General features: G+C 49.2%; 2 protein-coding genes across 3 annotated transcripts; one reads left to right on the forward strand and one right to left on the reverse strand.

Annotated features, from left to right (window-relative positions):
• Positions 1-6,179: 6,179 nt before the first annotated feature.
• Positions 6,180-75,814, forward strand: PFKP (phosphofructokinase, platelet). The gene is made up of 22 exons (XM_068559574.1): positions 6,180-6,368; positions 20,946-21,019; positions 38,706-38,783; positions 41,569-41,758; positions 43,029-43,194; positions 44,088-44,132; positions 44,320-44,428; positions 47,818-47,913; positions 49,212-49,304; positions 49,899-50,024; positions 52,168-52,232; positions 52,732-52,801; positions 53,088-53,234; positions 55,479-55,549; positions 57,102-57,189; positions 57,801-57,953; positions 69,049-69,213; positions 70,356-70,417; positions 70,741-70,852; positions 71,853-71,952; positions 75,285-75,387; positions 75,471-75,814. The coding sequence occupies exons 1-22, from the start codon at positions 6,254-6,256 to the stop codon at positions 75,616-75,618; spliced, it is 2,376 nt and encodes a 791-aa protein (XP_068415675.1). The 5' UTR covers positions 6,180-6,253; the 3' UTR covers positions 75,619-75,814.
• Positions 75,815-76,439: 625 nt separating this feature from the next.
• On the reverse strand, positions 76,440-108,601 carry PITRM1 (pitrilysin metallopeptidase 1). Of its 2 annotated transcripts, XM_068559571.1 has the most exons (27): positions 108,523-108,601; positions 106,250-106,355; positions 104,183-104,289; positions 103,880-104,031; positions 103,218-103,332; positions 103,043-103,139; positions 102,222-102,382; positions 99,843-99,969; positions 99,506-99,594; positions 98,671-98,799; positions 97,967-98,080; positions 97,719-97,815; positions 97,067-97,201; positions 95,697-95,835; positions 85,144-85,260; positions 83,660-83,792; positions 82,795-82,915; positions 82,607-82,683; positions 82,213-82,378; positions 81,835-81,935; positions 80,368-80,488; positions 80,022-80,078; positions 79,419-79,531; positions 78,255-78,380; positions 77,301-77,446; positions 76,973-77,075; positions 76,440-76,890 (listed from the first exon to the last, which is right to left on the reverse strand). In XM_068559571.1, the coding sequence occupies exons 1-27, from the start codon at positions 108,573-108,575 to the stop codon at positions 76,797-76,799; spliced, it is 3,096 nt and encodes a 1,031-aa protein (XP_068415672.1). In that variant the 5' UTR covers positions 108,576-108,601; the 3' UTR covers positions 76,440-76,796. The 2 variants fall into 2 exon arrangements, with proteins under 2 accessions (XP_068415672.1, XP_068415674.1); XM_068559573.1 differs by lacking the exons at positions 76,440-76,890; positions 76,973-77,075; positions 77,301-77,446; positions 78,255-78,380 and having other exon boundaries at positions 80,368-80,460.
• Positions 108,602-142,986: the final 34,385 nt, after the last annotated feature.

Here is a 142,986-nt window from a genome sequence, read left to right on the forward strand (position 1 = left end):
AGCCAAAGAGGCCGAGGTCAGGTGAGGCAATGACAGAATGGGCTCATTCCTTGCCCACCTGGGGGCTGGGTGTGAGGCCCACAGGTTGGGGGAGTGAGAGCTGCGATCCATTCGATTCCCTTCGTAGGAGAATCTGAGACTCTGACCCACTGAGCAGGGCAGACCTTCATCCCCACATCCGCCCTGTGAGTGCTGGCATATTGAAGATGCTATTTTGAATATTGGTACTTAACCGAATCATCAGTAACCCCCATAGCTAGAGAACTATCTTCATGCTTCTAGTGGCCAGTTACATTGTCTCCAGAATAATTTTGTCTTCCTTGCTAATAGCAGTCCTCCTTCAGGCTGTTTCCTGCCCTACTTATTGGGTCTAAACTCCAAGCCCACAGGTATTCTGAGTGAATCAGAACATGTCAGGGCAAGGTGCATCCCAGAAGGGGCTTCAAGTCCCGTGAATTAGTAATTCTGTGTTAGAATATGTTAAACACCATGGAACAGATTGCATGGGACTAACCAGGGTTTCCCAAATGTTCTTTCTTCCAGAATCTCTGGGACACAGGACACAGGAGGCACCAACCCAGCGTAATGAAAATTAAAACAAAAAAATTTGGATGCAGGAGGAACCTTGAGATTCATGCTTATTATCTGGCATTTTATTCTCCACAGAGCAAGTCTAAATGCTAAGGTTCTCATCGTAACTGTGAGGGAAGGAGACCCAACGCTTTCTAAAGAGCATAAACCCACGGACAGAAATCATTCCTGAAATGTTTGACCTTCTCTTCATTTACATTCACCATCATTACTTGTGTTCTATTTTAATGTTAATTCATGTAAAATCACAACCAAAAAACAAACAAACAAATCCAACCTACAGAGGGTTTTAGGAGGAGGTATTAGAAAATAGCACCATAGAGTTTAGAAAAATATCAACAAGAAGCAACCGAGTAATTGGTTTCAAAAGCTGTTTTACTGGCTGGTTGTTTGGACAGACAGTTGGTGACATTCAGAAGTTTCAGAGAAGCTGTAGTAGAGGAAAGAGGACTTCAGGGAGTCTGAGGGAGTGGGAAAGATGTGGAAGGGGGGGAGTGGCAATTTTAAACATTTTTGGTGGTTATCGTAGCACAGAAGCAGTAGGGTAGCTTGAGTGAGGAGCAAACTTAAGGAATGTTGTGATTTTGCTTTCTCTCTCTGGCTCTGTCTGTCTGTCTCTGTGTCTCTGTGCGTCTGTCTGTCTCTGTCTCTCTCCCCCATCTCTCATCTCTCTGTCTTCGCTGTGCAAACTCTCTCCACCTGATGATCCAATGACCCCAGAAATGGTCCTTCCCATGGGCTCTGGCACTAAAGGCTGGGGTGGGAGTGCCTGGAGGGCCTTCATCCTATGGCCCTCGGTGACCTGGACAGAGGAAAGGAGAGAGCCCCCTAAGTGACCTGGAGAGCAGCTCCAGTGACTGGCTGCCCCCAGGGCCCTGGGGGATGAGGGAGGGGCAGGGCCATGGCAGAAGGGACTCAGATCACCTCACATGACAAAAAGATCAGCCCCGACTGCTGCAGAAATGCCTCATGATTGCGGAAATATGGCTCTAAGTGAATGGCCTATGCTGGTAAAAAGGTTTTATAGACAAAAGAATAGTCTGCTCCTAAAGAGGATCAAAGGACCACGTCATCAGTGGAGAGACAGCTGGAGCTCTTAAAGCGATGCTTTCCAAACAGCATCACAGGGCAGGGGAGGGGTGTTTCCCCCAGACTCAGGACTAAGACCCCAGTGCTTCCCCAGGAACGGTCCCCCGGTCCCCATCTGGCCTGAGCTCGGCTTGGGCTCTGAGATAAGACAAGGTCCCAATGGTGAACGGTGAGCAGCCAGAGGGAGGCCGCTTGGGAGGACTCAGCTTTCCGCCGCTTGGACCTGTGACCAGGCTCCATCCTCTGTCCTCGGCTGTGGCCTGGTCAGTCACCAGACTCATGAGTCCCCTACACTGTATGCAACACGCCGGGGGTTGTGTGTGTGTATATATGCACATTCGGGTAGAGGAAGACATCTGTGGCTTACATGGGAATCTTAGAAGTTTTACACCCAAAAACGTTCAAAACTTCTGCTACATGCTGGCATTGCCAATCACACACGCATGGTCCACGTGTGCCCGTCTGCGAACTGAAAAAGCACTATTGTTTATAGCTTTGGTTTCGGATATTTCAGCATGTTTGCCCTTGAATGCTGGCCATGAAGCGCTTCGATTCTGATACAGAAGTAAGGGAGCTTTGAGAACGTGTCACTACAAATTCAAACGTGTAAATGCCATCAGGGACACAGGACTCTGTATAGACCATATGCAAATTGGTATTCAGATTTAGCATCTCACAACTAAAACATAGAATGAACATATTTAACCAGAGTGTATGTACTAGTCAGGCTCCTCCAAAGAAGCAGAACCAGTCTGATATATATATATATATATACACATGAGGAGAGAGAAGGAGGACAAATTCACCCATCCTCAGGCCCTCAGCGGGTTGGCTGGGCCTCACACCTCCACATCAGGGAGGGCATCTGCTTCACTCAGTTCACTGATTCAAATGTTAATCTCATTGGAAACATCCTCACCATCCCATCCAGAGACAATGTTTTGCCAGCAATGTGGGCACCCGTGATCCAGCCAAGATGACACGTAAAATTAACCATCACGTGGCACACTGCTAAAATCATCATAATTTCCTTTCCTAACTGGGAAATTCCTGTATAACTCATTTTTCAACAGACAGCCATCTCTCCTATCCTCTGTTTTCTGAAATAACCGCAATTACGGAAGTTCCTCTGAAAGAACAGGTCAGTTTCTTCTGCCTTATCAAGACCTGTGCTCTCCTGTTACGAGAGAAGTGTTGGAATTTTGAGGAAGTCTCCATTAATCAACTTTCACCAACACAGGAGAAGGAAATAGTTGCGCTGTGAGAGGGTCCAGTTCACATCACCGATGACATTTCCTGGAGGGGTTAAAACTTTTAATGGCCACATACTTTGCAGAAATAATGAGACGGGCTTTCTTTCCATTTTCTTTGGAAAGTGTTTAAATATTGACTTTCATTGGTTCAGGACGACATGATTCTGCGTCAAGGTCTTGGAGGGCATCCAACTCTTTTATATATAATTTAAAGTGTAGCTGCTAGATATAAAGCAGAATTATTTCTCAGTTTGGACAAAGACACTGAAAGACAACTGGCGGACGGGGGGAGTTGAAGGCAGCGTTTCCTTGTTTAGCAAGTGGTTGCATTTGTTCTTGGGCTTTGTAAAGTCTAGGGAAGAAGGACAGGGAAGATGAGGCACCAGGAAAAGGGAAGATGGTTATGGAGCTGTGGTTGTAGATTAGCTCAAAGTCAGCTCAGGGCTTGGGATGGAAGGAAACTGCCAAGATGAGGGATCAGATGAGACTTTGGACCCCGGCTGATACCTTGTTGCAGCTTCTGAGACAAGGAGCAGAGAGTCCAGCAAAGCCCTGGGATGATATTCCTGTGATGTAAATGGGTGCTCATATAAGCCACAAAAGCTTGGGGTAATTTTTTAGGCAGCAATGGAGAACTAAGGCACGTGTAAGCTATACCCTCCACATGCCCTGCAATTCTCCCTCTTGTATCAGAGATGCTTCTTCTAAGGCCAAAGTTAAGACAAACAAACAAACAACCCCACCACCAGCTGAAGAACTACTAAAATGCATGTACTGCAAAAGAAAAAGAAGGGAGAGATGGCCATGTCTTTCCATAGTTGCTGCAGCCGTCTGTATTTAGCACCCTGATAGACTGAGCGATGGGTCAGAGCTCATGGGCCTAACTGGAAAGAATAAGGAATTACCTGTCTGAACCACAGTGCTGCCTAAAGAGACCTCAGCTTTTGCAAAACAGACATAACCTTGGCGGTCTGACAACTCTAAATTTTATTGTTTTTAATGAAGTATAATATTTTATTCCAAAAACAGTACTTGTTCATTGGAGAAAAAGACAATACCTATAATAATAAGAAGAAAGGAAATTAAAATATCTAAATTTATTTACATCTAAATTTATGCTCGTGCACGTGCGCGCGCACACACACACACAGGTTCACAGTATTTCTGACACTGCTTCTTCATTTGTTAATATATCCTGAATATACTTCCATGTAAATGGATATTTATCTTCATAACCATACCAGCAATAGAAAACTACTTATATATTTGTATCAAAATTTACTTAACCCATTGTTTGGACTCTTAGTTTGTATCTATTGTTTCCTATATGACAGACAACTCGATGACAAATGGCCAATCCTCTAAATTACAAAAATATCAATTTTATAAGAAGCTAAAGGCCTTTTGGCTAAAATAAAATTCAGTGTGTACCAACTTTGGAAAGTGTAGAATGCCCTAGAAAGGGATGGATGATTCTACAGCACAAATCCTGGGCCGGGGACACCTCTGGGCGGAGCTGCACAGCCTGGCTCCGCCCTCCTGCGCCGGGAGAGTGAAGGGCACCCCGGGGACACCTTTAAGATGCCCAGTATCTTCTCAGCATCACTCGCTCAGGCTCAACCCGTTAGAACAGGTGCTCTCGGGTTCTGCAGTCATCAGAATGCGTTGGAACTTGTTAAAAATACACCTTTTCTGGCAGCACTCCCAGAAACTGGACTTCCGTGGTTCTGGCGGAGAGGGAAAAACCAGGCCAGGCGACTCAGATGACCACGGGTGTTTAGGAGTTGCTCCATTACCTCCGGCCCGGGGCAGAGATCAGATCTCTGGCCTTGTCCACAGCAGGTATTTGTTTATTTACTGCAATAAATTTTTGATGCTCAGAGGGATGAACAGGAGGATGAGGCAAGAAAGAGCCCGGTTTAAGCGCGCACCCCCTCCCCCTCCTCCGTCCGGGGTGGCCCGGAGTAAACAGCTGTCAGCCGACCACAGGCTGCTCCGGGTGGATGGGACAGCCTTGACTTAACCTGTTTTCCCTCTGTATCCACCTGACGCACATCCGTTGCGCATGTAGTAGGGGATACTGTGCCGTCCCCACCAGGAACTGCTGATGCGGCCGCTTATGAAACTCTTTCCTGGGGATGACCCTACCCCAAGCTCAGCGCTGTGTGCGCCGCAAGACCGCGCCCGGAGAAGCATCCGTCCGCACATCCGCGGCTGGAAACCAGCCTAGATTAAGCTCCCGGAAGAGCCGGCTCCTTGTTCATCCATCACCCAACGGACTGGACGTGAGCGCCTCAGTCCCGGAGCTCCCAGCGGAGCTGCGAGCATCTGGCTGGCGACACAGGACACCGCGGTTTCCTTCGCAAGCACTCGGGTCTTATCGCCCCGCCAGGACTTTCCTGCCCTTCTCCCGCCCCTTCCTTTCTCAGCGCCCGGCCTGGCGCCAGGTGTCGCCAGGGTGCCCGCGCGTCCTCTACGGCCACGTTCCTTCTCCTCGTGCGGCCAGAGCCTCTCTGGGGACGGAACCGGCGCTTCGTCGTCGCCAGCCAGCGACGCCCACGTTCGCCCACCGACTGGAGGATACGCTGGTGTGTCCTTCCTCCCTCACCTCAGGCCTGAGGAAAAGCTGGGGTGCCCCCGGCTCCGAACGCCGCCCCCAGAAGGAATCTTGCGGGAACGGGCGTGCGCCTGCGACGGTTCGGTCCCCGCAACTGCCGCGGGCCCGGCGCTCCCACCTGCGGCGCTCCGCACCCCCGCCCCAGTTTACTGCGCTCCCCGCGCGTGATGCTGCCACGCTCCCACAACTACGGTGATCCAGCCCACCTGTAGCGCCCCGCCTTCCCCCTACTCCCCCCACCTGCTGCGCTCCCCAGAGATGCTCCCACCCAGCTGCTGTGCTTTCCCCCTACCTGTCGCGCTTCCCCCTCTCGATGCTCCTCCCACCTTCGCTGCACACCCTCCTAGGGTGCTTTCCCCTCCCCCACCAGGGATGCTCCGCCCACCTGCGGTGATTTCCCCACCCACCTGCGGTGCTTCTCCTTCCCTCTGAGGTGCTTCCGGCTCGTAACGCTCCTCCCACCTGCGATGCAACCCCCCCAAGTGGTGCTCCCTGCGGGCCAACCTCCCTCGCCCGCGCGGCCCCCTGAAAGCTGGCGCCCCCGGTCCCGCCTGCCCCGCCGCGCCCGCGCCCCTGAGCCCGCCCTTGGCCGCCCATTGGCGCGCGCCGCGCGGGCGGGGCCGGCGGTTCCAGTGGCGGCGGCGCGGGAGGGGCGCAGTGCCTGCCGAGCACCCTCCCGAGCGCGATCTCCGGCCTGCTCGCCATGGGCGACCACGACGTCTCCCCGAACCCCAAGGGCTCCTTCCGAAAGTTCCTGGAGCAACTCTCCGGGGCCGGCAAAGCCATAGGCGTGCTGACCAGCGGCGGGGATGCCCAAGGTGCGCCACCGCCTTCCCGGGTCCCGGGCCGGAGGCGAAGGGTGGGGACTAGGGAGACGGGATGTGGGGGTTACCGGGAGAAAGGATGGGGGTACCGGGGAGAAAGGATGGGGGTGCCTGGGAGAAAGGATGGGGGTACCGGGAAAAAGGGATGGGGTGCAGGGGCCAGAGAGAAAGGATGAGGCTCCAGGAAGAAGAGATGGGGGAAGCAGAGAGAAGAGAGGAGGAGAGCGGGTACCGGGGATAAGAGAAGGGTGGGGGAGAAGCCCCGCGCCCAGGAACCTCGGGGGTACCTTCCTGTGGCGGGAGCGGGTGCGGGCCGTGCAGCCTCAGAAGGAGTCACTGCGGAGTCTGGGCGGGGTGGGGTGGGAGGGAGGGATATGGCAGTAGGATCCCTTACCAGGAAGGTCAGTTTTCCGCCTCCACGTTTATTTTTTAAATTGCGACTGGCTACGGGGTCGCCTGGACCGCGCTCGGAGGTCATTTGTCTTCCGAGTCGTAGGATGAAGCCAGACGCCCCTCCAAAGCTTGGCTACAGCGCGGCCACTTCCGATGCCGCGGCTCCCTCCCCAGCTCCGTCACCCACTCCCCACCCCCAATGTCGTGGAAAAAACCGCTGGGTCCCTGCGACGCGTCTGCAGCCTCGCGACCCCCGCGCGGCGCGGGCGGCGTCCCCGCTGCTGTCCAGCGGGACGCGGCGGGGGACGCACGGGGGTCCCTGCCCGGGGTTGCCCGGCAGCCCGGCACCACCTCGCGTTTCCGCTGGGAGATTTTAAAAACGGTTCTCCTCCGCTCTAATCTCCTGTCCCCTTCCGGCTCGTCACCAAACTGAAAGCTGAAATGGGTCACTGGGCCCTCCCCGCCAGCCTCCCCTCGATGGGAAGGAACAGGAAGCGGGGACTCCGGGGCGTCACCAGCCCCGCGAGCGCGGACTCCAGCAGCCGCCCCCCACCCCCAAGCGTGGAAGCTGATTTCGGGGAGAAGGGGACCCAGGCTCGGTGCCCGCGGACGCACGAAGAGAATATTTCAATGTAAAGCGAGGGTGACACAGACTTGCCCCGGGCCCCTAGCGCTGGGCGCACATGGGGGCGCAGGGGTTCCCAGACGCTGGGGTTTCCTGATCCCGGTGAATCCCTGGGTGGGGCGAGCCAACCGCTAGAAAGTAGCAGGGCTGTGCTCAGGCGGCTGCGTCCTTGGAGCCTGAGGATCGCTGGCCGGAGACGCCTCTCGAGCTAGGTTTTGGTTTTTATTTTACCTTCTTCCTCCTGTCCCGGATGAGTTGAAAGGCCCTGATGCCTCATTTTCACCACACACGGTGCAGGGATGCTTAAGTGTTGGGCCCGGCGCCCTCGCCTGCCACCCGCCCTGCCCGTGACCTTCCCTTCGCCCTTGAGCCGGGCGGGGCCTGGGGGTGTGCGGCAGGTGGGGCGCTGAGGCTGCAGCCCCGCCCGCCGCGGGCGCGTACGTGATGCCTGGCCAGTCACCGCCCGTGCGCCCCGCGCCCTCGACCCTGGGCACCCCGCCTGCGGCGGGCTGGAGGCGTGGGGGTCCCCGGCGCGTGGGTCCCTTGGAAGCCCCTCCCTGTCCTATTGAAGGTGGCGCTCGCGACATCAGTCACTGTCGCAGCCCCACAAGCCTGCCTTTGCGTCAGCGCGAGGCAGGGCTGGTCTAATTTGGTATTCTAGTAAAGTGGCCCCTGGTATAAACACTGGAGAGAGAAAATGTTGTGATATAAACAAGGCTGGGGTTGGGGAAGTGGCAGAGTGAAATAGATGACATCGTGCAAGTTACTTAAATGATGTGCCGGATGGGGTCTGGCGGCGTCGCGGTGGGGCTGAGAGAGGCTTCCCCGTCAAAGGGCTTCAAAAGCACGTGCCTCTGGAGACGTGGGCTAGCCGAAATTAGGAAGCATCTTGAGTGACTCTTACCCCGGGCTTGGAAAGAGAATAAATTGTTGGCACAGGGAAAGGAACTGGTCTCTTTTTAACCCTCCAGGCTTCAAGGTCAGAGTTTCAAGGTCATTTTAGAATTAAGGTGCTCTGTCTGTTGAAAAAAATATAGGTCATTCTTTTGAGTTCTTGTCCAAAAGTCTGCTCAACTACCTGGTAGCTGGTGCAAAGGCAATTGAGGTAATGATGCAATAGACAGAACCAGCATTTTTTCTGCTACTGATACTTACCTGCTACTTATCTCTGCAGCTTGTGAGCAGTTATGAATAATAGAGGTCAGTAAGTCCACACCTCTTCTTGTCAGTGGAAAAGATACTTTTAGAATCAAAATTATATGAGAACGTGGCTTGGTCAGTGTATTGTCAGGTTAATGGGAGATCGCCTGATGCTCTGAACTGGCACATCTGGGCGGTCCCTGGAGAGCCCACCACGGCCAGGCGTCTGGGCATTTTCCCTCAGGCAGAGCTGAGGCTGTAGTCTCCATTTCTTCTTGGACTTCATGCCAAGAGACACCTCTTTTGACCCTACCTGAGACCTGACTGAACAGTTGAATGCATTTCTTTCCAAGAAAGTTCACCTTAAGATGTGCACCCAGGGGCTGGTCTCGGCAGGCAGCAGCAGACTTACAGCCCCTTGGAAGAGGTTATTCCTAGAGATGCTGTCTGTTATACCCCTATCCTTTTACCATCTTATCTTGACTCTAAATGGTATCAGTGCTTGATTTTCCCTGAGAGAAGAGAGTTTTGCTCACAGCTAAAGACCAAGGAGAATAATCACAAGTCTTAATTTCAGGATAGTTTTCTAATCAGATGTGAAATTATGGTAAAATTCCATGTTGAGATGACTATAGCTTCTAGTTATTGAGCTCACTTGATGTTCTAGGAGCTTTATGGTTCTTATCTCCAGGCCTGATTACCTGGCTCCAAGACACACACATCTTCATTTCAGAGGTGGGGAGAGAGGCTCAAGGGGAGAGAAGTAACCTCATTAAGGTGGCAGGCTCATAGGTGGCCCATGGTAGGATTTAAATGAAGTTCTGTGAGGTCTCAACCCCAAACACTTTTCAGTAAGCCCTGCTTTTACGGTTGCAACAACTAATTAATACTCAGAGGAGCAAAGCCTGGTTTGCTCAAAATTATGCAGATGATTTTTTTTCATAACACCAGAATTTTATTTGGTAAGGCGGGTGGCATTTTCTTTCCATTTTGCAGATTAAAAAATCAAGAAGTATTTAAATAATTTGCCCCAAATCAAATATTTTTTTCTCAAATTAGAGACAGAAAAACTTAAAATTTTTTAAAAACTCAAGTGGAATTTAAGATTGTGCTTTACAAATTACATTGGAAAACAGGACCACTGTGTGAAATTCCTCATACTAAAAATACATAAACTATTTAGTTGGTATAAAATGCCTTAATGATTTCTTCACTAAGTTAATGAAGAGGTAAATTATAATCATCTAAAACAAATAGTGAACCTAAAATTTCAGATAGATATTTAAACATGAGACAATAGCTACCCTACTTATTAGTCAAAAGAAATGGAAGGTATTACATAGATTATACAGATGATTTTTTTTTTTATACAGATGATTTTTACACAGCTTTGATAACAGAAAACGCGTTTGTACGGTAAGAGCATTGGGGTGGCTAAACTGATGTAACACCTGTTACCAAAGTGATGAAATGCTTGTTTTCCAGTGGAATTTGTATAATATGATTATTGAACAAAATGAAAATCCCCCAGCTATATTCCTGAATCCCCCAGCCCTGGCCATTAAGGAAGACTATTTCTAAGACTAATTATTGTTTTTTTTCATTCTTTGGGTTGCTTCCATTGTCACAAGGAATGTCTGCAAGTTTAAACTGATTTTCACTTTAACTAAAAATAAGTTCCAGGTCAGTGGACAGACTTACCACGACTAGGTACTCACCCCCAAGCAACATTATGTCACACGCCAAAAATGACTCATTGTCTTAGACACAAATTGAGGGCTTCTGGAGGGCCATGTGCAGCTGAGAATGCAGAGAAATGGACCCAGAGGGTAGACTGAACAGGAAAGCTGAGTCCTTTTTGGCCTGTGGCAAAGTAAGCATGAAGACATTGTTCGCAGAAAGCTCACATAGATGGAGTCTGTATAAGCCTTTCCACTAATAGGAAGAATTAGCCATAAAAAAGAATGAAATAATGCCATTTGCAGCAACATGGATGGACCTAGAGAGTATCATACTAAGTACAGTAAGTCAGACAGAGAAAGACATATCATATGATATCACTCATATGTGGAATCTAATTTTTTTTAAAAATGACATAAATGAACTTATTTGCAAAACAGAAACAGACTCAGATTTCGAAAACAAACGTATGGTGACCAAAGGGGAAACGTGGAGGCGGGGGGAGGGATAAATTAGGAGTTTGGGATTAACACACTACTATATATAAAATAGACAACCAACAGGAACCTGCTGTATAGCACAGGGAACTCTACTCAATACTCTGTAATAACCTATACGGGAAAAAGAATCTGAAAAAGAATGGATATATGTATATGTATAACTGATACACTTTTCTGTACACCTGAAACTAACACAACATTGTAAATCAACTATACTTGAATAAAATTAAAAAAAAAAAAGAGTGACTAACATCGAGTGACCATTTGCTTAGCAGTAGGCACTAATGCTTCCACTCAGTGGCTCATCTGTTTCACGCACGAGCAAGTGAGCTTTGAGATGAACTGGCCAGGCCATGTGGCTGCAGTGAGAAGGGGTGGCCCAGGACATATGTCCATTCACCAGGGTGTGCCCCAGCACAGTACGGGGCACTCGGCAGGTACCCAGATGTTTGCTGAATGTCTCCCTCCTGGGATCTCACCGAGTGTGGACCACTTCCTTCTGCAAAATGGTGGGCGACTAGATGTTCTGGCTGTCTTTTCTCATGAAGTCTTTTTTTTTAATATGCTTTTTTAAAATTAATTAATTAATTTATTATTTATTTTTGGTTGCATTGGGTCTTTGTTGCTGTGCGTGGGCTTTCTCTAGTTGCAGCAAGCAGGGGCTACTCTTCGTTACGGTGCGTGGGCTTTTCATTGTGGTGGCTTCTCTTGTTGTGGAGCACAGGCTCTGAGCGCGTGGGCTTCAATGGTTGTGGCGCTCGGGCTTTGTTGCTCTGTGGCATGTGGGATCTTCCCGGACCAGGGCTCGAACCCCTGTCCCCTGCATTGGCAGGTGGGTTTTTAACCACTGCGCCACCAGGGAAGCCCTCTCATGAAGTCATTTTGACGAATTAAACCTTCACTAATCAAAAGCACTCTTTTTCTTTTTTTGGCCCCACCAAGTGGCTTGCGGGATCTCAGTTCCCCGACCAGGGATTGAACCCGGGCCAGGGCAGTGAAAGCCTGGAATCCTAACCACTAGGCCACCAGGGAACTCCCACACAAAAGCACTCTTTTATCTGCAGAGCTGTATCTGGGAACAACTAATGTCTCAAGATTAGAACTTAAAAACCGTCCTCAGAAATGTGCAGTACTAGTCAACCAAAGCTGGGTGCTGGTTGGTTCTCCCCTGAACACGTGTTTCTTGAACACAGCATCTGGGCCCTGCTTGGGTGGGTTCCTTCCATGCCCACCCAAAACTCTGAGGACCTGAGAGCCCAGTAAGATGAGAGCAGTGGGCATCTCACCTCACACAGCTCTGGGGCCCTTCCTGCCCTGGCTCTGAGCACTTATATTCTGTAATGGGATCTTTCCCACTGACAATGTAATCATTAATTTAGCAAAACTTATCGGGTCCAGGAGGCCGTGCACTAGAATGCTAGTGTTCACCCCATGGGTACCGTGGAAAATCCATGCAATTGCACCCTTTTCTAGGAGTGCAAATACTGTTGTGTGACACACTTAGATGACCTTTAGAAACTAGACATTTTGTCATCTTTCCAAAAAAGCATGTTTTCCCCCTCGGTTCCAGAAAACTGAAAGCTTTGATACAGGACTCAAACCTTTTATCCGGGAGAATTGGGGCTGTTTGAACACGGATCTGATGGGGTGCCAGAAGCAGTTACAGTAGAAATATGGGGATAGGGTAGTGACATGTTACAGGCAGACATAAGGGCACAGATGTATACCCGCCATGATTGCAATCATGTTGGAAGGTGTCTTTGCGTAAAGAACAGATGGCTTTATGTTAAGAAAATAGCTGAGTCACCTTTTCGAGTTATTCTTTGCAGCGAGCTCTGTATGGTGGTGTATTTTATTTGTGAGAAAGCATCTTCCGGGGCCCCAGTTTCCTCCCACCCTCTCTTCCGCATGTCTTCACCACCACACGCTTAGGGTGTTGGGAATCACAGCCGTTGTGCTGTCAGGGCAAGAGACAGCATAGTGTGTGGCCGAGCGGCGTCCTGAGCATGAAGGGACTTCCTTACAGGGTCCGGCTCTGCTCTCCAGTCCTGGTGGGACAGGGCCTGTGATTGTTGGTTTGCAACACGAAGTGGAATCACGCAATCCCTGTCTTCTCCCCCCTCTTTTTTTCTCCCCTTCCCCTTCTCCCCCTTCCCCTCCCCCTAAGACAACCTTGAGTCTCAAGCAGGACCTGCTGGAGAGAAAAGGCAGCACTACTCAGGCCCAGGGAGGCCCTGCTGCCCCCGAGGGCCCTCAGCCTCCTTCTTTATCCTGGATGCACACAGCTGCCCGAGGGTCTGGCTGAGATGCAGATTCTGATTCTGTGGGTCCAGGGAAGGCCTGACAATCACACCCACAGCGACGGGTCCCTGTGGTCGGCCGAGGACCTCACTGGAGTCCTGGGTCCAGGAGGCGGTTCAGACCATCTGATGTTTCCTGTGATGGTTTTCTGGTGAGGATTCTGATGGGGAGATCAGTGAATGGAGGCCCCTTTTGTAAAGGTGTGAGCAAGTGGTCGGGCAGGGTTCTTTTGATTACAAGTGTTGAAGGGTGGCCAGGGGGACCTCGAGCTGCCATCCCTCCTTATTTTTTCAGCTCTGGTCGATATTCTCAGGTTTTGTTTTCTTTCTCGTTAAATCGTCCCCCAGATGAGTGACAGCCTCCTCGGCCAGCCTTAGGCTGATGGTGGAGCCCCTTCTCCCAGGGACGGCCCCCCCCACTCCGCCACGGGAGGGGGAAGGGGTGACCAGCAGGAAGTAGCCAGGAGCAGGCAGGGCTGGGAGAGAGCGGCTGGGCCAGTGTGGGGGGCGGGGACGAGGCCAGGAGGGGCCACGGGGAGGACTTTGGATTTACCTCGTGTGACCTGAAAGCCACCTGGGTGCCAGCTGCCTCTGATGAGGGCGGCTTTGTGAAGAGAGGAGGGGAGGGGTGGGGAGGGGCCCCAGTGTCCTGAGGAGCAGGGCTGGGCCGTGGAGGGTGGGTTGGGGGTGGGCTGTGTCAGTGGAGCCTCAGGCTGGAGCTGGTCCACGCAGCAGGAAGAAAGGCCGAGCGAGGAGCCCAGGTGGGGACAGGCAGGTTGGCAGAAGGACATTCTTGACACAACGTTCATACCAGTGAATAGTGGGAAAACCAGCGGAAAATCGTCACAGGGAATGAGCTGCATTAGGATCCCGGGTGGGATATGCATCGCTTCACGCTGGTAGGTGTGGCAAGATAGACACACGTTGTTGGGGGTTAAAAGCAGGTTCAAGATCGAGGGAAATGGCAGAGACGAGGCTTACGTGTGATTGTGTAATTTTAAACTGGTCACCACGTTTGGAAATGTAACAGAAACAGGTGAAATTAATTTAAGCCTCTGTTTTATTCAGTCCAATGTTTCAACCCATTGTCAATACAAAGGTTGTTAATAAGCTGTTTCACATTCTTTTTTCCATCTTGAGCCTTTCAAATCCAGCGTGCGTCTGACCCAGTGCGTGTTGGTGTAGTCGGTGGGGAACCCAGTGGACGGGGGTCTAGAGGGAGGGGTGTGTGAGGCGCTCAGGTTCAGACGGTCCCTCCTGCGTGTTCATGTCACAGTCAGGGGCCACGCAGGGGACCTCTGGCAGCGGTCTGGTGCCCACAGTGGCCCTGGGCCTGCCGTAGTCCTCCTTCCCAGACGTCCAGATGGCCACTTGGCCAGCCTCCGTCACCGTCTTCCATTCTCTCCCAAAGGGCGCGTCTCAAGGCGGCTGCTCCAGCTCCCCACCGATGGCTGCTGCCCCTCTGCACACCCCCATGGCAGCCCCCAGCCCTGCTCTGCTTTCCTTCTTTCTCCTCCGCCTCTGGGTGAAATGTGTGTGTTTGTTGTGTGTTGTTTACCGTCTGCAACAAGCCCCACCAGGCCCACGACCTTCCCCTCTTTTGTCACTGCATCACCCGGCAGTACCGGCAGAGAGAAGACACCCCATCCATGTGTCCTGGATGGACGGACGGATGAATAAATGAATGATTGGACCCGCTCAGAGATTTATGTCACTGACATCTAAGACAAGACTCGGTGATTTGGACCCTGCAGGATGATGAGAAACCCCCGGTTGGTAACTGATTCACAGGGGATCCAGCATCCCGACACTTTCTCCTGAGGACGTTTTTCCCCTCCCACACCTGAGTTATTAAACAAGGAAGCTTTATGGAGAACGTCAGTAGCAAGAGCAAGATAAGGTGCGCTTTAAGTTTGTTTTCTGACCTATGCTAACATCCTCGCTTTGGTACAAAGGTGAAAACTCCATATAGTCAGGGAGAAACCAGTAAGAGGATTAAGTACCAGATCTTATTTTTCAAAAGGGAATTTAAATATTGAAATTAGTCAGGGAGTGGTTATGAGCACTGAGAAATATGCAGGGGAAGCAGCTCAACACGGTCCTAAAGGGCTAAGTAAGGAGGTTTATTAGACTCTTCAGACCACATAAGAAGTAAAACAAAGCCCCAGTTATTTCATTGGAATCAACACAGTCCTTGTTTCTTACAAATTACTTGAAGTTTAAGTTTTATCGGAGGGACTTCCCTGGTGGTGCAGTGATTAAGAATCCGCCTGCGAGGACAGGAATAAAGACACAGACATAGAGAATGGACTTGAGGACACGGGGAGGGGGAAGGGTATGCTGGGATGAAGTGAGAGAGTGGCATGGACATATATACACTGCCAAATGTAAAATAGATAGCTAGTGGGAAGCAGCTGCATAGCACAGGGAGATCAGCTCAGTGCTTTGCGACCACCTGGAGGGGTGGGATAAGGAGGGTGGGAGGGAGACGCAAGAGGGAGGGGATATGGGGATATACATATGCGTATAGCTGATTCACTTTGTTATACAGCAGAAACTAACACAACACTGTAAAGCAATTATACTACAATAAAGATGTTAAAAAAAAAAAAAAAAGAATCCGCCTGCCAGTGCAGGGGACACAGGTTCGAGCCCTGGTCCGGGAAGATCCCACATGCCGCGGAGCAACTAAGCCCGTGTGCCACAACTACTAAGCCTGCACTCTAGAGCCTGTGAGCCACAACTACTGAGCCCGCCTGCCACAACTACTGAAGCCCAAGTGCCTGGAGTCCGTGCTCCACAACAAGAGAAGCCACCGCAATAAGAAGCCCGTGCACTGCAACGAAGAGTAGCCCCCACTCACCGCAACTAGGGAAAGCCCGCGTGCAGCAATGAAGACCCAACACAACCAAAAATAAATAAATAAATAAATGTTACCAGAACAGAATCTCAGGAAACCTTTGGGTCCACGGCCTCCCTGACCTCAAGGAAGAAGTTATCTTTTTTTTTTTTTTTTTAACATCTTTATTGGAGTATAATTGCTTTACAATGGTGTGTTAGTTTCTGCTTTATAACAAAGTGAATCAGTTATACATATACATATGTTCCCATATCTCTTCCCTCTTGCATCTCCCTCCCTCCCACCCTCCCTATTCCACCCCTCTAGGTGGTCACAAAGCACAGGAAGAAGTTATCTTAATGACTATCTTACATGCATGATGCTTTAGTAAGAACCTATTTGAGAATATGTCACATCAAGAAAACAATATAATTTTCTTCTTTCTAGCGCACCTAAAGTAATTTTCTCACATTTTCCACTTAGCTGCTCCCTGGTTCTTTCAAGATTTGTTTATTTTTGGTTCCCGTAGCAAGTCTGCACATTCCCTGAGGACAAGGGTTCTAATTTTTGCAAGTGATGAAGAGGTTACTTTCCAAATACTAAGATTCTCTCTTGGTGGCAGGATGATGGTTTCCCATGGAAACAATTATGGAAGTTGTTTGAACTCCCCAGCCTGGCTGCCAAAACAAAACCAAAAGCAAAAGGAAGGAACCCAACTATGTCTGAACGGTTACTGAAAACAGCAGCTGGAGTGCCCTGTGCTCTCTGTGGACAGTCCAGGACAGGACAGCAACCAACAGAACAGAAAACCGGCACTGCTCACCCAGGAGGCCCTCAGACCCCAAATCATATGTCTGAATCCCAGTCTCGTGTGTCAAAGAGGCTGTCGGTGAAAATTGGCCTTTCCTGTGTCCTTGGTTTCTGTCCTCTGGGCCCTTGAAGGCACCCACCTGTGGGCCCAGCACCAGATAGCAGCTCTGTCCTGTTCTTCCCAAATTCAAGTGGAGAGCCGGCCCCTCCCCAAACAATTACACAAGAACTGGGGCCCCATGGGCATTTTTTTCTCCAAGTTTCCTTCCTACTAGAGGGAATTATAACGGCTTTTAAGTTAAAATAAAAGGAAGAGTAGGGTTTACACTCCAGCTTTGCCTTTTACAAGTTTTTTTCCCTCGGCTGTTAATTTATCCACTTAGAGCCTGACTTCCTCATCTCCCAGGAGGACCCAGGCCCCGCAGGCTTTCTGGGAGCATCAGCTCAGGTGTTCAGAGCACTCAGCCCTGGTTACCACTGAGAATAGCTCCTCTCAGGCTCCAATCAGAAGGCGGCCAGCTCTGGGCTGCCGGGAAAGGCAGCAGGTGTAGCCAAGTTACCTTAATGACCCTTGAATAAAAGCCTTGGGGGGGGGTTGGCACTGAGGTTCAGATGCACGGAGCCCTCTCTCCTGGGAACTTGGGAGAAATACGGTGCTCAGGACCCTTCCTGACCTGGGACCCCACCCCCACCCCCCCCACCCTCCACCCCCAGGCCTGCTGCAGGCTGAGGGGGGACCAGCCCCGAGGGGACAGGCCGCTTTCCCAGGTGAGTACAGGTCAACCCCATGGGGCAGGGGAGGAGTTCAGGCCCCAGGCCTGCTGTGAAGGTGGTCAGAACTTTCAGGCAGGGGTCACCCTGGGCATGTTTTTCCTCCACACGGGGCCCCCTGGGGTCACCTCTGGATTGTGTCCCACTTGTTGTTCCTTCTGCCATTCCTTCTCCACTTGCACTTTCTAAAATCCCCCAACTCCTCTTTATTCATGCCTTTATGAAAGCCTCCCCCCACCTTGACCCGCCAGAAATGAGGTCTTCAGAAGCACATGGGGGAGGGCGGGGGCCAGGGAGTCGGCGTTAACCGTGTGCTTGCATCCTGGTGATGGAGGGGTGGTAGGGCTCCAGCGTTTGGTGGTCAGTTTCTTGATTCCAGGGCCACAGAATAAAGTCCTAGAATCGCGGGGTGTGTGGGAAGGGGCCGAGAGGAGCTCGTTTATCCCTTCGGTTAAGGCCTGAGAGTTGAGGCTGCCTGCATGAGATGCAGGTGTGTCGCCCAGGTGGGAGCAGTGAAGGCCAGTGAGGAAAGGCTGGTGGGGAAGCCTTCCTGGAGGTGCAGGAGCCCCGTCCCTCCCTCCTGGAGGTTGAGAGAGGGCGGTTCCGGGACGTGGTGGCAGTTCTGGGAGAGCTGCAGTCCTGACGTGTAGAGGGGCATCCAGGTGGGACTGAGCAGGTAGGAAGAGCCCGGGGGGGCTGGAGAGCTCACCTGAAGAGCTTGGTTTTACGAGCACAGGCCCTGGGGAATCCAGGGAGGAACCTGGGCGTTTTTGAGTTTGAGAAAGAGAATGCTGATGCTAACATAGAAAACATCTCAAAAAACTGTGTGAGATTACAGCTGGCACAAGGAGAGTGCGTCTACAGGGTGTGTGCACTGGGTTCCAAAGGGGCGGGCATGGGAAAGCAAGACACGGCCTCATCTGTGTTTGTTTTTTTAACCGTGTTTTTCAGAGTTTTAGATTTTAGAGCAAAACTGAGGGGAAGGTGCAGAGATTCCCCTCTATCTTCTGCCTCCACCCATGCAGACCCGCCCCCCCCCATCAACATCCCCACCAGGTGGTGCATTTGTTATAACTGATGACCCTACATGGACACGTCATCCTCACCCAGAGTCCACAGTTGATATTTTAGGGTTCACTCTTGGTGTTGCCCATTCTATGGGTTTGGACGAATGTATAATAACGTGTATCCATTATTATAATGTCGTACAGAGTAGTTTCACTGCACTAAAAATCTGTGCTCCACCTGTTCATCCCCCTCCCCCAACCCCCGACAACCATTGATTTTTTTTTAAAAATAATTTTAATTTATTTATTTATATATTTTTTGGCTGTGTTGGGTCTTCGTGTCTGTGCGAGGGCTTTCTCTAGTTGCGGCAAGCGGGGGCCACTCTTCATCGCGGTGCGCGGGCCTCTCACTATCGCGGCCTCTCTTGTTGCGGAGCAGAGGCTCCAGACGCGCAGGCTCGGTAGCTGTGGCTCACGGGCCCAGTTGCTCGGTGGCATGTGGGATCTTCCCAGACCAGGGCTCGAACCCGTGTCCCCTGCATTGGCAGGCAGACTCTCAACCCCTGCGCCACCAGGGAAGCCCCTGTAATTTTTTTTAATAAGAAGAATATATTTATAAATTACTTGTATAATAACAAAAGAGGAAAAGCTGCTTTACTCATTCTGGCCATAACGTGAATAATGTTAGAGGGAGATGGTGGATTCAGGGGAAATTTGGGGAGGGAAATGGCAGTTTTATGGGCAGGAGCTGTGGAGGGTATCAGGAGTATCCAGCTTGTGCGACAGTGAAAAGTTTTGCTGATCCGAGTGAGAGAATACAGGAAAAGGAGGAGAAAATGATGCAGGTGAAATGATTGATTGCATCTTGAAATGCTGAGTTTGAGGGTATGAGAGAGAGCCACCAATGAATCAGTAGGTCGTTAAAATCCTTCGTGTAATAAACTAGGTTTGAACATGAAGTGGTGAGACTACCAAATACATAATGTCTACGTGTGCGTAGATGTTAGATATACATTTAACATGGATTTATTTCCAGTTTTTCCGGCTCCGTGAACATTGTAGCCTTGTAAAATTGTCACCTTTCCGAGGCAACAATCTCATTCCAGATTTCCAGACCTGGCTCAATGTAATTTGAAAATTTGTAACCATCTTCTGAGCAGGTTTACCGTCCAAATACATACAAATTTAATCTCCTTGTCTGTGGAGTATATACCCTGGGACCCAAGGTGCCTTCATTTGTTTATTTACTTACCAGAAGTACCACTTACTGTATGGTCCACGTTCTCCAACACCTTTAGTCCTGATGTTCCCAAAATTTAAATTTACGAAGGAGGCTGATTAGAACTATTGGGGACCCAGGAGCAGTTAGGCTGGATGCCCAGGTGCAGCATATTCGGAGGCTCAGGGCTGCATCCCTAACGAGAGGAACGGCCCTCCCTTCTCACTGCTCTCCTGATGGCCTTGCTCATCAGCTGATACGATGATACAGGGTTTTACAGATGTGAAATCCTGACCTGTTCACGTAGGTCTAGACTATGGGGGCTTCCCTGGTGGCGCAGTGGTTGAGAGTCTGCCTGCTGGTGCCGGGGACACGGGTTCGAGCCCTGGTCTGGGAGGATCCCACATGCCGCCGAGCAACTGGGCCCGTGAGCCACAACTGCTGAGCCTGCGCGTCTGGAGCCTGTGCCCCGCAACAAGAGAGGCCGCGATAGTGAGAGGCCCGCGCACCGCGATGAAGAGTGGCCCCCGCTTGCCGCAACTAGAGAAAGCCCTCGCACGAAACAAAGACCCAACACAGCTAAAAATAAATAAATAAATAACGTAGCTATTAGACCATGGTCCATCGCACAGTTGGCTGCCCCAAAACGGGGCTTCAGTGGAAAGCAAAATGGGGTGTAGCAGTTTTATACGAGGATACATTGCACTTTTAATTTCCTTCAAGGCCCTCTGGGGAAGTGTGGAAAATGGCCTAGATTTATCTTGATTAGGTATTATTTATAGTATACTGGTTTAATTTGATCTTTCTTTTAATAAAATTGCATGATTTATATTTAAGGCCACTGACTAAATTATTTTCTTTTACACTAGTAGCTGGTAATAATTTTTCATCTCCTCCCCAGACCAATGGCCTTTTCAGGCCTATTTTCTTTGAATTTGGCTACCTATAAACAAACATCTCTCCTCTCTTGTTTTGCAATTGGATGGAATCAACCTACGAATTCACACCAAATTGAGGTCGCTCATATTCCGAGTGTGTTTACAGGGATGTTCTAAACAGTGCTCCAGGCTCTGTTCATCTGTGGACGAGGCCACAACATGCTGGTCCCTGCCTTGTACTTTTTTCTCTTCCTCCCTGCACTAATCCTGGAGGTTTGTGTTGTGACCCCTTTTCATAGGAGGGGCCGTCCGAGAGGTTACACGGTTTCCCCACCATCACAGCTAATTAAATGGCAGCACTAGATTCTCCCCAGCCGCCTCAATAACTGCTGTCCCTATTCCTTTGCAGGTATGAACGCTGCTGTCCGAGCTGTCGTGCGCATGGGAATATACGTGGGGGCCAAAGTGTACTTTATCTACGAGGTCAGTGTCAGGTCCCCTTCCCGCTTTCTCTCTCAGGAATCGCTGCCTCGTACTCACTGGGGGCCTCATGCCTGCCTGGGGCTGCTGACTGCAGGCGAGAGGCAGCAGGTGACGGGCACACTTGGGTACCAATAGGGGAGCCCAGGTACCAGGAGAAGTTACACCCCCGGTCTAGATGCATGTCTGTGAGATTTGTATTAGGGAGCAAGGGGAGAAAGGTGATGAAACGGGGCTCAAAATGCCATTTTGATATCCAACTAGTGTTCTTGTAGGATTAATGATATCAAACTGGTTGTATTTATTTGTAGTTCTCATTCCTTATAGAAGTGATATAGACACTAAAAATGGGGGCTGAATTTGAATAAACATTAAGCTGAATGGGGGGGAAGAGTGGCCACTTTGGGCTTTTCATCATTAATGTAAAACCCAGACCACCTCCCTAGTATCTCTTAATGCCTTAACTTCAAAATGAAGCATCTGAAAGCAAACAGATGGCCCATTATCTCCTGCTTTTGAGGTCCTGGCAGCTTAGAAGTAAGTTGTGTTTGGAGGGAAGGCACCCATACAGCTTGGACCACATGATTTATTTCAAAAACTATTAGAAAAAATAACATATTTAGTTTTTAAATTTATAAAACAGAATAAAGCTTTAAAAATGGAAATAAGAGAATGGTTTTTTTAAATTGCTTAATTCTTCCAAAATCACTGTTAGTGTTTTATTCTGATTCTTCCCAGTGTAATACGTGTGAAATACTGGAAGGAAATATATACATTATTAGCACCATGGCAAATGTATTTTGTATGCTATGTTTTTTACCTGCCAGTATGTTATGACAGTTTTGTATGTGTTAACGTACATTCCACAACTATCGCATAAATGTCTGTGTAAAATTCCATCAACCTGATGTCTCATCATTTACCTGAGCCCTCAGCAACTTGATCCTTGCATTCCTACGCCACCAGAAATATTTAGGTCACTGCCCATTTTTCAACTATCCTAACACAGCAAGCTCTAGGTTAATATTTGAAGCTGTTCTATGCTTTGTATCGTTGCTGTGATCCCAGGATACGGCGTCCGCCGAGTTGAAAGGGGTGGTCATCCTAACAGGTCTCAGTGTGTCTCGCCAAAGTGATTTCTTTGTTCCATCCCAGGCCCACGCCGGGCACACAGGTGGCACCAACCCTGCCAGTTCTGTGTGTGCGGCCCACCTTGCTGAGAGCTGGCCAGGGCTCCAGAGTCTGTTCACTGAGTCATTTTCTCTACTTGAGAAGTAGCTGCTCACAGATTTTGCTCGTTGGTCCTAATGACCATGTGTTTATTGTTTGCGGGAAAGATGGTTTTTCCTGGGCTTAGGTTTGCTTTTTATTTTTTTATTATTATTTTTTTATTATTATTTTTACTTAAACAGAAAGTCACAAAAATTATAATCATCCTCATCAGTTCACTCAGTCCCATGCAATTTTTTTTTCATCTTGATCTTTTATTAGCACTTTTATGAATTCGTCAGTTTTCCATTAGAGTTCTGAAAATGCTTATTCATTCAGTTCAGCAGTATAGTCAGTTACCAGAAACCTGTACTTGTCAGAGACTTTTCCATGAATTCCTTGAAGATGAAACCCTTCTATAGGAACATTTTTGCGAAAGCATCAGAGTACACCCAGAACTGTCTGTAAATGACAAAAGACTTAAAAATGACCACGGTTAAAGATTTGATAAAAGTTCGTAATAATGCAATTGACAAGGAAATTTAGTTATTTCTGAGATATACATTTTAAAGTAATAACTAGAATTATGACTTATAGCATTATACCAGAACGTACAAGATTTTTAGAAATTTCATGTAATGTCTGAAACATTTATATTAACATATTTCCATACAAATAACCCAAAGAAAGTTTAGTATTAGTTGTTTTTTGTTTGTTTTTTTATACTGCAGATTCCTATTAGTCATCAATTTTATACACATCAGTGTATACATGTCAATCCCAATCGCCCAATTCAGCACACCACCATCTCCACCCCACCATGGTTTTCCCCCCTTGGTGTCCATACGTTTGTTCTCTACATCTGTGTCTCAACTTCTGCCCTGCAAACCGGTTCATCTGTACCATTTTTCTAGGTTCCACATACATGCGTTAATATACGATATTTGTTTTTCTCTTTCTGACTTACTTCACTCCATATGACAGTCTCTAGATCCATCCACGTCTCAACAAATGACCCAATTTCGTTCCTTTTTATGGCTGAGTAATATTCCATTGTATATATGTACCACATCTTCTTTATCCATTCGTCTGTCGATGGGCATTTAGGTTGCTTCCATGACCTGGCTATTGTAAACAGTGCTGCAATGAACATTGGGGTGCATGTGTCTTTTTGAATTATGGTTTTCTCTGGGTATATGCCCAGTAGTGGGATTGCTGGATCATATGGTAATTCTATTTTTAGTTTTTTAAGGAACCTCCATACTGTTCTCCATAGTGGCTGTATCAATTTACATTCCCACCAACAGTGCAAGAGGGTTCCCTTTTCTCCACACCCTCTCCAGCATTTGTTGTTTGTAGATTTTCTGATGATGCCCATTCTAACTGGTGTGAGGTGATACCTCATTGTAGTTTTGATTTGCATTTCTCTAATAATTAGTGATGTTGAGCAGCTGTTCATGTGCCTCTTGGCCATCTGTATGTCTTCTTTGGAGAAATGTCTATTTAGGTCTTCTGCCCATTTTTGGATTGGGTTGTTTGTTTTTTTAATATTGAGCTGAATGAGCTGTTTATATATTTTGGAGATTAATCCTTTGTCCGTTGATTCATTTGCGAATATTTTCTCCCATTCTGAGGGTTGTCTTTTCGTCTTGTTTATGGTTTCCTTTGCTGTGCAAAAGCTTTGAAGTTTCATTAGGTCCCATTTGTTTATTTTTCTTTTTATTTCCATTACTCTAGGAGGTGGATCAAAAAAGATCTTGCTGTGATTTATGTCAAAGAGTGTTCTTCCTATGTTTTCCTCTAAGAGTTTTATAGTGTCCGGTCTTACATTTAGGTCTCGAATCCATTTTGAGTTCATTTTTGTGTATGGTGTTGGGAGTGTTCTAATTTCATTCTTTTACATGTAGCTGTCCAGTTTTCCCAGCACCACTTATTGAAGAGACTGTCTTTTCTCCATTGTATATCTTTGCCTCCTTTGTCATAGATTAGTTGACCATAGGTGCGTGGGTTTATCTCTGGGCTTTCTATCTTGTCCCATTGATCTATATTTCTGTTTTTGTGCCAGTACCATATTGTCTTGATTACTGTACCTTTGTAGTATAGTCTGAAGTCAAGGAGTCTGATTCCTCCAGCTCTGTTTTTTTCCCTCAAGACTGCTTTGGCTATTCGGGGTCTTTTGTGTTTCCATACAAATTTTAAGATGATTTGTTCTAGTTCTGTAAAAAAAAATGCCAATGGTAATTTGATAGGGATTGCATTGAATCTGTAGATTGCTTTCGGTAGTATAGTTATTTTCACAGTACTGATTCTTCCAATCCAAGAACATGGTATCTCTCTCCATCTGTTTGTATCATCTTTAATTTCTTTCATCAGTGTCTTATAGTTTTCTGCATACAGGTCTTTTGTCTCCCTAGGTAGGTTTATTCCTAGGTATTTTATTCTTTTTGTTGCAATGGTAAATGGGAGTGTTTCCATAATTTCTCTTTCAGATTTTTCATCATTAGTGTATAGGAATGCAAGAGATTTCTGTGCATTAATTTTGTATCCTGCAACTTTACCAAATTCATTGATTAGCTCTAGTATTTTTCTGGTGGCATCTTTAGGATTCTCTATGTATAGTATCATGTCATCTGCAAACAGTGACAGTTTTATTTCTTCTTTTCCAATTTGTATTCCTTTTATTTCTTCTTCTTCTCTGATTGCCGTGGCTAGGACTTCCAAAACTATGTTGAATAAGAGTGGTAAGAGTGGACATCCTTGTCTTTTTCCTGATCTTACAGGAAATGCTTTCAGTTTTTCACCATTGAGAATGATGTTTGCTGTGGGTTTGTCATATATGACCTTTATTATGTTGAAGTAGGTTCCCTCTATGCCCACTTTCTGGAGAGTTTTTATCATAAATGGGTGTTGAATTTTGTCAAAAGCTTTTTCTGCATCTGTTGAGATGCTCTTGTGGTTTTTATTCTTCAGTTTGTTAGTATGGTTTATCACATTGATAGAATTACATATATTGAAGAACCTTTGCATCCCTGGGATAAATCCCACTTGATCATGGTGTATGATCCTTTTAATGTGCTGTTGGATTCTGTTTGCTAGTGTTTTGTTGAGGATTTTTGCATCTATATTCATCAGTGATATTGGTCTGTAATTTTATTTTTTTGTAGTATCTTTGTCTGGTTTTGGTATCAGGGTGATGGTGGCCTCATAGAATGAGTTTGGGAGTTTTCCTTCCTCTGCAATTTTTTGCAAGAGTTTGAGAAGGATGGGTGTTAGCTCTTCTCTAAATGTTTGATAGAATTCACCTGTGAAGCCATCTGGTCCTGGACTTTTGTTTGTTGGAAGATTTTTAATCACAGTTTCAATTTCATTACTTGTGATTGGTCTGTTCATATTTTCTGTTTCTTCCTGGTTCAGTCTTGGAAGTTTAGACCTTTCTAAGAATTTGTCCATTTCTTCCAGGTTGTCCATTTTATTGGCATAGAGTTGCTTGTAGTAGTCTCTTAGGATGCTTTGTATTTCTTCAGTGTCTGTTGTAACTTCTCCTTTTTCATTTCTAATTTTATTGATTTGAGTCCTCTCCCTCTTTTTCTTGATGAGTCTGGCTAATGGTTTATCAATTTTGTTTATCTTCTCAAAGAACCAGCTTTTAGTTTTATTGATCTTTGCTCTTGTTTTCTTTGTTTCTATTTCATTTATTTCTGCTCTGATCTTTACGATTTCTTTCCTTCTGCTAACTTTGGGTTTTGTTTATTCTTCTTTCTCTAGTTCCTTTAGGTGTAATGTTAGATGGTTTATTTGAGATTTTTCTTGTTTCTTGAGGTAGGCTTGTATAGCTATAACCTTCCGTCTTAGAACTGCTTTTGCTGCATCCCATAGGTTTTGGATCGTCGTGTTTTCATTGTCATTTGTCTCTAGGTATTTTTTGATTTCCTCTGTGATTTCTTCAGTGATCTCTTGGTTATTTAGTAACGTATTGTTTAGCCTCCATGTGTTTGTGTTTTTTATGGTTTTTTCCCTGTAATTGATCTCTAACCTCATAGCGTGTGGTCAGAAAAGATGCTGGATATGATTTCAATTTTCTTAAATTTACTGAGGCTTGATTTGTGACCCAAGATGTGATCTATCCTGGAGAATGTTCCATGTGCACTTGAGAAGAAAGTGTAATCTGCTGTTTTTGGATGGAATGTCCTATAAATATCAAGTCTATCTGGTCTATTGTGTCATACAAAGCTTCTGTTTCCTTATTTATTTTCATTTTGGATGATCTGTCCATTGGTGTAAGTGAGGTGTTAAAGTCCCCCACTATTACTGTGTTACTGTGGATTTCCTCTTTTATAGCTGTTAGCAGTTGCCTTATGTATTGAGGTGCTCCTATGTTGGGTGCATATATATTTATAATTGTTATATCTTCCTCTTGGATTGATCCCTTGATCATTATGTAGTGTCCTTCCTTGTCTCTGGTAACATTCTTTATTTTAAAGTCTATTTTATCTGATATGAGTATTGCTCCTCCAGCTTTCTTTTGATTTCCATTTGCATGGAATATCTTTTTCCATCCCCTCACTTTCAGTCTGTAGGTGTCCCTAGGTCTGAAGTGGGTCTCTTGTAGACAGCATATATATGGGTCTTGTTTTTGTATCCATTCAGTGAGCCTGTGTCTTTTGGTTGGAGCATTTAATCCATTCACGTTTAAGGTCATTATCGATATGTATGTTCCTATGACCATTTTCTTAATTGTTTTGGGTTTGTTTTTGTAGATCCTTTTCTTCTCTTGTGTTTCCCACTTAGAGAAGTTTCTTTAGCATTTGTTGTAGAGCTGGTTTGGTGGTGCTGAATTCTCTTAGCTTTTGCTTGTCTGTAAAGCTTTTGATTTCTCTGTCGAACCTGAATGAGATCCTTGCTGGGTAGAGTAATCTTGGTTGTAGGTTCTTCCCTTTCATCACTTTAAGTATATCATGCCACTCCCTTCTGGCTTGTAGAGTTTCTGCTGAGATATCAGCTGTTAACCTTATGGGAGTTCCCTTGTATGTTATTTGTCATTTTTCCCTTGCTGCTTTCTATAATTTTTCTTTGTCTTTAATTTTTGCCAGTTTGATTACTATGTGTCTCAGCATGTTTCTCCTTGGGTATATCCTGCCTGGGAGTCTCTGCACTTCCTGGACTTGGGTGGCTATTTCCTTTCCCATGTTAGTGAAGTTTTCGACTATAATCTCTTCAGATATTTTCTCTGGTCCTTTCTCTCTCTCTTCTCCTTCTGGGACCCCTATAATGCAAACGTTGTTGCGTTTAATGTTGTCTCAGAGGTCTCTTAGGCTGTCTTCATTTCTTTTCATTCTTTTTTCTTTATTCCCTTCTGCAGCAGTGAATTCCACCATTCTGTCTTCCAGGTCACTTGTCTGTTCTTCTGCCTCAGTTTTTCTGCTGTTGATTCCTTCTAGTGTAGTTTTCATTTCAGTTATTGTATTGTTCATCTCTGTTTGTTTGATCTTTAATTCTTCTAGGTCTTTGTTAAACATTTCTTGCATCTTCTCAGTCTTTGCCTCCATTGTTTTTCCGAGGTCCTGGATCATCTTCATTATCATTATTCTGAATTCTTTTTCTGGAAGGTTGCCTCTCTCCATTTCATTTAGTTGTTTTTCTGGGGTTTTATCTTGTTCCTTCATGTGGTACATAGCCCTCTGCCTTTTCATCTTATCTGTCTCTCTGTGAATGTGGTTTTTGTTCCAAGGCTGCAGGATTGTAGTTCTTCTTGCTTCTGCTGTCTACCCTCTGGTGGATGAGGCTATCTAAGAGGCTTGGGGAGGGACTGGTGGTAGGTATAGCTGACTGTTGCTCTGGAGGGCAGAGCTCAGTAAAAGTTTAATCCACTTGACTGTTGATGGGTGGGATTGGGTTCCCTCCCTGTTGGTTGTTTGGCCTCAGGCAATCCAACACTGGAGTCTACCTGGGCTCTTTGGTGGTGCTAATGGTGGACTCTGGGAGGGCTCACACCAAGGAGTACTTCCCAGAACTTCTGCTGCCAATGTCCTTGTCCCCATGGTGAGCCACAGCCCTCCCCCCACCCCCCGCCTCTGCAGGAGACCCTCCAACACCAGCAGGTAGGTCTGGTTCAGTCTCCCCTGGGGTCACTGCTCCTGCCCCTGGGTCCCGACGTGCACACTACTTTGCGTGTGCCCTCCAAGAGTGGAGTCTCTGTTTCCCCCAGTCCTGTTGAAGTCCTGCAATCAATTCCCACTAGGCTTCAAAGTCTGATTCTCTAGGAATTCCTCCTCCTGTTGCCGGACCCCCAGGTTGGGAAGCCTGACGTGGGGCTCAGAACCTTCACTCCAGTGGGTGGACTTCTGTGGTATAAGTGTTCTCCAGTCTGTGAGTCACCCACCCAGCAGTTATGGGATTTGATTTTACTGTGATTGTGCCCCTCTTACCATCTCATTGTGGCTCCTCCTTTGTCTTTGGATGTGGGGTATCTTTTTTGGTGAGTTTCAGTGTCTTCCGGTCAATGATTTTCCAGCAGCTAGTTGTGATTCTAGTGTTCTCACAAGAGGGAGTGAGAGCACGTCCTTCTACTCCGCCATCTTGGTTCCTCCTCCCGGTTTGCTTTTTAAAACTGTGTTTCTGTGGGCTTGGGGTTTGTATTCATCTGATTTGGGCAATGTTGAAACAGTGGGTCTTATCAAAACCTTTCCAGAACTATAGTTTTGTCGTTTTCTATTCGGATGTGTTTAGGGTCAAATTGCCCTCGTACCCATCTGTCCTTGGCCTCGCCTGGCACCCATGGCCCCACCACTAACATGGAGGGAGCACGTTAGCTGCCGTGATGAGCTCGCATACCTTGCTTCTTCCCCTTCCTCTGACCTTGAAGCTGATTCTTTTCCTGCTGCTGCTGGAGAGTGTGCCTGACATACAGTTTCCTCTGCCTTTTTGTTTCATTTTACTTTGGGGAGGGGTTGCTCTGCCTTAGAAATTGAGAGAAGGCACCCCAGCCTGGCCTGATGAGTGAACGTGCTTTAAACATCTGAGGGTGGAGCACCCTTAGATTAGGCTTTCCTGTTCCGAGTAACAAAATGCTTTCAGACTCACAGTAGACCAATATCCTTAGGCTTCTGGTTTGCAGCCTGTTCCCCAGGAAACCTTTGATCACCTGGCCCACTGCCCTTCTTGTTGCCTTCCTGGCGGGGGTGCAGTTCCATCCCTACAGTGACTCACTTGATCTTCAAGACCACCTTGCAGATCCGGGAGGGAAGGGAAGGAAGTCGGTTGAGTTACTTCACTGAAGAACCGGACTGGTTGTGGGCGGTTCACTTTCTCTGCATCACTTCTCAGCACTGGCGGGGCTGAGATGGGAGCTTACACCCCCATCAAACCAGTGATGGGGGCATGTCTCACCCTCAGACATTGGTGCCTTGGAGACAGTTTTTGATCGCCCCGTTATTAGCGGGCTGGTGGTGCCACTGGCATCTCGTGGGCCAGGGATGCTGCTCGACATCCCACATCGCGCAGGATGCGTCAGGGATGCCGGGAGCCGGTGATGCCCTGCCTTAAACCAAGGGCCGCATCTGTGTTTGGCATGAAAGTTGGTGGGAGAGGTGGGGGGGGCATCTGTAGGTACTGGAACCAATGTAGTGCCTGGTCAACTTTACATCATCTTTTTCAGATCAAAGAGTTTTGTTGTTTTTGTCTTGTTTTGGTTTTAGTTTTTTATTGGCACTGTGTCCTGCGGCTGTGTCTGTATTCTGGGGACATTTTGGTGTATGTTGACTCATACCTACCAGACTTTGTACATTTCAGAATGAAGGAGTTGGTGGGGGTTGCACCAGGTGGGCCTGAGCCTACCAACACTTGGACTCTCTTTTAAGAACGTTTGGGCTCACTTTGGAGAAATCTTGACACAGAGGAGCCAGATTTATTCCCACGTTGCCAACCAGAAAGGGCTCCTGGGCCCACTTTGCTCATGGGTGACGGGGATCTTATTCCTGATGTCCTGGGGCCGCACTCTTCACGTCCTCTCAGGATGAGGGTGAGTGGGGGTGAGGGGACGGTCGGTCGGTGGAAGCCCCGCTTCCTGCCCTCCCTCAGGTGGGCCGCAAGGCGTCCTGAGTCTGAACAGATACACCCCCTTTAAGGGAGCAGGGAATTCTGTGGTTCCTCCGTCAGGAAGATGCCAGAGAGAACCCTTGTGTGCGGTAGCATCGGAGTGATTCTGATTCTCATGAAAACCGCTTTATGGGCATCTCAGGGCATCCAGCTGAGCACAGCCTTTGTGGGTCGGTCCTAGGAATGGTCAGAACTTTGAGGTTCGTATGTTCTGGAGGGAAATAGAAACAGCCTAGAGGTGGACACAGTTGAACCGAAATCACCTGTTAGGAGGTGATGCCGTGCTTCTCGTGACACCCCTCCCCCACCCCAAGAAGAGAGTGATTCTAGTGAACGGGGCCTGTTGTTTACGTCCCCATGGAAGGGGGTCCTCAGTGTCAGCCTTGCCTCAGGGCTCACTCAACCCAGGGCCTGGGCACTGACAGTATCCACATTATCTCCCTAAATCCAATCATCCCTTCACTACAGGTGTAACGACCCAGCATCTGTAATTCTGGAATCCAAAAATCTCTAAAATCTGCCAGTTTTTCCCGAACTCATTTGGGCAGCAATCCTTGGTGGAGCTGCATGTAACCCGGACTCGCCCTCTAGTGTGACTGTCCCCGGGGCGGCGGTGGGGGTGGGGGGGGGGCGGGTGCGAGGAGGGGAATGGGGAGGCTTGTTCATGCTGCTGACAGTGCCAGGTGACACGTAATGTCCGTACTGCTTCTTAAAATCCCAGCCTTCCAAATTCTGGCACACCTCCCGCCCCTAGGGTTTGGGGGAACGATTGTGGACCCACCTATGTAGCCGATGGCTGGGAATCAACACGTTAACCTTCTGGCCCTGCTTCCTCGTCTGTCTGGTGAAAATCATATTTGCCCTTCCTGCACTTGGAAAAAGTCTGTGCACAAACCGGGCAAGGGGGCCATGATGCTGCAGGTGCCTTCGACTTCTCGGGTTGTTGCCAGGCGCAGAACGGGGGACTCAGGTGTATCACTTCCCTGTGGACCGTCTCAGGACTGTGGACGTCCACATGTCTGCGGTCTGGGTCACGTCCCGTCAGGCACGGCTTCCTTCCTGGCCGCGGCAGTGTTAGCATCTGCAGCTGGAGGATCTGGGGGGTGGAGGTGCTGGGCTGTGCACCCTGGTTAGAGCCTCTGCCCACCGGAAGCCAGGACCCCCCCCCGAGCCCACAGCAGTGACAGCCAGAAATGTCTCCAGACGTCAGCAGATGTCTTCTACTTGGGGACCACCATCCTATACCCACTGGGGCTCAAATTTAGAAGACGTTTGGTTTTGTGTGTGTGTTTTTTTTAAAGCATCATTTGGTGATTTATCCAACACATTTGTCCATCCCTAGTCTAGTTTCCAAGTTCAGCTAGAGCTTTCCAGGTTACCAACATCAAAACAGTTAAACAGGTCAGCATCAATTATTTAAATGGAGGTTTTTTGGCTTTTTCTTGAGTAGAAAGCGTGTGGGAAGCATATTGATCGGAAAACACTGGTATTTCTGCTAAAGGTCTGGCACGGGATTTGTTCTGTCTGGCTGCCACCAGGCCTGCTGTAAATCTGGGACAAGTCTACGTGTGATACATGCCAGCCCTTGGGCGCCATTCTGGGGAGGGATGGGGCGGGGTGTGGATTAACCCATTCTTTCCACCTACCAAGCCAGTTGTAGATTTATTTCTGTTTTTTTCCTTTTAAGATAGGGGTTTTCCTTAGAAACTTACAGGTGCTTCCGCTTCTTGGAGACAGTGAGGGCGAGTACATTACATACCTTTTGCGAAAGACTGTGCTCAGGGGGGACTGTCCCAGGTTTAGGTGGATGAGAAGCAGGGTGGGAAGAGTCCTTAACTTACCTGCTGCTCTGATCTCGGCTACAGAAATAGTCTAGATGTGTTTCACTTAATATGCGGGTTCAACATCCTATTAAGTGCAGATTTTCCTGCAGATTAAAAGAAGTCATCATTCTTATTATAGCTCTTTAACTATGACTAACTTAAAAGTCTTTCCTCTTTAAAAGAACTCTTAATGGCTTGGCCCTCCTCAGGCCCAGCAGTTGTGAATATCAGGCCCACCCATCATCACCCATTGAAGAAAGGCTAGGAGTAAAGCATCATTTTCAGCAGCTAATCTTCTTATCACAAACAACACATTCTAAATGGGTGAGGGGAGTCAGGACTTCCTACTGTGAAAGAACAGGGACATCAGAACAAGACTGGGAGCTAACGTTCTGGTCTCCTCGGCCATCACAGGAGGTCCAGTGAGCGGCTTTCTCACGGGAGCCCTGGGTCCCTCTCGGACCAGCCTGGAATCTGAGCTGCCCTCGGTCAGGGCCCTGAGCATCCCGGCCTGGCATCCTACGATGATGAGCAAGCTTTAGTTGTCAGTTAATAGACTGGTACCCTGTCTCCCTTCCTTGCCTCTGTTCGCCACAAAGGCACGTTATTTTTCTTCTTGTATATGGTGAACTGCCCGCTTTCACAATTTTCCAAGTGAGAAATGTCACATTGTGACCAAACGACAACAAAAACCCACTTTCCCAGCGAGGGCAGCATGGGCCATCCTGCCCAGAAGCCGAGGTTCCGCTCTTCTTTTTTTTTTGAATTTTATTTTATTTATTTTTTTATCCAGCAGGTTCTTATTAGTTATCTATTTTATACATATTAGTGTATATATCTCAATCCCAATCTCCCAGTTCATCCCACCACCACCTCCGCTCTTCTGTCTGCAGCCCGGGCTCGTCCCTGCAGGGGATTCGAGCAGGAGGGAGGGAGGGAGACGCAGGTGGCTTTGCTGGGTGTCCTGTGATCCTGGGATGTGTGGGCAGGACAGATGGTAAAGTCACCCACCCGCACAGAGAGCAGGTTAGAAGGTCAACTTTGGGGACGTGTCTGGCTTTGTCACCCCTTTGCTCTCGCCTGCGGTCACCACCCTCACCTGCCCCCCCAATAGTTCCGTGAAGGCCAAGAGAGGTGACCAGAATCATGTTGTCTCATTTCCTTGAGGTTTTACACGTACCATTTCTGCATTTTAACTTCTTTAAAGACAGAACTCCTTAACCACTAACTGCCCATCTAAAAATAATAACAGTGATGCCGGAAGGTATAGGTAGAAGCTTTGCTGTGCGGCTGGGAGAGAGGCAGTGCCGCCTGGCCCTTTGGCTGACGTGCCGCCTGGCCCTTTGGCTGACGTGCCCCTTGCTGGATTGGTTCAGTTCTTTAAATTAATTCACAAAAGGTGGATGACCTGGGGAATGCAGGGCAAGACCTACTTTCTTGGCGGCAGGCTGGCTTGTGCACCCTGGAAGAGTGAACTGTTACGGCCCTGAGCACCCTTTTAACTGCATGCCTGCTCTCTGCCAGGTCCAGCTGAATCCTTCCCGTGTGATCTGCCTTGATCCTCACACCGTCAACATCTGCCTTGGGCTTAGACCATCTAGTTCTAGGTACCATTTTAGTGCCCAAGTTGCAAAAAAGATCATCTCCCTCCCTGCCTCTGCCCTTCCAGCTGATACCACTAATTAAGTACATAATTCACTGTGAGATAAGAGGGCTGGCTTCTGCGACTGGCTTTGTCCTGCTGTGACTTTCAGTTTATAACATACCAGGAACTGTGTATTGTGAGCTTTGGCTTAAAGAAATCTAATAGCACCAGAGGGCTCAATAAATCATTGGGTTTCCGAAAGCACAAAGTTCAGGGCCGTATCATGACTCGTAGTGTTGTAACCCGTTCAGAAGTTTGGAGTTGACCAAATCTCACCAGGGACAAACCCAAAGGCATTTTCCCCAAAGCTGTGAAATCAGCGAGCAGGGGTGACTTGGTTCCCTGGACCAGAGCGTCTGTGCATTTAGAACCTAGTGGGGGCCGAGCAGGCTCTGGGTGAGGGAGGAAGTATGTGATCTGAGGTTCTGCGCGTGAGTCTCCTATGCGCTGAATAAACCCATGATTCCCAAACCTTGAAAACCATCAACGTGGAGAGCCGTCACCACCTGTCTCTCCTGCACCCACACCTGGCTCTGCACAATGTACTTACTAACCCTTGAGCAGTTCAGAGCCAACCTCTCTATGTGCTGGCTCTTAAATCCTATAAGCGAAAAGTTTATTTATTAAGGAATTAACTTGGAAAAGCTTCATTCTGTAGGAAACAAACACAGATATTTACTTGGAACCCCTGGAGAAGTCTCTGAATGTCAGTGATAACACACTTCAAAAGTGTTTTCTAGATACTGTTATCTTTTTAGCGATTGTTTCCTCTGGTCCTTGGAATGCTTGACACTCAGAGTTTCTGCCTGAAGAATCCAGGATTCGGGAAAAGCATCACTAAGTTGAGAAGACATGGGGACCCATCCGACGCTTTTCTGAAACAAAAAGCCAAGACTGAACGGAGCAGAAGCATCTTACCTGGCGTCAGTGCGAGAACTGGCCTTAAAGCTTCTGTATTTAATTCAACTAATCAGTGGGCTGTAAGTAGAAAGGACTAGAGGCGGGCTATTAGACCTCGTCTCTTTGAAAGTAATCAGAAAAATGAAGGCAAAGTTGCCATCAGGCAGAGTTAAAATACCAGTAATTTTCTTTCACCTTCACCTTTGTCTTCAATTGGTATATATTCCGAATATCTTTTTTAAGTTTTATTAAGGTATAATCGATATACAAAGGACTGTACATAGTAAATATGTACGGTTTGAGTCTGGACAAATGCAAACACTAGTGATACCATAATTAGATATATACCTCCCAGAAAAAATGAAAATAAGATAAAAATTTTTTTAAAGCCAACTTTGTTATAGCATAAAACTGTAATTTCTCGCTCAGAAAAATATAAAAATGAGATAAATTAAAAATAAATTTTTTTAAAAAGCCAACTTTGCCATAGCACAAGATCGTAATTTCCCTCTGGGTCTTTAATTTTAAACAATGCACCTGAGATTTCTTATAAGAGCAAGTCACCCACAGGTGGACTAGCTCTTACCCTATTTAGAACAGATTTAACAAATGCCTATAAATACCCCTACATGTGGAACCGTCTCCTACATAATCATTTGGGAGACTGTGCCTGTTTTGCTCAAAACCATCCCAGACAAGAAGTCAAGATGTTTTCAGAGCCTCTGGCATGTTCTTAGACGGATCAGTGCTGGATTTGATACAACCAGCCGAGGGTCTCCTGGGGTAACCTTATGAACCAGGACCAACGAGACAGTGTTACTTTGGGTCCAAAACTAAGCGTGGCTTCCAAGGTTTTATGGTTTGCCTTTCTTGTGTGAATCATAGAACTGGCTCGGAAGGCAGATCCTGAAACAGAATTTGAGAAAGCATTTTGGGCTCTGGCTGCGTCAGAATGAGTGTTCAACCTTCTAAGGAGACTTGAAAAATCTCCTCTGAATTTATAAATCAAGGTACATTTGTGTAAAACTAGTCTCCCTCACTTAGTAACATCTTCTGTGTTAGCAAAAGACAACTTAAAACTGTAGTTGGTAGTTATTCTTCACATGTTCCATGGGCCTAACAACTTCACAAATTACAGAGTAAGTGAGTCATTTCCTATGACCCAGCCCATGGGCGCAATAGAGAGCTGCTTTGAGTGCAACCCTCGCAAAATCATCCACTTTCTTAGTCACCTTCTTTATTGTATGTATTTAGGCTACACAAAATAAGCAGATTGTTTCTGGAGAACATTTTACTTCTCAGGATAAGCGTTATGGTTTGTAGAACGGTTTGCCATGTTCTCACTGTAGGAGCAAAGGGATTTGCAAATGTTTTTATTAAATCCGTATTGAAATTCTCAGAAATAATCAAGGGAAAGGAAATGTTTCCATTCCCCACAGGGCAGGTATTAAGCAGCTAACCGTCCGTGGTGTTTGGCTGAGGAGCGGGTGCTGCAGGAATCATCTAGAAGTTGGTGCTGTCACCTGCATGGCTGACACAGCCCCACGGCAGTCCCTGACCCTGTAGCTATGTGGACGTCATCCTTGCAAGCATCCCTGTGAGAGACTAGGGGACTGGTTCCCTAGTCTCTTTATTTACCTAGTGGCTGAGTGTGCAGAAATCTCCCCGGTGGCTCTCAGCGTGAGGGCATGAGAAGATTTTCACTTTCTGTTTTGTCAAGGCCTTCGGGTCAGCCCAGTTCCCCATCCTGCTCTGCCAGAGTCGGTCTGGGTTCGTGGTGCCAGCTGTTCGGACTGAATTACCGTCAAGTTTCCTCTCATTCTCAGAAGCACTTGGGTTTGGATGATTAAACATCACCCCTCCCCGCAGGGTGCATGTCAGCACAGCAGTCGAGGGTCTGAAACTTGGCCCCAGGCCCCGGGGCTACTCGCCTGCTCCTTCCCTGCCTCCCAGGCATCTTAGAAACGAAAGTCCGCTGACTGGTTTGTTCAGTTGCCCTGTGCACGCAGGGTGAGCGTCATTCCCACCAGGGGCCTGGGAGTCTGGAGGAGGGAGAGGTCGCTGAAAGGGCAGCCCTAAGGCCACATTCTCCCTCTCTCTGCCGTCTATCCTCTGCCAGTATCTCTGATCCGCGTCAAGTCACCTGTCACCTACCGTCGGTTATCTGTCCGCCACTGTCTAGCTGCCTATCATCTGTCTGTCTACCTATTTTTAATATTCTTTGGAAAGAAGCTCCCTGGGGGCCACTTAGGAGAGGACCTGCTTTTGCGGCTGCTGCTGGAGCGGCAGGGTGGTCTGCGGGCCAGCCCGTCCCAGGTAGCTTACATGCCGGGATGCGACTTCAACAACACCTCTGATAAGCGCTCTCTCTCGGGGGATGGGGGTGCTGGATCACATCACACTCGCGCTTGTCACCCTTGCCCTCCACGGCAACAGCCACACCAGGCTCGGTACTTTAAATGGATCAGGCTAAAAATGTACACCGTCTACGGTTTCCAGAAAGAAGGGAGATGGGGACAGAAAGAGAAAAGTGATATTAGAGTTGGACCGAGGTGTGTCTGGAGGAAGTTCCACTGCTTCTCCGTGAAGGCCAGGCCGTGGGAGTCCCTGTCCCAGCCCGTCGTGAGGCCGAGGGAGCATCTGTCACGTGCGTAGCACTAGACTGTACACACACACATGGGTATAGATGTATTTCTATACAATATTGATATTATATGTATTATAATTATATATAATGTGTGTAATATAATTATACTGTATATAATGTATGATAGTTATTATATATAATGTATCAATATATAAATACATATGTGCATGTGTGTATAGTCTTGTGTTAATATGTGTGACAGCTAGGAAAGGGAAAGAGCATGGAATCAAATAGAAAAGGGAGAAGCTGAGAGCAGGTTCATTTATAGAATGTACAAAAGTTTATGATATATAATATGTGTATATTATATATGAACTATATAAATAATATGTCTATAATCTAGTGTTAGGTTATATAACATAGTGTTATACATAAGAATTATGATGTTATATATCATATATAATGTGTATTATATTTTGTTGGAAATTTTACACTTATAAATATGCAAATTGATCACCCATAAAAGTGGCTGCACTGTTGATTAATTTTTGCTCCATACTCCATGGGCTGTTTCATTTTTAAAAATCTATATTCCTTTTTTCCCTTCCCTCTTGACTTTCAGGAGGCGGGAGATAGGAATCCACAACAATAATCTATTATGATAAACTTTCCTAAATGGCTAATGCCTATTCCTTTTCAGGGGTAAATGCCCTGGAAGTTGAGTCACATAGATAGAGGTGCAAATGAACATTTCTGTCATTCCTTTTTTTTTAAAAAAAGTATTTATTTATTTATTTGGCCGTGCCAAGTCTTAGCTGTGGCACAGGATCATTCTTGATCTTGTACATTCTGTGGGGAGAATGAGATGCATTTAGAGTTGAAATGTAATTGTCTTTGGTCAAATGTGCATCGCCGTCCAGGTTCACTCAGGGTCTCCCCTCAGTGTAGTAAACTAGCACTAGTTGGAAGGGAAGGCAGATGAGGATGGGTGACATCCAGCTGTGCTTTTAGACCCTATTTCTTGTGTGTGGAGAGTCGCGGATTACCCGGCAGATGCTTTCCTGTACGCGGTGTGACTGACACCACTGCTCTCCGTGAGTTTGTGTTGAGTCACCAACAGTGTTAGGGTAAATACGTCCCTTTTCAATCTCTCAGGAGCCAGTAGACACCAGGCAAACTATCTGACTCCCCGTGCTACTCTGGATGAGTCTGGGTGGAAATTCCCAGTGTTGGAGTTGAAACTTAAGAGGCTTTCCCACAATGTACCACTTGGAAGGAGCCACTAGTATTACGCTGTGTCTTCTCACCATGGGGCTCTTAGGAGTTTGGATTCATTGTCATTGGAGTTTCCGTTTTACGTAACTCATGGATCAATTAATGTCTCAACACAGTTGAACCCAGTCTTAAAAAGATGTTCCTTCCCTCCCCCAGGGTTACCAGGGCATGGTGGACGGTGGCAGCAACATTGTGGAAGCCGACTGGGAAAGTGTCTCCAGCATCCTGCAAGTGGTACGTGCTGAGCTGCCATCCTGCTTCTTTCTCTGAGTAACTCTTTGGTTTGAAACCTCTTGTGCTTATGCTCCCGTAATACCTACAACAGGTTAAAGTGCTGCCTGGCATCACTCGTATCTACTCGCATGGAAAGAAAACATTCTTGATTTGCCATTTAATTAAATTTTTTAAGAAGCTCTATACCATGCACACTGAGGAATTATCCTTGCAAGAAAAAGTTATATGTGATGGCTGGTGTCACTTGAAGGGGATCTGGTATCTTTTTTTAGAGCAGATTAACGTTGAGGCAGTTTTGGTTTGTTGGTGCTGTGTGTTTAGTGGCAAATCTCCTTGCCTGTTGGGTTTTGGGAGTCATTTGGCATCAGTGTAACAAAGCATGGGAAAGATCCCGACTGGCAGCCTCCAGGGGCTGTGGATTTAGTGGGAACACAGCATCCCTTTTCTGCCCTGACCCAGAGAGGGCTGATTTCCTTGGTGTGCACAAGGATGAAGTAATCACCACTTCAGGCGAAACAGTTGCTCACGTGGAACTCAAAGGAACCTCTTGCCTGAATATTTCATGCCTAATAAATTCCTGGAACAGTGTAGCTTAGTGAAGACTCCAAGTCAGTTGAGAAATAAAGAGATTACATGGAAGGAATGGACTTCATGAAAAGCTCTTTACTTGCGATTTGATCTTTTGAAATGTATGTATTCATGTGTGACTCATGTTGAGTATTTTTTTAATTGAAAGAAAAGAGATCGGTCCCATTCCCTCTGAAGGTGCTAGTGCAACAGAAGAAGGGATGAAAAAATATGGTATATAGATATAAATGGAATATTATTTGGCCATAAAAGAGGAAGTCCGGCAATGTAGGACAACATTGAGGACATTATGTTACATGAAACAAGCCAGACACAGAAAGACAAACCCTGCATGATCTCACTGATACATGGATCTAAAAAAGGCAAACTCAAGAGAAACAGAGTAGAATGGTGGTTGCCAGGGACTGGGGGGGTTGCAGAAGTGCTGGTCAAAGGACACAAGCTTCCAGTTATAAGATGAATAAGTTCTGGATCCAATGTACAGCGTGGTGACTGTAGTTAACACTACCGTATTATATACTTGCAAGTTGCTAAGAGAGTAATGTTCTCACCACACACACACACACACACGTAACCAGGTGAGGTGATGGAGGTGTTAATTAGTTTGATCATGGTGATCATTTCACAGTGTGCACCAATATTGAGTTATCATGTTCTATACCTTTAAAAATATTAACCATTCTGTATTATATATTTGAAAGTTCTCACCACAAAAAGGTAGCTATGTGGATTGATAGATGTATTAACTAACCTTATGGTGGTCATCATTTCACAATATATACATGTATCAAATCATCACAGTGTGCACCTTAAACTTACAAATGTTGTGTGTCAATTGTATCTCAATAAAGCTGGGGGGGGCGGGGGCGGATGCTAGTGGGGTGTGAGTTGAAATGCCGGTCACAGACTCATAAGTCTGCACTTGAGGCTTTTTGCTCTACTACTCCTGGGAAGAGGCTGAAGGAAAGTTGGACAACCATGGATACTTAGGTAGAGTAATATTTGCAAAAAATCAGGACATTGTCATCTGAATTCCAGACAGGAAACCCACGTGTGAGGAGAGCATTTCCACTCTGCTATGGTGATTGTGAAGAAAGATAGGAAATACAAGTATGGTTGGGGTGTGTGTTTGTGTGTGTGTGTGTGTGTGTGTGTGTGAGAGAGAGAGAGAGAGACTGGTGTCCACTTCTTTGCAACCCACTCGGTCCTGGGTTTCATTCCTGGGGCCCTGTCCATGTTATCTCCTCAGTGTTTATGGGTTGCTGACTTCCCGTTGATAGAAATTATGTGACCCTCTAATCGCTCTTGGTCAAATCAAAGTTCAGAGGACTGGCTTATCTTTGCTCTGCACGCTGCACCTTCTACCCAGACTTCCCGGTGCTGTGCCAGGTCCTGACGTCGCCCCTGTCACACTGACCGTTATCATTAACCCAGGATCACTTCTGCTGATGGGCACCTTGCTTTATGAAGCGGGCATGCACTTGGAAGGTCATGCACAAACTGAAGTTTTATCAGTGTGTGCAGGGTTTGTGTAAAGCCATCCTGCATTTTTCTAAATACAACTAGGGATCCTTTGCTTTTGAAAAACAAAGTGTGAAAAATCATGATTTCTCTCTCCCAGAAGTTTGGATCATCCAGCTAAGATTTAACCTTGAAAAAGGGGTGTGGGCAGGGAGGGGTGGGGCAGATCTCGTGCAAAAATAGATCCCTTTGGCTCACAGATTTCTATTTTGCTGGCACTTGTGGGGAGCCCTGACTAACAGAAGGGAAGTCTTATTACCTGGGGCCGCTGGCCACGGTGCTTCTCTGGCTGTGGCTGTCGACCGGCCGTGGGCCCATCTTAGGCTCAGAGAGTGTGCGGGGCCCCGCCCTCCCTGTGCTGCACACCTTCCCCACGGGCGGCTGTTGTTACCTTGCAGACTCTTCTGCTCCGCGCATTTAGCTGATGGCTGCCGTTCATCCCTGTTTCCGTCCCCTACTCTGTTCCCCTTGGGAATGATGCAGCGTCTTTAGCCACTGAATTCTGGGATAGAGCTAAAAATGAGAAAACTCTAAACTTTCACAGTTGATTGATTCAAAAGATGAAAAGGAGGGAAACCTACGCTTTGAAAGTCCTGTGTTTTTACATCAGCACTCACATGTGCCAATCTGTCCAAATGGGAGGAAATAGATAAACACGGTTTTATTTCTTTTCCAGGGAGGGACCATTATTGGCAGCGCCCGTTGCAAGGACTTCCGTTCTCGGGAAGGCCGCTTGAAGGCTGCTCATAACTTGGTTCAGCTGGGCATCACCAACCTGTGTGTGATCGGCGGGGACGGGAGTCTCACCGGGGCCAATATCTTCCGGAAGGAGTGGAGTGGGCTGCTGGAGGAGCTGGCCCGGGAGGGTGTGTCTCTGTCTCCGCGCACATTACTCTCGTGGGGCTCTGTCTCCCCCATTCGTCTCCCCGTCCCCTCAGAGAGCTTTGAGTGCCTACATTCTGCCTGCTTAACTGTCCCAGAGGTATTTGCTGCCGGTGACGATGCAGATCTTACAGTCGCCACCTCAGCACTTACATTCGTGCCTCAAATAATAACAATAACGATAATAAGAATAACATTCATTCCGCCATCCTACGTGCCAGGCACGGCTCCACTTTTGACATAGGTGGTTTTGTGCACTGCTCGTGACAACCACCTGAGAGGGTTTGTATCGATCCCCACTTTACAGAGGAGGGTCAGGGGCTCGAGGCGAAGCCAAACAGCCGTGAGGGTAGCTCCGGCTCACACCTGTTCTCAGACGCCCGTGGCTGCCCCCCCACCAGCTCCCCTGGGGTCTTTCTATCAGTTGTTGCAAGACTTGAATTTAGATGGTAACGACCTGCTGCTGGATGGTCCTTTATCGTAGGAAAGGATTTTCGAGAAACCTATATATTCTGTGGTTTTTGTCTTTTAAACATGTTGTTACAAAATTCCACTTTAATATAGAATATGGCCAGTGGAAGCAAATTGAACTAATAGCAACCTTACGAAAAGCATAAACTTGAACTAAAGTGATGACCCCAAGTTCTGTGATGTCTGTTTGGGGAATGGAGAGGGGCTGTCAGACGCCAGCAGCAGAGGACTTAACGATGTCTCTGCAGCGTGCTTTGGTGTAAGGCAGGCGCGTGGGGTGGTAACTCAGGAGAGGGATAGCTGCCTCCCCCTTGACCTTGACCTTTCTGGTCCCATTTAAGCAGCTCTACCATCCCCGGTGGTCTTTCCTGAGAGCACTAAGTAGATCTCTACCAACTAATTAGCCCCATGGGCCTGTAAGGAGTCAGTATACCAGTTGTACAATATTCTTTGAGACTTAGATCTGGGGTGGTGACGTGTCTTATTCGGAGCCAGGCCGTTTTCCAAGGCCGTTGTCAGACAGAAGTCAGATTGTATCCACCGATTGCAGCGTGCGATCCTTCCTTCCTTTAATGTTTACACCTGGGTCGGTGTTCTTGTCTGGGTGTCAAATGACTGCTCCTATCTTGTCCCCAGCTCCACCTTTGTGTGGCTTTTCTCTCCGTCAGTATGCAGGATCAGGTCGTGTACAGATCTGATACAGTGGGTAGGAAACCCGTGTCGAAGCGTGCATTCCACCCCCCTCCCCGCGTCATCCTGGGCGTGCGGCTTGTCCCCCCACAGGCAAGATCAACACGGAGGAGGTGGAGAAGCACGGGTACCTCAACGTGGTGGGGATGGTGGGCTCCATTGACAATGACTTCTGCGGCACCGACATGACCATCGGCACGGACTCTGCCCTGCACCGCATCATCGAGGTGGTGGACGCCATCATGACGACCGCCCAGAGGTGGTGACCGTGGGGACCCGGCGGGCGGGCGGGTGGGCGGGCGGCCCTGGGCTTGAGACATGGGCTGCGGAGACCTCAGTGCCCGCTCTGGAATGTTCCACAAGCCTTGTCACTTGATGTTAGAAACAATTTTGTATTGGTTTACTTTTTATTTTCAATTTTCAAAAGTCACTGCTCCCCAGTTGTAAAAGAAAAACGTGTTCATTGGAGAGAATTTAGAAGAAAGAAAGAGACAAAGTCAGCATTACATAAAGTCCTACCCAAAGCTCTCCTGCAGGAATCGCAGGAAGTAAAGCCCCGGGTTTGCACAGCTGTCGTCAGAGCTGGGCGAGCCTCCCCCTGTTCCGCTTCTCACCTGTGGATTTCCCAGCATGCAGATGAGGCAGAGACCTTCTGTCCCCGTGCTGTAGACTCGCGGCAGAACCTTTACCGTAATGCCTTCTGTGGAGCCCTTGGGTTTCCGAAGCACTTTCACGAAAGCCACGTTGGAGAGAAAATGGAACACGTGCCGGGTGTGGACCCGACTCTGTGATTGTCGTGTCCTGCCTTGCTGCGGGCGGTCTCCAACCCACGGTTGTGGCCCGAGAAGCAGCTGACGCTGCCCAGCAGAGCCGTTGTCTTGGGAAGAGCACACACACGTGTCCTGGTAGCGTGAACGTGTCTGGCACAAGCACACCTGCTATAAAACACAACCGGGAGGTGCTGCTCGAGACCGCAGCCCCTTTGCTCGAAAGAGCTTGAAACACACTCACAATAGCATTTGCTTGTGTAGAAAGTGGGTCATTTGCGGGGCAGCTCAGGTACCTGCTGTAAATACAAAGCAGGCTTTTCTGTCTGCTTTTCCTGCTCGTCCCGGTGGTGCTAAGTGGATGTTTCCTTTATCTCTTTTCCAGCCACCAGAGGACCTTCGTCCTGGAAGTTATGGGGAGGCACTGCGGGTACGTACGTGCGGATGCGACTGGGATGGAGAGGACCCCTAGCACAGTCCCTGCAGGGCCCCGCACCCTTAGCACGAAGGTGCCAGGAAGGGTTCCCGAGGAGCCAGCGGCGTCCTGTCTGCCGGGGCCGGCCCTGAGCTCGGGGTGCCCGGCACAGCCCCACGAGGTCATTGCTGTCTCCGTGCAGGTACCTGGCCCTGGTGAGTGCGTTGGCCTGTGGGGCCGACTGGGTGTTCCTTCCGGAATCTCCACCAGAAGAAGGTTGGCAGGAAAACATGTGCATCAAACTCTCAGAGGTAAACCCACGTTTTGCCTCTTTTAACTGCCAGCGATGCTGGTTGCGCTGCCCCGGCCGTGATTTGCGGTGGCCGTTAGCATGTTCGGTTTGGACGGAGTTTTAGACAGGTGACAGCTTTCTGCTCAAAGTGGCTTCAGGCTGGTTGCTGGGGGCTTCGACCCCTCATGCGTCCATCCACCTCCCACTGTTGCAAAGAGTGATTCGAGGGAAAACAGCTGAAGCTTTTGTGTTTCTCGCGCAAAGCAGCAGCTACAGCTGTAAACAGAGGAGGTGATGTGAGAGCCCAGGGTCTGGGGAACATGGTGCCTCCCTGATCCCACGTAACAGGGACGGGAGACCTGTGTGTTGACTCCATCCGAATCCCCCATCTTGCCGTGTGGCACACGTGGTGACAGCTCCTTCCGCTGCGGGGTCCCCACCGTGCTGGCCTTGCTGTGGGTTGGGCTGCTGTCTCCTCTGAGCCAGGCTTTTCCTTCCTTCTGTCTGTGGGTTGGGCTTGTGTTTCACCCCGTGGATTATCAGTGTCGGGCAGATTTCCTCCAGCTAAGCCTTCTAACTAAGACATGCGAGGCCTCGTAGAAAACAACGGTTAGCTTTCGGGACAGAAATCCCAATGCGTATGGAATTTCCCTTCTCTTATTTTCATAACCATCTTATGGCTGTTCCATAGGCAAAAAAGTAAACATATGGCAGAGGCTAATTATCGTTGTATTCAGCAAACACGTAAGCATTGCATACGACCAGGACCCACGTTTCATAAGACATGGCCATTGCCTTCAAGGTGATGGGTTCCAAGAAAGGAATTCCAGCAACAAATCAAATAAGCTTTGCTGACCCAGAACCTCTGTAAGAAACTGTTGGTAAAGCTGTCCTTTTACTGCGGAGAATCATGCACCCTTTTGAGGCTGGAGCTCTAGGCTGCAGCAGGCCAGGGGCACGTCCCAGGGATGACTGTGACCACTGAAGTAACAAACGAGTTCATCATCTCTTGGTTCTGACCTGGGGAACTGGGCGGCAGGCTGTGCCGGCCAGCTGGTGTGGGAAGGTACGTGGCTGGTTGCAGGAGTCGAGCACTGGCCCTCCTGTTAGGCAGGTCCTTCATCGTGGCGCTGAGGACATCCACTTAATTGCCATTCCACGGGGCATTACTTGAGGGACGTGCCTGTCCCTGCATCTGTCCCTTCTCCTCCCGAGTCCCTGCCCTCGTTGACGATGACACTGCACAGGCCAAGGTCCAACGCCCTTAGAGAGCCGGAAGCACCCTGGACGTGAGGAAGCGCCTGGCTGGTCAGAAGATCAGCAGTGAGGCCGTGGGGCTGATTTTTAGGTTTCTCCATTATTTCTGTGACTGTATGGTCTTATCTGCAAACCTCCTTGAGTTTCAGACATTGTAAAGTGCCCTGTCAGCTAGGAAGTGTTTGGATCCCCCCTTAAGCGTTGGCAGAGTTAAGACTAATGGCTTAAGCTCACTTGGGTGGAAACACTCGATATTGTAGTGCCTGTCATTCATTTTCATCGATTATCAGTGTAGCACTGTGAGAGTTTCTCTAAACACCTTACCGGATAATTGGCCCAGGAAGCAAGTCCCAGAGCATCCCCCAATCATGGGCATTTCGGTATAAAGTTGGAAAGGACTCAGGGGCATCAGAAGTCCCAGGGCTGGATCCTGGCTCTGCCACCCACGGGGCAAACGATATTTGGACAGACGACCTCCCCTTCACGTCCTAAGTTCCTCAGCTGTAACTCGGGGTCATGCTGCTGCTCCTTAGAGGTTTTGTGAGGATTCAGTGAATGAGTGACTCCGTCCGGGTGGGGGACCAGGAGGCAGTCAATGAACTACACAGACAAGCTGGCTGTCTTCCCACCTGAGTGGATAGGTGACCCCATTCTTTTTTTAATTTTTTTTTTTTTATAAATTTATTTATTTATTTTTGGCTGCGTTGGGTCTTCTTTGCTGCTCATGGGCTTTCTCTAGTTGCAGCGAGAGGGGGCTACTCTTCGTTGCGGTGCACGGGCTTCTCATTGCGGTGGCTTCTCTTGTTGAGGAGCACAGGCTCTACGTGTGCGGGTTTCAGTAGTTGTGGCTCATGGGCTTCAGTAGTTGTGGCTCGCGGGCTCTAGAGCGCAGGCTCAGTAGTTGTGGTGCACGGGTTTAGTTGCTCCGCGGCATGTGGGAACTTCCTGGACCAGGGCTTGAATCCATGTCCCTTGCATTGGCAGGTGGATTCTTAACCACTGCACCACCAGGGATGACCCCGACCCCATTATTTTTTTATAGCCACTTTGGAATATTGTATTTTATGGATGAAGTATGGCTATTTGGCCAATTCCATATTTGTGGACCAGTCATTACTTCCATTTTTGCTCTTTCAAGTGATGCTAAAATAATCATTCTTGTTGTTGTATCTTTATACCTTTTAGAAAGTACTCTGATTAATAAGTTCTTCAAAGTGTAGCACATTCTGGGACTTCCCTGGTGGTCTAGTGGTTAAGACTCTGACCTTCCACTGCAGGGGGCACTGGTTCGATCCCTGGTTGGGGAACTAAGATCCCGCATGCCACGTGGTGTAACCAATAAAAAAAAAAGTGTAGCACATTTAATATCTATCAGAAACCAACAAGACAGCAGGTGTGTTTGTGATGCAGGACGGGCCGAGCCCCCTTGGCTGACATCCTCAGGTGCTGCCCACTCTGGGCTCACCGCCCCACACAGCTCACACCCCCCCCCACAGGAGGGTCCTTGATTGGGGACTTGATGGAGAACAGACTCACTGAGAGTGATTTGGGGCATCGCAGGATGCTGGCCGTGAGCCCGGGGGCACCGTGGCCCTCAGTGTTGGACGCTGCCAGCCTGGCTTTTCCTGCAGGGCGGCTCCGACCCCGCCTGGGCCCCGCATTCCCCTCTGTGCCCCTCCTGCCCAGGCCCGGGGCTGGCGCTGCCCATCACAAAGGCGAGAATCGGTTTTTAAGCACTGACTTTTATTCTCCGTTATTTCTATAACTGTATGGTCTTACGTGCAAACCTCCTTGAGGTGAGGTGGCAGGAAGCTCTGCCTTCTGGGGGAGTTGTCGGGCCTGGTTTGCAGTAGAGACCCCCCTCCCCGGAGAGCCCAGCCTCAGAGCTCATCCCCGTCCGGGGGTCCGGGTCAAAGGCGCCGGGGGCCGGCCTCCGCCTGTGGTGATGTCACAGCAGATTCTGCGTCTGTAGGCCTGTCCCACCTGCTCACCTAGGGCACCTTGACCTGCCCGTGTCCTTAGGAAACACCGCGTGTGAAATCAGGTGACCGTTTCTCCCTGGAGAGAGGCCGGTTCAGGTGGGGCAGAGGCCCTTGTTGTGTCATTAAGAATGGTTTAGGCATTTGAGGATTTCATCTTCTGTTTCCTTAGAACCGTGCCCGGAAAAAGAGACTGAACATCATCATTGTGGCGGAAGGAGCCATCGACACCCAAAACAAACCCATCACCTCTGAGCAAATCAAGGAGGTGAGTGTCTCAGGCTTCTCACCCCCTGAGCCTGTCTAGAAACGGGAGATTTAGACACCCCGGGCAGGGCGGGAGTCTGGAACCATGCGCTATTATTTAAATACTTTTTGTTCTTCTTGCTCGTTAAAAATATGTTCATAATGACTCATAACTTTATTGGCATCAGAATCATACAGCTCCTGGCTTCTGGAAAGCCCCTGCCTCTGGAATACTGTTGGGAATATTCCCAAAGGCCCCGGGCTCCCCTGACAGAGACGGAGGAAATGCGATCGGGTGGGGTTAGAAGGTTCCAGCTCTGGGTGCCGGCTGCCCAGGAGCTAGGAGGTCAGCAGAGTTCCCTCTCCCACTGGAGCATCAGCTGAGCATGGCCTTACTCACAGAGAAAGCCGCTCGGCTGGCCTTAGTCACTGCTTCTCCGCCCTGCATGGAGGCCGACCCCGCAGTCCTGTTGCCCGAGTCCTGTTGGGCTTGGTCGGCGGGTGCTGGCTTGTCTGGCCCAGGAGGGATCTGCTGTGCTCCCCGGTTGCCCAGGTAACTGGGCAGGTTCTGGACACAGTGCTGGGGAGACAGACTCAGGCTCTGGTGGAAGCCGCCCGTCAGGGCAAAGCACGTCATCACCTTGGCTTTGCAAGTTGGTTTCTCTGATGCCTTTTACGTATTCCCTGACCAGCTTTTCACCTGATTATCAAAATACCTGTGAAAGTCATCTGCCAGTATTTATAGAAGTAATCAATACCGTCAGGGCAAAGATATTCCTTCCCACTTAATTGAAGTTGAGATTGGATTGTGGAATATTAGAGCCAAAAGGGACCATGGAATTCCTATGACCCAGCCCCATCATTTTTATAAAGTAAATGAGGGCCAGTCAAGATAGGTAGCCTGTCCCGGCCACCTGGCTGGGTTCACCTGGGCCCTGGACTGAGGGGACGCTTTGATTTTACTGTATCATGCTTTTCAAATACAACCTTACAAATTCAAGGTGGTTTCAGGGAAATGTTTATATTTTTACAAAGTATATGCTTGAGATACAAGCTATAGAGACAGTGTTTTTTAAAAATCGTGTTACTTACGTTCACTTGCGAGGTAGGAGCACAAAGGTTTTATTTGATGTTAAAAGTATTCTTTAAAAAATATTAATTTCAGCAAGCCGTTAAACATTCTTTCAGGAAGTGAAATTTAGAAAGTAGAACATTCTTCAACATAGATGTGTAGAAAGGGGAGAGATACCTTCCCCTGCTCCCAGCCCCCGTCCCTAGAACAAGCTGATGTGCTCAGCCATGTCCTGTGTTTCCCCTCAGCTCGTGGTCACACAGCTGGCTTATGACACTCGGGTGACTATCCTTGGACACGTGCAGAGAGGTGGGACGCCTTCAGCCTTTGACAGGATTTTGGTAAGTGAGGCTGGAAATGGTCAGGCATCGTCACAAGGAAAGGAACACTTCTGGGATCGCAAAGGGACCAGTCTGCTACGAAGACTGGGTGATCTTGAGTAGAGCCATCGGTAAAGGGCATCTCTGCCCACAGAGCTGGGTGGCTTGTCCCTAGGGTGCTACGGCCCGTAGTCTCATAGGGAGACCTGCTAGCCGAGGGGGGTTCCTAGGCCCCTGGTGACCCAGACACTGAGGGACCCTGCCAAACGTGGGGGACAAACCCAGAAGGTGGAAAGGGGGTGTCCACAGGCAGGTTTCTAGCAATGGACCCAGGGACCACAGAGACCCAGAGTCCAGTTCTCGGTTTCCTGCTCCACACGCCTGTGACCCCCCGCCCCCCAGCGCGCCGGTTCTTAGCGGAGTTGATCTCTTTGTTGGAGGCGGGTTAGAAGTAAGCGGGAAGGGCTCTGAGTGACTAACAGGGACTCGGTGCAGGAAGAGCGAGGGGGCCTTGAGGACGGAGGAGCTGAACGAGGGGGGCCTCTGTCTGTGGGCGCCGGGCTGGTCTCCGGGCGGGCACAGGGCCAGCCCTGACCATCGTGATGTCATTACCAGGCCAGCCGCATGGGGGTGGAGGCCGTGGTCGCCCTCCTCCAGGCCACCCCCGAGACCCCGGCCTGCGTGGTGTCGCTGAGCGGGAACCAGGCGGTGCGGCTGCCGCTGATGGAATGCGTGCAGATGGTGAGCGCGGGGCCGGGCCCCACCCAGCACGGGAGGGGGACCTCCCCCAGCACGGGGGGGGGGTGACCTTCCCCAGCACGGGCGGACGACCTTCCCCAGGTCCCAGGGCCCCCTCCCCGGGCCCGTGACACCGAGCACGCGGGCCCCCTCAGCGAGTCTAGTCTTTCGGGAGGGGGTGTCCTCGGGGTGCCCGGGCGCTTCCTGTGAGCCGGTCAGAGAGGCCGGAGACGGCTCTGCAGGGACCGGGGGGATTCTCGGGGTGGGGAGGGCACCATCCAGCTTCTCCAGGCTCAGCTGCTCCTGCCCTCCCGTCCCCGAGGCCCTCACACCTGTCATGTGACACGGGGATGGCCGACTCGGGGGACCCCAGCATGTGCCGCCTCCTCCAGGTGTGGAGCGCAAGCCGGTTGCCACGGGGAAGCGGGGGATGGTTTTCCAGTTGACCGTCCAGTAGCTGCGGCGGCCGTGGAGTTGCGTTAGGAATTGTTACTATTTTTTATTTTTCAAAGTCTATTCACGACTCTCATTTTATTTGGTCTTCCCAGTGGCTCTGAGGTGTATGTATTTTATAACATGTACAGAGAGGTAATTAAGTAATTAAGTCACAGGACTTGTTGAAAGTAACCCCTTAGAAACATACTTTCCAAAAGCCGATGGCAGTAAAGGAAGTCTCTGCGTGTGTGTGCATGTGTGTCTGTATGAGGGTGCGTGCGTGTGCGCCTATATGAGTGGGTGCATGTGTGTGCATGTGTGTGCATGTGTGTCTGTATGAAGGTGTGTGTGTGCGTCTGTATGAGTGTGTGCATGCGTGTGCATGTCTGTATGAGGGTGTGTGTGTGCATGTGTGTGCATGTGTGTATGAGGGTGTGTGCGTGTGTGTGCATGTGTGTCTGTGGGTGTGTGCGTGTGTGTGCATGTGTGTCTGTATGAGTGTGTGTGCATGTGTGTGCATGTGTGTATGAGGGTGTGCGTGTGTGTGCATGTGTGTGCATGTGTGTCTGAGGGTGTGTGCGTGTGTGTGCATGCATGTGCATGTCTGTATGAGGGTGTGTGTGTGCATGTGTGTGCATGTGTGTCTGTATGAGGGTGTGTGCGTGTGTGTGCATGTGTGTCTGTGGGTGTGTGCGTGTGTGTGCATGTGTGTCTGTATGAGTGTGTGTGCATGCGTGTGCATGTGTGTATGAGGGTGTGCGTGTGCGTGCATGTGTGTGCATGTGTGTCTGAGGGTGTGTGCGTGTGTGTGCATGCATGTGCATGTCTGTATGAGGGTGTGTGCGTGTGTGTGCATGCGTGTGCATGTCTGTATGAGGGTGTGTGCGTGTGTGTGTATGTGTGTGGACTGTGAGGCTGTGGCTCAAAAGAACAGAACGTGGAATGATGAGCAGCAGTTTATTGTGAGCACATTTCTTCTGTCCAGTGTCTCTCTGTCCGTTTTGAGACAGACAGCCGGTAGGTACCACTAGCTTGTCCTTGAACGACCGTACGTCGTGGTGCCTCAGCCAGACTGTTCACAAGGCCACAGCCAGCCCCTCGCTGACCACTGCTTGCCAGGTATCTTCCTCAGGGCCTGCAGCGTTGGCCGCCACAGTGACAGTGGAAGTAGGGGCATTTTCCTCACCACACAGAGGAGGAAGCTGAAGCTCAGAGCGATGGGTGACTTGCCTGGGATTCTGAGGTTGAAGGGGAGCCGGTGCTGGTCCCGAAGCGCTCCGCCCCCCGGGACAGTCTGCTCCCCGCCCCTGCCACAGCGTCACCTGCGTCCTCCGCTCCCCAGGGACAGGGGTGGTTCTGTTTGTTCTTTCCTCACCAGCGTCAAATGGGGATTTTTCAGAGCCTGGCCCGGGAGATCCGCTTCCTTCTGGCCTCGCTCTCATGGGCCGGAATCCCTAAGATTTCAGGACCCGCTTACTCTGGCAAGGCCGGTGGTCCCACCTCGTCCTTTCCTATGAAGCAGCCTGGGTGGGCGGCCTAGGCTTCCCCCCATAGCCAGGCAGTGCAGGCTCGCTGACCCCAGGCTGCCAGCTACAAGGTTGGACGTGAAGGGACCCGGATGGAAGGACCAAGCTGGTTCCAGGTCCCTAGCCTGGATCTGAGGATGCACTGTCTTGACATGTTCTTTCTTCCTTTCGTTATTTCCTTAAAGACCCAGGAAGTACAAAAGGCGATGGATGAGAGGAGATTTAAGGACGCTGTGCGACTCCGAGGAAGGTGACTCTTCTGAAAAAAACTGTTTTACTGGGAGCCTTTGTTCGTCCGGCCTGGTGTTAGAATGTGCCTCCAGGCGGTGCTTGTTCTGTATCAACATAAGAAGTCAGAAATTAAGACAGTATGCAGTCCAGGCACTGTTCCTAAAGGTCGATGGTCTGGGTGACTAATTACAGAGAAATTTGTTTATTTTTTGGCAGGGTCAGGGTGTCGTTTAGAAGCTGATGAAATTAGGATAGAGAGTGGCATGTGGCTGCTAGCATTTGGGGAAAGAAACTTGCTGCATCCTAAACGCCCCTGCCCCTCAGCCCCTTAGAGGACATCCATTCCAGTCACTGGGAACACCCGAGGCTGCCTTTCCTGAGAGCCGGGACACAAAGCTGGCACCTGCGGGCCATCTGCGTCTGGCACAAGCATCCTCTTGGGCCCCTTCTCCCCAGATGAGCCCATACTGCTCCGTCCACATTCTAACCTTTGGTCCGGCACCGTCCTTTTCTTCCAGGAGCTTCGAGAACAACCTGAACACCTACAAGCGGCTCGCCATCAAGCTGCCAGACTCCCAGATCCCTAAGGTAGAAGACGTTGCGGTGCGCCACGTCCCCGCCTCCGGCAATGCCTGGGTCCTGCTCTGGCCTGGGTGCCCTTCTGCCCTGGCCAGTTCGGGTCTTGGCTCCCAGGAGACCACCCCGCGCCCCGCCTACCCTTTCCTCCTGCCCCCTCCCACCTGGGCGACTCGGCTTTTCAGTTCCTGAGCCTTGCCCCGCGCTCAGCCCTTACGCTCCGGCTCCAGGGTGCGGCGGGGCGAGCCGTATCCGCCGCGGCCCGCACACACCCACACAACCCCCTCCCGCCCTACAGAGCAACTGCAACGTGGGCGTCGTGAACGTGGGTGCGCCCGCCGCCGGCATGAACGCGGCCGTGCGCGCGGCCGTGCGCGTGGGCATCGCCGATGGACACAAGGTGTTCGCTGTGTACGACGGCTTTGAGGGCTTCGCCAAAGGCCAGGTGAGTCCCGGGGGCGCCTGGCGAGGGAGGTCCTTGCTGAGAAGGCAGATTCCGGATTTCTCAAAGGTGGTAGGGAGGACCTCTCTGGGGTCCGAGGACCCGGGCATTAGGTGGGAAGGGGAGCACGTGCACACGAGGCTGCAGTGAGGTGTGCACGGGATGGCGTGGGTGATGCGCAAGGCCGGCGCGCTGAGCACCCGCTCCGATAAAAACCTAGGGAAAAGATTAACTGCTTGAGTGCTTACTGAATACACTTACTGCTCCTCTGCGATTTACTTATTATGTTAACCCATTTGAATCTCTCAATAATCTAAGATACTATCCCCATTTTCCTAATGAGAAAGCTGGGGCACCGAGACTTAATTCACAAGACCAAGGTCATAGGATGCAGGGTGCTAACTACGTGGTGAGGCTGCAGACACTACGCTCTCAGCCGGGTGCTTCCCGGTCCCCTCTCAGCCGAGGTTTCAGTTCTGCGGTTTGTTACCTGTGGTCCAGGAATATTACATGGAAAATTCCAGAATAGACAACCTGTAAGTTTTAAATTACGTGTCGTCGTGAGTAGCGTGATGAAATCTCCAACTGTCAGCTCTGTCCTCCCGGGACATGAATCATCCTCTCGTCCAGGGTATCTGCCCGTTAGTCACTTGGTGATCAGATCGACCCTCATGGTATGGCAGTGCTTAAGTTCAGGTGATCCTTACTTTACTTAATAATGTCCCCAAAGTGCAAGACAGGTGATGCTGGCAATTTGGATATTCTCTTACTGCGCCTATTTATAAATTAAATTTGATCCTAGGCATGTACGTATAGGGAAAGATGGATATGTAGGGTTCCAGCATCGCTGGGGGTCTTGGAACACACTCCCTGCAGATAAGGGGGCGACTGTGTTTATTCACCCAGTGACTCAGCAGCTACTTACTGAGTTCTTAGGCTGTGGAACCAAATTAGTGAAGAACGCAGACAAGACTCCCTGCATCTCAGGGAGGGAGATGACAGAGGTAAAAATCGATGGAGTGAACTCTCCAGCATATCAGAACGTGACGGGGGCTAAAAAGACGCAGGGGAGGAGGTTGGGGTGCCATGGGTGTCTTCACTGAGGCCCCCCAGCCAGTGCTGCTGGGAGGTGACCCCTGACCAACATGTGAAGGGCTGAGCGAGTGCCCTCGGGGACACCGGACCTTGGTCCCAGGCAGGGCGGACGGTGCAAAGGCCCTGAGCTGTTGGGGGGTCGGGTGGGAGGGGCTCACGTGACTGCAGCAGAGGGGCGAGGGGAAAGGAGGGAAGCGGGTGAGGGAAAAGGAGGCAAGGGCCGGATGGTTTGTAGGTGATCCTAAGGGGTCTGGCCTTTGTTTTGAAAAGACAAGAGGGTTTGGAGCAGGGGCGTGGTGCATTCTGACAGATTTCCATAAGAGGCAGGAGTAGGGGAGCAGGAGAGTAGTTGGGGGACTTCTGCAATAGCCCAGGCAGGATGCGGGGGGCTTGGTCCAATCTGGCGACGGTGGAGTCCGTGAGAAGTCTTCCATGGTCTGGGTGCATTTTGAAGGCCTGGCCAATAGGATTTGCTGTAGTACTAAGTATGCACAGGTGTGAAGAAAGGAGGCAGGAATGAGTTGCAACTGATGGACATGGGAGATCTGAGAAGCGCTGGGACTTGGATGGAGTGGGAGGTGCCCATGAGCAGGTGACACCCCGTGCGGGGCCTTCAGGAGACCTGGGCGAAGATGCATGTCTGGAGGCTGGTGATATTCCAAACTGTGGCCGCCCCGAGTGTGTGAGTGAGGGGGAAGGGAAAGCGTTTTGCTGTTATGGCTGTGGGGTGTTGTGCAAACACCTACCTAGTGGGCATTTATCGGTGCTTGTAGATGGTTCTCAATTTTTAAGAAGTATTTTTTAATCTTAGTTTAATTAAGAAAACTGTAATATTAATTTTTCTTTTACTTCGCAATGGTGGGATTTGGCTAACTAAAGCGTGCCTCTGATAGGCATGGCGGGGAACAAGATGCAGGGTCCTTCCTACATGCGGGGGGCTTTGCCTGTCCGTGTTCCTAATTGTTGAGCCTTAGAATCCGGTTCAGGCCGCAGCTCATTCAGCCTTGAAATGAAAGCCGTTTCCTAACATTTCTCAAATCCTCACAGACACGAACGAAGCCTGTCAGAGGTGCGGACATCTGAGCTGTTTTTAAAGCTCTCTAATTCCTTTTTCTTTTTCGCTACAGCTGTTTCTTTCTGTTTGCACATTAGATAAAGGAAATTGGCTGGGCAGATGTCGGCGGCTGGACCGGCCAAGGCGGCTCCATTCTTGGGACAAAACGGTAATTCTCCTGTCTTGATTCTGACCTGAACGTTCTTGTGGAGAGCAGCTGGTGCAGATGTTGCTGCTTTAAGTTCCCGTAAAGGAGCCCAGGGGGAATTGGTTCACGTCCTGGCTCCGGTCCGGGAGGGAGCCGGGTTGTGTTTTGGGGAGTTGATGAGATGTGGCCTTAAAAAGAGACAAAGTAGGGGACCTGGGAATGGCTTCCTCTGATAATTCCTTGTTTCCATTGATTTGAAGAACCCAGTGGTGGCAGAAACCCCTCATCTCGCTTGAGGTGGTGCAGACAGGGATGTCTGAGCTGCGGTGACCTTGCTGTGTAGAGAGGATTGATGGCGGCTCAGTGTCGTGGGGACTGCAGGCCTGAGCCGCCAGGTCCCCACAGCCGGAGGGAGGACCTGGGGGGCTCCACACAAAACCACACGTTTCTGAAGTGCAGCCGCTTCTGTTCTCGGGCACAGCCGGGGATGGGGTGTGTTCCCGAGGCGCTGATTTAATACGAAGCTGTTTCTTCTCTGACCTCAGGGTGCAGCCGTCACTATGTGGCACGTTTTAACGTGGAAAGAAAGTACTTGGTACTTAAGCCTAACGAGTGTTGCGCTCCGTATGAGAGTTAGCCTGTTTGTTGTGCAGGGGAATCGTCCCAGCCTCTGTCCTGCTGTGAAGCTGGGTGCCCGCGTCGCCCAGCAATCTGTGGAGCTGGCCTAGTTCTCCACAGCTCTTTTGGTCCCGTCACCCCCCAGCGCCCTCGGGGGATGGTGTTCTGACAGCGGAGCTCCAGTTAGGAGCCAGGGCCCTATCGGCTGCCTCCTACGCCTCTTCCCACCAACTGTAATGCCTCAGCATAGTCTGCTTCACGAGCCCCACCCCGGGGCCGCTCTGGGGTGGCTGGAGGGGCCAGCTGGCAGCGTGTTCTCACGACGCTTAGACGCTGGCAGGGACCCTGTAGTCGACATCATGACCACTCATGTGCCCTGGCCACCCAGGCCCTATGACTTCTCTACGTCCACCCCAAGTATAAACCCCCTGATTCCCCAGACAGCACAAGGGAAAGATCGGGGCGGGTGCTGGTCTCCGGATGGGGCCCGGCTGACTATCGTTTGTCTCTTCCACTTGCGGCCGCGTTTGAACAGGTGGTAAAACGGGACAACATGAGCAAGTGTGCGTGGAGGTGACTTTAAATGAGCTTAGATGGGGTAAGGTACATGTACTCTGTACGTGACTCAAAAACTGGAAGTTTCCATCCAATTATCGTTGTGAACACTTGAAAGCTTTTGTGGTTCTTTTTTTTTTCCTAACCAGGCAGCAGGGTTCTTTGAGATCCAGGTGTTGGACAGCTGCAAAGTTTCTTCCCCTTTTCTTTTGAAAAGACCCTCTTTTGAGACCTGACTGCTGGCCACTCTGCCGCGTGTGGTTCCCCAGCCCCTCTGCCCGCCAGCAGCGTGGACGAGGGAGCGGACATGCCCCTGCCCCTCGGTGCCGTGCAGCTCAGCCTCGGAGGGTGGGGCACCAAGGGGTCCTGCCTGACCGCCCCTCCCTTGAACCGTCCCCAGCACCCTCCCTGGGAAGTACCTGGAGGACATCGCCGCTCAGATGAGCATCCATGGCATCAACGCGCTCTTGATGATCGGTGGATTCGAGGTGCGTTCTGCTCCCCTGCTGGCTGGCTAGCGCTGTCAGTTTGGGTGGGGACCCCGTGCCGGCTCCCGTAAGCATCGTGCCGTCTGTCCCTCGGTGTGACCGGGGCTCATGCAGCCTCGGGCCCAGCGGCCACTGAGTAATGGTGATGCAGAGAATGAGAGGTGGCAGCACTCGGGGACAGACACTGGCCCAGCTAAGTAAAGGGACTCGATCGGGAAGCGAAAGCTCGACTCCGTGTCTGGGGTCCGTCCGCTCAGGGAGTTCTCACCTCTGTCGAGTCTGTAGAGAAGACCTTCTCTCTTGAACTGGAAGCCCATTGGCTATTCGGAGAGGAGGGCAGTGATGGGGCCAGATCATTATCTTTTAACTACATGTTGGACTGTCCACCTTCATTTTTGATATTCAGCCGAGATCAGTCCCATGATGACCTTTCTGTTTCCTTTAAAGAAAATGTGAGAACCTCAAACAGACTCTAGCCCATGAGCGGCTTAGTCTCACCCTGACGGGACGATACCCGCAGCCTCACCTTGGGCGCAGCGCTGCCCGTGATGGCGATGCGTTTCCCTCCCCACCCCCGTGCCATCCCCACAACCGCACACACTCATCTGCAGGCCTACCTGGGGCTGCTGGAGCTGTCGGCCGCCCGGGAGAAGCACAAGGAGTTCTGCGTCCCCATGGTCATGGTTCCCGCCACCGTCTCCAACAACGTGCCCGGCTCCGATTTCAGCATCGGGGCAGACACCGCCCTCAACACCATCACCGACGTGAGTGTTGGCAGCAGAGCAGGTGCCGCGGACCCTAACCCAGGGCGCCTGGCCCGCTTTTATCTACCTGTGCACTCGAGACAGAACCAGGGCGCTAGGGTGGTTTGCTGAAAAGTTAAAAAAGAAAAAAAAAAAAGGTCCAGTGGTTAAGACTCCGCGCTTCCAATGCAGGGAACGCGGATTCGATCCCTGGTGGGGAACTAAGATCCCACATGCTGACGCAGCCAAAAAAAAAAAAAAAAAGTCTGACAATCACCGATTCGGCTTCCAAAAGATCTTTTGCCACTGTTTTCCTGTGCCGCGGCCAGGGTGACGTCATCTGTAGCGTGGGTAGTTTTGGGTCACAGTGACGTGGATATTCATTTAAATGCCTTTTTTTTTTTTTTTTTGGCTGAGCTAAATTTACCAAAAGCCTAAAACACATTATTGTGATAAATCCTGGGTCCACTGGCCCGTGCTTTGATATTCGAGGGTAGAAGCTGGACTAAAGATTTTATGATTTTATTCATTGACCTGAATTTTAAACCATCGTATTACTTTTGGTTTCAGCCAATAGCCTCACCCTCATCTTCCCCTTTGTGGACGGGGACGGTAAAGCACATCGAAAATAATATTGATGTTATTTGAATGTGTTTTTGGTTTTTTTTTTTTTTTAGCCAAAAGGCCATAACAAAACACAGAAATACCTCTTAATCATTGTATTTGTAAATCACGCTTGGGAAATCACACTGGAGTTTGAAGATCAGTATCTAACACAGAATGCATCACTCCCTTTTTAAAAAAATTCGGCATCTAAAATTTTTCAGTAAATTCTCACATTTTATTTTCCTTGCAAGACGTAGATCTTGTGACTGTTTTTCTAAGCTTTTTTCCTTAAACCCATGGCATCAAATCTGTCTCTATAGTGCTGGTAGACAAAAGAAAAGCTTTTAAAATAGAATTTATGTGGTAAGCAATGCTTGTTTCTTGCTTTCCTGAGCCTCTTAAACTTTCCGCAGTTTCTTTACTAAAAAGCCCTCCGGTGTCGCCTGTGTCCCCACGCTGGACCTCCTCACCCGCGTCCCTGCCCTCTTGCCTGCCGCTGCTTGTGCCTCCCCGGTGACACCGTCTGTGCTTTCGCTGCTGGGGGACTAATTCAGCTCCTGATCGATGCTCAAGCTCTGAGTTGAAAGGTCATGTCTGTCGCAAAATGAATGTCGTCACCGTCTTACTGCTCCTCCTGCATAGCTGGATCTGAATCTGCTCACTCCACGCTTGCAGTAGAAGCAGCGGAAGTTCATTTCCTAGTTGTCACCTAACTAGACCCCCTTGGGGTGGTGGGGACCTGGGGAGCGGTCGTCGGTGGGTCCTGACCAAGGTCGGTGCTCCCGCCCTGTGATGTTTCATGCGCCCTCAGGCAGGACGGGATTCTCCCACTTTATAATTCCAGGCTCCTCTGCTACAAAGCATGATTTTTCCAGGTGATAAAGATTTCTTACGTGTGTTGTTGAAAATTTGAAAACCAGAGTAAGTCCAGGGAAAATTCCAAATGATCCATCCTGCTTCCCTTCAAGGGATTTTGAGATTATTACGCGACCCTTTACATTCAGGTTTTTATTCATACAAGTTTCTCGGAGCCGGGCTCACAGTTGTAAAGTGGGCAATGCCTGTCTGTGACTGGGCCAGGGCCGTCCTTACAAGGTGGGTGGAAGTGATGCTCTGAGGGCCTAAGTAGGGTGTCTTGTTCTGGTTCATGAAGGATGGTCGGGCGGTGGTCAGGATGAGCCTCGCCAGGCCTGCTCAGTGGGATCCTGGAGCCGGGGGGACAGAAGGCCGGGCTGGCGTGTTGAAGTCTCTGGGTTTCTCCCAGGGTTGTGTGTGTTAAGCCACAGTGAGGTTGAGGCTCTTAGGAGGCCTGGGTTCGGGCTGGACCTCGGCTGGGCCGGACACTTACAAGAAGTGGGGCAGCAGGCAGGACCGTGCTGGGGGAGGGGCCTGAGGTGGCCAGAATGTCCCCAGGGCCTAGGGTGAGGACCCCGAGGTGGCCTCATGTGGTCAGCTGTCACATCCTCTGGACACTTAACCGCTGTCCTCTTGTCACCTACTCCTTGTCAGCCTGTGTGCTGAGCTTACAGACATGTCACCCGAAACAGATGCCGGGGGATCTAATGCCTCGTAAGGTCCCGGCATCTCTGGGGCAGAGTTAACGCCTCAGGGCAGGTTTTTAGGGACTCCACAGGGTGAGGCTGTGCATTGCATCTACTCCTCAGAACCAGCACGCTCGTCCCCTTCAGAACCACAGCTGAAGCGACCTCGGTGCTGCCCGGGCCCCGGGAGGTGGCCGTGGCTGCAGCTCTGCTGGTGGCCCTGAACTACGTCGGTGTGGGTGGCTCAGCGTCGCCCCCAGGACCTCGGGCTCGCGTCCTGGACAGGGTTTTCCCCGGGCCCCCAGTGTCCCTCCCGTTTTCTTGGCGATCAGAGGAAAAGCAGGGGAGTGATGGTGTCCAGAGGGTGGAGAGCACCTGCAGGTGTAGAACCGCCATCAGATTTCAAGGTACCGGCGCCCCTGTCCGCTCCCTACGCCGTGCGCCCCCTGACCCAGAGTGTCCCGGGGGCGGGGGTTCAGAAAGCCCAGGAGTCCGTCTAACTGTGGGGCTCACGTCCGGATCCGGGCGGCCCTGCAGTGGTCCTGAGCTGCGCTGGGGCGGAGGAGGGTCCGTGTGGGGACTGGGAGCCAGGCCGGGTGGAGGGAGCGAGAGGCAGGTGAGCAACCCCCTGGAGCCCCTCACCTTCCTCCCGGCCACTCCCTGGACTAACCCCCCGCGGGTCCTCCATCCACGCGTGCTTGGGCTGCAGCCCCCCGAAACCCGGCCTGTTTGGGACTCTAGGGAATGGATGGGGAGAGGAGTAGGGGGTGGGCAGGGCGCACAGCCCTCTGGGAGGCCTGGGTCCGTCCTGCCTGTGAATTTTCCTGCAGAAGGCACCCCGAGGTGGTTTTAGGCGGGAGGAATAAAGACGGACGGGGCGGAGGCCCATCGCGCACACGTTCTGCTGAGCACCTGGCTGTGTTTGGAGCTGTGGCTTCAGGGACCCGGGTCAGTAATGAGCCACTTTGACTAACACTGAGGCGGGGGATCCGGACCCAGACCTGTGCTTGAGAAGGCCCGCTCCTCTGACATCTGAGCCAACAGTTTCACTGGGATCCCAACCAACTCGGGGCTCAGGGCACCCAGCGCTGCTCTGTGTGAGATTCACAGGGCCCCGAGGGGAGGGGGCTCCCCAAGCTCTGCCTTCAGGGCTGTGGCAGCTGGCACTGCGTCTCCTATGTGGGTCCCAGCAGACTGGCCCAGCCCCTAAGCTCTCCCCCAGCGCCCACCCCCAGTGGCTGCCCTCACCTCCTCGCAGATGCCAAGAAGGGACAGGCTGTTTTCTCCAGCCCTAACCCAGCGCCGCCCCGGCCCCGCTCTGCTGCCCGCCTGCCTGGCCCTGTGGTGTGCCGGGTCCGGAACCCTCGCCTGAGCCTGCACCCCGAGGCCCCCCAATTCTGAGTCTCCCCCTGCACCCCATGTCCCCCCACTGCTGGGTCCCCTCTCCTGCAGCCCAGGCCCTCCACTTCTGAGTCTCCCCTCCTGCACTCCATGTCCCCCTACTTCTGAGTCTCCCCTCGTGCACTACATATCCCCCAACTGCTGTCCCCCTCTTACACCCCAGGCACCCCATTTCTGAGTCTCCCCTCCTGCACTCCATGTGCCCCCCTGCTGGGTCCTCCCTCTTGCACCCCATGTTCCCCCACTGCTAGGTCCCCCCTCCTGCACCCTGAGCCCCCCACTTCCAAGTCTCCCCTCTTGCATTTCATGTCCCCCCACTGCTGGGTCCCCCCTCCTGCACCCCAGGAGCCCCACTTTTGTGTCACCCCTCCTGCACCCCATGTCTCCCCCCTGCTGGGTCCCCGCTCCTGCACCCTGGGCCCCCCACTTCCGAATCTCCCCTCCTGCACTTCATGTCCCCCCACTGCTGGGCCCCCCTCCTGCACCTCAGGGCCCCCACTTCTGACTTTCCCCTCCTGCACCCCATGTCTCCCCACTGCTATGTCCCCCCTCCTGCACCCTGGTCCCCCACTTCCGCGTCTCCCCTCCTGCACTTCATGTCCCCCCACTGCTGGGTCCCCCCTTCTGCACCCCAGGCGCCCCACTTTTGTGTCTCCCCTCCTGCACTCCATGTCCCCCACTGCTGGCCCCCCTCCTGCACCCCAGGTCCTCCACTTCTGAGTCTCTCCTCCTGCACCCCATGTCTCCCCAATTCTGAGTCTCCCCTCCTGCACCCCATGTCCCCCCACTTCTGAGTCTCCGCTCCTGCACCGAATGTCTCCCCACCTCTGGGTCCCTCCTCCTGAACCCCAGGGCCCCCACTTCTGACTCTCCCCTCCTGCACTCCATGTCCTCCCACTGCTGGGTCCCCTCTCCTGCACCCTGGGCCCCCCACTTCCGAGTGTCCCCTCCTGCACTTCATGTCCCCCCACGGCTGGGTCCCCCCTCCTGCACCCCAGGCCCCCCACTTCTGAGTCTCCCCTCCTGCACTCCATGTCCCCCACTGCAGGGCCCCCCTCCTGCGCCCCGGGTCCCCCAACTGCTGGGTTCCCCCTGCTGCACCCCAGGTGCCCCACTTCTGAGTCTCTGCTCCTGCACTCCATGTCTCCCCACTGCTGGGTCCCCCCTCCTGCACCCCGGGTCCCCCACTTCCGAGTCTCCCCTCCTGCACCTCATGTCCCCCCACTGCAGGGTTCCCCCTGCTGCATGCCAGGCGCCCCAGTTTTGTGTTTCCCTCCTGCACTCCATGTCCCCCCATTTCTGAGTCTCCGCACTTGCACCGCATGTCTCCCCACTGCTCTGTCCCCCCACTGCACCTCCGGCCCTCCACTTCTGAGTCTCCCCTCCTGCAACCCATGTCCGCACACTTCTGACTCTCCCCTCCTGCACCCCATGTCCCCCCCACTGCTAGGTACCCCCTCCTGCACTCCATGTCCCCCCACTTCTGAGTCTCCCCTTCTGCACTCGAGGCCCCCCCTCTTCTCAGTCTCCCCTCCTCCACTCTATGTACCCCCACTGCTGGGTCCCTCCTCCTGCACCCCATGTCCCCCCAACTGCTCTGTACCCCCTCCCGCACCCCAGGCCCCCCACTTCTGACTCTCCCTGTCTGCACTCCATGTCCCCCAACTGCTGGGCCCCCTCTCCTGCACCCCATGTCCCCCCACCGCTGGGCCCCCCATCCTGCACTCCACGTACCCCCACTGCTGGGTCTCCCCTCCTGCACCCCAGGCCCCCACTTCTGAGTCTACCCTCCTGCACCCCATGTCCCCCCTCTGCTCTGTCCCCCCCTGCACCCCTGGGCCCCCACTTCTGAGTCTCCCATCCTGCACTCCATGTCTCCCCACGGCTAGGACCCCCTCCTGCACCCCAGGCCCCCCACTTCCGAGTCTCCCCTCCTGCACTTCATGTCCCCTCACTGCTGGGTGCCCCTCCTGCAACCCAGGCCCCCCACTTCTGTGTCTCTCCTGCACCCCATGTCCCCCCACTGCTCTGTCCCCCCTGCACCCCCGGGCCCCACTTCTGAGTCTCTCCTCCTGCACCCCATGTCTCCCTAATTCTGAGTCTCCCCTCCTGCACTCCATGTGCCCTGACTGCTGGGTCCCCTCTCCTGCACCCTATGTCCCCCCACTGCTAGGTCCCCCCTCCTTCACCCTGGGCCCCCCACTTCCACGTCTTCCCTCCTGCCCCCCAGGCCCCCCACTTCTGAGTCTCCCCTCCACCCCATGTCCCGCCACTGCTAGGTGCCGCCTCCTGCTCCCTGGGCCCCCCACTTCTGTGTCTTCCCTCCTGCACTCCATGTCCCCCACTGCTGGGCCCCCCTCCTGCACCCCAGGTTCCCCCACTGCTGGGTTCCCCCTGCTGCACCCCAGGTGCCCCACTTCTGAGTGTCCCCTCCTGCACTCCATGTGCCCCCACTGCTGGGTCCCCCCTCCTGCACCCCAGGCGCCCCACTTTTGTGTCTCCCCTCCTGCACTCCATGTCCCCCACTGCTGACCCCCCTCCTGCACCCCAGGTCCTCCACTTCTGAGTCTCTCCTCCTGCACCCCGTGTCTCCCCAATTCTGAGTCTCCCCTCCTACACCCCATGTCCCCCCACTTATGAGTCTCCGCTCCTGCACCGAATGTCTCCCCACTGCTGGGTCCCTCCTCCTGCACCCCTGGGCCCCCCATTTCTGAGTCTCCTCTCCTGCACTCCATGTCCCCCGACTTCTGCGTCCCCCCCTCCTGCACCCCAGGCACCCCACTTGAGTCTCCGGTCCTGCACCACATGTCTCCCCACGCTGGGTTCCCCCTGCTGCACCCCAGGCCCCCCACTTCTGAGTCTCCCCTCCTGCACCCCATGTACCCCCCTTCTAAGTCTCCCCTCTGGCACTCCATGTCCCCCCACTTCTGAGTCTCCCCTCCTGCACTCCATGTGCCCCCACTGCTGGGTCACCCCTCCTGCACCCCAGGCCGCCCACTTCTGAGTCTCACCTCCTGCACCCCATGTCTCCCTAATTCTGAGTCTCCCCTCCTGCACTTCATGTCCCCCCACTGCCGGGTTCCCCCTGCTGCACCTCAGGTCCCCCCACTGCTGGGTTCCCCCTTCTGCACCCCACATGCCCCACTTCTGAGTCTCCCCTCCTGTACTCCATGTCCCCCCACTGCTGGGTCCCCCCTCCTGCACCCCAGGTGCCCCACTTTTGTGTCACCTCTCCTGCACCCCATGTCTCCCCACTGCTGGCCCTCCTCCTGCACCCCAGGTCCTCCACTTCTGAGTCTCTCCTGCACCCCATGTCTCCCCAATTCTGAGTCTCCCCTCCTGTACCCCATGTCCCCCCACTTCTGAGTTTCTGCTTCTGCACCGCGTGTCTTCCCACTGCTGGGTCCCCCGTCCTGCACCCCAGGGACCCCACTTCTGACTCTCCCCTCCTGCACCCCATGTCCCCCCACTGCTATGTCCCCCCTCCTGCACCCTCGGCCCCACGCTTCCGAGTCTCCCCTCCTGCACTTCATGTCCCCCCACTGCTGGGTTCCCCCTCCTGCACCCCAGGACCCCCACTTCTGAGTCTCCCCTCCTGCACTCCATGTCCCCCCACTGCTGGGTCCCCCCTCCTGTACGTCTGGCCCGCCACTGCTGGTTCCCCCCTGCTGCACCCCATGTCACCCCACTGCTGGGTTCCCCCTGCTGCACCCCAGGTGCCCCACTTCTGAGTCTCCCCTCCTGCACTCCATGTTCCCCACTGCTGGCCCCCCTCCTGCACCCCAGACACCCCAGTTCTGAGTCTCCTCTCCTGCACTCCATGTCCCCCCCACTGCTGGATCACCCCTCCTGCACCCCATGTCCCCCCACTGCTGGGCCCCCTCTCCTGCACCCCATGTCCCCCCACTGCTGGGCCCCCCCTCGTGCACTCCACGTAACCCCACTGCTGGGTCTCCCCTCCTGCACCCCAGGCCCCCCACTTCTGAGTCTCCCCTCCTGCACTCCATGTCTCCCCACGGCTGGGACCCCCTCCTGCACCCCACATCCCCCCACTGCTGGGTCTGCCCTCCTGCACTCCATGTCCCCCCTCTGCACCCCTGGGCCCCCACTTCTGAGTCTCCCCTCCTGCACCCCAGGTCCCCCACTTCTGTGTGCCCTTTGACCGCATGGATGCACGTTCCCTCTGACTCCGTACCCATCCTGCTTCAGGCTCTCCACAGCTCGCTGGGCTGTTGAAGGAGTGCAATAGCTACCCGGAGTTTTGTGTCCTCGTTTGCGTGGTGCCCGCCACTGTTAGCAACAACGTCCCAGGCACAGACCTGAGCGTGGGCTGTGACAGCGGACTGAATGTTGTCATGGAAGTAAGAGCTTCTGTGTTTGCCGTCGTGGTTTGTTTCTTTGCCGCAAGAAGACAGCCCATCAGGTGGAACCCGTAGGGTCTGTCTTTCCCCCTCAAGGAGAAACGGAAGGGGGACCCCATCCGATCTTCCAGGACAAATGAGTCCAGTTTACCGTCAGCTCAAGTTTGCGTCACTTCCCACCCAGCTTCTCTTTCTCTGGGAGGGGGGGGTGAGCCCGGAGGGTGAGCCCACCTTTGCCGACTAAAAATAGGCTGTTCCATGGGTGCTCTGGGTGATCCCTGTTCCTGCACCCCCTAGACCAGTGGCCTGAGGTGCCTTCCAGTGTGGTGAGGCTGCTGCCAGGTCCCCAGGTGACGAGCTGGCCGCGTGGTCCGCTGGAGGAGACGGGACATGGAGCAGGTTGGGGCGGGGGAGTGTAGACGGTCCCGAGGGGCGTGAGAGTCCAGCCGCCTACGGGCCACGGGGAGGAGACGCCCTTCCTTGTAGTGTGAGGGCGCTGCCCTCGGGGGCTTCACCCGCAGCCCCTCCCCTCTGCATCCGAGTGGGGGTCCAGCAGCTCAGGTGTCACCCGCGCTCTGTCTGCGGGGCCAGCGCCTCCGAGCCCCGCCCACCCGGCTTCTGCTCTGGGGCGTGTCCTGCCCCATCAAGCCCCCCTCCCCCCCACAGAGGTTCAGAGCCCTCTGTGCTGGAGGGTTCTCGCGCTCAGCTGGGCACAGACCACTGGGAAAGAGCGGTTCAGTGCAGGCTCTGACTGCAAGGCGCGGAGGCCGTCACCAGGACCTCCGCCGTCCAGGCCGACGGGCACGTCTGGGGCATTCTGCTCCCCAAGATGGGGGCTCCGCGGGCCCAGCACTTAGCCCCCCCGCTTCCATCAGGTAGCCCCGGCCATAGATGCTGGTGGGGGCAGGCATTCCCCCCACTCCTCCGCAGGGCGTTGTCTGCACCTCCAGACGCCCGCCCTCACTGTCATCCTCCCGCCCCTACCTGGCACGTGTCACCCGCCACCCGGCCTCACCAGCCGCCTGCGCCTTGTGGATGGGAACCCCCAAGGGGGTGCGTAACTGCGCGCCGAGGTGTCTTCGTGCCCGAGCCCATGCGCTCTTTCCCATCTTAACGCCCTTCCAAGCGCCACCTCATCTTTTCACATTGGGCTTTATGTTTACAACACCCACGTGGCAAAATGTGAGCAGTTCTGGGACTTTGAATAACTTGAGGACTTTCCTCCAGTGGAGAATTCCCGGGGATTTTTCTTGGGGAATCCTCTGTCCCCGCCAGAGGGCGCCAGCGCTGGGCGAGAGGGGATCTTCCCGCAGCGGCTGTGGCGGCAGGGCTGGTCCGGGCCGGGCAGGGGCGTCGGCCCTCCTGGATGCCCTCCTCTCACCCCAGAAGTCAGAGCCAGCCCGCCCTGTACCACCCACCAGGGACTGGGGCGCGCGGTCCTGCGGCCTCTTCCGTGCCAGCCCTGCTCTCGGTAATTGGATGAGACGCTGCCGGGAGGACTTGCTATTTTTAGATCAAGTGAACTCAAGCCTCAGACACAACCTGGGTGAATGAGAGAGTTGACAGGCGTTTAAGCGCCTGGCTCCCCGGGGCTCCCAGCCGCCCAGGCCGTGTCAGCTGTCAGGTGCCCGCAGTGGCTCCCTCTTCACCGTCTGAGTCGGGCCGAGACGCAGGTACTCGCCTCGCAGGAGAGGGGCTTTGCCCTTAGGTGGTTACAGAGCTGCTCTCTGCGTTAGTGACGGTGACTCTCTGCCTTCAGTGTCAGGCTGGATCAGGAAAGGAACCCACGTGACCTGCAGCTCTGGGAGGGGCCTGTGCACCCCCCAGCCCTGAATTCCTCTGAGACAAAGACCAGGCAGGGAGGTTTAAGTGCTTGAAGGCCACGTAAAGGAGCCCGTGGAAACCCTCCCGCCCCCTGTGACCCCCACACTGCTGGGCACCCGCATCCCCGCCTAAGTACCGGGAAGACAAGATGGGTCGCCTTGATGCGATTTCTTCTTCCCATCTTGGCTCCTGGAGAACGCGGAGCTGCCCACCGGCTGAAGCACGCACTGAATTTTGATTAAATCGATCTAACTCTTTGGGGAGGGTGATGATCCGTCAAACACATTGAAAGTATAGTCAGGAATGATGGGAGGGAGCCTGTGTTTGTTCATCAAAGCGCTCCTTCACGTTTAACCCGAGGCACTGGAGTGAGGACCCCCCATTGGTGGCGGTATACTTTGGCGCACAAACCTCTTTTCCCCGAAACGTGACCCCTGGTCTCCCAAGCCCCCGCCCCCACCCCCCATTTAAGATTTCACTCCGGACGCAGAGCTGTTCAGACTGATTTAGGGAACCCTGTATGGTTACCCGTGACTGGCTGATGGACGGGGCAGGATGCTGCCTGCTTTTCTTTCTTTCGTTGTCAGACACTTACTGAGCGCTGACTGTGCGATTCCCGTCTTCATGGGATTTGCAGTCTAGCGAGGAAGGCACCCCACCCCCGAATCAGAGAATTACTCAGTCGCAGAAACCTGTACTGTGGTGACTCCTGTGGAGAGAGGCCTCGAGGTGTCACCAGAGCCCCTGGCAGAGGGGACCTGCAGTCCTGGCGACCACGCATCCTGGATTTCATTCCCACATAAGGGCTCGGTCTCAGGTTCCAGGCATGAGGCCCTGGGTGTTTTTGGGGGCCGCAGTCCAGCCCCCACGAGCAGGCCGTGAGAGGCCCCTGGGGCGGGCGGCGGGGACTGGTGTGATGCTTCTGAAGGGCTGAGTGAGGCCAGATGCGGACACGAGCGTGTGTGGTGGACAGACCAGGGCAGGGGCCTTGCAGGCTCCCCCGAGAGAGGACGGCGCCTGGATGGGTTTCTGTGTCCCCGAGGGCCCGGTGCAGGCATTTCCTGGGGGCGGGGGTGGGACGGCCATCTGTGTATTGGCGAGTCTTCCGGGGGCAGGTCTGGAACCATCGTCCAGCTCTGGGGAGAGGTGCCCCACGGGAGGTAGTCCAGGGATAGACTGAGGACAGCCAGATCCAAGCGTCCTCGGGGCTTTCCAGGAGAAAATAAAGCAAGGGATTTGCCCGCTGCCCGAGCCCGACAAGCCCGGCAGCGCAGCCCTGCGAGGCCGCGGGCAGAGGGCACGGGGGCCCCAGCGCACCGACCGAGGTCAGGGCCGGGCTGTGGGGTGGTGTCCCACGTGGCCTGACCGTGTCCTTCTGTGCAGACGTGTGACCGCATCAAGCAGTCGGCCAGCGGGACCAAGCGCCGCGTCTTCATCATCGAGACCATGGGGGGCTACTGCGGCTACCTGGCCAACATGGGGGCGCTGGCTGCTGGCGCCGATGCCGCCTACATCTTCGAGGAGCCTTTCGACATCCGGGACCTGCAGGTACGCGGACACAGGGCCGGGGGTGCTGCCGCCTGATGGGTCGACAGAGGCGCTGGTGATGCGCCAGGTTCGGGCACCCGCCCCCCACCTCCTTGTTCCCTGACTGCACTCACGCCAGTGACGCGTTAGGGCTCTGTCCGCAGTGACAGGGTAACAGCAGGAACAGACACGTTTCAGGGCACCTGCTGCTCTTTAACCCAAGCTTGAAAGTTTCTGTCTCTTACACTCTTGTCTATGAAGCAGTTATCGCCCTTCCTGGGAAGGCCCCACACCCACAGGGACGCGGACGTGTTCAGGGGGCCCGGTGCTTTGCCGGCTGATGGCTACGGATGTCCAGGCTGTGGGGTACACACAATGGCCAGAGCTCGGGTGTCCCTGTGGGGCTGAGTGGGGCGAAATGTGCAGCAGCTGGAGGACAGCACCCCTGCCCGGAGGAGCCCCTCGTCCCCTGGGACCGCAGGACGTAATGAGGGTTGCCCGGCGCCCACTGGGGAGGCTTGACCAGGCAGGGACGCAGCAAAGTAGGTGTTTTCAGCTAAAGCCAGGACAGGAAATACACTCACTTACCTGCAGCGTGCTTCTTTCTAAACATGTTTGCTTTTGTGTCACTCTCTCCCTTTCTTGCACATTTTCTTTCGCAAGACACAGTAGTTCTTCCTTAGAAAATTTGTGCACCGATTTGAGTCTCTAGGTTTCTCCTGGCCTGAAAATGCTTGGTAGGCAGTTTTGCGAGTTTCTGTATAGTCAGGTAACAGGTATTTTCCTCTGAGATAGAAAACACTGTCATGGAAATGGATAAGGAGCAGTGGAGGAAAGTATCAGCTCTAGGCGAGTACATGGAATACACACACTGATGTGTTCAAGGGAAACCGTTCATCTGGGCGTCTCCCATGGACGCCATGTGTGGCACTGACTCAGTGACACCCCCCTCCCCCTGCCGTGGCCGTGGGCTGCTGGGTTACAGGTTCCCTGGCGTTTGTCACTAGCTGATACGTCACTCGTCTGCTGTCCTCTCCGCTACGAGGTGAACTCGGAGCAGCTGCCCCGACTTCCCCGCTGCCACTGTCACAGGGCTGGACAGTACCCGGCACACAGTAGGCACTTAATAAAAGTGTCCTGTCTAAGGGAACACTCTTTCCTAGTCCAACGTGGAGCACCTGACGGAGAAGATGAAGACCACCATCCAGAGGGGACTCGTGCTCAGGTAAGGGGCCTCTGGCTGCCCCCAGCTGAGCCCCGGCTGCTCAGAAAGAACCCGCTTCGCCTAACCCCCCGCGAGCGGCCACTTCTCTGCACGATCTCGCTCTGAATCCTGCAGAAATGAGCGGAGTCACTGTGCTGCTTTGTGTTCAGACTTGCAGGCATTTAAATAATTGGACGGTAATTTTTAAAAATTCATTTTTGCTGTGTAGTCAGTTTTCTTGTTTAAGATTCTGCAAGTCATTTCTTTAACTAAGCCGCTGACCTTGATAGAGAAGGCCGTGTGCAGTGGCGGGCAGGATGGGAGCAAGCTGCCGTGTGTTTCAGGAATGAGAGCTGCAGTGAGAACTACACCACCGACTTCATCTACCAGCTCTACTCAGAGGAGGGCAAGGGGGTGTTCGACTGCAGGAAGAACGTGCTGGGTCACATGCAGCAGGTGGGCCGCGGGCTAGGGAGGCGGCCAGATGCCTGTGACTTTTCTCAGATGGGTGTCCTATTTTAGCCATTTTGGAAAAAAATGTGTATTCATGGGTAAATTCCAAGATGATTAAAATCAACATCTGAACTGTGTTATTGTTACACCAGATATCACCAGCCTCAGGAATCCTTTCCACTGTTTGTGATATTTGGGCAGATGGGCTTTTTAAGGAAAGCCATCCACTTTCATATAAATAGTGACACCAGTTGAGTGGATAGACATTCAAATTAAGTATTTGATTCAGTATCAGGCCTTATTACCCATTTCAATTGGAATCTCAGACAGATGATACTTCTTTGAGATTTGCATCAAATTGGAGCGATTTGGGAAGAATCTTGGGGTACACATGTAAATGCACCCAGATGACAAGGCAGGCGGCGGGCGTGGAGGGACCCGGTCCCCTGACGGCAGGCCTGTCCATCACCACCGCTCAGTCCTGTGTCTTAGGAACTTGTAGCCCAGGGCCCATTAATGCACTGAATCCCCTGAAACTACATGATGGACTGACTGGTGGGCGTGTGTGTGCCTTTGTGAAAGCGAGCCCACAGAGTTGATCAGATTCTTAAAGGACCTGTGACCACCCCTCCCCACCCCTGTAACCTACCCCAAAACAAGGTTAAGGAATCCTGCTAAAGATTCTAAACTAACAAAGATGCTTGTTGACCAGTTGGTTGATTAAAAGCCTCCTCCTTCGGGGAAGCACTGAGATGCCTGATGGGCTGGGCTTTGGCTGCAGGAGTTATGGGGTTTGTTTTGGTTTGTTTGGTCCCAGCCATATACAAGGAGATAGAACTATGCAACAAAAACTCCCCAAAACCCATTACAAATTTGAGTCTCTCAGAAATGTGATGTGAATTTTGTTAAATAGTCATTTTAATTTCTATTCCATTTAAAAAAACTAACAGTCAGAAAGGTGTCGCTGTGTAACTAACATTCAGGTACTTCTAACCACCAACAGGGTGGGGCGCCTTCTCCATTTGATAGAAACTTTGGAACCAAAATTTCCGCCCGAGCCATGCAGTGGATCAGCACGAAGCTGAAGGAGTCTGCGGGGAGAGGTACCAAGTGGGCAGCGGGGCGGCCGCAGCGCTGGGTGGTGGGGGGGCCGTGCTCCGGGCCCCGGTTTCTCCCTGGCTTCCACCCGGCCTGGGACTGCACGGGACAGAACCAGCTCTCACTCAACTCTGCGGCTGCTGCTTAAGGCTCAGGTTATAATTAGGAATAAAAGTAATTAATGAAACAAAATGCTCATTACTGAGGGAGGCATTCCAGCCACGTGGCAACATCTGTCTTCCTTTAATGGAAGACTGCCAGCTCGAGAGGGCTCCGCTAGCAAGGCCCCAGATGGGAGCTTTCCTGGCTGTGTTTCTTTGCCTCGTGGACGCTCTGAACTGGCTTTCACTTAAGATACTTGGCTTCTTCATTGACTCCTTACGGCCTCTTTTTGGAGAAAATGACGGAGGATGGGGAGGTGCCTGGACTATGTCCTCCTGGGCGGGTCCTCCCTCCACGTTTGACTCCGTCCCACTGGCAGCAACGTTGGGATTTGGTGATGTCATTCCCCGGCTCTCCTTCAGGGTTTCTCTTTGTAGGATTAAACCTTCAAAGGCTCTGGTTTTGTGGTTTAGGTGAGAGAAGCAGAGTGCGTTTCCCTGACCTGCCTCTGATGCAGCTGTAGGGCCAGCTTCTGACACCATCGCTGTGGCCCACCTTTGCCCTCCTGCCACCCGGCTGGACCAGGGCCTCTGGGTCCTGCCCTGACCCTGGAGTGGGCCGGTTCTCCAGACCAGTCTCACCCACCACAGGCTCGCCTGTGGGGCGCGATCCCCTCCCTCCCTGGGCCACACCCGATGGACCCGTCACCTTTGAAGTATTGCTGTGACGCTGGGTGGGACTGAGACAGCCCCCCCCCCCCACCCCCGTGGCTGTAAGTGGCTAAACCTCTAGGTTATGAGGGAAGCGCCAGGCCCTTCCTGCCTATGGATCATTCTTGTTTATTCTGTTACTGCTTCATGTTATCTGATGATTTCTTGTTTTGTCTATATCATTTCTTAGGATTTAAAAATATTTTGATTATTTTAGAGGAATTTTTAATATTTTATAAGGAAGTTCATATTTTATATTCTGTCGAAGTCACATGTTGCAGACGTGTCTCTCCCATTTGTGGCAAACCCTGTCATTTTCTGCAAGGTTATCTTTTAATGAGGTGCTCTTTTTTTAACATTTTACTTTTTACATCTTTTTTTGGCTGCACTGGGTCTCAGCTGCGGCACGTGGGATCTTTCGTTGTGACGCGTGGGTTCCAGGGTGCGTGGGCTCTGTAGTTTGCAGCGCGCGGCACAAGCTCGGAAGTTGTGGTGCCCGGGCTTAGCTGCCACGTGGCGTGTGGGAACCTAGTTCCCCAACCAGGGATCAAACCCGTGTCCCCTGCATTGGAAGGCGGATTCTCTACCACTGGACCACCAGGGAAATCCCAAGTGCTCTTAATTTTAATGTACCCAATTTTTTTAACTTTGTCCTTGAAAATTTGAGCTTTTTGTGTTACTAAAATATTCACCTCTTACATTTAGTTCTTTAATCCACTTGAACTGATGTGCAGTTTAAGGTGTAATATTTTCCATGTGTTCAGTTGAGTGCCAGTCATTGAAAAATCCATTTTTTTTCCCCCACCCTGCAGTATAAACTCCATCATAGATCAGGTATCCAAAAACATAAGGGACTATTTCTGGATTGTTAAGTTGATGTTTTGGCATTCAGTTACCGATCCGTGCCAGTGTTCCAGTTTTGTGAACAATTACTAATACCTAGTAGGGCAAGTCCTACCTGGGCCTTCTTCCAGTTTTGGCTATTCCTGGCCCTTTGTGTCAAGGTCCATCAATTATGTTGGATTTTTTTTTTGGGGGGGGGGGGAGATGGTTACATTTAAATATAAATCATTTGGAGGAAGAATTGACATTTTTAAAGAACTGAACTTCTAGCTCATGAACGTTTAATCTCCATATATTTAGGCCTTTTGTTATCTTATTAAAGCACTGTTTTACATAAAGATCTTGCATATCTTTTGATAAGTTTATTCCTTAGTGATTTTAAAAATAAATTGTATGGGACTTCCCTGGTGGTGCAGTGGTTAAGAATCCCCCTACCAATGCAGGGGACACAGGTTCAATCCCTGGTCTGGGAAGTTCCCACATGCCGCGGAGCAACTAAGCCCGTGCGCCACGAGCCTGCACTCTAGAGCCCGTGAGCCACAACTACTGAGCCCGTGCTTTGCAACGAGAGAAGCCACCACAATGAGAAGCCCACGTGCCACAACAAAGAGTAGCCCCTGCTCACTGCAACTAGGGAAAGCCTGCGAGCAGCAATGAAGACCCAATGTAACCAAAAATAAATTTATTAAAAATATATATTATTGCAAATGGTATTAGTAGTTTCTTATAGCTGGTGTACAGAAATACAACTCATTTTTGTACTGATTTTTGCAATCAGTAACTTTCTACACACTCTCTTAATTCTAGTAATTTGTAGATTATTTTTCTTTTGGTTTTTATTATCCACACATATGGCATCTGTATACGACCTTTTTGGTTTTTTCTTTGATACTTTTTGTGGGTGTTTGTGTTCCCTCCAGAGAAATCCTGACATAGTGACAGCAGAACTCCTGTCTTGTTCTCGACCCTAATGGCACAAGGAATGCCTTCAATGTTTCATGACCGAGAATTCTCACTAATATTTAACTGAAGTCTTTCTTTCTGCAACTTATTATTTGCTGATGGTCTTTGATAGTTACTGGATACCTCTGATGTTCATTAAGTAGTTTTCCAGTCGTGAAGGCTATAACACTTTTGAGTCGAATGAGACAGTCACTTGAATTTCCTTCAGCCGACTTGCTAGTGCTGAGCCCACCTTGCTTTCCTGGGGTGCGTCCCCGACACCCCCAGCTGTGCATGCTCTTCTCACTGCAGGCTGGCCCCATCCGCTCTGTCCCTGTCCATTGCGGGGGGTGGGCAGCCTTGTTCTAGCTTTTAAGAGGCCGGGGGGTTCCCCGGGGAGAGCATTTCTAAGGCAAGTTTTGTTTTGATTTTTGGATGTTTGCTAAACCTCTACCTGCATCCCAGCTCTGCTTTCTGTGCAGGGAAAGCTGACGGCTGAATTTCTTCAGTGTTTATAGACCTGCTGGTGTTTGTTCCTTGAATCTGTCTTTTATTTTCCACGAAATTCTCAATTCATCTAAATTTTCAGAAAACTTACCGTGAAAATCTTCGTAATACCCTCTTTTCTTTTCAGTGCCTGCAGCACTTCGCCCTCCCTTCACTCCAGACCTTGGTTATTTGTGCCGTTACCTTGACTTCACCCCCTCATTTTCTTACATCATCATTTTTCTGTCTTATAGGAAAAAGATTTGTAAGTGACGATTCCGTCTGTGTGCTGGGAATAAGCAAAAGAAACCTGCTCTTCCAGCCTGTGGCCGAGCTGAAGAAGGAGACAGACTTCGAGTAAGTGCTCGGGGCCCTGGGGGAGGGAGGCCCGCTGGGTGGGGGGCCCAGGCCCTGCTCAGCCACCCCTCCCCCTCCCGCAGGCACAGGATCCCCAAGGAGCAGTGGTGGCTGAAGCTGCGGCCCCTCATGAAGATCCTGGCCAAGTACAAGGCCAGCTTCGAGGTGTCGGACGCGGGCCAGCTGGAGCCCGTGCAGCCCCGTGGCCCCGAGGAGCCTGCCACCATCTAGATGCCCCACCTGCCCGTTTTGTAACGTTTAAGTTATTTATGAGCACTTTACGCGAGCATCGTCCAAGTGAACCCTGAGCGCGGCCCGCCTTCCCCGTCCCCTGGCCCCCGGCACGGGGTGTCAGCAGTGCTGTCTTGTGTGTCCTGCTTCACAAACTGCGGATCCTGCAGAATTAAAAACGTTTGCTAAAAGCCAACCACAGTGCCTGGTTTCTTTGTTTTCTAAGTGGGAGTTGAAAACCTCGGGGTGTGTGAGTGGCTCTCAGGGTTTTGTCGGCAGATACAGGCACATGTTTTCTGGGGAGCCGGGAGACAGGCAAGGACAGAGGCACCCGGAGGAAAGAGGTGGCGCTCTGACAGAGGCACCCAGAGGAAAGAGGTGGCGCTCTGACTGGCTGGCAGGCGCGTGGGTGACTCGCCAAGTGCACCAGGTAAGGTGATACCCCCCGGGGGGGCGGGGGTGGATGCGCACCTGAGTCTTTAGACATGAGCTCCTCTGCCCCTGCTGTGCGCCTGGAGGAGGCGGAGGAGGGGATTCAGTTCCTTTCAAGGCAGGGCGGGCAGTTTCCTTTCTGTCTGACAGCGTTGACGGGGTGGAGGAGTCAGATCCCGGAGTCAAAGTTGATGCCGTTCCCCAGCCCCGCGTCCTCCAGGCCGGACCACCGCACCCGCTGCTCCGCTGCCTTGGTACGGCCCCGCCGCTGGGGTGAGTGGAGAGCAGACGTCGGGACACCTCTGTCCCTTTGCTCGTGCGTTTCTCCATAAAGGCCCTAAAAACTGCTTTAACAAAAAGTGATTTAAAATAATGATGACTATAAAGCATAGGTAGGTCAGAGTCACCTTTTATTTTTAAAGTATGTGTTCTAGGTTTAATAGGTAAAATAAGCATTCATAGCATTAGACAGTCTTAAAAACTATAATCTGTGCATCTCTGGCACTTAGTGATTTCTTCGTGATCACTCTATTTCCTTCTTCAAGACAGAAACGTTTTCGTCTGACTTGACTTGCCAGGCAATACCTTAGGCAAAATCATAAGAATGCTGTATACATATATATGATCACATATACATATGATCAAGAGTTTTGCAAAAAAATAATAACTTAAAGGTCAGAAAAGCACAGAGCTCAGTGTCAGGAGGCCTAAGGCTGGGCCAAGTCCCAGGGAGTCAGGGTCATCTGCTACCTAGTCACCCACGACGGGTCCTTGGCGATGCTCGCATTGTCTGGTCCGAGCAGAGCCACGCCGTGTGTGCTCCTCCCGGCGCCCAGGTACCTGCAGGTGGAGGGGTGGGGGTCACTCAGGCACCAGCGAGGGGCGCAGGGTCTGGGCACTAAACCACCTGGCTCCTACTCACCTGTTGCTCACATCGACCAGATCTTCGTGGCGGACGGCGAAGAGCTGCTCGCGGTGCGCCTGCTTCACCTCATCCGAGAGGCCATACAGGAAGCAGTCCAGGCCTGAGTGAGCGCAAGTGACAGGAGGGAGGGGCATGTGGCCACCTTGGCCCTTTACAGCCTGTTTCCACCAAAGGTCACACTGCTGCCCGTCACGCGCCCACAGCGCGCTCTCCTCCCGACTCAGCTGAGACGCATGGAGGCCGGGAGGGCGCGAGCCCGGGGAGCCGCGTGGGGGGTCCTGGCTGTTGACACCGCGGCTCGAGGCGCGTCACCTACGCCAGATACCTTTGTCTGAAGGAGCCACCGGAGCGTCCACGGCGGCGAAGACAGAGAGCTTTGCCTCGTTGATGTCCTGCTGCGTGAACCTCCCAGACTTGGCCCAGTCGATGGCCTTCAGGAAGGACTGCAGCGTCTCCGTGGAATGCGGGTCCCTGGAGACCCAAGGAGTCAGACTCACATGTTTGGCAGAAAAAGTATAGGGGACACCCAGGCACGACTTCAGTTCTTCCACGCTTCGGGGTTGTTAATGGCTGTTTTAACAGTCCAGACAACCCAGTACTCTGGAAATTGACGTGTGGCCACACAAGCCACCGACACACTCTCTGCAGACCTCGCTTGTCACCCCCACTTCGCCACCTGATCCCTGACTACACCGCTGTGACCCCGGAGAGCCGGGGGGACCAGCCGGAAGGAACAGAAGATGCTCGTAAGATGCACCCAGAGGGCACAATGATCACCCCTCAGAGGCCAATTTCCAGGGTCCTCCCCTGAACAGAAAGCTCCAAGGCCCCTCATTCACACGTGCATGTGGTCCTGAGGGTGTCTTGTGGGAAACGCCTCGTCTTTCATGTCCCTCGAGACCCGTGGCCCCCGCATGACCACATCAGCCCATGTCACGGGACGTGAAGCGGTCGGGGGCAGAGAGAAACCCTCCGTCCCTGAGGTGCCAGAGAGGCAGCAGGGCCACAGAACAGAGACGTAAAAGGGCAGAACAGTTTGGCCCTGAAGACCCAGCCCGGCCCCGGAGAGCTTCCAGGTCATCTCCTTACACACCCTGGTTACCAAACCCCAGAGCTATTTAAGGCCAGGGTTTTCTGTCCCCTCCCGCTGCCCCTAAGGCCTGCAGCCAAAAGGACCTTGCTGGGTGGGGCTACACGCCGGCCCAGGGACAACAGGGGAAGCGTTTTTCTGAAGTTCGCTCCACGTGTGAGGACACTGGGGCCAGACGGCCCGACTCACCTGTACGAGTAGAGCGTGAAGATCCCGCCATAGCTGAGTCTGGCGCCTCCACCATAAGCACCGCCTTTTTCTCGAATTTCCGTGTGCAAGAATTTAGCTGTCATCAAGCGTGCCAGGATCTTGAGACTGAAAAGATGAAAAAAACGTGAGTTAAAAACAACGCGGCTAGCAGGGCAGTACTGAATATATAAACGCAGAGTAACCCAAGATGATGGCAAGTGTGTCTGAGTAAGAACAAAATTAGAACCAAGTAAAGCGATACATACATCATGACCTTTTTTAAATTTTAAAATAGAAGCTAGGAGAAAAATGTGAGGAAGATGAACTTTCAGAGGCTTGGGTGAGGGGGTGGGACAGGAACGTCCCTCCTGCTTGACCTGCTGCGGCACACGGAACGTTTAGCAGTGAGTGGTCTCCGCGGTGCAGGCGAACGTGTGGCCCGTCACTTACTTAAACCCCTGCGTCGCCTGTGCGCTCACGTGTGTACACACGAGGCGTCCTCCCTCAGAAAACACTCCAACAGCGTGAGCTTCTAGCAGGGGTCCCACGTCCCCATGGCTTCCATCGTGAGCAGTGACAGCTGCTGCCCCAGCGCAGCCGAGGTGGTTCCGCAAGGACGGCAGCCAGGCCGACCCAACGGGGGCCTCGCCTGCTCACACCCCGCCCCGCCCCCTGACTGGTCTTTCTACAACAGAGCAGGCGACACAGGCAGAGGGGACGCGAGTGGAGGAGCGAACCTGAGGCTCTGGGAGAGGGTGGGGACCCCGTGCAGATAGGCCCTGATCCCCCACAGGGATGGGGCTCCACCCCCCACGCATCTTTTTTCAGAAACTTCTGTTATTTCTGTTACGTAAAGGAAATTATAAAATACAGAAGAATGGAAAAAACACCTATGATCCCAGCACCCAGGAGTAGGTACTTCTTGTTTTTGTTTCTGAACCTACATCTTTCTATTCAATATAGAAACACACGTTCCTACTCCTGATGGCCTGGCAGAGCATGTTTGATTCCTGTAAACACGGAAACAAGCTGACGGAGAAGCTGAGGTGTGCTGACACTTCCCACACAGACACCCTGTCCCTTGAGCCCAGCAGCAGCGCCGTGCTCCAGAGCTGCTCCGCACCCACCATCAAGCGTCCCCAGCGGCGCCCCTCCCCCTCGCACCTGGCGTGGGCCGGGGCCGCGTACGGGGCAGTCCTGATGCACTCGGCTACGTAGTTCACCGGGAACGGGAACAGGAAGTGCGTCTTCATCGGGCAGGGCTTGAAGGTGGGGTCCTGGGGGCAGAGGCCGTCACCACCGTGTGGCCCAGGGGCCAGCTGGGCAGGTGCCCCCGAGTACCCAGACCCCCGCACTGCGACGCCCTGGGCAGCCCCGGCCACGTCGCCACACATAACAGCCAGGCGCTGATGACCGCGTCCCGCACAACCTCACCTCAGAGCTGAGATGAAGTATCCTACCCCCAACCCAAACTCCCCTGGGACCATATCATGGCACGCCATTCCCAGGGCAGTGTGTGTGACCTTGCTTGGTCACTCTCCCAGGACAAGCCAGGCCAGCTGCCAGAGCCACCAGAGCGCTCAGGGGCAGCGGGGCGCACAGGAGGGGAGGTGACCCCCACGTGGCAGTGACGTTTAACCAGAGGTGGACTGAACACGAGGCGTCCACACAGACAGCACCTGGCGGTCCTACCCGACAGACACCCAGCTGGTGACGGAAGGGCCCACGGATGCACAGCGGGCAGGGCATTAAGCGGAAGGGACTCACCGTCACCAGCTTCCTCGTGACCAGGGAGTGCCTGCCAGGTCCCTCAGGTACAGGTTTCTGAAAGTAAAATGTTTCCCAGAGAAATGAGAAAACGCCCAAGCTCAGGTGAGCAGGTTAAGATACGTTCCAGGAAGTGCACAGAGCTCACGACAAGCGTCAGGGTACATCTTCTCGAGGCTTCAAGCTCTGAGGCTGCTGCATCCCCAGCCCAAGTGGCCCTCCAATCAGGAGACTTCACTGCAAGGCTCAAGTGGCTACAGGGAAGCACAGGATCGAAGGCCAAACTACAGGGTTTAGATTCACTGGGTTTCCTGGCCCTACGGGCAGGCAGGGGGCACAACCTCACCTCCACCACGTGCGGGGGCGCAGGCTTCCGCTCCTTCTTACTCCGGCTGAGGGTCCTGAGGAAGCTGTCCACCGAATTCTCCACCTGAGACATCTGCTGGGGAGTAGCATTCACGGAACATCTGTTTAAAAAAGTCTATGTGCAGAAAACCATTACTATGAAAAATAAAATGTTACATTTTGCATAATTAAAACAAAGATAAATCACATACAAAATAATGCTCAAAAGTGTAAAAACGTTTACATGTAAACGTAAAAAGAAAAACCGAATAAAACAGCAGCCAAACAAGGCAACACTACAGCCGTCTTCCTTCACCACATGTTTTCCAGGTACAAAAAAGCCTGTCCCTTATCTCAGTGTCTTACAGACAATAAACAGCCAGTTCTGCTAAACTCTGCGCTCTCCTGAGAACAAGGAGGATGCAGAGACTAGATCTCCAACAGTGCCTTCAGGGCTACAGTATCAGAGGACTGAAAACGTAATTATTGTCTGGAAGAGAATGAATCGGTCATTAAAGTAGAAAAGTGTAAGTAGGCAAAGAACTGCCACGCTCCCAAAAAACATTTCTCTGTGGCTCTTCTGAACTCTACAGAATCACAGATACCATCATACGTACAGCACACTGACAAATTGTATCCTTTCTGGTTTTGGCCATAAATCCTAAGTCTTATTTTGGTTGAAATAACAGGTACCATGACAACAACACTGTGTTCTAGGCTCTAGACCAACTGCTTTGCAAACATGCTCTCCCTCCTTGCCCTAAATCTGCAAAGGACTATTTCATGGAGGAAACAGAAGGTCCCCGTGGTTAAGTTCCCCGAGACGCCAGCCATGAGTGCACGGGCAGCCCAGGAACTAACTGGGCGCCGGCTCTGCTGGCCAGAGGCCCCCAACCTCCTGCTGCCCAGATGGTCCGGGACAGCCTGCTAGTGACTCCCAAGAACTGCTGGGCAAAGGTCCTGGGGCGTGTTCCACGGAGGGAACTGCAAGCTCATCTAAGGCGGCGGCGCTGGCGGTGAGGCGGGTGCTGCCAGCTCAACAGCCGTCGTCCTCTTTAAGTCTCTTTCGTGTCACAACCTGAGCTGAAGGCCAACCACGTGCAGAGGCTGGTGTTCACCCCAAACTGGTGCACAATTATTCTTACGAGAACCTCTGAGCTTTCACTGTGGCCTCGGGCAAGAGGACCTCGGCGGGGTCTCACTGAGGCTCATTTACGGAACATCCGCTGTTGACTCGTGCAGCAGGGAGTCCACCTGTGGCTCCAGGTTAAAGCAGCCTGCCCTCCTCCCCACCTCCCAGGACACTTGTTCAACTTCTGTATAAAACAGCTCTTTCACTGTTAGAACATCTCGAGTCTAAAACGATTCTGTAGCCTCCACCAAGCGTTTTCTAAAAAGCATCTAAAACTACACTTGGTGACACAGGATGAGGATGGAGTCTTTGCTTAGAAACAAAGTGCAGCCCCACCTGAAGTTATCACAGTTCAACAGATGCTTCTTGATGCGCGGGAGCTTCCTCAGGATGGGCTTGATGTCCGTCATCTCTGCGATGCTCTTCATGAGCCTCACCTAAGCCAGAGAACCGATAGGTAGAGATAGACGCGCCTTGGCCTGGACCAGACTTCCCTGACACGGGGTCCCGCGGGGACATGGTGGGGCCAGGTTCTGTGCTTGCGGGGGACACGCACTTGCTCGGGGTGGGGGTGGGGGAGGGACCGCAGGCTGGGAGGAGGAGGGTGAGCGAAAAAATTTTCCCCATGAAACTTGGCCAGTTTGAGTTAGCCTTCCTGAGACACGAACAATCTATTACGAACCCTGGAGACCCAGCCGCCCCTGAGCGCATCACCTGGTCCATCCCCCCGAAGGTCTCCTGCAAGTCCCCAGCGGGCGCCAGCGTCCTGCCCGCCCTGATGGACGCATAGAGGTGGCCTGCGTCGGGGACCCCGTTGGACAGCTCCTGAGCTGTCATCTTCACCAGCACTCGGAAGTGCTCCTCCTCCTCAAAGCAGGGGCTGCGGAGAAAGAAAAGGTAGTAAATGAGACCCAGTCACGCCCCTTCAACAGCAGGGAAATTTGCTAAGTGTAGGTTCTTAGATGATGTAAACCGTCCCTGGAGATGTCATGAGTCCATAGGAGTCACAGGGGGAAAGAAACCAACAACCAACAAAGGCATGCAGCTTCCGCTCTCAGGACTCGGGTCTCTGGTATGTCTGGGGATTTACGTCTTTGCAAATACTTACTTGTTAAAGATTTCACTCCACAGATGCATCATGTCTGGTAGGTTTCTATCGAGGCAGAAAGATGAAAAGAGCACACCCTAAATCATGACAGAAGAAAAAGAATAAGGAATTAATTATGATGTAATTTAAAAGAAAAAAAGATGCCGGAGAAGACAACCGTCACCACCCTGTGCTGAGGAAACAGCCACCTGCTCGTAGGTGTCGAGGTGCGAGTCGTCGGGGAGCACGTGGGGGGCAGCAGCCAGGCCCCCCGTCTTCAGGTCCACCTGCTGGGCCAGCTCCCTGTAGTCGAGGCCGCCGCAGCCCAGCCTGTGCAGGGAGAGCGCAGAGTCACCGGGGCGGGCCGGGTTCCCACGCAGCGCGTCCCCCCAACACCGCCTGCCAGCCCTGCAGCTGCTCCCGCCCCCACCCAAACTCTGCAGGCTGCAGCCGCTCTGCTCAGGTAGTCTTGGGGGTGAAACCTGAAGAACGAGCCTTAAGAAAAAAAAAGTCACTTCAACTTCTTTTGTAGGAAACATTCTAATCACTGTTCCTAATGTAAGAACTAATTCAAGCCAAGGCGATCACTGAGTTTTTTCCTGACTCCACGCTGCCATGGAAGGGCAGGCGGTGGGAGCCATACTGATAAAAGAGCAGAGAACTCGGGAAAGGTTCACCTCCTCCGGGGGTGACCCCAGGCCTACACGTCATATTTAAAGGCTTACATTTTCTGATGAAAATAATCAACTCTTCATAATCTTAAAAAGAACTCAATTGTTGAGATATAGCTATTACCTTGTATTACCAAGGTATAGTATTACCTTGCACTCTACATTTATAAATATTTTAATGTACTGTATTTTAGTAAGAAAGTATGATTACCATAAGGAAAATTCTCAACAAATACACCATCCACCTTTCTGTAACACTATGGGATTTGAAAATTAAAATGACTCACTGAAAATTGATACTGATACATTGAAACAACACACACAGAAAACATCCACTACTAAACATGCGAAGACGTGCAGAGGTCTATAAATGCGTGTCTTCGCCCCAGAAGGAGCCCCTTACTTGGTGAGGACGTTGCAGAAGAGGGGCACATAGGGCCGGAGCTCCTCGGGCAGGGTGTTCAGACTCGAGAAGGCTCTGAAGTAGATCACGCCATTGGTGGGCTGCGTGCAGTACTGGACGGGCGTGTCCCCAGCTGCAGGAGCAAAGGCACTTCTTTATAATTTTTACCAGTAAAGTTTTAACCATGTAACCGTCATTTAATATTTTTAAAATGCTAAAGCTTTTCAAGGATGGAGGTTTACATTTTATATTAGCCAAAAAACACTATTCATTTGCCATAATTCAGACAAATTTCCCTCTTGTACTTTCATTACAATAAAAGCTGAAAGTCTTCAACGCTAAGTAACCCTTGCGCTTCATGAAAAACGAGAGCAGAGTAAGAACGTTCTTGGGGTTTTCTAACCACCCCACAGTCCAGCTGCAGTCCAGCTGCCCTCCCCGCCTGCACCCAGACCCTCCTGGGTATCGGCAGGGACTCTGGCAGGCCACTCCCACAAGAGGTGACCTCACTTTCACCCACCCCAGACGCAACTCACCCCCTAACAAGTCCTGACCCCAAACCCGAGGACCCTCATGACCCACAGCACACTGGAACCCACCCCGCTCGACATCCCAGGCCTCTGTGGCCCCAGGTCCCTCACAACTGTGTGTTCTACTTTTTACATCCCGAGCGCAGTGCCCTGAACCAGCGGAAGAACTAAGGCATCTACTGATGATGAATTACTTCACTGATTCCTTACTTGAACACAATGAACTTCACTGATAAACCAATCCTGAGGGGGTTAAACGATCAGTGGGACGTGAACCCCGCTTCCCAGAAGCCTGGGCCAGAGAGGAGGCTTCATTTACATGCGCAAATGAATCCATCAGGTGTGGTAAACGCGACGGGCCCCGGGACAACAACAGGCATGTCACGCAAGTCAAAGGGATGCCCGCACACAGCCTGAATCCTAAGCTAGACGCGGGAACCAGTGAGGGTGTAAGGCTGTTGTCAGACCTGCTCAGGAAGGAGCAGCAACCTCACATCACGGCCATGTAGAGAAGCGTCAGCACCACAGGGCATGTCTCCTGTGTCCAGCAGAAGCGAGTGACGGGCGCAGACGTGGGGGGATGACGGCAAGGAGCGGCTGCCACCCGCTCCGTGCCCCACAATGCGACACCTAGTGCTGTGGGCCTCTGGACCCCGGCTGGGCTAAGGAGCGGGCGTGGGCAAGGGGCCCAGAGGACGCCCGTGCCCTTGAGAACTGCATGAACACACACACAGTGGAACCTGAGGCCTCCCCGCCCCCAGAGGCAGCTCGGCCCTGTCGGACCCACCCGGGGAAAAACACATGCAGGCCCTCGAGTCCACATCTGCCATCGCTGAGCTGGACTAGGAACGGGGCTGGAACGTCCTATGAAGACAAACCCACTGGTGACTCTCCCCCTGTGGACGCTGAGACGCAGACTAACCCCCAGCCGGGGCACCAAGATCCGCCACTGACCTGCCAGAGCCACCTCCACCTCCGTGAACGGGATGCGGGGCTCGATGTCCGACACCTTCAACGCGGGCAGACACGACGCGTCCTGAGGTTGACTTTGCTGAGCCTGTAATTCCAAACCTAAGAGGAGAATGAACATCCAGGACGATACTTAGAAAGTCTTACTCGGTTCAGCTCTTATTTATTAACTTATATTAAGACTCAGCATCTCCCATGCCAAGCGTGGGGAGCCCGTCAGCACTGGGGTTCAGAGGTTTCCCAGGAAACCAGATTTAGAAGCATAATAACCGGCCCGGCAGGCAGCTCTCTTCCTAATTCTCATTCTCAGCGATTTAAGAGAACGATTTTGCTGGGGGAAGGGGGGAGCAGTTTGCTCAAGCAGTTTCCCCTCTGCCCCCAAACAAAATTTTCTATTAGACACTGAACTAATGGATTGAAACTAACTTTTGTGCTTATTTATTCTTATGTCATTTTCACAAACCTCAGCAATACGCTTGTGTAATCACATAAAGTTCACAAATACAAAAATGGGTAAAATACATTTTCTGGGCCTGATCAGAGGGTAGATGCCCCTTTTGTACAGACTGGGCAGCCCGTGGGGAGGGGCCCCAGGCTGCAGCTGGGGGACGTCACGGGGTAAAGTCAGCGCTCCCGCTGTCACCTCGCCCCCCACGCCTGCCTCCCCGAGTCCCCAGCACCAGGTCCCCAGGCCCGCGGACGGGTTTCGGCGCAGCTGCTCCCGGGCACCCACCTGTGCCCCGTGGAGGCCCAAGGACCTGGCTCCCCACGCTCTGAGGAACCCCCTGCACTTTCAGGGCCCCCCCACCTGGCCCTCTCCCCGCAGTCAAGCAGAGCACCCCAACACCACCCCTCAGACGCTTCCCATTCTCTGCGTCTGGCCTCCTGCCCTTGTCCTGGTGAACACGCCCGCCGGCCCCGGCTCAGCTGCTCCCGTCAGGATGCTGCTCTTCTCTCAGGGAGGATGCATCAGGGCAGCAGAGGCTGCGAGCACCCTCTCCTCCACCAGACACAGGCTCCCAACGGCCCAGCCGCGCCCCTTCACACGATACACACAGACCCCCAAACTGGAAGACTGTTCGACGTTTCCAATAAATTAATCTCCCATTCCCACTTCTCATTGGTGTTCATCTCCAGATTGGACCCTGACTCACTGATTCTCTGCACTGAAGTCCACACTCAAGACTTACTGACCTGACATAACAGTAAATGCTCTAGCACTGTGTCCTACTTAAGGGACTGTGCAGTGATCTGGAAGACAGAAACACACTCTTTAACCAGGCCCTCCAACCCTTCACACACACCTCCACGGCCAGGCCAGACACCTGACAGACGACTCAGGGAATGCACGGTCTGTGCTTAGGCATGGAATTACCTTCTGTGCCACTAATGGCTATAAGCACAGACGGAAGATGGGTGGGACCACATCAAACTAAAAAGCTTCTGACAGCAAAGGAAACCGTCAACATGAAAAGGCCATGTACACAGCGGGAGAGAAAACTTGCAAGTCAAATATTATCTGGTAAGGGGCTAATATCCAAAATACTTAACGAACTCAATAGCAAAATACAAACAATCCAATTAAAAAATGGGCTTAGGACCTAAATAGGCATTTCTCCAAAGAAGCACACAGATGGCGAACAGCTATAGGAAAAGGTGCTCAACATCACTCACCAGGGACATGCAAATCAAAACACATGAGACATCACCTCACACTTGTCAGAATGGCTATAATAAAAAAGACAAGAGATAACAACTGTTGGTGAGGATGTGGAGAAAAGGGAACCCTTGTGCACTGCTCGTGGGAATGTAAATTGGTGCAGCTACTATGGAAAACAGTATGGTGGTTCCTCAAAATATTAAAACCAGAACTACCATATGACCCAGCAGTCCTACTCCTGGTTATTTATCTGAAGAAAATAAAAACACTAATTTGAAAAGATAACATGCACACCAATGTTCACAGCAGTACTACATACAATAGCCAAGATATGGAAACAACCTAAATGTCCACTGACGGATGAATGGGTAAAATAAGATGTGATACACACACACACACACACACACACACAATGGAACACTACTCAGTCACAAAGGAGATAACGCTGCAATTTGCAACAATGTGGATGAACCTTGAGAGTATTATGCTTAGTGAAATAAGTCAGATAGAGAAAAATAAATACCTATGATCTCACTTATAGGTGCAATCTACAAAATAAAAACACAAAAAAGCAAGCTCATATATACAGAGAACAGACTGGTGGTCGTCCGGGGCGGGGGGAGGAGAAATGGATGAAGGGGTCAAAGCTACAAGTTTGCAGTTCTAAGTAAGTCCTGAGGATGTAATGTAAGCACTGTTACTAAAGTCAGTAATACTGTATTGAGATTTGAAAATTGCTAAGACGATAAAATTTAAAAGTTCTCATCACAAGACAAAAAACTACATGTGGTGACGGATGTTAACTAGACTAATTGTGGTGACCATCTCACAATACACAAATATATCAAATCAGTATGTCGTACATCTGAAACTAATACATTATGTCAGCTATTCCTCAATTTAAAAAAAAGCTTAAAAAAAGGAAGATGGAACTTGTCAATTGGCACTCACAAAACGGAAGTTTATCATATTAATCACAATTAGCATGTTAAATTTATGGAAGACATTTGTAGCAACATGGATGGACCTAGAGATTATCATACTAAGTGAAGTCAGACAAAGAAAGAGAAGTATCATATGATATTACTTACATGTGGAATCTAAAATATGATCTAAAAAATAAAATAAAATAAAATATGATACAAATGAACTTATTTACAAAACAGAAACAGACACACAGACATAGAAAACAAACTTCTGGTTACCAAAGGGAAAGGGAAGAGGGATAAATTAGGAGTTTGTGATTAGCATACACACTACCATGCATAAAATAGATAAACAACAAGGTCCTACTGTATAGCACAGGGAACTATATTCACTAGTTTATAATAGATTGGTTCAAGATGGCGGAGTACAAGGATGTGCGCTCACTCCCTCTTGCGAGAGCACCGGAATCACAACTAACTGCTGGACAGTCATCAACAGAAAGACACTGGAACTCAACAAAAAAGATACCCCACATCCAAAGACAAAGGAGAAGCCACAATGAGACGGTAGGAGGGGCGCAATCACAGTAAAATCAAATCCCGTAACTGCCAGGTGGGTGACTCACAGACTGGAGAACACTTATACCACAGAAGTCCACCCACTGGAGTGAAGGTTCTGAGCCCCACGTCAGGCTTCCCAACCTGAGGGTCTGGCAACGGGAGGAGGAATTCCTAGAGAATCAGACTTTGAAAGCTAGTGGGATCTCACTGCAGGACTTCAACAGGACTGGGGGAAACAGAGACTCCACTCTTGGAGGGCACACACAAAGTAGTGTGAGCATCAGGACCCAGGGGAAGGAGCAGTGACCCCACAGGAGACTGAACCAGACCTACCTGCTAGTGTTGGAGGGTCTCCTGGAGAGGCGGGGGGTGGCTGTGTCTCACCATGAGGACAAGGACACTGGCAGCAGAATTTCGGGGAACTACTCCTTGGCGTGAGCCCTCCCAGAGTCCGCCATCAGCCCCACCAAAGAGCTCGGTAGGCTCCAGTGTTGGGTCACCTCAGGCCAACCAACCAACAGGGAGGGAACCCAGTCCCACCCATCAGCAGGCAAGCAGATTAAAGTTTTACTGAGCTCTGCCCACCAGAGCAACACCCACCTCTACCCACCACCAGTCCCTCCCATCAGGAAACTTGCACAAGCCTCTTAGATAGCCTTATCCACCACAGGGCAGACAGGAGAAGCAAGAAGAACTACAATCCTGCAGCCTGTGCAACAAAAACCACATGGACAGAAAGACAGACAAGATGAAAAGGTAGAGGACTTTGTACCAGATGAAGGAACAAGATAAAACCCCAGAAAAACTAAATGAAGTGGAGATAGGCAACCTTCCAGAAAACGAATTCAGAATAATGATAGTGAAGATGATCCAGGACCTCGGGAAAAAGAATGGAGACAAAGATCGAGAAGATGCAAGAAATGTTTAACAAACACCTAGAAGAATTAAAGATCAAACAAACAGAGATGAACAATACAATAACTGAAATGAAAAATACACTAGAAGGAATCAATAGCAGAATAACTGAGGCAGAAGAACAGATAAGTGACCTGGAAGACAGAATGGTGGAATTCACTGCTGCGGAACGGAATAAAGAAAAAAGAATGAAAAGAAATGAAGACAGCCTAAGAGACCTCTGGGACAACATTAAACGCACCAACATTTACATTATAGGGGTCCCAGAAGGAGAAGAGAGAGAGAAAGGACCAGAGAAAATATCTGAAGAGATTATAGTTGAAACTTCCCTAACATGGGAAAGGAAACAGCCACCGAAGTCCAAGAAGTGCAGAGAGTCCCAGGCAGGATAAACCCAAGGAGAAACACGCTGAGACACCTAGTAATGAACCTGACAAAAATTAAAGACAAAGAAAAATTACTGAAACCAACAGGGGAAAAATGACAAATAACTTACAAGGGAACTCCCATAAGGTTAACAGCTGATTTCTCAGCAGAAACTCTACAAGCCAGAAGGGAGCGGCATGATATATTTAAGGTGATGAAAGGGAAGAACTTACAACCAAGGTTACTCTACCCGGCAAGGATCTCATTCAGATTCAATGGAGAAATCAAAAGCTTTACAGACAAGCAAAAGCTAAGAGAATTCAGCACCACCAAACCAGCTCTACAACAAATGCTAAAGGAACTTCTCTAAGTGGGAAACACAAGAGAAGAAAAGCATCTACAAAAACAAACCCAAAACAATTAAGAAAATGGTCATAGGAGGATACATATCGATAATTACCTTAAACGTGAACGGATTAAATGCTCCAAACAAAAGACACAGGCTCGCTGAATGGATACAAAAACAAGACCCATATATATGCTGTCTACAAGAGACCCACTTCAGACCTAGGGACACATAGAGACTGAAAGTGAGGGGATGTAAAAAGATATTCCATGCAAATGGAAATCAAAAGAAAGCTGGCGTAGCAATACTCATATCAGATAAAATAGACTTTGAAATAAAGAATGTTACAAGAGACAAAGAAAGACACTACATAATGATCAAGGGATCAATCCAAGAAGACATAATAATTAGAAATATATATGCACCCAACATAGGAGCACCTCAATACATAAGGCAACTGCTAACAGCTATAATAGAGGAAATCGACAGTAACACAATAGTGGGGGACTTTAACACCTCACTTACACCAATGGACAGATCATCCAAACAGAAAATTAATAAGGAACACAAGTTTTAAATGACACACTAGACCACATAGATTTAATTGATATTTATAGGACAGGCCATCCAACAGCAGATTACACGTTCTTCTCAAGTGCGCACGGAACATTCTCCAGGATAGATCACATCTTGGGTCATACATCAAGCCTCAGTAAATTTAAGAAAATTGAAATCATATCAAGCATCTTTTCTGACCACAACACTATGAGGTTAGAGATCAATTACAGGGAAAAAAATGTAAAAAACACAAACACATGGAGGTTAAACAATACGTTACTAAATAACCAAGAGATCACTGAAGAAATCAAAGAGGAAATCAAAAAATACCTAGAGACAAATTACAACGAAAACACAACGATCCAAAACCTATGAGATGCAGCAAAAGCAGTTCTAAGAGGGAAGTTTATAGCAATATAAGCTTACCTCAAGAAACAAGAAAAATCTCAAATAAACAATCTAACATTACACCTAAAGGAACTGGAGAAAAAAAAAAAAAAAAACCCAAAGTTAGTAGAAGGAAAGAAATCATAAAGATCAGAGCAGAAATAAATTAAATAGAAACAAAGAAAACAAGAGCAAAGATCAATAAAACTAAAAGCTGGTTCTTTGAGAGGATAAAAGAATTGATAAACCATTAGCCAGACTCATCAAGAAAAAGAGGGAGAGGACTCAAACCAATAAAATTAGAAATGAAAAAGGAGAAGTCACAACAGACACCACAGAAATACAAAGCATCCTAAGAGACTACTACAAGCAACTCTATGCCAATAAAATGGACAGCCTAGAAGAAACGGACAAATTCTTAGAAAGGTATAACCTTCCAAGACTGAACCAGGAAGAAACAGAAAATATGAACAGACCAATCAAAAGTAATGAAATTGAAACTGTGATTAAAAATCTTCCAACAAACTAAATTAAAGTCCAGGACCAGATGGCTTCACAGGTGAATTCTATCAAACATTTAGAGAAGAGCTAACACCCATCCTTCTCAAACTCTTCCAAAAAACTGCAGAGGAAGGAACACTCCCAAACTCATTCTATGAGGCCACCACCACCCTGATAGCAAAACCAGAGAAAAATAGTACAAAAAAATAAAATTACAGACCAATATCACTGATGAATATAGATGCAAAATTCCTCAACAAAATACTAGCAAACAGAATCCAACAACACATTAAAAGGATCATACACCATGATCAAGTGGGATTTATCCCAGGGACACAAGGATTCCTCAATACATGCAAATCAGTGTGATACACCACATTAACAAATTGAAGAAGAAAACCCATATGATCATCTCAATCGACGCAGAAAAATCTTTTGACAAAATTCAACACCCATTTATGATAAAAACTCTCCAGAAAGTGGGCATAGAGGGAACCTACCTCAACATAATAAAGGCCATATAGGACAAACCCATAGCAAACATCATTCTCAATGGTGAAAACCTGAAAGCATTTCCTCTAAGATCAGGAACAAGACAAGTATGTCCACTCTCGCCACTATTATTCAACATAGTTTTGGAAGTCCTAGCCATGGCAATCAGAGAAGAATAGGAAATAAAAGGAATACAAATTGGAAAAGAAGAAGTAAAACTGTCACTGTTTGTAGATGACATGATACTCTACATAGAGAATCCTAAAGATGCCACCAGAAAACTACTAGAAGTAATCAATGAATCTGGTAAAGTTGCAGGATACAAAATTAATGCACAGAAATCTCTTGCATTCCTATACACTAATGGTGAAAAATGGCAAAGAGAAATTAAGGAAACACTCCCATTTACCATTGCAACAAAAAGAATAAAATACCTAGGAATAAACCTACCTAGGGAGACAAAAGGCCTGTATGCAGAAAACTATAAGACACTGATGAAAGAAATTAAAAATGACACAAACAGATGGAGGGATATACCATGTTCTTGGATTGGAAGAATCAATACTGTGAAAATGACTATACTACCCAAAGCAATCTACAGATTCAATGCAATCCCTATCAAACTACCAATGGCATTTTTTACAGAACTAGAACAAAAAATCTTAAAATTTGTACAGAGATACAAAAGACCCTGAATAGCCAAAGCAGTCTTGAGGGAAAAAAACAAGAGCTGGAGGATTCAGACTCCCTGACTTCAGACTATACTACAAAGCTACAGTAATCAAAACAATATGGTACTGGCACAAAAACAGAAATACAGATCAATGGAACAGGATAGAAAGCCCAGAGACAAACCCACGCAGCTACGGTCAACTAATCTATGACAAAGGAGGCAAGGATATACAATGGAGAAAAGACAATCTCTTCAATAAGTGGTGGTGGGAAAACTGGACAGCTACATATAAAAGAATGAAATTAGAACACTCTCTAACACCATACACAAAAATAAACTCAAAATGGATTCGAGACCTAAATGTAAGACCGGACACTATAAAACTCTTAGAGGAAAACATAGGAAGAACACTCTGACATAAATCACAGCAACATCTTTTTTGATCCACCTCCTAGAGTAATGGAAATAAAAACAAAAATAAACTAATGGGACCTACTGAAACTTCAAACCTTTTGCACAGCAAAGGAAACCATAAAGAAGACGAAAAGACAACCCTCAGAATAGAAGAAAATATTCGCAAACGAATCAACGGACAAAGGATTAATCTCCAAAATATATAAACAGCCCATGCAGCTCAATATTAAAGAAACAAACAATCCAATCCAAAAATGGGCAGAAGACCTAAATAGACATTTCTCCAAAGAAGACATACAGATGGCCAAGAGGCACATGAAAAGCTGCTCAACATCACTAATTATTAGAGAAATGTAAATCAAAACTACAATGAGGGCGCTTCCCTGGTGGCGCAGTGGTTGAGAGTCTGCCTGCCAATGCAGGGGACACGGGTTCGAGCCCTGGTCTGGGAGGATCCCACATGCCGCGGAGCAACTAGGCTCGTGAGCCACAATTACTGAGCCTGCGCGTCTGGAGAGGCCACGATAATGAGAGGCCCCGCGCACCGCGATGAAGAGTGGCCCCCACTTGCCACAACTAGAGACAGCCCTCGCACAGAAACGAAGACCCAACACAGCCATAAATAAATAAAATAGTGTTTAAATAAATAAAAATAAAAATAACAAGCCAGCTTGTATATCACCTGCTCTTTAAAAAAAAAAAAAAAAAAAAAACTACAATGAGGTATCACCTGACACCAGTTAGAATGGGCATTGTCAGAAAATCTACAAACAACAAATGCTGGAGAGGGTGTGGAGAAAAGGGAACCCTCTTGCACTGTTGGTGGGAATGTAAATTGATACAGCCACTATGGAGAACAGTATGGAGGTTCCTTAAAAAACTGAAAACAGAATTACCATATGACCCAGCAATCCCACTACTGGGCATATACCCAGAGAAAACCGTAATTCAAAAAGACACATGCACCCCAATGTTCACTGCAACACTATTTACAATAGCCAGGTCAAGGAAACAACCTAAATGCCCATCGACGGATGGATAAAGAAGATGTGGTATATATATACAATGGAGTATTACTCAGCCGTAAAAAGGAACGAAATTCGTAGAGACGTGGATGGATCTAGAGACTGTCATACAGAGTGAAGTAAGTCAAAAAGAGAAAAACAAATATCATATGTTAACGCATATATGTGGAGCCTAGAAAAATGGTACAGATGAACCGGTTTGCAGGGAAGAAAGAGAGACACAGATGTGGAGAACAAACGTATGGACACCAAGGGGGGAAAGTGGCGGAGGGGTGTGGTGTGGTGTGACGAACTGGGAGATTAGGATTGACATATATACATTAATATGTATAAAATGGATAACTAATAAGAACCTACTGTATAAAAAAATTCAAAAAATAATATTTTATAATAAACTATAATGGAAAAAAATCTGAAAAAGAATCTATAGCTATATCTGAATCACTTTGCTGTATACCAGATACACAACATTGTAAATCAACTATACTTCAATTAAAAATAAATTTATGCAAGAGCTTAAAGTAACTGACTCTTTGTATGTCTAAAGAAGAATTCAGAGATTATAAATAGGTTACAAGTTGACAGTAATTGTGTCTTTACAAAATTATACCACCTCCAACTTAGCATGATCAAATGGAATTACTTACTTTTCACTTAAAGTCAAATCCACCTCCCGACAAGCCTGATAAATTCTTCATGTAATCCCAGCCAACTTTTGTGGCGGGGGGGGGGGTTTGGGGGTGTATATGTAGTTGTGTATACTGCGTGTATGTATATATATATTAATAAACTTCATTATTATATAAGTCACAAACGATAAAATTCACAACTTTAAAGATACAACCCAATGGATTCTGACAAAGGTATCATGATGCGGAAGGTGCCGCCACCCCAGAAGGTTCCCCGCAGGTGATCCCTGCTGTGCTCCCAGACTCACCGGCCTCAGTCACTAGAGCATCAGCATTTCTAGGGCTTCAGGTAAACGAGCCTGTTCCACAGGTGTTCCTTTGTGCCCCTGACTTCACTTAGCACAATGCTTTGAGACTCACGGATATTGAGTGTATCAGTATTTTGGTCCCCTTTATGGCTGAGCGGCATTTCACTGTGTGGATACTTCACGGTATTTCCCTGTGTGGACACCACGTGGGAGAAACGAGGCTGGCTCAAGTTCTGTGTGGACCGATGCTTTCACTTCTCTTGGGTAAACGCTCAGGAGTAGGACCACCGGGCTTTACAGGCAGTGCAAGTTAGCACTGGAAGATACCACAGACCCGTTTCTGTGCTCACAGCGCCTGCACCACAGGGACCGGGGTGGGGGGTTCCATGAGGAACTCAAGGCCTGTGTCGCCCCGAGACCTGCCTCTCTCCTGAACCCACAGCTCACACTGTCCACAGGGCCCGTTTGCAGTTAACTATGTACTGCAACGCAACACACATTTAGTGGCCTATTACAGCCCCTAGTACAGAGAAGGCATTTGTAAAATCTGTGAATGAATAAACCTTATAAAGCCACCTCTTTTCCAGTATGCCTGCCTTTCCTGCTGAATCACAGGGTGGATTTTTTAAAAACAGGGTCAATCCTACTGGGGTTGAACCCACCACACCAAACAGAGAACTCCGTAGGCACCCAACAGAGGATTGTTGGCTGAAACGACACTTATTCCTAAACAGCTCAGTGGGGCTGGGTGAAGGCAAGGGAATTACCAGGCCTGACCTTTTTCATAGATCTGCTGCTTGTCTTCCGGGGAAAGAGAGTTGACCTTTTGCTTCAGTTTTTCTGTTTCCAGCTGCATTTGTTTCTCGGAATACTTGTCGTCTGGTTTCATTGATAAAGTCAACTTATGCTGATTATTCTGCAACAAAAAAGCCAAATTAAAACAAGATTTTCACATGTCCAGCACCGAGACAGCCTCGAGCACGGTGCTCTCGGCCCTGCAGTTCTGTTTTCCCATTTCACAGTCACGACGACAGAACTCGCCCCAAAGGGCTGTGTGCGGAGAGCCTGTGAGCCACACGCAATCCTTGAGGTCCACACGCAATCCTCGAGGTCCACGTGCTCTGCGGGGACGACGTGCTCCACACAGGCCGGTGCTGTTACGCGACCACTGTGGTTACTACGTCTTAACCACAAATGCGTTGACATTCAACGTTCCCTTTACACGTTGGTTGTACAAAGAAACTGCTTGCACTTTTTAATATTATAAATCTTTTGGCTTTAGTCTAAATCGAAAATAACGTAGAATAAAGTAATTTAATTTTTATCTAGTCTTCATTATACTGTTAACTTCTCAAAGGCTGGGACTATATTCTGCACTCAGTATTTTATAAATTATGAGGACAAAACAGATGCTGCCCTAACGTGAAAATAAATGTTAGGTAACTTAATGTGCCCCTGATTTAGGCAGCCTCTAGAAACACACGCACACAAAAGGCTCACCTGTGACACTACACAGAGTGGGAGAATTATAGCACGACAAGCACTTCATGTGAAATAACTCGTAACTCAAGAAGAGACTGCTGGCCGAATGGTCCCAAATGCTGGTGCACAGGAACGTGGCTCTCAGTCATGGCAGGATGGTGTCGTCCACCCACCACCCCCCGACCCCCGGGGCAAGGGAGGTAGATGACATTCTGTCCTATCAGTGACCATCCACTAAGGAACACACATCAAGCACAAAAGCCCACAAATCTGTGGAGACAAACAAGCGAGCACCAGAAGACGCCTTGGTAAAAACCACCAGAATATTTACACATTTAGGCGACTCTTCTCGTATTCCATGTATCCTATTACCAAAACACGACAAAAACACGGGCAGATGTTTTGTTATACACATACCTACACGCATTCATATGTAAAAAAACATGCACATATTCATATAAAAACCAACCTGCCTAAGAATCTGGAAAATTGAATTTTTAAAGCTAACATGACCACTTACAATTTTAATTAGTAAGTAAGAAATTATGTCACCTGTCTGTTAGCAGAAAGGGACTTACACAGTGTAGATTATATTCCTAATGTTCCCTTCATTGTTATAAAATTCAACTTCAAAACTACAGACATAAATCCTCCAAGTTTCTTACCTTAAAATACTGTTTTACTTTTTCTTGCAAAAACTTTGGATTTTCCTCCAGGCACTTCCGGAAACGAGCCACCTGACTCCCGAGCTTGAGGAGCTCCACAGGGTCCCCATCGTGATTCCAGCAGGAAGCTATGTACTGCAACGGGGGTCACGACATGCGGCACGTTACCTGTGAACTCGGCGTCGGCTCAGCCAACATCCAAGCCTGTCTTTTCATTAAGACTCAGTTTCCATATTTAAAAATACTACAGATGACTGTTCATGACAAAAATTAAGTCATTCTTTGGCTAGAAGAAGGAAAACTAAACTCATTTTATGTGAGTTTTTTCCCTAACAAATTAAAAAGCACAGGTTCAAAAATTACTTTTTGGAAAATATAATTACTAATAGTTATCATTAATCCCTATCCGTTTAAAGCACTCTGCATAAATCTATTAAAAAATAAGACATCGAAAAGCTAATGAAGTAAGCTAATAAAAAGACAAGCAATGTATTATTAAAATTAAATTAACAGTAATTTTATATCCGATCCAAAACACCACAACTTTCAAGGTTCAAATGAAAGGTGCTGTGAATAACAATCTATATTTTCGAGAACCACTAATTATAAAGGTAACAAAAAAAGAGAAATGAGGCGTTTGAGCAATACACACAGACGTCAGGGCGAGTCCAAAGCTGACAGACTGGTGCTTCATCTGTATCTCAATTTTATGAAGTAATGCTTCGATTCGATCATCTTCAAATCCTTTCCTATAGAAACACCAAGAACTCAGATGTTGAGAAGAAATCCATGTTTCTGAACAAGGCAGCTCCCATGAAGGAGCGTGTGTTCTGTGACGTAAAGTGCCCCCTGCACTAAGGAGAGGGGACTCCAGCCCAGCCCCACAGACACCGCACATACTCGATGATGTCATCCAGCGTCCTATCCACGAGGTCCCGGACTGTCTGAATGTCCTTCTCTGCGATACCCTGCAGGCCCACGCTGAAGTAGGCCTCCCGCGTGCAGCCATTGTACCTGGGATACAAAAGCAGGTAATGCGTTAGAATCTGTACAGCCTCCATCACTCGTTTATAAGATGCTTTACTGAGATCAAACCCTCTACAGGACACAGGCAAGGACTCCCCCATGAGAAAGCCAGTAAAGCAGCGTCCTCGGGTATTTGCTGCTCAGATACAACTGGTCACATTTACATTCATGTCCTTTTAACATTTCTAAAAATCACAATTTAAATTTTAGATTTAAGGCAGAATAAATCTGGAGAGTTTTACAAAATCTTAAGATTTCAAAGAATATTTAATGGCCTGATTTTTAAAACAGGCAGCAGTATGCCATTCTGAGATCTTGGAAGAGCTACCTTGTTGGGTTTTGTTTGTTTGTTTGTTTTTGCCAAATGTCCCCTGCAGGGGACACAAACAGCCTGTCCTGGAACCATAGCTGGGGCGGGAAGAGGGCCGTCCTGTGACTATGGGATGTGGAGCATCTACACCCTTGACCCCTCCCCATGAGCTGCCAGTTGTGACAACCTAAAATGTGTCCAGACATTGTGAAATGTCAAAATTGCCCCTAATCGTGGACTAATGATCTGATCTGGTAATAAAACGTACCCAACGTCAGGGGAAAAGTCTGTGCCGAGTCCAGATTCAATGAGGGCTTTGTAGAAGGGGGAGTTGGGGCCACTGATCAAGAGTGAAGACAGAAGGTTCAGCATGAAGGCTTCAAATGTGTCAGTGATGCTTCATTTATAAAAACGGGAGGGGGAGGAAAAAAAGGGAAACGGTTGGCCCTTATAAATGTTTTCAAAATTACTAAAATCACTACTAAATTGACACTTATTTCCCCCCAAAACTGAAGTTCTACTAGAAATTCTTGCATTTCAACCTCTATTTTAACAGTTACATGGATAAAGAGAGTATTTTTTGATTTTCAAAGCTCTCATATGCTGGGATTCTGGGGCTCCCAAACCCTGAGGCTAACAGAGCTGCACATCGCATGCTAGCACACGACAGGGTGCCCAGCACTCTGACGCGCACTGTTTCAGTATAACCGCACCGCCCACACGCAGATGAGAGACACACAGGAAACGGGGCCATTCGGTCAGGCTGTGCAGCTGCAGAGGGCAGACACCGACAGCGCGGCAGGACCCCTTCCTGCCCACACGCCCTGCGGGCCCAGGCCTCTGGGATTACAGTCGTGTGAACAGTGTTCTTTCAAGGCCACAGTTCACAGTGCTCTTATCACGCACAGAGGCATCCCTGACCCCAACACTAAACCCAAACCATCCCAGACGTTGTTATAAACAAACACCCCACACCTACCACTGCTGGACTCCCGAATTCTTACCACCCACTCACTTATGCCCAAGTGGAGCGTCCTCCGCCCCCGACCTCCCAGGTACCCCGTCCCCACTGGGTCGGCAGCGTGAGCTCTACGCACACTCACTCTGGCAGGAGGAAGCTGACGCTGATGGTCGTCTGCTCTGAGGAGCCCGCGGCCAGCGAGTCCGGGGCACACGTGACCTGGAACTCCCTCTGGAAGAGGACAGAGCGTGTGTGAAGGGGTTCAAACAAGCACAGGTTACCTGATGTATAAAACAGTCCACGGGATACCTTTCACTAGATTAACTTTCCTCCCAAATAACTGCTCTTCCAGCTTGAGAAGCTGTTACGTACATGGCACAGCCCACGGCATCTGAAAACCCTATTAACACATGCCCGCGCCTCCATGTCACGTATCTGACAGGCCTGGTGACACTGATGACTCTGGACCTGGCACTTACAGGCTTATCCCAAGGCTTCTGGGCTGGCACTGCGGTACGTGGCTTGATTCTCTGAAATTTACTCAGTGCTTCTTCATGAATTTGTTTCAGATGCTGTTCTAGCAGAAAATTACCGTAAGTGAAGAACCTGAAATTTTGAGAGAATACCTTAGTCTATTTTAGGTTAAAAGATTAGAAATCAACACAGACGGCTTAGTATGAACTGGAGGGTGTGCAGGACATGACAGCCGATAACACGCCACTTTCCACGCTGAAGTGAACTTCACACAGGAACACCTTTTTTCACTTGATTTAACCACAAACACCAAAGAGGCTTTTGCTCTTTTTACAAGATGTGGTTCAAACAAAATACAAATTGTACAAAAGGGATTAATTAAATGTAGTCTGGCAAAAATTGCTCTTCATTTTGAATCTACTATAAAGGTGTTTCAAAAACCAAATAAGTTGCACATTAAAATACTTAAGACCTTAGCTACAGTAACACAATAATCCACCTAAGACTACCAAACAAAATTTAATTCACAAACTTCAAACTTAGGCTACAAGTTTCAGGTCACACATGTTTTCAAGACAACATATAATTCATCGGGGATAAAGAAGACAATGACAGACTTCATCTTTGTAACAGAATGCTGTATGAGCTACGATTAAGGGCTAGGGAAGTAGCATCCTCAAGATCCCGTCACATCTCCCATTCGGAATTTAGAATGTGATAATCCAGTGGCAACAAGCACCCCTGGTGCCGTCCAAACAGAGTCTCTATATGCCCATCTGCATTTAGCTCCAGAACTCCCTGGAGAAAAGGCCAGCTACGGATTGGGAGCAGGCTGAGCCTAGATTTGGGGCTGGGGCAGAAACCAATGAAGTTACTGAAGACTAAAGACCTTCAGAAAGACAGGATGACTGTCAAGGAGCTTCCTTAGGCCGCAGTGGGGCAAATTTGAGCATTAAAAAAATTTATTTTAATTTCCCTTGATCACACCTTAAATATACACATATAGGAAAACGTTTCCATGAGGTTGTAATGATATTTTAAAAAATGAAATAATTCAAACAAGACTAAAAAAAGTCCTTTCTGTCATCATTGGAGGAGTGCCAGCCCCCAAAACTGGACAGCCAAGGGAAACCTCACTCCCACTGCCCACCCCCCGCCTTTCCCGGGAGAACCATACTTCAGGGTAAACCCTTCTTTACAGAAACCCAGCCAATAAATATAGAAGAAATTACAGAATTCTTTAGAAAATTTGCAAACCCTATCACAGGAAATGCTCCAGGCAACAATTATCACTTAACATAAGAGCCGCTCCCAGGCTGTGAGGAGCGTGACTATTCTCGGGGCCAGCACGCCGATCCAGCAGCCGGCCTGGGTCCGCAGGGGGAGCGGGGCTTTCAGTGGGGGGAGGTCGCCATCACCATCCTACCAGCCCTGGCATTCCCGCTGGGTGCAGCAGGCACGCAGGCATCACCTACGAGGGTGCAGGCAGTCTCTGGACCCACGTCCAGCTCTCAGGAAACACAGGAGCACGTCCGCTGATACCAGAGAAGCGGCGAGACACCCCAGGAGGCGAGAAAGTCAAGAAGGGGCCTGGCCTAATGTCTTCAACTAGTCCATGAGAATGAGGAGGGGGCACTGTTCCACTAGAAAGGGTGCTTAGGAGACACGGCGGGGAAAGGCAGTTTGTGGGCCTCATCTGATCAAACATTTTGGAGACAACTGGAAAATCAATTTGGGCTGAGGTATAGGTGGTTCTAATCAATTATTTTTTATTTTGTTAAACGTGAAAATGGTATTATCTTACGTAAAAGAACATCCTCGAACATATCTATGCGTATCTGTGTGTACCTACGCACACGTCCAAAGGACGAAGCTACGCGGTAAGTGTACGGAGTTCGTCGTTCTACTCTCTACACTCTCCTGGATGCTTTAGACTTTTCATAATTTAAATTTAAACGTTTCACACTTAAAATAATCTTGCAAGTATGACTTTACATGAACACTTAATGTATCTGCAAACACGGCTATTAGCGTTTTATTATTAACGATGTCTAACACAAGCAATCTATCAGGAAGTAAATCTCTGAGGTTTAATGATGCAGCCGCCACTTCGGGGGCACCTCTCCAGGGACCGTGTCAGCCTGCGAGGAGGACCTGCCAGCCTCCCCTGTCACCCCCTCAGCACAAAGCTGGGCCGGCAGAGGAGGTGGGCGGGCAGGCTGGACCCTCACTGTGCTGGGAGTGTGAGAGTTACTGCTGCAGACCCGAAGGAGTGTCTAAACGCACACAATTGTTACGCAAACCTTTCCAAGCCGAACTGGAGAGAAGCATGACAGTGCAAGGAAAGCAAACACCTGGCACTGAGCTTCACAAGGCAGAGTCACCTGGCGTTGCTGGGGTGGTAGTGTGTGGCGTGGAACTGTCTGAGCTGCTCCCACGTGAGGTCTGGGATGCACAAGGGGTCCCCTCCGGAGACCACTGAGTACGTGTGGTCGGGAAGCAGGCGGCTCTGAACATGCTGCGAGAATATCCTCTCGTTATCTGTCTTAAGTAAAAGTACACGTGTACGTGAAGACCAACGCAGGCACTGTTCATGTAATTCAACAAATCAGCCACGTCCTGGGAGCACACCCACCAACATCCCGCAAGGACAACTGTTCTCGTGGTACATGAGGACACCCACTGATGCATCTTTCAGCCATGAAGTGATGTTAATTAAGGTGTGTACGATGTTTTTTCAGGCGTGGTGCGACCGCACACTTTTAAACCCTACAGTAAAGTGTACACATAACTTTTACACGCACCGGAGCCAAAAAAATCCCTGTGACCCGCTTTACTGAGACATTCACTTTATGCAGTAGTCTTTACTGAAAACTTGATTTGTAATTAGATCTGTAAACCCCACCGTATACTCGGGCAAGAGAGAGTGGAAAAGACAAGGTCTTGGGACCGTCAGGAACGCGGTCTTCACCTGGCTGAGCCCCTGCAGGTCACAGGGCACTGTGGCTCCCACACCACAGCTGGGAACTGCTGCCCAGCTCGCTGTCCTGCGGCCCTGCTCACGGCACCGCGCCCGCTAATTCCAGTTCTCACAGTGAGAAAACTGTGACATGGCAGGACGCCAACTAGCTACCAAGCCTATTCGTACTTCAACACTTTATACAGTAAGATAATTTAACCCAACATGAAAAAGGAAAACACTCACAAACGCTCCCTTCATTTCGTTAAAGACGACTCCTTTAAAGACCAAGGGAGTCTGGGGGTCACTGGGATCCTCATGTTCTAGTCGCCATCCTTCCTGACTAAAGAGTAACAAACAATTACATGGGGACGGTCACTCTATCATTAAGGTAAAGATCAATTAACCAATCACAACATACCAGAAATCCAGTTCCCGCAAGCAGGGAAAGAAGGCTGCGTCCAAATACACGGATAGGAGGTTCTGGAAGTCCTTGGGGTTTTGTGTGGAAAATGGGTACAGGGTGTAATCACTAGCTGGACACAATGAAGAGGGAGATTTTAAATACAGCAGTTCCTGCAGGACTCCTCCACCTCAGCCCCGTCTCAGCCTCACGGCAGGCCTGACCTAGCAGGGGCACAGAGGCAGCAGCACCCACTCCAGGTGGCAGGTCTGACACCGGGGTCACCCGCGGGCCCAGAGGACGGCCTGGCCTGCAGAGCGCCCACTGCGTGTGCCCAGCCGCCCCCGTCGCCGGCCCATCACTGCCCGGCTTCCTGCAGTCACCACCCAGACACCAGCACCATCACCGCTAACCTAAGCTCCAGAGGCCGAGCTTTATAACACTACTCCCCAAAGAAAATGGCTGTCACCTTTTCCAGAAAAAACTCAGACACATTTCTCCTAAAACTCCAGGTTTTATAATCAACCACAATTTGGCTTTCCCAAATGATTACGCTTCTAACGTCCTCCAGACAGGGAATGGGAAATCTACCCCAGTCTCCTGAGTGCCAAGACCCCACCCCCTCCTGCCATCTCAGAAACTGCAGGAAGGCAGGGCTGTGTCCCCAGACCACGCCTCACCCGTGAAGGCGTTCATGAACGTAGACAGCGACCTGTTCAGCATCTTGAAGAAGGGGTCCCGGCAGGGGTACCTCTGAGAGCCGCACAGGACCGTGTGCTCCAGGACGTGCGGGGCGCCGCTGCTGTCCGCGGGGGCGGTGCGGAACTGCACACTGCGGGGACAGGTCCACACCCAGTGAGCCACCGCCTGGCCGTGGGGAGCGGAGGAGGGAAACTCCTCGACTCTCCCGGTTAAACTGTTGAAGGTGCGGTAGATGCTCCAAGCAGAGCATCCAGGCCGTGCCCTCAGGACGCAGCACACACCTGAACAGGTTGTTTCTGTCCTCTCTGGCCAGGTGCAAGTGCTGTGCCCCCGTGCTGTCATGGCTGAGTTTCACGGCGGTCAGCGTCAGCTCAGGAACAGACGTTACCTGAACCAACGAGGAAAACAGGAACAATTCAACTCGGCTGGAAAGGCGTCCGGGACGGTGACAGTGCATCCACGGCTGCGGGACCAGCTCCTCTGCCGGAGGCCAAGGCAGTACTGGCAGGAACCACCATGTCCAGAGTCCACAGACCAGGCAGGCAGGACCCGGGGCTGAGGACAAGGCACACCCACACCTTCTCTCCTCAATGCTCACTGTTGCCTAGGGATTTCCTGACTGCGCCACAGGTAACACTGGGAAGCAAGCGTTCCCACCCCATCAGGGTGATGAGGCAGTTTGCTAAGACCACAGAGCCTGGATTGAGACCCCTTCTGTCACACCAGGCTGCCCCAAAGGAGATCAGGCTTTCGTCTGGAATGTCTGTGGTGTCTCTCGCACACTTCATCTCCGGGGACGCTCAGAACAGCCCCGCCGGGAGGTAAACACGGGGATGGACCTGAGCCTGGGGCACCGGAAGGATGTTCTTGGGACTAAACTTTGCTTCTCCTGGTTTATGAGTTCCTGGCGGTGAGCTGGGGCTATCGCCAGTTACATGTTCCTAGTGGGAGGGTCCATGAGGATACAGATCACTCCCCACAGAGGCAAACCCATTCTCACCCCTGGTGGAGGTTGTGTGTGCGTGCGTGCTTCTGTAACTTCCACTGTCCTTGGTACTAAAGCAACTGTGTCAAGGCCCCTCTCCTTCAACCGCAGTACCGGGTCATCGTAACCACCACACAGCCGTGAGACTGACCTGTCTTCGCTGACAACTTACTGGCAGGGCAGAGATTAGAACTCGGGTGTCCTGAGCCTGCTCTGGGGGCCCTGCCACAAAAGCTATGTGCTTCAAGTGTTCTACTGATGCCCACGTAAGTTATACCCATGAAATCATTTACGTCTCGAAATCACTTATACCTCAGAGCTCACAACTGTACTTTGTAAGATGTGATCAATGAATTTAAAACCAGTCTGCCTCTTAAACAGCTTTCACAGTAACTGTTTCTAAAAAGCATGATAGCTTATCATAAACTAAGTTTCTACAAAACTTGAAACATAAAGGAAAAGAATCAGCCTCTGAACAAGGTATTATTAACCACAACTGTATTAGAAATCCCAAGTCCCCTGAGAAGTCTTTAGGGGCCTCACAATGCTCTCGCCCACAGCCATGAACCCCTCTAAGTGGCTCAAAGCTCCTGGACCCTGCCTTGAACACTACCTGCCCCTGCGCTGGGCCCGCTCCCGTTGCCTGGAGACAGATGGCGGCTCTCCTTTCCTGCTCCACAAACCCGTCCCCACCCAGCGCCCAGCAGCCCCCTCTCCTGCGTCTTCCTCTTGCTCTCTGCACCTCAGCATGCTGTTCCTTGTCCTGCACCTGCACACGTGTCCTTCTGACTGTGAGCTGCCTGCCTTTGTTTTCATTAGAGTGTCAAGCACAGTGTGAAACCAGCAACCAGTCAATTATGTGATGTGCATTGTTTTCAATTATAGCATTAAAGAAAAAAACAATGTGAAAGTTTAAGCCAAACAAAGCAATAACCAAATAAAATCCATTTTTACATAAACTTAAGTACCTATAGGCCCACAATCTCTTTTCTATAATCCTGAAACCCAAATGGCTCAAAAACAGAAAGATTTTGCCTAAGTTTGGAGCAAACTCAGCCGATGGTGAAACTTGACCTGAATAGATGTGGGGCCTTCAGTCTTCATTACCAGTCATGACTGATGCAGAAACAAAAACGCGTTCATTTACTTTCTGAGCTCTGAAAAGATGTGAGGCGTCTAGGGGTTCAGGGAAGGGATTAGGGATCTGTACTCATTTAAGAGACAGAAAATCCCTTCATTTGCAAACTCCGCTCCTTTGAGCACCTGCTGTGAAACAGGAGGAAGCCAGGGCCTGGGGACACAGATGAAAACTCCTGCGGTCTCTGCTCTGGGACCTGACACAGGAAGAGCACACAGGGCCTACCTGGCTGACTGTGAAGCCGTGGATCTTCTCTCCAACCCGGTACCGCAGCAGCGCCCTCTCACAGGCCGTGGTGCTCGCCCACCTCCATGCTCCGAGGCTGGCGCTCCTATGTTTAAGGAAAATAATCAAAGTTACATGATTTGCAGGGAGACTGGCTAACATAATTCAGCAACATAATGAAAACACTGTCATGGGATAAAGAATTCAAAGAAAAATGAAAACCTGCATCTTCTAAACACATTCCAGGAAATTTCCATTAAAGTTCTTTCAGTTTTATCTCAACTCATGCAACGTCAACTAATAAATAAATGTTGAAAACCTGTTATTTGTACGTGTCCATAAATAACTATAATACAATTATGACACCAATTTCCCTTGCGTAGAAAACAACTCATGTCAAAATCACAGTATCACAATAAACTCAGTCTACAATAAAGTCCCATTACGTACCTTCCAAATGGGTGAAAACCAAGAAGTCTAGTATTACCAGGGACTCACACACAGCCACCGGGTGTGCACACTGAATGGAGACTGCGGAAGAGCACTGGCCTTATTCAGATTAGCAGTTCATTCCCCTGGACGTACGTGCTCTGGAGACCTGTGCTCATGCCCCGGTGCGCACGCCCGTACACACACACACTCACACACACACGCATACACCATTCCCAAGAACCCCAAACCCCAGTGGCCCAGATGTCCAGCAACAGAAAACACGTAAATTGTGGACTATTCGGTTGATAAACTTGGTCCTAAGAATGAACCGACTACAGCTACATGTATCAAAGACGTGGGCACATGATGCTAAAGCCAAAAAAACTACAAAAGACAGACACAATATTAGTCTAAACAGGTACTGTTCAATCAGGCAACGCTGTATCGTGGGAGTATAGATGGATGGTAAAAACACAAAGAAAAATAAGGAGGTTATTTCTGTAAACCAGAAGGGCGATTTCATTTAAGAGGGAGGAGAATTATGACGTATGATGGGTAAGGGGTAATCTTAAACTGGGTAATGGTGACACGGCTTATTTTTAAATAATTTTTCTCTCAACTGCATTATACGTTTTATGGTGTCTTCTACGTTAACGATGTATCCCAAAAACACTACTTTTATGTAAGATAAGCACAGAATACACTGACTCATTCAATATCAGGCAATAGTATGGGGATGTTCTATAAACAACTAGCATCTCCCTCCCCGATTTAGCCACTCTTAGAATTATGAGCTAGAGGATTTTAACCCAAAACACCAATAAGGGCAGCCCAACAACAGACACCCCCCTGCTCCCTCCCCTGGGCTAACAGCAGCTAAACTCCACCACAAACTCAACAAGATTCTCTGAATTAGCGTGAAACTAAACAACTCATCTTTCTTTAAAACGTAAAATGTTGCTATATTTTACAAACTCAACAAGATTCTGTGAATTAGCATGAAACTAAACAATTCATCTTTGTTTAAAAAGTTTAAAAGGTATTGTCCTATTTTACAAACTCAAAAGAAATGATTCTCATTCAGGGTTTGCAGCTAAACACACTCTTTTTCCATAAACCTTCTCATTAAACACAAAGCTCCTCCACTCCCGGAGGCGCCACTCTCATCAAGGCCGCAGGTAAGTAAGCGCAGGTGCGGGGCCTGAGGCCTCCCTGCCCACAACTACACACCGGGAAACGGAGTTAACGCCTAATGAGACCCGTAACTACCGCCTAATTTTATTCTCGCACTAAAATCCACACCAAGGACAGTCTTCACCTCAAAAGCCCCGACAACCTGCACGCAGGGCCACCGCTCTGGGAGGCCCGGGGTGAGCGGGGTCACGCCAGGTCCTCGACGGTTATATCCCAGTCTTTCCTGGCTGCAGCACCCCGACCCTGGTAACTGGACAGGAACTCCCTTCCTCTGGGGGGGAGGCCCCTGGAGGGGCTGCTCTGCCATCCCGATGGCCTCTCGGAGCGGGAGGTCCCGGGCGAGGGGCCCCGGGGTGCACGAGCCACCAGACGAGAGGGCCGGGGGTGCGGGAGGCCCCAGCAGAGGAGCCCCGGGGTGCAGGAGCCCCCAGGCGGAGGGACCCCGGGAGCCCCAGAACAAGGAGCTGAGGTGCGGCACCCCAGACCAGAGAGAGACCCCGAGGCCTCCAGCACCCGCCCGCCCACCGGGCTCCCGGCGCCCTCGCCGCCCACCTTCCCTCCCCGCTTCACTTCCCCCTCCCCTTCCTCGCTCCCCACAAACTTCCCCCTTTCCTCCTCCCCGCCCCGCGACCCCCGCTGTCTCTCACCGGCCGCTCAGCCTCCGCAGCACGCCCCTGGTCCTCCACCCGCTGCGCCACATGGCTTGTGACCGGCGCACCGCCGGCCGTGACCCCACTTAACCCGACGCACAGCGCGGGGCGGGACGAGCCGGCCGCCACCCTATTGGTCAGCGCGCAGGGCGACGGCCCCTCCAATAGGCTGGCGAGGAAGGGGGCGGGCCCCGCTGCGGCAGACGGGACTCGAGGGCGGGGAGGGCGAGGCGACGGAGAGGCGGGGTTGAGAGCCACGGGCAAGCGGAGGGAGGGGTGGGGCCTGCGCAGGGGAGGGGCGGGCGTGTGCAGGGGAGGGGCGGACTTACGCTGAGCCAGGTGAATTGCGTGGTCTTCTGGCCACAGGGGGGCGCTGGTCTCCGGGATGGAGGTTGTGCGTACTCAGGCGTCCATTAGCAGGTCTCGGGCAGTGAAGTGAGAAGGGCGTCCAGCTTCAGGCTCCTGCCGGGTGCCCTAGCCCCGGGCTGTGTAGCTTCGTGGATAAGGTTCGAGGGCTGCATCACCTGCTTTCCAGGGCCACGATTCCATGATGTCATGCTCTTACTTATGAACGGTCCCAACCAGAATATCCCCAGCAATCCGCAGGGCAGCTCCCCACCGGCATTTCGTGCCTGGGGGGGAATACACACGTGGCCTTCTCGAACCTCAGGGATTGGCTCCAGGAGGGCAGAGCATGAGTGGGTGGGCCGGCAGGCGGCTGTGGGCTGTCAAGGGCATTTGGGATTAAACACACCTAGGCACGGTATGGGAGGGACTTGGAAGAATGCAGGACCCGAGTCTGACCTCAGTTTCTCAGAGCTTTTGTTTCCTCCATTCTCTAGACTCCCGCATCCCACCCATCCCCTCCCCCATCCCACGACTTCAAAGGGACTCATATCTCCCTGCCCCTTCCTCCAGGCTCTAAAGAAAGAACGCTAAGTAGACAGGTGCAATTGATTTTAACACGAAACGCTTTGACAGCAACGTAAAGGGTAATAAGGCAAGGAAAAGTAACCAAAGCCTACAAAAACCTCTCCACAATGCAGAGGATTCTGCAGTTAACCAGTTATTCAGAGGAGAATCCAGCTGAACCAGGACAAACAAGGGTAATGATGAGAAGGTAAGGACACAAACATACTCCGTGCAAATACCTTTCCTCTGATGAGAATTTGGGTGATAAATGTTAGACCCACAACATCTCTGTGATCTTGGGGGAGACAGTTGGGTGTTATTAACCCTGCTGTGATTGTGCAGGAAACTGAGGCACTGGAAGGTTCTAGAATTTTGATCTCTGAAGAATGCTACATAAATCCAGCAATTGCCACTCAGTAGAATGTTTCCACAGCATAAACCTCACTGATGGCTGACCTACACATACACACTAAGAATTTATACATAATTATTTTGAGCAGCACCAACATAATATTAACATTCATATGTAATCTCAATTTACATTAACACAAATCTCTGCAAGGTAGAAAAGAAACATCAAAAATTGTCTATGCAATATCCTGTGTTACAAAAACAGATCCTATGTTATAATGAAACGTTGTGTTAGTAAGATTAGCAAGTGAGCATTCTCAGAATAGACTGTGCCTGGGACACAGAAAGGCAATCAAGTGAATATCGGAGTGTCACGCGTAGAACTGTGTCTCCCCAAAAAGATATGTTGAAGCCCTAACCCCCAGAACCTCAGAATGTGACCTCATTCAGAAATAGGGTTTGTACTGAGGTAAACAAGTTAGAATGATAATCCAGTATGACTGGTGTCTTTTTAAAAGGAGATAGTTAGGCACCTTGACACACACAGGAAAAGACCACATGAAGATGAAGGCAAAGATTGAAGTGATGCTTCTACAAGCCAAGGTACCCAAGGATTACCAGCAACACCAGAAGCTGGGGGAGAGCTATGAACAGATTCTCCCTCACAGCCTCAAAATGAACCAATCTGCCAATACCTTGATCTCCAAATTCTGGACTCCGGAATGATGAGACAGTAAATTTCTGCTGTGCTAAGCCACCCAGTTTGTGGTACTTTGTTACAAAGCCCTAGCAAACTAATAACAAGACGTCAAGGTTCTTTTACCTCCAGAAGAAAAATATGAAGTAGTTTAACTGAATATGTTGTTTTCCAGGATTGCATGTCATCAATAAAATGCATGCTTTTGCAAATCCCTTATTTCTGAATCCTTCATAAACAGCAATCAAGTGATGACTGCTGGAAATGCAAAGTAAGTGTCTCCAAAGTTGGCATGAAGGAAAGGTATAAAATGTCAACAAACTCAGTGCTGATAACATGAAATAAGGGGAAACAGCCTCAGACTAAAACCCAAACTGCAATCCTAGCACTCTTTATTTTTTTTCACTCAATAAATGTTTATTCTGTGTCACCTGTTTGCAACCACTGAACATTTCTACTGATAAGTTTTCATAAAGCATTTCGTCTTTCTGTTGAGCTTGTAAAAATGGGATCGTCTGTAAAGAGAAAGAGGCCCCAATTTTCTCCCAGTTGACTTTCAACCCTAAGGTCCTATAGTTTTGTCATCTTAGGTCTTAATTTTGACGTTGGTCACACACTGACTTCAGCCTTCTGTTTTATTTTGTCTGTTTAAAATGACCCATTCAGAAATTCACATAATTTGGTAGATTTTGATTTCATTTCTACTTCTAGGTACATTCCCTGATGCCCACCTCTGATGCACATCACCTCTTCCCCTGAAATTAGTTTAACTTTGGGTGTTTTAAGTAGTTGTTTTAGAAAACCTAAGATGTTATTGAGATTCTTCTTGGCTAAAATCCTTAATAATAATACTTAAAAAAAAAAACTTTACAAATTTACATATAACTATGAGACAAAAAGGCCAGGATTAATGGTTAAGAAAAGGTACATTAAAATAACAATGAGGGCTTCCCTGGTGGCGCAGCAGTTGAGAATCTGCCTGCCAATGCAGGGGACACCGGTTCGAGCCCTGGTCTGGGAAGATCCCACATGCCGCGGAGCAACTAGGCCCGTGAGCCACAACTACTGAGCCTGCACGTCTGGAGCCTGTGCTCCACAACAAGAGAGGCCGCGATAGTGAGAGGCCTGCGCACCTCGATGAAGAGTGGCCCCCGCTTGCCACAACTAGAGAAAGCCCTCGCACAGAAACGAAGACCCAACACAGCCAAAAATTAAATAAATAAATAAATAAATAAAATAATAAGCTCATAAAAAAAATAACAATGAGATATTATCTATCAAATGTAACAGTTTGATAAAACTCAAGGCTAGTGAGGTCTGTGAAGTTACAGGGATCAGGTATTTTTATGCTCTGGGAGCTATACTATATATATTTACCTTTTGGAAAGCACTTTGGCATCATTTATACATATTTTAAATGCATGTACTCATTCACCAGAAATTTCACTTCATGAAAATTACCCTACAGCTATATTCTCACATGGGCACAATGATGTATAAATAAAGATGTTCCCTGCAGCACTTTCTGACTACAACAAATACTGAACAACATACAAGTCTACCAAGAGGAGTTTTCTTAAATAAAATGTAACACATTTATATAATTAAATACTACACAGATAGTAGAAATAGTGATATGCATTATCTTTCATATATCTATATCTACATCTATATCTATCTATCTATCTAGCACAAATCAGTAAAAAAAAAAAAAAAAAATCCGGATGCATGCTGAAACTGTCACTTGAGTGGGGAAAATATACTTGCATTTGAGTGGAATGAGTCAAAAAGGAGATCTTAATTGTGAACCTAATATAACACTTTAACAAAAGGCATTTAACAAAGACCTAAGTAAAGGGCAAGAGGTTCTGTTTCCATAGACAGGAAGCTCAGTATGATAAGGATGTCATTCCCCTCCAAAAATGCAATGCAATTCTGATAAAAATCCCAACAGATTAGGAGCACAAGGTGATCCTAAGACAGAGATGAAGGAGAAAAGACTAAAGAACAGGCAAAGCGATTTCGAAGCACAGTGTGGGAAACTTATTTTAGCAGGAATTTTTAAAAGTCTTATTAAGGACTTTTAGACTTATTCAGTCTACAAAGCTATAGCAAATAAGATAGTGTGTATTAACACAGAGGGAGGGAGAGGCAAAGAGGCTGAAGGAATCTAGAAAAAGCCAGGAATAGACACCTAGAATAGGTCACTGGAGAACAGATTCAATAAGTCTTGTAAATTACATGGGAAAAAGTGGAACTGCTACTTCAAATCACTTTGTACATACCTCAAGGCCACAGCGATACTATACTTCTTCTAAGGGCTTAGAAGTTTTACTTTTCTCACTTATGCTTTTAATACATGTAGTTTGAATTTTGTTTCTGCTCCCTGTAATAGAAAAATCCTGAAGATTAAAATGTCCGCAGAATGAGTCATTAGGTTGGCCCCCTGACTCATGGTGCAATTTTAAGTTGGAGTCGAGGCAGAGAAAGGACCTTCCCTCCCACCCCATCATCCTCAGCATGCATTCACTGATGCCTGAAATACCGCAGTGGGAGAAAAGTATGTTCCAAATTCAGCAAAATGCTTAAAATGCAATACCCATTTTCTTAAAATCACACTGAGAGTGAATGACTTTTCTTGACCATGTGTAAGGAACAAGACTGACAGGGGATACAGAAAGAATGTCGAAGGATATGGGAAAAGGGTTCATCGCCAGGTGGAAATGAGAAAATGAAGAGGGAAAAAAATATAACCTAGAAACTGCCAAAGACAACATTTATTCTCTTCAAATGTTTCTTTTCTAAGGGTAGCCATTACTCAAATTTTAATCGTTTTATATGTTTCAGATGTTTTAACAGCAACTCAAAAGCTACTGTTTCTCTGTGAACGATTTGGTAACTTGCGAAACTAAACCACGGTTTACTCAGTTGGTTGCAACACAGAACCATCCAGTTCAAGGCTCCATGTCTGACCTTTTATCTGCTCCATGGTCATGAATTACTTGCTTTATGTGATAAAGCATTTTACAATACTTGTAACACTTTATAATAATTTTGTAATCGGTTTCCAAGGTAGGAGTGCAATGTGTTCATAATCACTCTCTTGTTGGATAAAATTTTTTTGAGCTCCTAGGACAGGCTACGTACTTTCCTGCTGCTAAATTTTGGGTAAATTTTTAGAAATTAGTTCTTCAGGCAGAGACTAAAGACATGGCCCCTACTTTTATGGGACCTTTGGTCTAGCTGGGCTAAAATCAAGGTGTCAGCAGGGGCGTGTTTCCTCTGGAGGCTTTGGGGAGAATCCTTTTTCTTGCCTGTTCCAGCTTCTAGAGGGTGCCCACATTCCTTGACTCATGGCACCTTCCTTTCAACTTCAAAGGCAGCAATGGCTGGTCCAAGTCTTTCTTCCGATGCCATTTCTCTGGATCTGATGCTTCTGCCTCCCTTTTCCTTATCTAAAGACCCTTGTAATTACACTGGGCCCACCCAGACAATCCAAAATAATCTCCTTATTTTAAGGTCATCTGATTGGCAACCTTAATTCCCCCTTGCCACAAATCACAACAGACTCACAGTTTCCAGGGATTGGGAAGTGGCATGTTTTGGGGCCATTATGCTACCTACTACAATGTTAAAATAAATCACCTCCTATATTATGAAATGCCAGAAGTCTTTAGAAACAAAATATTTAGTTGTAAAAATTAATGTCTTACTAATCTGTTGTTGATATTTGAGAACAAAATTGTCGGGTTTCTATTCCTAAAAAGAGGCAGTCTGTTGATATCCATTCACTCTTTTTTGTTTTTTCCCGGAGCTTCTTTCTTGACTTTATTTACTGGTTAAAATCATTATTTCATGAAACAAATGTGAAGTTTATTCCAAAATTGTTGTTTTTTTTCAGCAAAACATTCTACAATATTCTAGCTTACTTGTATGAAGGGGGAATTTTAACACACCAGAAATAGAAAAAAATATATTGTAATTGAATTTTCATACATCACTTTTTGGAGCTTTGATATAAATATCTGTCAGAGAAAGGATACATGAGTACTATTGCAGGTTGGAGGACGGAAAAGAATACGCATGATAGCATTTATACAGCATTTTAATGTATTATTGTTTGTGGCAGTGAAATAAATATTCATTAGTGAGATGGCTTTTTACTGGAAACAAGCCAGAGGCAACAGCATACTTATACAATAAAAAGCTCAATGGGGAAAAGCTGTTTTTAATTAATTCTCAATTGGTCCTGTTTTAAACTGAGACCATATCATCATTCAAGTAGATTGATTTCAACATATCTCTTCACGTACTAATCATTAAAATTACTTTTCTATCAATAATATTGATAATATTATCTATATTATCAATTTGGGAACTGATAATTATTAAATATTAAATAATATCAAATTTGGGGAATACTGATAATATTCCCAAAGTGGGAAGAGCAGAACTGGTCTTATTTCTAATGTGAGGGTCTTTAGGGCACCTGAGTTTGAAAATACAAAGTTGGGAAGGACTACATTCCAATATGAAATCCAAGTCCAAGGAGAGAGAGAACTAAGGTTCAGCGGCTGGAGCAGAAAGAAGTTGCTCAGAGGCAAAGCACAGGCTACTGAGGAATTTCGGCACGTCCTTCTCCACTGTGCTGCTTCCCCGCAAGTGTATGGTGTGCAGAGGGGGAATCTGGTCCTAAGAGATAAGCTGGAAGCAGATTCTGTCCGCTGTGACTTATGACCCCCTTTCTACCCTTGTGTTCTTGTCTAATGTATTTCTAGGGAAGCTAAAAGTTGGACTATCCATTTGTGATCATTTAGTAGTGCTTTGAAAGTGAACAATGACCCTAGTCACCACTGGATTAAACAGACAGGAGTTTATATTCTAACTGATTTTAGCTTCTGCTGGACCCATCTTTTGTCTATGGTTATGAGATGCTGTTAGAAGCTGAATTGTGTCCCCCCCAACCATGCATACTGTAAAGCCCTGACCCCCCAGGACCTCAGTATGTAACTGTGCTTAGAGATGGGGTCCTTAATGAGGTGATAAACATAAAATTGTTTAGGGTGGGTGGGACTAATCCAAGTTGACTGGTGTACTTAAAAGAAGAAATGAAGACACAGAGGGACGACCATGTGAGGACACAGGGAGAAAGCGTCTACAGGCCAAGAAGAGATGCCTCCAGAGAAACCAGCCCTGCCGACACCTTGATCTCGAACTTCCAGCCTCCAGGACTGAGACACAATGAATGTCTGTGGTTTAAGACCCCAGGGTGTTGTATTTGTCCCCCTGCGACCCTAGAAAACCAGCATAGATGGCTACTGCTCAAGAGGGGAAAGACAGATTGATCTCAGGGACCCAGAATACTGTGTCCAGAAATAGACCCAGAACATATGAAATTTCATATATGATAAAGGAAGCATTTTCAATCATTGAGGAAAAGATTGTCTAAGAAACGAAGTTGAGATAAATCAGTTCAATACTGACCCATTCTTTACACCAAAAGAGATTCCAGATAGATCAATGCGTTTAATATAAAATGGGCTCATAAAAACATAAAAGATGAGTAAATGTAAAACATAATTTAGGAATTATTCAAAGTATGGTATAAAAATCCAGAATCCATAAAGAAAAAAACTGGTATATTTGTCAGTAAAAATTCTCAAATATGTGTGCAACAAAAGTATCATTACAAACAAAAGACTAACAAACCATAAAAAAACTTTGCAAATCTCATGACAGAAAAAGGCCTTAGTATACAAATAATTCTTACAAATCTCTTAGAAAAATGCCAATCAAAAAACTGGGGGAGTTGGTTCAAAAACAGAATTACAAATGACCAACAAAAAAGAAAGACCCTCAGACTCAGAACTAAGAAAATTAAAATGTGAAACCATTTTTAGCCAATCCAGTTGGCAAAGATTTAAGGTTTGAAAACGGTCGCTGTCTCGAGTAACTAACTCCTCCCACATAATTTGGTGGGAATATCAATTGCTAAGAATATTTTAGAGCAGTACTTGGCATGTTACCCAAAAGGTAAAATAATACACATTCCTGAGAGTGGCAGTTTTACCTCTCACAGCTTACCAAGTGCATATATTCACGAAAGAGTGCGGAAAAATATACGTGCAGGGAAGCTGTAAATGCAGATACGCCTAAATGTCCTCCAACAGGTTATTTTATGTTCCTCTAATGGAACCTCCATCAAGCTCCTGCTGGGGGGGAGGGGGGCGTGTCATCTCCCTGACATGGGACAGACACGCTCCTACAGATTCTCAGGAGACAGGAAAACCCATTCAATATCCTCCTACGATCACAATGGGGCAGGGCTTCCTGTGCCCACACGACAAGATGGCCAATCCACTGTGTTATGTAAACATCGCAACTTGTGAAAAGTATCTTTACTTTTTTAAATTAACTTTTAATTGTGACAAAATATACAAAACCTAAAATTGACCATTTTAACCACTTTTAAGTGTACATTATGTGGCATTAAGTACACGCACACTGTGTGTAACCATCACCACCATCCATCTCCAGGACTTTTTCATCTTCCCCCAACTGAAACTCTGTCCCCATTAAATAGCGACTCCCGATTCTCCCTCCCCCAGCCTCTGGTACCCGCCATCTACTTCTGTCTCTATGATCTTGATGACTCTGAGTACCTCACATGAATGAAATCATACAATATTCATCCCTCTGCATCTGGCTTATTGTAATCAGCACTATGTCCTCAGGGTTCATCCATGTTGTAGAATGTCACGATTTCCTTCCTTTTTAAGGCTAATAATTGTCTGTATTTACTTTTGTTTATCCACTACTCTGTCCATGGATACTTGGGTTGCTTCCACCTTTGGTTATTGTGAATAACACTGCTGTGAACATGGGTATGCAAATATCTGTTTGAGTCTCTGCTTTCAATTCTTTGGGGTACATGCCCAGAAGTAGAATTGCTGGATTGTGTGGTAATTCTATTTTTAATTTTCTGAGAAACCACCAGTATGATCCTTTTTTAAAAATAAAAATGTTTAAAATAAAAATATAGGAACAGACACAGACCTCATAGCAATCAAAAACGTCTGGAAGTATACAAATCCATGAATAATGGTTATCTAAAAGGAGTAGACGTGAAATGTGGGGATCGGAGAACATTTTCCTTTCACTTTACACCTTTCTGAACTGGTTATTTTTTTCAGAACTGTATATTACTTCAGTAATAACAATGAATAAGAATGTGTACAATTGCCATCGATATGCTTTCCTACAGACTAATAGAAAACATTAAACAGAAAAGCCTCAGGCTTCTACCCAGCTCCTTTCCTGGCTGAATTTAAGGTGTGCTGCTCACAGCTTCTGATTTTCTGCATTAATTTTCCCGGGAAAGAACGATATTCATTCATTTGTCTGGGGGCTCCTTGAAGGCAGGGGTGGTACATAATTTATATTCATGTCACCCGTGCCTAATGCCATTTCTAGAACGTGGACAGCGCTTAGTGTTTTCTGTTGTTACTGGCTGTTTTGGCTAATCCCTGAGAACATCACCTGGGCTGTGAGTAATTCCTACCTCTACAGCCTCTGCTTTGCAGAGGAGATCATTTCTTCTCTGTCGCTCACTTTCTCTCTCCTGTTTCCCTTCAGACAGAAAAGAGGCATCTTTGTGCCTCAATTCTATCACGCGGCCTTTACTCCCATAAGAGTTCTTCATCCGACTTCAACCTGCATAAAATATAATTTCCATCAAATTGCTGAGGATTATCCTTTAAGTTGAGAGGAAGCTGTTGTACTGAATACAGTTTCGTAGTTAGAAACGTCTGGATTTAGATCTCTGTCCTACCACTTAGAGCCATTTGACCTTCAGCACATGACCTAAATTCTTTAAATTTCAATTTTCTGTAAGAGACAGATAATATCACCTACCTCATAGAAAATATAAAATACTTAGCATAGTGTCTTTTTCACAGTAGGAACTGAATAAATGGTACCGTAAAACCTTTAAAGTTGACATTACCAACTACTACCATTATAATGATAATCATCATTCTAATCATCTAACTCTAAACAGATTTCTTAAAGGGTCTACTCCTTAGTAAAGAAATGTCACTTTAAAATACATACAAACAGAACACAAGAGTTTATAATCTGTTGTTTCTTCACAAATGATAAACAGATTTCTTAGCCTGGAAATATTTAAATTGGAAATTGATATTTTAGAGACTGTTTCAATTAACCCAGAGGAATAGATTACCCTGGACTTGTCAGGATGTATGATTAGCCCTTTAACTCACATCACGTAAAAACTACTCTCCTTTGTGAAATGAAACGGGGGCTGATCATAATAGAATTCATCTCATGGGATTTAGCTAAAATTTAAGGAGATAATGTATCTGAAGCGCTCATCAAAGTGTCCCACAAATAGTTCTCGTAATAATTTTATTTGTCTCTCTGATAAAAAGAGTAAAGCTGTTCACCGTTCATTGTTTTCACCCTTTCTTCCAGCACTTCCGTTTCTCAGGACATTATCCACTCAATAAGTACCTTTAACAAAGCTTCTGAATTATTTTCTCACACTACAGTTATGCTGTTAATTGTGTGATACTACAGAAGGGCATATTTAGAAAACTATCCAGAATCAGTACATTTTTTTCCCCACTAGGAATAAATATGTAATTTTCCCTACGAATTCCATCACATGAACCATCATGCCCATTGTTGTGTGTTTATTATTCATTTGTATCAGATAATCTAACCATTGAACTAAAGTATCTCATTTAGATTTTTCTCTTTTTCAACATAAATTATATATAAATGATTTAAACAGATTCTGGCATTTAGAAGACATTTTGAATATTCAAATTCTTAGAAATATTATAAGGGGAACATTAAACCTAATATTCAGAGAAAACAATATATGTTAAGGGTGAACCAAGTGAGCCTGCTGTCTTGGTTGTCATTATAAATGATTCGGATCAGCTACTTGGTGATCTGATTAATTGCCTTACAATCTTCTAAGTGAATTCCAACAGAGTTCATGCACTGCTTTGCAAAGACTTAGCCTCCAAATCAATATGCAGTGGTTATAGATAAATTTACTTAATTGGAAAACCAGGTTAGGATTCAATGGCTTGTTCATGATCAATCATTATGTGAAATAAAACTGGGCTTAAAAATTTTAATTTATTCTTATTCAGTAGGCCTGGTCTCTAAGGATATGAAATATAATTGTGTAACTTTCATGAAATTGACATGACAGAGTTAAACCGTGAACCTCCCCCATGCTCTGCCAAGTTCAAATCACTGCAAAGAGGTGTCCCGTTCTGGGCTACTCACTGTGCCCCATGAGCAGCTGCTTCTGGTCTGAAATAAGGTAAATTCAACACCTGAGAGTTTAGAAGTTAACGTTCTGAAATTAAGAGATTAGAAACTGAAGAAATTAAGCGTAGAAATTGAGTTTCGGAAGTTTAGAAACTTTTATAACATTCTAACTCAGAAACGTTTCTTTAAATCTAATATTAAAAATTCAAGATTCGTCTTCCGTATTTATTTTGCCCTTTTAAAATAATTCTTTTTTTTAATTTTAGAAAAGTATCAGCCCATCAGGTTTGGACACTTGAAAAAAACAAAACTTGTCCTTCATCACAGGCAGTTTGGGAAGTAGTGATTTGGAGGAGTGATTTCACTGCAGCCAGAGACACATCTTCCAGGGTCCCTCAGCCACCTAGAAATGACTCTCATCCACGGAAAAGATGAAATAATTTCCTTGCCAACAGAGCTGTCTTCCCAAAGCCTTCAATTTGGTTTTCAGCGACAGTGTGAACAGAGGCAGCCACTAGGTGGTGACTTTTCCTTAAATTTCACCGTTTCTGGGGCAAGGATCTTGCTTTTGCATAAATACTCCGTTACCCGGTTTATTTATTTTCACTGAAATTGCTTTCATGGCAGTTATTCACACTTAGAACCACTTCAGCCTGCTTGGCTGCCACTGTTAAAAGGACAAGCCATGGTTCAGGCAGGGCTTCTTCCCGTCACCCTGGTGGCTTAACATTCCATGAAAAGAGGGGGATGTCGAGAGGTGAGGGTACAGAGGCTGAAATACGTCCTCTACACGGGGGCGCTTGTCTTCTGGGTCTCGCGTCTTTATCTCATAAGCCCTTGACTGTCAGCTGAGTGACACCCGAAAGCCGCCCTCTGCACTCACACTTCCTGGTACCAGCCCAGGTCTTCAAAATAACATGACAGGTCCATCAGTATCCTACTCTGAGCGCACCCTGCATCTGGGCCTATGCTTGCTGTTCCCTCACGCAGCATAGTCTTTTCCCAAACACCCGTGGCTCCTCCTTCACCCGTACAGGGCTCTCCCAGCCGTAGGGACTTCCTTTAATTATAACAACCCCTAAGCCTGACCCCTGTCTTCCTGCTACCCATATGCTTCAGTACTTCTCTATGTACATGTTTGTAAAGATACAGTCATACTTAGTATTTCTACGCTCATATATTCTGCTATGTCATAATCTTTAATGGCTGTGCAGCATTCCATTCTACAGACTACTTATCCCTTCACGCTCTGCCTGCCTCTCCTGCATCACCATTGTCAGAACTTCTGAATATCAGTTTGTCTCTTAGAATACCCTCATCCAGAGATTCACAATATAACTTTGAATATTAAAAAATAGCCTTAAATGACCCTAGGAAGCTCCCACTGGCTTTTCCAACATAAGACATTTTTTCCTACTAGTAAAGAACTCTTCAAATTGCAATTATTTTGAGGAGAAAATATGCTAACAGGGAGTCACGAAGGGATTGAACTTTGGCAACAAGTTGAACCACACCTGCAGACAGAACGATGCCCATGCACCCTCACCTGCAGATAGAATGGTGCCCGTGCACCCTCACCTGCAGATCAAAGTGATGCCCGCACACCCTCACCTGCAGATCAAAGTGATGCCCGCACACCCTCACCTGCAGACAGAAGCGGTGCCCACACATCCACCACCATAGGCAGCTCCTCCGTCCGGGGCAGGAGGCTGACAACAGCACCCGTGCTCTCTTTGGTCAGAGAACATCATTCATTTCTCCATTTGTCATGGGTAATTCATTTCAGGCACTTACATTAATTTGAGATTGGATTTTGTGTTGAATATCTTGGTGAATTGTGAACTGTTTTACAAAATCATACTTGGGAAACCTCTCCCGGGAGACTGGAGATTATAACGAGAATTGAATATTAGGTGAGTAAAATTAAATAGAGTTAATATTTTGGTACTTAAGGGTTCCCAATTAATGAAAATACTGTGGCGATTTCCATCTCCAGGTTTTCATCCTTATTACAGTAGAAAATGGAGTCTGACAACACCTCAATTTATGTTAGCCCATGACTATTGTCTCGTTTTTCCTCAATTATGTTTATTTTTAAAACTACAAATCGCCTTAGCCCAAGACAGCCCCTTCAATCCACATGGATGCACACTTGCTTTCTAAACTGAATTTCTAAACTGAATTTTATTCCACATGCAGTTTAGAATGTGGATGCTCACAGATTTTAATTTTCCAAAGCAGGAATCAACTAGGCTTTTTTTTAAAAAACAAAAAATAACGGCTATATTTCCTTGTGCTGCACAAGAGATCCTTATTGCTTATCAATTTTTTAAAATAAATTTATTTATTTATTTATTTTGACTGTGTTGGGTCTTTGTTGCTGTGCGCGGGCTTTCTCTAGTTGCGGTGAGCGGGGGCTACTCTTCGTTGTGCTGCGTGGGCTTCTCATTCTCGTGGCTTCTCTTGTTGCAGAGCATGGGCTCTAGGCGCGCAGGCTTCAGAAGTTGTGGCAGGTGGGCTCAGTAGTGGTGGCTCGCGGGCTCTAGAGCGCAGGCTCAGTAGTTGTGGCGCACGGGCTTAGTTGCTCCGCGGCATGTGGGATCTTCCCGGACCAGGGCTCGAACCCATGTCCCTTGCATTGGCAGGCGGATTCTTAACCACTGCACCACCAGAGAAGCCCCAAGAATCAAGTAGGCTTCTAACTCTAATAAATTAGAGTTTATTAATTTGTTTGTCTAAAGTAACCACATAAGGACTTCCCTGGTGGCGCAGTGGTTTAAGAGTCCGCCTGTCAGTGCAGGGGACACGGGTTTGAGCCCTGGTCCGGGAAGATCCCACATGCCACAGAGCAACTAAGCCCACATGCCATAGCTACTGAGCCCGTGCGCCTAGAGCCCATGCTCCGCAACAAGAGAAGCCACCACAAAATAGAAGGCCGTGCACCACAACGAAGAGTAGCTCCCGCTCGCCACAACTAGAGAAAGCCCGCACGCAGCAACGAAGACCCAATGCAGCCAAAAATAATAAATAAATTTATAAAGTAACCACATATTTCCTGTACAAAATGTAGGGACATGTGTTTGGCACTTGGTCATATGAACTTGACTGTCATTTTGTGAACTTCTGCTACATGAAGATCTTATCAAACATGCTGTGTAGGTCCATGCATATCGTCAGGTTTCCGTAAATATTTATTGATTGCTTTATGTTTGCCTATCAAAGCAATCACATAGAGGAGGATCAATATTGCATCCTTCCTATATATTTCATGCCTTCCTGAAAGAAGTGTTGGTTGACTCAGGAAAAGCTAGTGACTGGAGGGAAAACGGCTTGAGAGAACAGGTGGAGGAAATAGGAAGCTCTCGTAAATTCGCTTGAAGAGAGATTTTATTGCGATTTTGCGGAGACGTTTGTTAAAATAGTCCAAGACTGAGCTAGGACATTCAGACGGGGGTGGCAGGGGGTGGTCTGACAGAGGGCTCAAGAGGGTGGTCTCCCGGGATGCCTGCCCCCCCGCCTGGGCTGGAACCCAGTGCTGCCACCGAGAGAGTTTGGCCCCGGGGAGTCACGTACCCCGTGACTCAGTTTCCTCTTCTGCAAAACGGGCCGGGAATCGCAGTCCCTAACTCAAGGGTTGTTGTGAAGATCAGTCAGTACATTTATGCAAAGTGCCCGGCACAGAATAAGTGAGATGTAGATGTTTGCTCCTACTACTATTATCTCTACCCCCACAGTTGGCACAGAAACCGCCGTGTCCCCGTGTCCTGGGTGAATGCCCGATGGTGAGTGAGGATCCGTGAGTGGTTCCCGAGTGCGTTTCCTGTCTGTCACTTCCTGTGACGCGCCCTGCAGGCGCCCTGCCGGGACGCCCCGTCGCAAGGGTCCCTCTGCTGCTCCTGGAGGTCCTCCCTTTGACATAATAATTCTAGTGGAACTGAGAACAGGTTCTGCTCACCTGACCCCTGACACCGGTCATGAATCCAGAAACCGGCCAACCCACCAAAAATCAGTTCACGGTTGACCCATTTCTAGAATGTCCAGTTTGCCAAAACTCAATTTGCTCCATTTACTGATGCACTGTTTCTCTGAAACCAGTTTATCCCAACCAGGCCCAGAGTGGAATACTCTATTCGGGGGTACAGAGGCCGCCTGGCGTTGACATTTCATCTTTTAAGGCCACATTCGCAAGGCACACAGACAAGGCCCCAGGCTGGGCCTGGGAGGTGGCCCGCGGGCTGCACCCATCTTGGTGATCTTCTGCTCGCCCCAACGCTGTGCCCTGAGGGCTCCCCGAGTTTGGGGAAGAAGACAGCGTGGTCTCGTGGGTCTAACACCGGCCTGAGCTGCAGCCACGTCCTGGCCTGCCTGCCACGGCCCTCTCTCCCCTAGGAGATGTGCCTTGAGTTTCTTCAGAATCTGGGCGCTTTTCAGTTGGTCATCTTTCCAAAGAGGGTGTGGTTCCCATTCTTGTTTCAGTCACATTTCCTCCGGTCAGTGAACTATAAGCACGTCATTCCAACCTCAGCGTGGTCTCTGTAACCTTCTTTGACTTTCTGGCGGTTTCCCGCGACCCACCCCAGCAAGCACGGGGGATGCTTTCGTCCAGGGACAACAGCAGGCACCGCATCTGTGGTGACGGGGGACGTCCTGCCCGCTGGGGCCCGTGGGACTCGTTTTCATCCACGAAGGACAGGGTACTGCAGGTCGGTCCCAATCCCAGACACCCGGGGGCAGGTGTCCTTAGTGTTTTATACTAGAAGGTCCCACCCCCTGAGGGGCACGTGGAAGGAAAGAAGAAAGCCGAGAACAAAGGGTTAATCCTCACACTGTCTTCCAAGGCTTCTGTTTGGAGTCTCCCACCTTGAAGGCTGCCTTTGAGGGTTCACTGCACCTGGTTTTACCAAGAAAGAAAAGTGCTGGGAGAAGGGAGAACCAGAGTTCGAGGGCTCAGTGGTTCCTGTGAATCTTCCACATCCTGGGGGCGCCCGGCCCTCACCCCGGGAGACAGCCCAGCAGCCCTGACCAGGTCCTGCAGCCCCACCTCCATCAACCTGGCAGCCGAGGGACACCGGGTGGCAGCAGAGGCCCAGCTGACGTGCCGACCAGGGTGACTGCAGGGAAACGCCTGGAAGCTCTCCGGTGGGACCTCTGCTGCTCTTTGGCCAGCTTGTGCGGGTTCCTTCTACAGGCCCAGCGGGCAGCACAGGCCCTTCGGGAAGCGGCTGGGGCAACCGCGGCTCAACACGTCCTCTGGGATCTTCTCGAAAGCACAGTAACGTAGGGACATGCCCCTGTTTGGGTATTTCTGTGACTAACAAGGCTTATCAGGGACAAAGGTCTGTGCTTGGTGTCGCTGGAGAGAAGAAGCAAGGAGAAGGGCCTCGGGAAAGAGCTCACTGTCCCGTCCCTGTGGCGAGGCTGGTCGCTCTTGGGGGGCTGGGGGGCTCCGTGTTCAACCGAGCAAACAGACTCTAAAGCGGGTGCAGGTCACGAGACCCCACAAAACTGTCTCCTCAAGTGACACTTAGGAATACAGTTTCCCTTGTGCATCTGTGCAAATACACACTTAAGAAGGTGAAAACCCAGTCAATTGGATACATGTGGGTCACTGATATAACTCAAACCTTATTTTCTTTTTAAACACTGCATTTCCTTGTTTATTCTCTGGCATTTGAGCACAGTCTAAAGCAGAGTCAACTCTATTACCTGGGAATGGAATAACCAGGTTTTCAGAACCAGGCTCAGGGCTAAACTCTGCTCCAGGAAGCACTCGTTCTATCATGGAAACCACTGTTTACGAGGTGGTCTTGCTGTCTCACTCAGCTCGGGCTGCTACAACAAAATACCCCTGACTGGGGGCTGGAAAAACAGGCACTTATTTCTCTCAGTTCTGGAGGCAAGAAGTCAGAGATCAGGAGGCCAGTGTGTCCAGTTCTTGGTGAGGACCCACTTCCTGGCCTGCAGACGGCCACCTTCTCACTGTGTCCTCACTGTGTCCTCACGTGATGGAGACAGAGCTCCGGTGTCTCTTATAAAGTCTAAGCACACCATGGGGGCTCCATCCTCATGACACATCATCACCTCCCAAAGGCCCCACCTCCCGACACCGTCACACTGGGGGTTGGGGCATCAATGTATGGATTTTCGGGGAGATACACTCAGTCCATGGCACTGGTGAACCCTGTGCCTGTGGTATGGGCTGATTTACACCCCCTCAAATTCATATGCTGAAGCCCTAAACCCATGTAAGTGTATTCAGATATGGGGCTCTTAAAGGAGGTGATTAAGGTAAAATGAGGTCAAGTGGGTGAGCCCTGATCCAGTCTGACTGGTGTCCTTACAAGAAGAGGAGATTAGGGCACAGACACACACAGAGGGATGCCACGTGAGGACACAGGGAGAAGACCGCGTCTACGTGCCAAGGAGAGAGGCCTCAGAGGAACCAGCCCTGCTGACACCTTGATCTTGGACGTCCAGCCTCCTGGAGTGAGAGAGATAAATGTCAGCCTTTTACAAGCTTCCATACGTGGTACCTGTTAACGACCGCCCGAGCTCATGACACAGGTCACTCCCCCCCACCCCCAACCCTGCAGGAGGAGATCGCTCAGCCTGTGCAGAAGCAGCAGAAAGGCTGTGAGGGGCAGGGGGTTGGGGGGACAGAGCCAAAGCCCCCAGCCCTTCTGCTTCCCCTCCACTCCTGCAGAGCCCCAGATACACTCCCGCCTGCTGGAAAGTTGGCTGCATTTAGTTTTAACAGAAACCAGAGCGACTTTCCCAGAGGCAGGCAGGTAACACACCAACAGAACAGGTGGTCACCTGTGTGACCTTGAGGGCAAAGTGAGGCAGGGACAGGAATGACACCTGGTGATCCCAGCATGGCTGTGGCTCCCAGAAGTGGGAGCACCTGGCCGGGGCTCGGGCTGTACAGCCTAGCGTGGACCCAGCATTGGGGAGGCTGGGGCAGCAGATGGGGGCAATCCCTGATGTCCCTGAGCACGGAAGCTAACTGGAACGAAAAGATCCAGACTCTGTGGAGCCATCCCACGTGGAATCCTCACCTTCCCTGCAGCCGGCAGCTCCCTCCCATCGTCCACAGGAATCTTCTGAAGGGCTGGGGGAGAGCGAGCTGGGAAAGACTGACTTCAGAGGGAGGGCAAGGGGATCCACAGACAGATCTGGTCCCCCTTGGCAGCGGTCTGCTGGGCAGGTGACACGCAGAGACTCACAACCACGTGAAGCATGGTTGAATCGCTCTGCTGTGAAAATCAGATCAGCAGTGACAGCTCAGAGTGAGTTGAATGGTTGGTGACTTCAGGTCAGAGTTGGTGCCAAGGGTAGTGGTACGGGGTGGGCGGGATGGAGAGGTGGGAAACGGGAGGACATGGTCTGAGGGAGATGTAGCATTACAACCTGTTAAACTAAACAAGGAAGGACACCAGACACAGTGGGGAGAAGGATACTGAGTGGAGGGAGGGTAGTTGTCAGACTGCAGCCTGACCTAGTGCACAGTTTACAGTAAAGGGTGGGAAAGTCACTGCCTCAGAGGTGCCCCTACCTCTAAATAATGCACACGTGGTAGAGGTAGTTTTGAAACAAAACGAATCACTTGGTTTTCATTCATACATTCGTTTATTCATTCACTCAATAAACACGTGTTTGGGGCATAGAAATTAGTGTGTCAGGCCATGCACGAAGCTCTGAAAATACAGACATACACAGGTTGGTTCCGGGCTGGGGTGATTTGTATTCCATCAGGAGAGGGAAGGTGGGGGGTACGTGTTCCGTGCTTTGGGAGCTGAGAAGGTTGGGATTAACCTGGAGAAAGCGTCCGCGCTGAAATTCCTGCAAACCGCACCAATGAGGGACTTCCCTGGCAGTCCAGTGGTTAGGGCTCCAACGCTTCCACTGCAGGGGGCACGGGCTCAATCCCTGGGGGAACTAAGATCCCGCATGCTGCTCGGTGCGGCCAAAAAAAAAAAAGCACCAGTGATAATGACCTTCCTATTTGTGCTGGTTACTATAACTCGGTGACAGCAACAGCCAGCTGCTGCTTCACAGACAGCCTGGTCCACACCATCCCACAAAAAGGATCCTAGGTGGCCTATTCAGAGAGCTTCAGAGCAATCACCGTCCACTGCTCCCCTCTGCCAGGTATCCCGGATGTACTCCTGTCGTTCTTATCCAGCCATAACACGACAAGCTTTCAAGCCAACATGTGAATAAGATATCTGATATGTGAGCCCAGGGAGAATCTGCACAGTAATTTTGGAAATATTTGCCATGACATCTGAAATGCACTCATGCTTTGGTCTTCAAAGGATCCCAGGCAAACAGCCTGAGTGACTCTTGACACTTGCAGGTAATTTCTCGTCACCTGATGGAAGACGGAGGATGCAGGGCCCTGGTGACACATCTTCATGGCTTCACTTCAGCCAAGCTCTCCTGTATCCCAAACACTCTCTTTACCTACTTCTCAGAAAAGTTTTTTTTTTCCTTTGAATTCCTGTCACCTGGGTAGACTCCATTTCCTGAAATGGCCACTAAGAAGTTTGTGAAATGAAAAGAAATCTCCCAGATTTCTTCCTCTTTGAAAAATGTTCATTGTTCTGTGTTCCAAGTTCGGCACAATAGTGAGACCGTTTCTTTGGGGCAGTAACAATGGAATATCCGAAACCTTTGACCGCAGTAAAGACCCGGAGACGGTGCACCCACAGGAGCAAACAAAAATCAGGCATTATTAACGTGGCAGAAATTGAAGAAGATAAGCTCAAAATGAAGAGTGCCCTCCTCAAAGGTCAGGCCAGTCAGACGACTCAACCTCCAGGAATGCAGTTGATTATTGTCCAATTTTCTCTCTGCTAATGAATGCTTTCCCCCATCCTTCCACACCACAAAAGAAAATTAAGAAACCAAACATAGCAAAATATAAAATAATGTCCTAGAGAGACGCTGAGATAGATACATTTTGTTGAGTTTTATTAAAAACAAATATATTACTAACTGAAGCTGCAGTCTTAAACACCTTTCTTAAAAACAAAGTCCTAACCTCTTATCAGGAACCAGGCAAGTAAGAACTGCCCTAGAATATTACTAAAGGCTTCTTTCTTAGGTTAGAAGAACTCTTCAAACCCCCCGAGAGTCAGGGATCCAATTTCCCCCCCGTGATCTTTTTGTCTCCCAATCTGAGAATATCTTAAGGTCATAAATAGAAGACCTAAAACTCTGTAGCCATGAAGAAGATCTGACAGCAGAAAACACAGAACAGGCTGCTTCCGGAATCCCTGTGTGATCAGACAGGTACTGGATAGTAGCTGGCAACCCGGTGGGCACTGCCCCGGGATGCCAACCTGATCTGACGTACAGTAAATGCTGTACCATAATATAATAAAGAACACACACTCCAGCACCCACAGACAACATTTCAATAACTCTGCATTGAAACATTGCTCAGGGCTGTAATTCTGGACAGTGGGGTGGTTCTAAGACCTCCCAGGTAAATTGGGAATGGGGGTAAACCAGTGGGTGGAACAAGTGAACAGTTTACTGCAATCTACTCCTAGTCCCCAGAAAACTCCTTAGCCAAAACTTTCCTAATGGTTTTGTGGGGTTTGGAATTTATTTGCTCACCTTGTTTCAACCTGGAAATCTCAAGAATTATTCAAGCTTCTATGGACTTTGACCTTCTAAAGTCAGCTGCAACTTTTTTTGCCTGTATCTATATCCACATCTTTTTCTAAGAAGAGGGTCAAATAGCTTTAATCACATTCTCTGTTATAAAGAGCCCAGAGCTCTAAGGACTCACTAGGGTGTAGACAATAGACAGGAAATTAGAGTGTGAATTCCAGACAATAAAAGGAAAACTAAGTTTCTGACACAGCAGGCTGCAGTGCATCCCAGCCAAACCCCAGCAAGGGCTAGGCTAACAGCAGCTAAGAGGTGTACTAGCCGCCGGCTGCTGACCTCCCAGGAAGGCATCGCAGGGGTTGTCAGAACCCTGCAGCTTCCTGTCCTGGGAACCTCGCTGTCTGGTTGGACAGGGCAGTGAAGAGCTGTTCCAAGGACCCAGGGCACGCCCACGGTTGAAGAGGGTAAGCATTTTCTCCTAGTGGACCCCTTCACTGGAAATGCCAGCACAGGGAGGGCCCCAATCATCCCTCCCTAAGACAGATGGTGATTACCTCTTTATTTCTTTCAAATCTGGGGTCACGTCTACTGAAAGTATTACGAAAATGGAAGAGGGGATATAGAACCCCTTTGAAAGAAAACAAGCCAAAGATAAATGAGGACATTGAGAGAACTTGCTGAAGAAGAAAAAGGTATATATGGAAGAAGAAATATTTAATGCATTCCAAATCAATCATGAACCCACGTCTACATGACTGCCGTGTGAATCGGACGGGTTAGAAGCTCATATGTCACGTGGGATCACGTAGTTCACGCACCGTGTCTCACTGTGACAGTAGAGACACAGCTGCAGCTGAACCAGTTTGCTTTCAGCCGTGACTCTAAAGCAGCAGCAGATCGTCGTGGCAACGGCTCAGCGGATGGTCCAGCCCAGCATCCGCGGAATACCCACCTTACCTACCTACATCAATCGGCCATGGAGCAATCTTTCATTGTCTTACACAAACACACCTTCAGGACATTTGTATGTTTACCTTGTGTTACACCTGGGATAATAAATTTCACCCTTTTTCTGTGGCACAGAAAGGTTTTCCTCCAACCACCTGTGAAATCTAAAATCTCTCCTTCCTCACATTTACACTCTGCTCTGTTCAAAGCTTTCACTCAAATGCTTTCCCATCGGCTGTCCTTCCAGATGGGCGTGTGTAACGGCAGTCTCTGGTGGTCCGCAGCCCCGCTCCTCCCTATGGCCTGGCTCAGCGGGTCGGCGCTGCCTGTCCTTGGACAGGTGCGTAGGAACACCTGGGGCCCTTCAGCAACGACACCTGGTCTCACACGAGAGGAAGAACGTGCTTTGCTTTGTCATGGTCACTCACAGTGGTGACCCTGTTTATTATGGACGCACTGTCTGACCTCGGGGTTTTCCACGAGGTGCAGCCCCGAGGTTACCCCATAACAGAAAACACTGCCCAGGCTTATAGTCAAGGGCGGGTATAGCCTCCAAAGCCAAGGCTTCCCCCTCTATTATGATTTTGCCAAAACCTTGCTCTTTTCATGAGTTCTTTCAACGTGCACTGAAAAGCCCCAGTATCTTGAGGTCCCGAGGACTCTGTGTGCACGAGCTGACACGAGTGGTGTCCTGTGATGGCATTCACGTGTGTCCAGGATTTTCAGTGCAGAACAGACCCTGGCTGGGCCAGCAGTCACTTCCTCAGTGTTCGCTGCCCCACTTAGCAGGACCCAGGTCTCAAGTTGAGGTCGGGTCTCTGTGTCCCACAAACCCTCTCACACTGTCCCATCAGGACAGGCACGTCAGCAAAACACGGACGAGGACACTGCAACGGAGTCCTTGGGACCCCTGTTAGGGACTGAACTGTGTCCCCCCGAATTCACACGCTGAGCCCTGACCCCCAATGTGAAGGCATTTGCAGATGGGGTCTCTAGGGCGTTATTAAGGTTAAATGAGGTCATGAGGGTGGGGCCCTGATCTGAAAGGACCCTTATAACAAGAGGAAGGGACCCGCGAGCTGGCTCCCCACTGGTGACGGCTCAGCGAGGAGGCGCCGTCTGCAGGCCGGGAAGAGGGCGCTCACCAGGACCACCCCGAAGGCACTCTGATCGCACACAGCCGGGCCCGCCTGCACTTCCTGTGTGTTATCTCATTTATTTTAGCAACGGCCTTCTCTGCACCTGCTGCACCTGAAAAAGTGAGATTCAGCAAGGCCAGCAGCTCAGGGTCTATGAAAGGCAACAGTCTATGCAGGGGCCTCACGCAACGGATCTACCATGGGACATGCAAAGTCCTAACCGCACTGGGGCTTGCAGTTCTTCAAAGCACACACACACGCGCGCACACACAGACACACACAGAAACACACATGCACACACACACAGAGACACACAGACACAGACACACATGAGCACTGTAGGTGTGGGAGCTACGGCTTTTTCTTTTTATTCTCCCACAGATGGAAGGAAGGGAGGCACTGGGAACACAGGCGCAGCTGGGGGCAAGCTCTCAATGAAGTTGTTCATAAAAAAGTAATTGCAGGTCTAGGTATAAATCTATTCATAAACATTAAGAAAATGTACAGCTTATATAGTTTCCCCTCTGAATTACCAACCATATAAACATTATAAAAGGAAACTCCCTGTTGTCCTATGATTTAAAAATCAGAGTAAGTACTATAGAAAGTAAATAAAGCCAAGAATCAAATTACCGCAATCTAGAAACTCTTATGATGCATGTTTTTAAAAGATAACCAAACACAATCACCAGGAAGAATCTTTGATCTAAGATATGCCACTTTTTTGACCTCCAAAGTATATTATTTTCCTCTGATTATGTTAATTAAAGAAGATTACCTTTAATAACATAAAATAGAGATATTAACCTGTGGTTCAAGTTTGCTTCAAGCACTAAAGAGAAAAGATATCCTTCTCTTCGCTTGTGAGGAGGGATACACACCCCAACCCCACAGACCTGTGCAGTGTTTACATCATTATTAAAACATACATTGGACTGCCTGGGCTATGGGAAAGCAGATATACGGATTTAAGGAAATAGGAGTCTGGTGTATGAGAAGAAGATTGAAAACACTGCTTTTTCAATCAGGTGAAAAAAATTAATGAACATTGAAATGCTAATCTTTGTGGCACGACACCGTCAATGACTACTGTCTCTTAGCTGCACGTATCTGCAGAACTGTTTAAGCAGCCCCCCAAACTGCCTTCTGTCGTGTACTCATTCTCATTTGTGGCCTTTTTATACCTGTGTAACCTTGTGGTCCCAGTCCCTTTGGGCAGCTTATACACGACAGACATGCATATCTCCCAGTTCTGGAGCCTCTAAGTCCAAGATCAAGGCACCAGCAAACGTGGTGCCTGGTGAGGACCTGCTGCTTCCTGGTGCATAGCTGGCATCTTCTCGCTGTGTCCTCACCTGGAGGAAGGGGCGAGGGGGTTCCCTGGGGTCTCTTTATAAGGGCACTGATCCCATCACAGGGGCCCCACTCTCATGACCATATCACCTCCTAAAGCCCCACCTCCTGACACCGTCACACTGGGGGTTACGTTTCACCATATGGGTTTGGGGGATGCAGACATTACATCTGTAGCTTCTTCAGCTCAAACCAGTGATCTCGATTGGGACGGGAGGTGCCAAAGTTAGAGAGGGAATAGGAAAGACCTGGGCTCAGATCAGCTGATTGTTAGTTGCGGTCTTTGTGTTACCTTTTTTAAGTCTGTTGCCTCAAACAGGGATTGTGACATTAAATGAGAAAATATATTGAACATGTAGCTCAGTACAAGGCCCAGAGTGAGTGCTTAATAAATGATAGCTAAAAAGAACGAAATAATGCCATTTGCAGCAACATGGATGCAACCAGAGATTATCATACTAAGTGAAGTAAGTCAGAAAGAGAAAGATAAATACCACATGATATCACTTATATGTGGAATCTAAAATATGACACAAATGAACGTATCTACAAAACAGATTCACAGACATAGAGATCAGACTGGTGCTTGCTGAGGGGGAGGGGGCTGGGGGAGGAATGGATTGGAAGTTTGGGATTAGTAGATGCAAACTATTATATATAGGATGGATAACCAAGGTCCTACTGTATAGCACAGGGAACTGTATTCAATATCCTGTAATAAACCGTAATGGAGAAGAATATTTAAAAAGAATGTATATATGTGTATAACTGAGTCACTTTGCTGTATAGCAGAAAGTAACACAGCATTGTAAATCAGCTATACTTCAATAAAAATAAACAAATTAAAAAAATAAATGATAGCCACTGTGATGATTGTAGATTTCTCCAAAGTCACCCAGAAACATCTGGTCCACGTGGAGGTAAACGCCCCATGCAGGGCATCAGCCCTGAGCAGGAAGGGTAGACCATGGAATCCCTCCCATCAGTCAGGACACAGCACACCTGGCCAGGTGTCCAACTCACCTTTAGACACATTTCCGTTGGTGAAGTAACGTCTCCCAAGAGTTCACACAGGTTCATTTTGGTAGTTGCACTGGATCTAGGGATTCAAGAACAGTTTTTTAGTCCTCTAATCTGTTTTCCTGGGTCTGGGCTCATCTTAACTTTCTATTTTGTGCATCTAAAAACAGAAGCAGATGTATTTATGGGCATCTCATCCCCAGGGGAGGCTGTCATCTCCAGGCTTTGCTTCCTGCCTGTTACTAGTATCCACTGTCCTTAGGGTTTTCTGTACTTGGTACTTGGGTTCTCACCACTCTTTTCACTGAAGGTACCTAATTATAATTGAGATACCTAATCAGCATCTTGAACTTCCCTATAAACTTTACAAGTCCAGAGTGCTTCTTTCTAAAAAAAAAAAAAAAAAAAAAAAAAACAAAAACCTTGATAATTTATTGAGCATCTACTGTATGCCAGGCACTGTACAAGATCTAGTTATTCCAAAATAAAAATGAAAACTAAAAAACCTCAGAGTCCTGTTTGCAAGAAATATAAAATACTCAATGAATGTTGACTAAAATAGAACATTTGCACTACCTGTGTTTTCACACATTGCAGTACCATATCAGTCAGGGTTTTCCATGGAAACAGAGCCCATAAGATATACCTGTATCTCAGGAAATTCATCACAGAACCTGACTCAGATGATCATGGAGGCTGCCATCCAGGAACCGGTGCTGTAGTCCTGGTCTGAGTCTGAGGCCTGAGAACCTCACACTGATTGGTGAAAGCTATTCTGACCCCGTGCAGGGTTCAGAATCAAGGAGCGTGACCTGGCCGTGGTCCTAAGGCCACACCTTGAAGGTTCCCTCTTGGCCTGAGCTGTTGGCGTGGTTCCAGACACTCCTTAATTGTTCCACCAACCCGGTTCCTTCTGTGACCACAGCCAAGAGCCTCATCTCACTCCTGAGGCTAAGAGACAGCCGCAGGGAGCCCCGGCCTTCCTCTGGGCCCTCGGTCTGTCCCCCAAGCGGCTTGCTGACCCTGCCTCCTCTTCCATGCAGCAGTGAAGTTAGAGCATGAGGAGAGGCCACTCTAGCCCCACCCAACACTTGAGGAGCAGGGTCCCGGGGTCCCTGCTGGACTGGGAGCTAACCTGTCCATTTTGGATTTGGGGGCGCTGGGAAGTCAGTGGGAGGAGTCGGGGTCATTTGGGCAGTAGGTCACTGCAGGGACTTTGGGGGCAGCTGCTGTTCCCCAACCAGTAAAGAAGCACTTCTGAATTCTAGGAAGCCCAGCCATTGCGGAGGGTGAAGGCTAGTGGGGCCCTGCTTGCCGGGCTCCCATCCCCCTGGACCCAGCCTCCTGCTCTCCACTCAGTGACTTTAAGCAGCTTGTAGTCCCCACACAGCACAGGGCCCACGTGTGTGTCTGTGGGTCTCCCCTCTTCGTCCCCTGCTCCACGGGGTCTCTGCTCGCTGCCCGCCTGTGTGCATCAGACCCAGATGGCAGCGATTTGTCTGGAACATTGGCTTTGCTCCAAACACGGGGGGCAAGGGCTTCACAGATCTCTAAATATTCTTTATGCCCCAGACTGCTCTGAAGTTATAATATCCATCAGACCCGCTGCTGGCTTGTTTTACTTAATACTCAAAGCAGCACATATTTTAATCTCAAGTAGGTTCTTAAAATTTTTTACATATTTTTAAAATATTTGACAAGTGGTTTTCAATAACAGTAACAATAGTTCTTTTATTTTCTTAGGTATTTTATTCTTTCTCGTTTTCTTAGGTGTTTTATTTTCTTACGTATTTTATTTGGAGAAGGGGTCCTTACCAGACTGTCAAAGGGACCCATGGCATGAGAAGATAAAGAGTGTCTTTAGAAGACTGGGGAGAGACAGAAGCTGTTGTTAAAGATACACACAAGATGGAGAGTCCAGTGCGAGCATGACCGGGGCAAAGGGGTGCGGGGCCTGCCTTCACGGCGTGGCAGGGGCAGTGGGGCTGCCGGCCGGGCCCCCGGACCTCTGGCCGTTCCCAGCGAGGCCACGGTCCCCAGACCCAGGCCTTTGCCTCTGAGCACAGCTGCTGCCCCAAAAGCTCTCCCGCCTCCCGGTGCTTCTGCAGAGCTGGGAGCGGCGCCCTGGCTGCTGCTACTCCGGGCTCCTCCCTGGGTTGTCTGTGCGGCGATCGGCCGTCACGTGCAGGGCTGGCGCTCCTCTCTGGAGCAAAGAGCAGCCGTGCTTCCTGCTCCTCCTCAGGTCCCGGCTCCCTAAGCTCAGGGTTCTCTCTACACGTGCAGACATCACCTGGCCTCTCTGTGTGTCACCGTGTGGGAACTGGGGCTCAAGGGGTGACACCCCAAATGTGGACAGTCTGGCTCTGGCAGCTTCTGCGAGTGACGGGCTCGATGAGTCTCCGACCCAGGAGTCGTCCCCAGGCTGTGGCCGGTGCCCCACTTAGCCTGTGGGTGGAAGACACCTCGGACCCGTTGCAGTTCGTGACAGCTTGCGACAGCGAGCAGAGGGTCCACCCAGGGAGGTGCGGAGGACGTCAGGCCCCTGAGCCCAGCGCTGCTGGCGCATCTGCTTGGGCGAGGCCCACCACGCCGGAGGGCAATCTGCTTCACTCAGTGTCTCACCCAAAACACCCTCAGAGAAACACTCAGAATCATGTTTGACCAGATACCAGGACAGAGTGGCCCAGGCAAGTTCACACACAGAATTAACCATCATGGCCCACAGCCAATGTGCTCAGAGGGGGATTGTCCCAAAGCCTCCAGACAGGAGCCTGGCCGGGCCGACACTTATATTTTGGCCTTGTGAGAGCCTAAGCAGGGAGGTGGCTGGGCCCACCGGGACTGTGACCTGGAGAGCTAAGAGCTGATCTGGGGCCTTGTTTTAAGCCACTAGATCTGTGTGATTTGCTTTGCAGGGACAGATGACGAACACACAGGTCCTGAAATGTAAGAAGGAAAACAGAGGAGGGGGGTTCCAGGCAGGGGGCAGCATGGCAAAGTCTCAGGTCTCCCGGGGGGGCAGTCAGAGAATACTCTGGGATGGCCAGAGTGCAGAAGAGGTCAAGAAGGCGAAGTGAGGCCAGATTCTGGGTCTTGGAGGCGAGTTGGGGACTCCGACACAGGAACTCTGCTACGTTGTGTCTCCCGGGTGACAGCGGTGCTTTAACGTGATGGAAAGGCTCTAACACCCTTCCTGTCTTTGGTCAAGCATGGCATTTACGTTCCTTCTAGGTTCTTTCACATGCCACTGCACTTAAATGCACAAAACCCCAGTGCATTCTAGAGAAGTTGTGAAAGGTTCCCACTTTACAGCCAGGAAAACTGAGGCCACGAGCGATCTTGGGAAACCTCACGTCCCTCAACCAGCCCAGGGCCGACGCGAGCAGCGGAGATTCTGACGCTGGAGGGCCTCGGAGATTCTGACGCTGGAGGGCCTCGGGCCTGGGCAGCTGGAGGGCCTCGGGCCTGGGCAGCGGGAGGGGCCGGGCTGGGTCTTTACTGCCTTAACCTCGTAGTCCTGTAAACTGAAGCTCTTGAGTTTATGGAAAGCGCACCCACTGCAGCCCCAGCTGACAGCCAAGAGGTGCTGAGCCAGTGCTGTGTCTTTTATTTTCTTCACTTTCCAGATGGTTAACTATCTAAATTTCAGTGAGGAATGGCCACCTAAAGCAGAACCAAACTGACAAGGGCCACCTAACCTCTCTCCTGTCCTCCTTTTTCTTCTCAAAAAATGCTAGTAAAAATCTATTTGTGAACAGAGAAAGGAGCCTTTCAGGGAGGGGCGAGTGGAACAGAAATAAACCCTAATCGAAGAGCCAAGTGTGTAGGCCAAGAAGTGATGTAAATTAGTCCGAGTTTGGTCATTTTTGAAGCCGACTCCCAGACTCATCCTTCATTCCAGCTCCACGCCGAGAGTCCCAGCATGATAAAGCAGGGTTTTACGTCGTCTCTCTGACATGTTTATGGGCTCCTGGTGTACTATCCTTCTCGCTATTTTAAAGTCCTGGTCAGCTGTCTTCATAGTGAAGCCAAGGGCCGGATTCCTTTGAAAATTAAGCAACTCTAACTTGACCTTCACCACTTTGGATTAAGGCCTATTCAAAACTGGCTGCGTGATCGGGAACCCTGTGCATCGTGAAAGCGTGGGGCCCCCATTCAAGGCGGTGCCAGCGGGTCATGAGGTAGGCGGGGCCTGACGCCTGTTGAGGTCAAGGCCAGGAAGCCGGCTCCGGTCACCAGGCAGCAAGGGCTGTGAAGCACAGCAGGCACCTCTGGCCTGCGCCCTGCACAGATCTCCAAAACCCTATCACTTTGCACCTCGGTTTGCCCCTGTGTGTACAGAGCTGTCCGTGCTTGCAGGGGAACCGTGTGTGCAAAAGCCTGGGTTGTGTGGTAACAACTCATACTTACGATCTGTTTGGGGCAACATTAAGCAAGGTCATAACAGCATAGAGTATCAGAGAACCCGGAGACTCTGCCCCATCCTCTGTGCTAGTGATGGAGACGCCAGGGCCAGACAGGGTACCGACATCTCCGAACCTCATGAATCCGCAGGGGAACAGTATCTCTTCCCAACCAAAGTCGACCCTGGCCATTTTGTGGGTTTCCCGAAGGCAGGGACGGTGTCTTAGTTACTTATCTTTGTTTACTTATTTTTAATTGTGACAAAATATACACAACATAAAACTTTCCATCTTAATCTTTAAGTGCACAGTTCAGTGGCATTAAGTACCTTCATACTGTTGTGCGACCATCACCACCGTCCACCTTCAGAAATTTTTCATCACCTCATACTGAAACTCTGTATCCAGTAAATCATAATTCCTCACTCTCTCGACCCACTGGCAACCCCGATTCTACTTTATGAACTTGACTGCTCTGGGGACCTCATACAAGTGGAATCATACGTTTGTCCTTGTGCGTCTGGCTTACTTCACTGAGCATAATGTCCTCAAGGTTCATCCATGTTGTAGCCTGTGTCAGAATTTCCTTCCTTTTTAAGGCTGAATATTATTCCACTGTATGTTTACACGGCATTTTGTTTACCAAGTTATCTGTCAATGGACACTTGGGTTACATCCACACTTGGCTGCTGTGAGTCATGCTGTGAACATGGCTGTACAAATAGAGGTTCAGGTCTCTGTTTTCAATTCTTTTGGGTCTTGTTTATTTTTTAGTTAGTTATTTTTTTTAAATTAATTAATTAATTAATTTATGTTTGGCTGTGTTGGGTCTTCGTTGCTGTGCATGGGCTTCCTCTAGTTGCAGCGAGCGGGGGCTACTCTTTGTTGCAGTGCGTGGGCTTCTCATTGCGGTGGCTTCTCTTGCAGAGCACCAGCTCTAGGTGCGCGGGCTTCAGCAGCTGTGGCACGAGGGCTCAGGAGTTCTGGCGCATGGGCTTAGCTGCTCCACGGCATGTGGGATCTTCCCGGACCAGGGCTCGAAACTGTGTCCCCTGCATTGGCAGGCGGATTCTTAACCACTGCGCCACCAGGGAAGTCCTGGGTCTTGTTTATTTTTGTACGCCTCACAGCCACCAAAGTTAACAACATAAACACAAAATCAACTTCTGTTGGATGATAACGAGTGAAGAAATATCCTAGAGTAGATGGTCTTTTCATCTCTTAAAAACAAAAACAAAACAAGATGCTGTTTCCACTTTAAGGCAGCAAAGACATCTCGACCATCTTCTCCTCTCCAAAGTGAGCCCCGGAGAATAAGAACAAATCCAGAAAACAAACTCTCTTCCATGAAGCTTATAGCATAACCACGAACCACGTGCATGTGAAAGGGTGTCAAATGCAGGAAGATCACACGGGGAACGGAAGACCGTGGAGAGGGGCCACCACCTGGGCCCCAGACACAGCCGGCAGCGCCTCAGGTTTCCCGAGTGACGTGGATTCTGGTTAGAAGATGGGAGCTCCAGACACTTCCCCAGTACCGCGGAGGAGCAGAGATGGTACACAAAGAAACAAAGAACAAGTGTACTTTTTGAGCATCTGGCGGCCTGTGTCAGGTGTTAGGCTAAACACTTAGACGTTACTTTAACCTCTGCAGCAGGCCATGTAACAGTGATGTGAAGGGGACAGACTCCAGACTGAGCAGCCCACAGTTCTCACTCTCTACTAGCTGGGGAGAAATAACGGAACTAATGCATGCACACACACATGCATGCACATGTGCAAACACTCACACAGCCCTGAGTCACAAAGAGCCCCATTTGTATTGTGTGTAAGTAGCTGGTCCAGAAAAGACTCCCTTTGTTAAAAGATGGATTTAACAAGAAAGAAAAAAGCAGCGGTCTATTAAAGATACTATTTTTTAAAAAAAGAGGGAAGGGAGAAGTCAAACAAATGGGAACCGATGGGCCATGGAACAAGTAGGGACGGGCCCAGTGTGTCCAGGGAGCTCGTAGAAACGCTCTCCCTCAGGAGGTGTTCAGACAGGCGGGGAGAGGCTCAGCTGGCCCCTCAGCCAGAGCAGGAGGGAACAGCAGGTCACGGCAGAAGGGAAGCCACCACTGGAAGGGCCGGCAGCGAGCAGGAGGATGGAGGCAGAGAGTGGGACAAAACGATGTCAAGACCAACCAAGGGGAAGAGGTCAAAAAGGCACAGATTTAAATCAACCTGATACAGAAAGAAGCATGAATTGCCATCTGCAGACTGCAAGAGCACGCCAGACACTAAGAAGACACTGACAATGGATGAGTAACAGGGATCTATTAAAAGATGAAGAAAAGTTCCTTTAGGCAGCCAGGCCAAGGAAACAAAACAAAGCACAAGATATCACAAGGGGAAAATCTGCTGTCCTCATGCTCGCCAGCGATACTTAATTCCAGAAGGGAGCAGAGCAGCCTGGAGCACGTAAGACCCAGCGGCTCTGTCCCGTGGACCCCTCCTGGGGTTTACTATGCAGTGTGTGGAGAAACTGAAGTGAAACGTGGGTAGCGAGCCCTGAAGCCATTTAAATGCAGGAATAAGACGAGAACTACGGTGAGGATTATGGTATCACAGCAGTATATTGTAACAGCAGAACGTTATAAATAAGACGCCGCAGCCCTGACACCATCACGGGAATGGGCGGTGGTATAAATAGGCAGCATTCCTCTTCTTGTGTAGTCTAGAGTTTAAACATATGGCATAAAAATGACAAATGATGCATATTTGGAAGTATAAAGCATTAGAAGAACTAGGGACAATAAAATTAAATAAACTAAAATTGTTGAGGTAAGAAAAGAGGGAACAGAGAAGTTAGAAATACACTAATTTCATACTGAATAGGAAGTCTAGAGATACTGTCTAAAGAGGGTTAGAGGATTAAATATACTATACAGTTAGTTTTTTTTTTTTTTTAATTTTTATTTATTTATTTATTTATGGCTGTGTTGGGTCTTCGTTTCTGTGCGAGGGCTTTCTCTAGTTGTGGCAAGTGGGGGCCACACTTCATCGCGGTGCGCAGGCCTCCCATTATCGCGGCCTCTCCTGTTGCGGAGCACAGGCTCCAGACGCGCAGGCTCAGTAATTGTGGCTCACGGGCCTAGTTGCTCCACGGCATGTGGGATCTTCCCAGACCAGGGCTCGAACCTGTGTCCCCTGCATTGGCAGGCAGATTCTCAACCACTGCGCCACCAGGGAAGCCCTACAGTTAGTTTTAAACTGTAAAACTAACTACATAAAACTACAAAAACTAAATAAAATGTAGTAAACACTACAAGCAAAATGAAAAACTTTTAAATTAGCATGAAAGAAAAGACACAAAAGCGCACATAAAGTAAACATTACACTCATAGACCACATAGTGAAAAATTTAAGGAAAAAAAAAGGAAAAGAAGAAGCATTGAAAACAGAAAGCAAAATGAGAGATAGAACCTGCAATTCCACTTCTGGGTATGAACCCAAAGGAAGTGAAAGCAGACTCTCAAACAGATACCTGTACACCCGTGCTCTTAGCAGCATGATTCACGATAGCCAAGCTGTGGAAGCAATGCAGTGTCCACGGGCGGCTGCACGGATGAAGAACTGTGGTCTGTACACACAACAGAATATTGTTCAGCCTTAAAAAGGAAGGACATTCTGACACAGGCCACAACATGGATGAACCTTGAGGACACCATGCTAAGTGAAATAAGCTAGATGCAAAAGTACAGACGTGATTCCTGAGGTCCCTAAAGCAGTCAAAATCAGAGACAAAAGTAGAATGGTGGGTGCTGGGGGAGGGGGAATAGGGAGTGAGTGTTTAGTGGGGACAGAGTTACAGTTTGCGAAGAAAAGAAAGTTCTGGAGATGGATGGTGGTGATGGTTGCACAACAATGTGAATGTACTTAACGCCACTGAGATGTACCCTTAAAAATGGCGAAGATGATAAATTTTACGTTATGTGTATTTTAGCATGATTAAACTTTAAAAAAATTAAACACACACACACACAGAGGAAGCATAACATATAATGGAGGCAAGACCCAGGACAGTGTAACAGGTCTGAGTAAAAAATAAAAATTCCTAAATACAGATAATCTAGGCCAGCTGGAAGGATATAACAGAAACTGCTAACAGTGAGTGAGCAGAAGATGCAATCTCCCCAGTCTATCCTTATATTCAAATCATTTACCATGTATATATTCAGAAGTATCCAAATACACCCAAAAGCAACTGATACCTGGGAAAGAATGCTCTTTACATAATTATCACAAGCTGATAAATGAATTCCTTGTATTAACCATCTAGTATATGCTCACTCTACCAATTTTTCTCGGTAGCCACAGAATCGGAAATAACATTCTATCAAAAATGCACGTTCTGGACTTCCCTGGTGGCGCAGTGGTTAAGAATCTGCCTGCCAATGCAGGGGACATGGGTTCTAGCCCTGGTCCAGGAAGATCCTACATGCTGCGGAGCAAATAAGCCCGTGCGCCACAACTACTGGGCCTGCGCTCTAGAGCCCGTGCTCTGCAATGAGAGAAGCCACCGCGATGAGAAGCCCACGCACTGCAACAAAGAGTAGCCCCGCTGGCCGCAACTAGAGAAAGCCCACATGCAGAGACGAAGACCCAACGCAGCCAAAGATAAATAAATAAATAAACAAACAAACAAACTTATTAAAGAAACCAA

Source organism: Eschrichtius robustus, chromosome 1, assembly GCF_028021215.1.
Source record: "Eschrichtius robustus isolate mEscRob2 chromosome 1, mEscRob2.pri, whole genome shotgun sequence".
Classification (NCBI taxonomy): Eukaryota; Metazoa; Chordata; class Mammalia; order Artiodactyla; family Eschrichtiidae; genus Eschrichtius; species Eschrichtius robustus.

Excerpts from the sequence above, each read along its gene's own strand:
- PFKP (XM_068559574.1), top strand. The coding sequence starts at position 6,254 with ATGGGCGACCACGACGTCTCCCCGAACCCCAAGGGCTCCTTCCGAAAG. Across the intron at positions 41,759-43,028 it reads GGAGGAGCTGGCCCGGGAGG|GCAAGATCAACACGGAGGAG; the intron begins GTGTGTCTCTGT and ends GTCCCCCCACAG. Across the intron at positions 55,550-57,101 it reads TCCATTCTTGGGACAAAACG|CACCCTCCCTGGGAAGTACC; the intron begins GTAATTCTCCTG and ends AACCGTCCCCAG.
- PITRM1 (XM_068559571.1), bottom strand. The coding sequence starts at position 108,575 with ATGTGGCGCAGCGGGTGGAGGACCAGGGGCGTGCTGCGGAGGCTGAGC. Across the intron at positions 82,684-82,794 it reads ACCTCGACACCTACGAGCAG|GGTGTGCTCTTTTCATCTTT; the intron begins GTGGCTGTTTCC and ends GTCATGATTTAG. Across the intron at positions 76,891-76,972 it reads CTGGTCGATGTGAGCAACAG|GTACCTGGGCGCCGGGAGGA; the intron begins GTGAGTAGGAGC and ends CTCCACCTGCAG.